General features: G+C 45.1%; 4 protein-coding genes across 11 annotated transcripts; 2 read left to right on the top strand and 2 right to left on the bottom strand.

Annotated features, from left to right (window-relative positions):
- Nucleotides 1–42194: 42194 nt before the first annotated feature.
- Nucleotides 42195–62304, bottom strand: LOC105047904 (TSL-kinase interacting protein 1). 5 transcript variants are annotated; one of them, XM_010927033.4, is made up of 9 exons: nt 62015–62304; nt 47623–47830; nt 47111–47289; nt 46730–46971; nt 46399–46627; nt 45917–46294; nt 45584–45799; nt 45310–45476; nt 42195–42648 (listed from the first exon to the last, which is right to left on the bottom strand). In XM_010927033.4, exons 2-8 carry the CDS (start codon nt 47735–47737, stop codon nt 45348–45350), a joined length of 1488 nt encoding a protein of 495 aa, XP_010925335.1. In that variant the 5' UTR covers nt 47738–47830; nt 62015–62304; the 3' UTR covers nt 42195–42648; nt 45310–45347. The 5 variants fall into 5 exon arrangements, with proteins under 5 accessions (XP_010925335.1, XP_019707227.1, XP_073116688.1 ...); XM_019851668.3 differs by lacking the exon at nt 42195–42648 and adding an exon at nt 58148–58256 and having other exon boundaries at nt 45071–45476; XM_073260587.1 differs by lacking the exons at nt 42195–42648; nt 62015–62304 and adding exons at nt 58148–58256; nt 58744–58870 and having other exon boundaries at nt 45071–45476.
- Nucleotides 62305–64894: 2590 nt separating this feature from the next.
- On the bottom strand, nt 64895–70212 carry LOC105047905 (uncharacterized). Of its 4 annotated transcripts, none has more exons than XM_073260585.1 (4): nt 69960–70212; nt 69783–69884; nt 68084–68653; nt 64895–65342 (listed from the first exon to the last, which is right to left on the bottom strand). In XM_073260585.1, the coding sequence occupies exons 3-4, from the start codon at nt 68638–68640 to the stop codon at nt 65273–65275; spliced, it is 627 nt and encodes a 208-aa protein (XP_073116686.1). In that variant the 5' UTR covers nt 68641–68653; nt 69783–69884; nt 69960–70212; the 3' UTR covers nt 64895–65272. The 4 variants fall into 4 exon arrangements, with proteins under 4 accessions (XP_073116686.1, XP_029121257.1, XP_010925336.1 ...); XM_029265424.2 differs by lacking the exon at nt 69783–69884 and adding an exon at nt 68780–68832; XM_010927034.4 differs by lacking the exon at nt 69783–69884 and having other exon boundaries at nt 69960–70191.
- Nucleotides 70213–88096: 17884 nt separating this feature from the next.
- LOC105047906 (uncharacterized) lies at nt 88097–93990 on the top strand. The gene is made up of 3 exons (XM_010927037.3): nt 88097–88408; nt 90514–90594; nt 93226–93990. The coding sequence occupies exons 1-3, from the start codon at nt 88250–88252 to the stop codon at nt 93613–93615; spliced, it is 630 nt and encodes a 209-aa protein (XP_010925339.1). The 5' UTR covers nt 88097–88249; the 3' UTR covers nt 93616–93990.
- Nucleotides 93991–103879: 9889 nt separating this feature from the next.
- LOC105047907 (brassinosteroid LRR receptor kinase BRI1) lies at nt 103880–107647 on the top strand. Its single transcript, XM_010927038.4, has one exon. The coding sequence runs from the start codon at nt 104017–104019 to the stop codon at nt 107359–107361; it is 3345 nt and encodes a 1114-aa protein (XP_010925340.1). The 5' UTR covers nt 103880–104016; the 3' UTR covers nt 107362–107647.
- The last annotated feature ends 5639 nt before the right edge of the window (nt 107648–113286 follow it).

Raw genomic sequence — 113286 nt, 5'->3', positions numbered from 1 at the left:
CACCCCTGATAGGCTTCGCTGGGGATGCTGTCACGGTGGAAGGGAAAATTACTTTATCCATGACAACTGGAACCGGACCACGACAAAGCACAGTCCACTTGATCTTTACGGTCGTCCAAGTGCCCTCGACCTACAATGCCATACTTGGAAGGCCCGGACTAAACGCCCTCAGGGCGATAGTCTCGATGTATCATTTGTTGGTTCGGTTCTCGACCAAAAATGGAGTCGGAGAGATGCGCGGGGATCAACAGCTCGCTCGGCGATGCTTCCAGATCTCCGCTCAAAGCGACGAATCGAAGATCTCCCTGACGGTCGACAAGTTGGACCAACGGGAAGTGGAAGAATGGGATGAGCCGGCCGAACAGCTTGTCCCCATCCCGATAACGGAGAACCCCGAACGAATGGTATGGGTCGGGTCTCAATTACCCGACCTCGGGCGACAGCAGCTAGTGAAACTGCTGAAGGCCAATGCTGACGTATTCGCTTGGTCGGCAGCGGATATATCGGGCATCCCCCCGGAGACGATGACTCACCAACTTAACATCAACCCAGCAATGAGGCCGGTGAGGCAAAAGAAGCAATCTTTTGCTCCCGAAAGGCAGAAGGCCATCGACGAAGAAGTGGACAAGCTACTCGAGGCGGGCTACATCAGAGAGACCACGTATCCCGATTGGCTCAATAATGTGGTCATGGTGAAGAAAGCCAACGAAAAGTGGAGGATTTGCATCAACTACACCGATTTGAATCGGGCCTGTCCGAAGGACAGCTTTCCACTCTCGAAAATTGATCAGCTGGTAGATGCGACGTCCGGCTACCGACTGCTCAGCTTCATAGACGCCTTTGTCAGGTACAATCAGATCCGGATGGCGTCGGAGGATGAAGAGCACACGGCTTTCGTGACCGCCAAGGGCCTTTACTGCTACAGAGTAATGCCCTTTGGTCTGAAGAACGCCGGGGCTACCTACCAACGACTTGTCAATAAGGTCTTCAAAGACCAAATCGGACGCAATATGGAGGTGTACGTAGACGATATGCTGGTAAAAAATGCGTAAACTCCAGATCACGTGCAAGATCTCGAGGAAACCTTCTGCACTCTACGACGACATCGGATGAAGCTAAACCCAACTAAATGCGCCTTCGGAGTGACTTCGGGGAAGTTCCTCGGGTTCCTCGTTTCGCAACGAGGAATCGAGACCAATCCCGAGAAGATCAAAGCAATCATCGATATGTGACATCCGGACAACAAAAGAGAGGTGCAGCAACTCAACGGAAGGATCATCGCACTCAGTTGATTCATCTCTCGATCGGCTGAAAGATGCCTCCCGTTCTTCAAAACTTTGAGACAGGTGAAGGACTTTTCTTGATCGGATGAGTGCCGACGGGCCTTTGAGGACCTGAAAAGGTACCTGGCCTCTCCGCCGCTGCTTGTAAAGCCGGAAGTCGGAGAGACGTTCTCTATCTGGCCACTTTCCCTGAGGCGGTTAGCTCGGTGCTCGTCCGAGAGAACGAGAACCGAATCCACCAACCTATATACTACACCAGCAAAGTGCTCCACGGTGCTGAAGCTCGGTATTCGAAGATGGAGAAGATGATATTCGTTCTGATCGTGTTTACGCAACGACTCTGTCCGTATTTTCAAGCGCACGCCATTGTGGTCCTCACCGACCAACCCCTGAGGGCGATATTGCACCGCCCCGACACATCGAGACGACTGGCAAAATGGGCAATGAGGATCGGCGAGTTCGACATCCAGTACCGACCGTGACCTGCCTCGAAGGCCCAGGTCCTGATCGACTTTATCGCAGAATGCCCGACAACCGACGAAGGATCGAAAGATGGGAGCTCCAGAGAAGTTGCAATCTCGAAGCCTGACCCCAGGTCTACCTGGGTGTTGCACATCGACAGAGCTTCCAATGCTCAAGGGAGCGGGGCCGAGTTCCTGCTCACCAACTCGGAGGGAGTAGTCACTGAGTACGCCCTCTGATTTGACTTTAAAGCCTCCAACAATCAAGCCGAGTATGAGGTGCTCCTCGCTGGCTTGAAGATGACAAAAGAGCTTAGGATCGACAGCCTTCGAGTCTTCTCCGACTCTCAGCTGATTGTGGGGCAGGTCAAGGGCGAATTTGAGGTGCGAGATCAGACTATGGCAAAGTATCTCCAGAAGACGAAAGATCTCGTGGCACGCTTCGAATATTTCAAGATCTCTCACATCCCTAGGTCGGAGAATGCTCGGGCCGACGCACTCTCCAGGCTTGCGACTTTAGCTTATGATGCCTTGGATCGGACGTTCGTGGAGAGTCTTGAGCAGCCAAGCATCGACAGGGCCGAGGAGGTGCTGCAACTAGCGATTGAGCCAAGCTGTATGGATCCGATCGTCCAGTACCTGACCGACGGAACTAGCCCTGAAGACCCTGCGGAGGCCAAACGGCTCCGATGGTCGGCCTCCCAATACGTGGTGATGGATGACCGACTCTACAAAAGGTCGTTCTCCCTTCCCTTGCTCAGATGCCTGAGACCAACCGATGCGGACTACGTGCTCAGAGAAGTACACGAAGGGATCTGCGGAAATCACTTGGGGGATAAATTTTTGACCTACAAAGTCCTACGGTAGGGTTACTACTGGCCTACCATGAGGAAGGATGCAGCTGAGTTGGTTCGGAAGTGCGAGCCGTGCCAGAGGTACGCCAACATACAACACCAACCAGCCAGCCGAATTACCCCTATTGTCGTCCCGTGGCCTTTCGCCCAGTGGAGGATCGATATACTCGATCATTTTCCTCCGACATCTGGCCAGAGGAAGTTTATAGTCGTCGCCATCGACTACTTCACTAAGTGGGTGGAAGCCGAGCCTCTGGCACAAATCACCGAGCGAAAGATGGAAGACTTCGTCCAAAAATTCATCATCTTCAGGTTCGGATTGCCGCATACCATTTTCACCGACAATGGATGATAATTCGACAACCAGGACTTCAGAGACTTCTGTGCAAGATTCCATATCACGCACCGACTGACCTCGGTCAAACACCCACAGTCCAACAGTGAAGTCGAGGTGACCAACCGGACCATTCTGCATGGACTTAAAATCCGACTGAATGAAGCCAAAGGCTTCTGGGTCGAGGAGTTGAATTCCGTCCTATGGGCGCATCGAACGACACCCTGTGTCCCAATCGGAGAATCACCTTTCAGCTTGGCCTATGGGACAGAGACGATGATACCGCTCGAGATCGGGCTACCATCGACTAGAGTCGAGCAATACCAAGAGCCGGATAACTCCGAGTGTCGGAGGGCCGACCTGGACCTTCTACCCAAACTCCAGTACGAGGCTCAGCTTCGTATGGCTTCTTATCGACAGAGAGTAGTCCGATACTACAACGCCAAGGTCAAGCCAAAGCTTTTCAGGCCTGGGGATCTAGTCCTGAGAAAGGCAAAAGTTTTGAAGCCTCTAGACCGAGGAAAGTTAGCTCCGAACTGGGAAGGACCCTACAAGGTAGCGGACACCTACGGGCCGAGAGCTTACCGACTGGAGACTCTAGAAGGGGACGCCATTCCTCGGACCTGGAATGCCGACAACCTAAAGTTGTACTACCAGTGAACCTTGTATCCCCTCACTCGAAATACAAATTCAGTTTCAAAACTTCAAAGTCTGGAATCTCGACTCTTCGACTGTGGGTCGACGCTCACCAGAAGTACGAGCTCCGACGTCCCGACTTGAGCCTAACGTTCCATTGGGGACCAACGGCCCGATCGCCAACGATGCATCGAACGCTTGCGACGGTCGGTACATCCACGACGACGGAAGTTACACTCCTTCTGCAGACAAACCTTCGGGCAAAACGATCGGCTGACTCGCCGACTCGGCCCCAGCCAAGAAAGCCCAAGTGCCAACGCGATTGATGTCGCGTTCGCAATTTACCGACCCGGTTACGACCGATCGAAGGATATTTGGCTTACCATCGTTTATCACACGGCACGACGCATGTACCCGACCCAAGTCTGGATAACGAAAACTCGACTTGTCATCATTTTTTCGATTAAACGCGTCGGTCGCCATTCGATTGAACGCATCGGACGACATTTGACTATCAGATCCTACAGAATAACCCGGCCATCGAGCTATGTATGGAGGTCGATTGACCTTCGACTCGATGTGCGCGCCCGACTCACGTTCGACTTGGGCTCTCGACCGTTGGGTCACACGACAGCCGGGAGGCTGATCCAAAGTCGAAATTCGCTCCGCCTTTGCCGCAGCACGCGCTACCGACTATCTCAGATCGTTACCTGGGATCCTACCGAACGTCCTAACTGGTACGTTGTACTTACGACTTATACGTTCAAAAAGTATTTCGGCAAATCACACAAGACATATCTCAAGATACATACAGAGGAAAAGGTCAAAGTTAAAAAGACTTTGATTTCATTAAAGTTCGGGCTAAGTTTATAAAATTAGGCCGAAGCCTGATTACAAGTATGACTGAACAAAGTAAAAACAAAAGACTGACTAATCTTCGGAGTCAGTTTCCTCCATCGGGCGAAGGTTGGGGACAGTCGGCGTATCCACTCGGGCTTCAGAAGTCGGGGCCGCTTCGGCAGTCGAAGCCATCTGACCTTCGGTAATCTGGTCTGCGTCGGCTTCGGCTTCCACTACGGTGGTGCGATCTCCCGACGACGGGTCAGCCGTCTCCTCCGCAGCTTGGGCCTCCGACTCTGGTAGGACGATGCTACTGAGGTCGAGCTCCGGATACAAGTTTCGGACGGCTTCCCGAGCGTCCTCGTACCCCACTAGGTATGAAAGGAAGCCGCTCTCCAGAAGATCTTCCCAGTACTCCTCGGAGTCGCGGAAGTCCTCCACGGCTCGACCCATGGCTTCCTTCGCCGACTCTGCCTCCGCTCTAGCGATGTCCGCTTTGGCTTGAGCGATGGACAGGTTCTTTTCGGCCTTAGCGAGGTTCCCTAAGCTTATTCGGAGCTGCTCGCGTTCGGCCTTGAGCTCCTTGGCGAAGTCATCCCGCTCGTGACGCAGCCAACGAACGGTGCGGGACTTCCACTTGGCATCGTCCCGAGCCGACTGCAGCTCGGCCCCCGAAGCGGCCAGAGCGCCTGTGAGTCGGGAGACCTCCTCGGTGAGACGGGAGATCTCCCCCTCAAGCTGGGCCTTCCGGTCGACCGACTGCTGCAACTGGTCGACCAGTATGACCTTATCGGCCTCGACAGCCATGGCCTTATCCTTCCAGGCCGCACGCATATCGCCGAATCTTCGATATCCGACTTCTAGCTCGGATATGTTATAAATCAGCTGCAAAAAATGAAGCCGACCGTCAGAAGATCGAACTTACAACAAACGATAATGAAGACGAAAAGGAGGAAGACTTACCCGGATCATAGTCGGGTAGAACGAGGACAGCATGTCGGAGGCACACTGATTCTTCATGGCCTCAACATCGACCGGGAGGATGAGCGCCTGGCATAGCCTCCTAGCCAAGTCGTGGTTGGCCAGGGCCGACGCTCCATCGGGAAGTGGGGAGTCAGTCGACGCCCCACCACCGGCCGACCTCCTGTCGTCACCGGATGCCATCGGGGCCTTCCCCCGTGCGGATATCCAGGCTCTGATGTCGGAGAAGGAGGGCATGCTTGAGCCTGACTGGGTCCCTGCCGAAGGCACGGCAGCCGCCGACGCAGGTTGTTCGGGCTCACGAACCTCTTCCCGAACCTCTCCTGCCGGCTGAGCAGCCGGCGCACCCTCGACCGATTCCTCGGCCGTCCGTCCCTCGGACGAGGCTGCTCCCTCGGTCGATGGTCCCTCGGATGGGACTTCAACGGGCACCGTCGGTGCCGACAGTGCAATGACGGGCTCCGCCTCCACCCCAGCCGGCTCGCTCGGCGGAGCTACCTGAGGCCTCTTGGGAGGCCACGATGGTTCGACCCCTTGCGCCGGCCTCTTCCACACAGCGTACTGCCAGACGTCGGCCGCCGTCAATCTCGCCCTCGATGGCATATCTGCAAACGGCGACAGGTGATCAGCACCAAAAAAGAAAGGAAAGAAGAAAGAGGAAAGAAGAAGAAAAACGAACCTAAGCGAGGGATCGGGCTGAGACCGACGTCGTACAGGGCCTGCTCGATGACGAGCTCCCTCTGCTTCGGCACCGAGATATCTTTTAGACAGTGGAAGTCTTCTCGGTCCCCGGCCTCCACCCGACTGTTCTCGTTCGGTTGGGTTTGGGGGTCCCCCCAACGGGTAGGAAACCCCCAAGGAACGGAAGAATAGACGAAGAAGAACTGGTTCTTCCACCCATGAATCGACGATGGAAGACTGGTGATAAAGGAGAGACCCTTCCGAGGATTGAAGTACCACCACCCTCGGGCTTTAGGATGGGGTCGGAGAACGAAAAAAGTTCGGAAGAGTGAAATCCGAGGGATGGTCGACAAAAGCCGACACAATAGGGCAAAGCTGACTATTAGCCGAACTGAGTTCGGCGCAAGTTGCGTCGAACATAGTCCGTAATAGTCCAACACGTTTCGGACGAACTCCGAGACCGAGAAGCAAAGATCGGCTCAGAGGTCCTCGACGTAGAAGGCCACCTGGCCCTCAGACAGGTTGTTAACCCGACCATTGGCTCCAGGGGCAAACAGCTGAAATTGCTCCGGGATGCAATATTGCTCTCGGAGCCGATCAACGTTCGGCCCCGAAAGTGAAGAGACCTCCACCTCCGGGGTCGACCGAGGGTCGTCCGTCGGGTTCCCCGACCGACCTCCTCTTGGAGATGTTCTAGCCATAAACTGGGACAGAAGTCGGAAAATAGGAAGAAGGGGGAAGAGAACCGTGAGGAAGCAAGGAAAAAGAAGGACAACGGTGAAGGCTCCTGGAGGAAAAAAGACTTCTAAAGGGGGAAAACGGAGATGGTTACCTGGGGTAAGGGATCGCTCAATCAGAGTTTCAGCAGCAAGTGTGGAAAGTGGAAATCCGGATGCAGGCGATCCTGTATATATAGCGCCCCCCCGACGGCCGAGATGAAAGCACGACCAGCGAGGATCTCTCAGATCGCGATACATGGCGACATCTGGGCCCTCCTTCGGCCCGACGGTTCGACGCACCTGTCCTCAGATCGGGCCACGTCATCTCCATCCGCTTGAGCGGACCCGGCCCAATGGCCACCTGCCACGCGGCGGAAAGGCCGTGGCATTTCGCGTTCTCGAAGAGACGGCGGGAACGACGGTTTTCATTCCCGACGAGACGTCCGAGACCGACGGGACGAGACGTCTGACACCGATGAGTCGCCTGGCACTCGTAAGACGCCTGACACCGCACCGGCCAGCGGTACGGTCGTCAGAGTTAGGATTCGATGCGATGGATATCTACTCTTTTCGCCTGACGCTGCCGCCCGTGCAAGGACGCTGGCCAGCACACCATCCGACTCGGGAGTGGAGGGGGGCAACTGTTGGGATATGCCGACCGATCCCTCTCATGCCGACTCACCATCAGATCCGCCTGACCAGCATCCGACTCTGCCGACCGACGACTGTCGACACCGACCGACTGAGTATACGTCGGTCGGGCAAGCCCTCTTCTCTCTCGACTGACCGAACTGTAGAGCCCCATATCCGACTCTCGCAACGCGCCCGACTGACCATCGGAGGGTCCCTGGGTGTTCGCCCGACATTCCTCGACTAGGCACCGACGTACGGTCGGTCCACTCCTTCGAACGCCGTACAACTGCTGGAGATTGTCCGTACTGACAGCGGCGTGCGGCGTAGCCATCCTGGGGCATTATCCCGTCTAGGATGTGGGTTAACCCTAGTGATTTGACAGACCTCACGGCGACTCTGACAGTCTTCGACGATTTGACAATTCTTCCATTGTCTGCGTCATTAATGACGACGCCATGCCGCGTCCTACTATAAAACGGAAAAGGCAACAGTGCTGAAGGAGGTTTCGGGGAGACCCCTAGCTCTCTCTCGCTGAGTTCCTTGATTCTTTTCTATTGTTGCCTAGTCTCCTCTTTGATTTGACCGTCAGAAGATCTCCGTCGGAGTCATCTTCAGTCAGTATGAATTTTTTTTATAGATGTTCATTTTCGACGATCAGACGACGAGGAATTGCCCGCAACAGACCGTAAAACAAGGAGAAAGCTCAAATTTTTTCAACTTTTAGTTTATATCCCTTCCCAGTATTAGTCGATACTGCGAATCCATGTCACCAACCATCCTTTTCTGGCATTAGTTTAGTTTACCCTGCGAAACCACGACACGAACGAGTCAGATCGCCGCATCAGCTGTCCCTTGTTTCTGTCACATTTTAAGTCCGGCTAGCAGATCTCTAGATTTATACGGAAAGAAACCTAAATTTGCTGACTTTTTTTTCTTTTTTGATAATGAAATTTGCTGGCTATTGGTCCCGTCTTCTTCATTAAAGAAGCACGCCACTTGCGGACAAACATAACTCTCATTATTTTAAAGATGATGGGTACCAAAAAAAAAAAAAAACAAAACAAACAAAGGCTGGAAGAATCCTTTAGCTTTCATCAAGTTGCCCTGCACTCCAAGAAGAAAAGCTTTCTAATGAAGGATACATGCGTGGGGCCTTGTGGCATCATTTCTCTCTTTTCTTTAATTTTCTTTCTTCCTTGAAACTTAAGGTAAAAGAAGAGTTGAGAAACATCAAAGATCCTTTTTTCCCTTTTTCTTTGTTTTATTTCCCCAGGATCCTCAGCATGGTCAAATCGCAAAGCACATGATGTGAGACTGTTCGAAAGAACACAAGAAAGGAGAGGAAACTCTAATGAGGTTGGTAAATATGGACATAGGAAAATGCCAAAGGTGTTGGTATTCTGATTAGTTAGGTCACGGGCAAGAAGCGAAATCACCACTTGGTTCTTTCTTGATCAAGCAGTCTTCTTAATTATTTTTCTTTTTCCCTTCTGTGTCTTTGGTAACTTCTTATCAACTGAAAATTTGGTATTCTAAGCAATTATTTCTAACAAGGTTCACAAAATGAAAGGCGAATCCTCTTCATTTTTAAACAACAGAAACCAGCTTATCCATGGGGAAGGGACACAGTGATAAGAGGAAAGCTGTATCTTCTAATGATTGATATGCAAAACAAATGAAGACGTCCATCGGTTCCACAATGTGAACTTAGGAAAGACAAAAACGCGAAAAAGAAACAAGTAATTAAATTGAAAACATAACACACCGGTAATCACTTAATTTTCTGATTCTATTTTGCGTTGGAGGAAGAGAAAAAAAATTTAGAGAGACCCAATTGGAGAAGCTTGAATGGATGAAGTGATCAAATAGACATTTCAGACGTACAAAATAGCTACAATGAGCATTCCCATGGTCATATCAAGAGGCCGATAACAGAAAAAACTCATAGTACTCATTCATCAACCCACTCTGTGAAGCAGTCTCGAGGGAACGGCGAACCTTGCCGAGAAAGACCGTGATAGGTTCTCCGGCTCGACGGATGCCGATCCTTCATCGAAGTTCTGGGCATATGTGTATGGATCGTAAGGAGCCTGCATCGGGGCCGCCGAGTTTAAGATCCTCCTTTTCTCCTTGATGATCCTCCGCCACCACCCTCGCCACCTCCTTCCGGTGGCCCGGGCCGATGGGTACTCCAAGTCGTCGGCGAATGTCCGGGTGAATCCGGAGCTCCTCCGGCGACCGTTGCACCAGCTGCCGACGTCGAGAACCGGGTATGCACAAGATCTCTGCCTCTGGAACTCTCGACCGTAATCCATGGCAAGCTTGTGCTAGTGGCGGGGTATGGCCATATTTATATATATTATAAGCTCTTTGTGGTATTTGGATTCGGATGGGGATGAAATAAGTTGTGCTTCTTTGGCCCAAATTGGGAGCTAACTGTTGGCGTTATCAGACGGTTGGTATTTAAATGTTGCACTCCGTTGGCGTGGCTGGTCTGCCAGTACTGATGGAACTATTCAATGTTCCACCTGTTCTTTGGGCCCATGATGAGGATTGCTATTTGGACCACGCGAGAAGAATATCTTTGGCTAAATAAAAGAAAGAGAGCCTGGCACGACTCTTATCACTTTGTTATTAGTCAATCACTTCAGAGTTCTGGCTCGAATCCAAGTGCAGCACATCTAGCTTCTTAGCCTGAAAAGTAACTGCTTTTCATCTCTTCTTGGTGCAATTGTCAAGATTCAATCTTCTGTTCATATTTTGTCAGCTACTCCTTTGTAATTCATATTTTTGTTGGAACAAATTCTTTTATAATTCTTTATATATATATATATATATATATATATATATATATATATATATATAACTCAGAAAATACTTGATCTCTAGCATATTTTTATGGACCATCCAGCCTGGACGGCTGTGATCCCATCACTACTCACTAGTTATGAAAGCTGTGGAGTAGCTGATCATGGACCATTGGATCGAATATTGCCTCATCCACAAGAGCTAGGCCGCTGGTGGATAGCCCTGAGCATCGACCATCTCTTTAGATCTTCGACCGAACACCAGTCGGAAAGCAAGTCAAAGAACAGGGTGTCTGGTCAACCTTTTCGCCTCGCGCCAGCAAACGGCTATTGGAATGGTTTCATTTTCCCACGCCCTCCGTCATCTCCGGTGAAATTTGTCCACCATGGTATCATATCATCTCCCTAGGTCAATTATATCCACGTTAGGTGATTGCCAGAATAAATAAAAGAAATAAAATGAGAAATGAAAATAACCATTTTTTGAGAAAGAAAATGGAAATAACTTACTATGGATTTCCAACTGTTGTGCCAAATAGTATTTACGAACGCTTTAATTAGAACTGCAGTCCCCAGATATCTAGAATGGTGATCCTTCAGTACAAGGTGACTCGCAATTTTTCGGTTGCCTGGAAATCTAAGGGCTTGCATCGGGCCTTCAATGAAATGGGAGACATGAGCTTTCATGTAAGCGCTCCATTGTTAATTTTTGTAGGACATCTAGCCCTTGTTAGGTGGCATGTTGTTTTATGTCTTTTTCTAGATATGTAGCTTGTGCCCGCCACAATTTTAGCCTTTAGAAGTCCAGCTTAAGATTCCTCTTATATGTATATATAGTCATTCCCCTGCTTGTAGTGAAAGTAACTTGACTAAAACGTTCATGTATCATATTGATTTAATAAAAGAATGTGCATAGAGTCATTAATTGGAGTCTGAATGAAGCAAATTTTTGAGCATTTGCATGTGCTTAATACCGGCGAGCGGGCCTCTGGGCATTATCTTTGTTACATCTAATAAGTTTGGTCTTGCTTGGATAAATCCAAGCCCACTAGATTTTACAAATAGAATGTTTAAGGTACGTTTAAATTCCCAAAATTTATAAAAAAAAAACTAATTGTATATAAACAACGCATACAACTAGACTCCTCTTTTTTTTTATTATTATTTGATATTTTAGAACCCCGATATGGTTCAAAGTCGGAAGCATATCTTGATCTGACCTTACCACTTGCACCTCTAGGCCCTTAGCTCAAGCTTAAAAATATTAATAATAAACATTAAACAGATAAAAAAAAATGAAGAGGGCTCGTAACTGAGAGTAAGTTTCGTTCCATATTACTTCTAGAAGGAGGCATATTTTTGTGACACCGCATGCAACTGGAAGGTATCTCCTTACAAACTCAAACACAATTTGGGGGATATGTTTGTGTCAAAAAGATGGAGAATTTCAAGATTATTATAAATTATGGGATATGCTTGTGCGATATCAAATATTCCCCCCCATTTTTTTTTTCTGCTGTAATGTTCCTTAAAAAGTGAATAATAGTAAAGAAACACAGGAAATCCCAACCATTATTAAAGTATTTGTTCTTCTTATTATTTGCTGGGCTGATTGTGATCAGATTGGCTATGGGGGATGGTGGGCTGGGCCGGAACGCTGACGAGGTGGTCTGGCTCACGGGCTCTTGCTTTCAGCCTACTCTGAGGACTTCTGCTCAGAGTTTGTGTATTAAGAGGTGAAATTGGACTGGCTCATGACCTATTGAACTTACCAGAAAGGCTAGTGGTTCTGATGGAATGAATAAATCATTATTGCTTCAAATTGGGATTACAGTCTTGGAACAAGATCTGAGGGCACATAATGCATATAAGTCTTGAGTTTTAGTAACAATCTAACAATTAGAAGTTTTACTAGCTCCTCCAATCAATCCTGTAACGGTCCATGCCTAATTAGCTGTTGGGAGTACGAACAAACTTGGTCCAGATGGCGCCCTAGCTACGTGATGATGCCCCGCACTCACTTGCACCTTATATCGAAGAAGGAGCCTACTAGTAAGAATGGGTTTGGGTTGCACCGTCCACAAAAATGGCAACGAATTAGATATGGATTGGATCAGCTAATATCTGCATCCATCCTATAATTAAAAATTCTATACCTACATCCATTCCGACCAACCTCGGATTAGATCGGTTGGGTCAAATAAAAATATAGATCTGATCGGATCAGATAGATGGGAGAGATTGAATTATATTGGATTGAGTTGGATATATGTAAACATTATAAAATTATTATAATATTGAAAAGGAGATATATACTATGATTATATTGGATCGAATTTAAGATGGAGTATATCATTATCTATATCCGATCCGAATCCACTTCGGATATTTTTTCTAGAATTTATACCATTTCGAGTTCTAATCAAATCGGATCAGGCATCCAACAGGTCTGTTAAAATTACTATCCCTAATCTTTCGCATGAAAGAATGATTCATTTTTCTTCTTTTTTTTTTTAATGATATGCACTATTGAATCATATAGTAGTTACTATAACATTTATTGTGGTTTAGGTGGGAGGGCATCATCAATTCTACATGAGTTGTAGTCAAAAAAAATTCTAACTTATATGAGATTGGACCTTCTTTTTCCAATGAGATAACTTTTAAAGGTTAAAATCATAAAACCCCGTGCCATAGTGCAAAGGTCAAAATAGACAATATCTCACGTATCTGAGAATGGAGACCGACCCATCCGTCCAAACTACAAGCTCTTGATTGTAACATTGGCACCCACCATAGGGCCGATGTGCCTCTGGTGAACTGTAGTGCACCTCCCACGAACTTACTCAAAGCCTCTCTTGACTAGGGGTTATGTTATGGTGTTGATTGTGAATCAAGAGAAACTCTGATTTATATAAGATACAAACTTCTCTCCTCTATGAGGCTCCATTTAAAGATTAAAATCGTGAAGCCCCATGCCATAATGCTAGAGGTTAAAGTGGATAATACCTTACATATATGGGAGCAGAGACCTACTCATCTCATCTGAACCATAAGCCCTTGACCGCAACAAAATCTATGGAAGCAAATGATCAATAGAGAGGTTTGAAATGCTTTGAGATATGTATGAGGTATAATTCAACCATTGGTTGATGTCCTGAAAAAAAGATCCATCATTCTTTCGCGGAAAAAAAGATGACTGGAATCATGTAAGAATACCCATCTTTAGTTTGGACTAATCCCCGCAAGCCTCTTGCTGGGGCTCGTTCAAGCCACATTGTTTACATGGAACACCCTACCGTGATCAATATTTGGCGTACTTTATGGTCAGTTTGAGCTACTCCCGGCACGCTGCTTGGGGTAACTAGTTTAATGCTACCCATTAGCATTTTTTACATATAAATCCCTATAGTACGCCAGAATTATAGGAGGTTCTCCGGGAAAGCGCTTAACTAATCTAGCGCGCCATGGCGAGACTGGATCAAACTAGACAAATACCTCCAAAGAGCCGCATGCTTGATCTTAAGTATTTTCTCGAAAAGAAAGAAGATTCTTGAGCGCTTCATCCCCTATACCTTAAAAGTCTTTTCCTTCTGTAGCACCAATGAGTATCTGGATCATGTGGAGATATTTATCTCTGTTATATAGCAATTCTCATAAGTTCCTGAGGGCCTCTTATAATATGAAGAATTCAGACCATGTTATCGAATATTAGAGGTGGAATTTTTGTTTTTCTTTTCTTCTACCCATTATTTGAAGCCGTGGATGACTTTGCACAAGTTACTGACGCTATTAGGAACACACGGGTATTTTTAATATCTATTTTCCTTAAAAGATCTGCAGTGGTCCCTCTTTGTTTTAATATGTGAGTTTGCTGCCTTGATGTCCAGTTGAAAATTAATTGTAAAACAGAACATTATAATTATTTTTTTTTTTCACTTATTGATTTAATCTGTTTTAATGAATGAAATCAGGTTTACATGCCTTTATGGGTCCTGTGCGTTTGTCAAGGTTCCATCTAATCTTTAAAAAATCCAGCGTGCCATCCTTCCATAGTTACAATAGAAAGATTACCATCATGCGAAAATATTACGTTTGCATCCATGTTGAAGCCATTTCTTTTCCTCATTAGAGAGCATAACACCACTCTATTTTGGAACTTATGTTACTTGATAGGATATTTGGTAAGGTTACAGAGGACATACTATGTAAACTACATCTTATTTTGGAGAAGAGTAAACTGTGCTCTACATTCATTATTTGATCAGTAGATGATAAGGGCGACATACATGAAATTGCTCCACTTATACTACGCATGGTAGAGACAAACTCCAACTATATCTTTTTTGCTACTATATAAAAAATCAGAGTGAATTTAACCCTTCAAAGGCGCAAAATGCCTGCCAACTCCTAGCTTCATGGCTTGCGAAATATTTGACGCCCAGAAATAATATGCTGTCTTAGAATTAGTGGATGATGTATGTGATCAGAAGGGCTAAAATCATGAGGATGTAAGCAACCCCTTGATCTATCATCTTGGCTGCATAAAAAAGTAGAAGAACAAAGAATAGTGATCATGTATAATCATGTAGTACTTCAGATTTCTAATTTAAACAAGGAAAGAATTTCAGGTAATGTTTCATTTGATGCATCGTTGCACCAAGAAGCAAGTTTTTGATTGGTTCGACCACATTCTTTTGATCAGAGCATCAACTTTATGATCTTTATCTTGATATAATTATAATGAATATGCAACATTCTAAACATCATTCATGCTAATGTAATCTAATCTTTCACCCTCAGAATTTTTTTGGGAATCACAATTGCCGATAATGTTTTTTTTTTGGAAAATTTATGCTTCTAATTGTATCCCGTGTATTCTTGTATGATAAAACGAGAAAAATTCTAAAATTTGAAAGCACTGTCATTTCTTCACGTTATTATAACATGATATTGGCTTGGTTTTGTCACATAAAAATGACATAACTGTATGAGACTGACAACCCCGTTCAAGTGGAACATGAGCCACTAACACAAATTAGAAACAATCTAGTGACTGCTCTCTATCTGTTCGACGATCATATATTAGGAAAAGTGGGTCATTATATGAAAGTATAAACTAAAACAACATGCAAAAGACTTGAAACTGTACCATAACTAGTCGGGCCATTTTGCGTGATGACCTTCCCTTGGCCCTTATCCATGACCATGGACAAGAGAGCACCCGAGGCGAAGAGAACATGAAACCAAGTGGAACTCATTTCTTGCAAAAGTTGGAGGGAAGAAATGAAGAACTTTCAGTGGTACTGGAAATGCTCAAGGTGATAAAAATGCTCGAGGAATGGAAATGGATAAATAGAGGCTGGCCAATAGCTCCACAATGCAGCGCGTGTAGCACGGTAGTCTCAGCACCAATGACAATGTTACACGTGTGAAAGAATGGCCCGTGAGAGGTTCTTGACTTCGCTGGTGGCAATGTAGGAGGGCCGGGCCGACCGGCCGGTGAGCCGTCGCCCACGAACAGGCCCCGGCATGGGGCCGCTGTCGAGCGGTGAACACCTGGCGAGTCAGGTGTCACATGTATTCATTTTCGCTGGAAAGGTGAAAATGGGTTCGTGGAAAACGCTGAAAGCTGTTCGGTGTCCAGCAGCATAACGGACACATGTTGGGCGGCTTCCGAAAGATGACGACCCGGACTCGCAGGCCTCCTAAACCTAATCTTGGGGCCTTCTTATAAAATGGGAAGTGCAGGAATAGTTATTGTGATCGGTTTTTTTTTTGGTAACATATTGTGATCGTTTAATATACCTAACCAAAATCCAGGAATAAAGTTGTCTGGAATGCACAAGAATAAGTCTCCAAGGAAAAGGCCAACGTAGAGGCAAACTTGAGTGGTAGTTTGGGGGAGACTACTTCAACCACGTGCACTGCAGTGCCCCAAAATTAAAAAAACAGAGAAACGCGTGTAGTGATGCCAACCTCATCCAAGGAAAAAAAAAAAAAAAAAAAGTCGAACAAGTGCACGGGCCAACATAAGTAATCAACAAGATCTCTTTAGCATATAATTGATGTGGGATGTAATATATGTTAGGACGGTTCCTCCCATGCTTCATTGTTTAAATTTCGACATCCCCACCAAATTAAGAATTTATGTTACAGTATCTCTTAATTCACATGGATTATTGGCTAAATTTATTCCGATGCTAAATTAGAATCTCACATAAAAAAGAAGTCAAAAAAGATTATTTAGATTTTTTAGTTTTATATAAATATTTAGAATATTTTCAATAAATAATTGATAAGAAATTAAATCCACATCGGATCCTCACATGAAACTAATGAAGTAGATGGCTCCTTATTGTTGGTGCGCACTTGAAACTAAAGTTAAACTTCAAAAGCTTGGATTAGCAACCAATGGAGTCATCTTGGCATTAGGTGTTTAATGGTTATTGCTTAAGAAAGTTTTGGAAGCATGCATCAACAGCCATGCCATGGTAGCATTTATTTTGCACCTTAAAATCTTTGAATGGAACCAACCTTGGATTCTGAAGTAACAAATACAGTTTAATATTCTGTTACTCAGATTTAGGTTAGTTGATCATTAATATTGAAAGTCTTAGAGATCATGCGAGGATCCGTACGGATATGTATTTAGTTCTACATCGATTATTCACTGAAAAAATATTGGATACTCATACAGAATCAAAGAATCCAAATAATATCTTCTAGCTGATCTTTTTAAGTGAGGTCCTGCGTTGTTATAAATGATATCAGAATCGATCCAGTCCATAGCCTATGTAGACTAAGGAATAATGCAGCACAAATTCAGTGGAGTTGACCACAAGTCAATCGTGGTTATGAATGGGTATATAGATTTGGATCATTAATCCGGCAATGACATCAGGACTTAAATGAGAGAGAGAGTATATGAGGATCCATATAGACATATATTTAGTGCACATCAATTATTTGCTAGAAAGATCTTGAGTACTTATACAGAGAATCAAGAAACTCAAATAACATATTCCTGCTAGTTTTTTAGATGAGGTCCTGAATTATTATAAATTATATCAGAGCCGATCCAATCTATAGTCTATGTCGACTAGGTGAATTGTTATAAATTGTATCAGAACTGATTCAAGCTATAGTCTATATACGTAAACTAGAAGACACTGCAGCATGGATTCATTGAGACTGATCACGAACTGATCGTGATGTTTATAAATGAATATATGGATTTGGACTTTTAATTTGTAGAGGATGCTCGAACTAAAACGAGAGGAGTATGCTAAGTTATCTATTGCAAATAACTTACATATTTATACATATTTATATAGAGCTCAGGAGTACAAATAACATATTGTGGCTGGCCTTTTTTTTGGATGAGGCCGTTAGTTGTTATAGGTCATCAGTTGGAAGCATACTTTTTTAAAATTTATATTCCAAAATATAGCTGTTAATAGATTGGGACTAGTCAGTGACAGTGACATCGAGGATATCTTATATTTTTGTTTAAATTTCTTGTGTATGAGAAATGCAGTCATATATAGCTTTGTAAAATGAGCAAGTTCCATACCAAAAGGCAGGCCATGAGTCTAACAGTCCCCGCTTCTGAAAATTTATATCGTTTCTAGAAACATGTGACCATGGTTCATGATAAAACATTTGCTGTCCATACGCACATGAATAGACTGAGGGTTTTATAGTATCCGAACAAGTGCCAATTATTTGTGTTGGGATATACCGACCGGTCCTCCCACGCCGATTAATTGTCGGGCCCACCCAACTAGCACCCAACTCTACCGACCGACGACTACCGACGCCGCCCGACCGAACCTATGTCGGCCGGGCCGACTCTCTCTCCCCCCAACTAGCCAGACTGGGGAGCCCAATATCCAACTCTTGTAAGGTGCCCGACTGACCATCGGAGGGTTCCTGGAGGTTCGCCCGACATTCCTCAACCAGGCACCGACATACAGTCGGTCGGCTCCTTCAAACGCAGTACGACTGCTGGAGACTGTCGATCCTGGCAACGGCATACGGCACAGCCACCTTGGGGCATTATCCCACTTAAGGCATGGGTCAACCCTAGCGATTTGACAGTCCCACGATGATTTGACAACCTCATGGTGATTCTGACAGTCCTCGATGATTTGACAATTCTTCCATTGTCTGCACCATTAATGACGGCGCCATGCCGCGCTCCACTATAAATCGGGGAAGGCAACAGTGCTGAGGGGGTTTTTTCGAAACCCTTGAACTCTTCCTCTCTAGCTCTCGCTCTTACCTTGAGCTCCTTGATTCTTTTCTACTGTTGCCTAGTCTCCTCTCTGACTTGATCGTCGGAGGGTCCCCGTCGGAGTCACCTTCGGTCAGTGCGGACTTCTTTTGCAGACGCTCGTTTCCGGCGATCAGGCGACGAGGGGATTGGCCGCAACAGATTTTGGCGCGCCAGATAGGGGGGACAGCACCAGGGATTACAACCCCCACGGAACTCGAAACATCTGTCGAGATGACAAGAACAAGAGCTCAGCGGTCGAGGGTCACCGGATCGGCGAGGCACTCTTCCCACCGGGAAGAAGCCTCTCCTCCACCCTCCATGGCGGAACCTAGCTCTCCGCATCCCGCGGTGACCACAGAGGCACAGATCGCGGAGATCGTGCGGCAGATGACCGTGTTGACGGACGCGGTCAAGGGCCTTCAACAACAACCGATCCGGTTGCCGCCCTCGCCGGCGGGGCAACCGGCGGTACACCCGATGCCCTCCAGAAGCAGCCACCGACGCCCGCGTCGGTCTCCGTCACCTCCTCGGGAGCACCTGTCACAGCGCTCCCACCGAGAGGAGGAGAGGCGGCCACGGCATGATGCCCGTCAGTCTCGACGACCGTCTCCTTCCCAGTTGGAACGAGCAAGGAAGGAGAAGCAGCCGCGAACACCGTCCGCCTCCCTCTCGTATTCATCAGAAGACTCCACCCTCGGGGTCTCTCAGCACCGACGGGTCGACGACTACGAACACAGGTTCAAAATAATCGACCATCGGCTTGCCCAGCTGCAAGTGGACGGACAGAAGTTCTCGAACGACATTGACTTCCAGACCGCCCAACCTCTCTCCCGACTCATCCTCGACGAACCGATCCCCAGTCGGTTCAAGATGCCACATGTGGAGCCTTACGACGGCTCCACCGACCCAGTCGACCACTTGGAGAGCTACAAGGCTCTCATGATGATCCAAGAGGCGATCGATGCTCTTCTTTGCATCGGCTTCCCCGCCATGCTTCGCAACGCTGCTAGGGCCTGGTACTCCGATCTTCGATCAGGAAGTATCCACTCCTTTGGGCAGCTCGAGCACTCTTTCGTGGCCCACTTCAGTACCAGTCGGAAGCCACCACAAACCTCGGACAGCCTTTTCTCCCTCAAACAGGGAGAAAACGAGATGCTCCGACACTTCATGGCACGATTTAACACGACCACGCTTGAGGTCCGGGACCTCAATGAAGACATGGCCATCTCGGCCATGAAGTGGGGATTGAGGGCATCCCGATTCACATACTCCTTGGACAGGACCCTCCCCCGGACGTACGCCGAACTGCTGGAGCGCGTGTATAAGTACATGCACGCAGACGAAGGAGCTTCCGATCGACGCCTGACTGAGTCCAAGGGCCCAAAGGAGAAGCGAAGGAAGGGTCGGGCCCCTGCCGAGCCTAGCAGGCCCCCGACCGACAGTCGAGCCTCACCCCCACGACGGAATCAGAGGTCGCCTCGACGACGGAGTCCGAGGCCGACGCGCCCCAGGTATGACTCCTATACTCCTCTCTCTGCTCCTCGTGTGCAGATCTTGATGGAGATCGAAGGGGAAGAATATCTGCGACGGCCTCTGCCTCTGAAGGCAAAGGGCCTCGACCAGTGAAAGTACAACCGATTTCATCGGGGCCATGGCCACAACACCGAGCAGTGTATCCAACTCAAGGATGAGATCGAGGCCCTCATACGTCGGGGATATCTCGGCAAATTTCGGAGGAATCCGCCGACCCGGCCCGTCACTAATCGACGACCCCAGCCGACTGAAGAAGCAACGACTAACCAACCGACGGTCAGGGTCATCAATATGATCTCCAAACGACTGGGCCCGGAGACGTCTGCTGGAGGGGAGCCGACGAAGAAGCTGCACCCAGATGGCAAAATTACCTTTACAGATAAAGATGTTCGGGGTATACAAACTCCCCATGACGACGCTGTTGTTGTCTCGGCAACAATAGCAAATTATGATGTAAAAAGAATCTTTGTAGATAATGGAAGTTCAACGAACGTTTTGTTTTACTCGACTTTCTCCCGGATGCGACTGTCGGTCGATCGGCTCAAGAGAGTCTCTACACCCCTAATAGGCTTTGCTGGAGATGCTGTCACGGTGGAAGGGGAAGTTACTTTGCCCGTAACGGCTGGAACCGAACTCCGACAGAGCACAGTCCACTTGACCTTCACGGTCGTCCAAGTGCCTTTGGCCTACAATGCCATACTTGGAAGACCCGGACTAAATGCCCTCAGGATGATAGTTTCGACGTATCATCTCCTGGTTCAGTTTCTGACCAAAAATAGAGTTGGAAAGATGCACGAGGATCAACAACTCGCTTGGCGATGCTTTCAGATCTCCGCTCAAAGCAACGAGTTGAAGGGCTCCCTGACAGTCGACAAGTTGGACCAACGGGAGGAGGAAGAACGAGGTGAACCGGCCGAACAGCTTGTTCCCATCCCGATAACGGGGAATCCAGAACGACTGGTATGGGTCGGATCTCAATTACCCAATCCCGAGCGACGACAGTTGGTGGAGCTACTGAAAGTCAATGTCGACGTATTCGTTTGGTCGGCAGCGGATATGCCGGGCATCCCCCCGGAGACAATAACACACCGACTCAACATCGACCCGGTGAGGAGGCCGGTGAGGCAGAAGAAATGATTTTTTGCTCCTGAAAGACAGAAGGCCATCGACGAAGAAGTGGACAAGCTACTCGAGGCAGGCTTCATCAGAGAAACTATATATCCCGATTGGCTCGCCAATGTCGTCATGGTGAAAAAGGCCAATAGAAGTTGGAGGATTTGCATCGACTATACTGACCTAAACCGCGTCTGCCCGAAGGACAGCTTCCCACTCCCAAAAATCGACCAACTGGTAGACGCGACGTTCGGCCACCGACTGCTCAGCTTCATGGATGCTTTTGCCGGATATAATCAGATCCGGATGGCGCCCGAGGACGAGGAGCACACCGCCTTCGTGACCGCCAAAGGCCTCTACTGCTACAGAGTAATGCCCTTCGGACTGAAGAACGCTGGAGCCACCTACCAGCGACTCATCAATAAGGTCTTTAAAGATCAAATTGGGTGCAATATGGAAGTGTATGTGGACGACATGTTGGTAAAGAGTGCACAGACTACAGATCACGTTCGATATCTCGAAGAAGCTTTTCGCACTCTACGACAACACCGGATGAAGCTGAATCCAACTAAGTGCGCCTTCGGAGTGACTTCGGAGAAGTTCCTCGGGTTCCTCATTTCTCAACGTGGAATCGAGGCTAACCCTGAGAAAATAAAGGCAATCATCGACATGCGGCACCCAGACACCAAGAAGGAGGTCCAGCAACTGAACAGAAAAATCATTGCCCTCAGCCGATTCATCTCTCGATCGGCTGAAAGATGCCTCCCGTTCTTCAAAACCCTGAGGCAGGTGAGGGGCTTCTCTTGGTCGGATGAGTGCCAACGGGCCTTCGAGGATCTGAAAAAGTACCTAGCTTCCCCGCCGCTGCTTGTGAAGCCGGAAGTTGGAGAGACGCTGTATCTCTATTTGGCCACTTCCCTCGAGATGGTTAGCTCGATGCTCGTCCGAGAGAATGAGAGCCGAATTCATCAACCTATATACTACACCAGCAAAGTGCTCCGCGGCGCTGAAGCTCGGTACACGGAGACGAAGAAGATGATATTCGCCCTGACTGTGTCCGCACAACGACTTCGTCCATACTTCCAAGCGCATGCCATTGTGGTCCTCACCAACCAGTCCCTGAGGGTGATATTGCATCGACCCGACACATCGGGACGACTGGCGAAATGGGCGATGAAGCTCAGCGAGTTCGACATACAGTACCGACCACGACCCGTCCTGAAGGCCCAGGTCTTGGCCCACTTTATTGCGGAGTGCCCGACAACCGATCAAGGATCGAAAGGTGGGAACCCCGGAGGAGCTGCGATCTCCGAGCCTGACCCGGGGTCCACCTGGGTACTTCACATCGACGGAGCTTCAAATGCTCGGGGGAGCGGGGCCGGACTCCTGCTCACCAACTCGGAAGGGATGGTCACTGAGTACGCCCTCCGATTCGACTTTGAAGCTTCCAACAATCAAATCGAGTATGAAGCACTCCTCGCCGGCTTGAGGATGGCGAAGGAGCTTGGGATCGACAGCCTCCGGGTCTTCTCCGATTCTCAGCTGATCGTGGGCCAGGTCAAGGGCGAATTCGAGGTGCGAGACCCGGCTATGGCAAAATATCTCCAGAAGGTGAAAGATCTTGTGGCACGCCTCGGATATTTTGAGATCTCCCATATCCCTAGGTCGGAGAACGCTCGGGCTGACGCACTCTCCAGGTTAGCGACTTCAGCTTACGATGCTTTGGGCCGGACGTTCGTGGAGAATCTCGAGCAGCTGAGCATTGACAAGGTCGAGAAGGTGCTACAACTGACGGCCGAACCAAGCTGGATGGATCCGATTGTTCAGTACCTGACCGACGGGATTAGTCCTGAAGATCCCGCGGAGGCCAGACGGCTCCGATGGTCGGCCTCCCAGTACGTGATAATGGATGGCCGACTCTACAAAAGATCGTTCTCCCTTTCCTTGCTCAGATGCTTGGGACCGACCGACGCGGACTACGCGCTCAAAGAAGTACACGAAGAGATCTGCGAAAATCACCTGGGTGGCAAATCCTTGGCCTACAAAGTCCTGCGGCAGGGTTACTACTGGCCCACTATGAGGAAGGATGCAGCTGAGTTGGTTCGAAAGTGTGAGCCATGTCAGAGGTACGCCAACATACAACACCGACTAGCCTGCCAAATCACCCCTATTGTCGCCCCGTGGCCCTTCGCCCAGTGGGGGGTCGACATACTCGGTCCCTACCCACCGATATCTGGCCAAAGGAAGTTCATAGTCATCACCATCAACTATTTCACTAAGTGGGTGGAAGCCGAACCCCTAGCGCAAATTATCGAGCGAAAAATGGAAGACTTCGTCCAGAAGTCCATCATCTTCAGGTTCGGATTGCCGCACGCCATTATCACCGACAACGGACGACAATTCGACAACTAGGACTTCAGAGACTTCTGTGCGAGGTTTCACATCACGCATCGACTGACCTCGGTCGGGCATCCACAATCCAACGGTGAGGTCGAGGTGACCAACCGGACCATTCTGCATGGACTAAAAACCTGACTGAATGAAGCCAAAGGCCTCTGGGTCGAGGAGTTGAACTCCGTCTTGTGGGCGTACCGGACGACACCCCGTGTCCCGACTGGGGAGTCACCTTTCAGTTTGGCCTATGGGACGGAAGCGATGATACCGCTCTAGATTGGGCTACCGTCGACTAGAGTCGAGCAGTATCGAGAGCCGGATAACTCTGAGTGTCGGATGGCCGAGCTGGACCTCCTCCCCGAGCCCGAGCTTCAGAGTGAGGTCCAGCTCCGCATGGCTTCTTACCGACAGAAAGTAGCCCGATATTACAACGCCAAGGTCAAACCAAAGCTTTTCAGGCCTGGGGACCTAGTCCTAAGAAAGGCAGAAGTCTCGAAGCCTCTAGACCAGGGAAAGTTGGCTCCGAACTGGGAAGGACCCTACAAGGTAGCGGACACCTACGGGCCGAGAGCTTACCGACTGGAGACTCTAGAGGGAATGCCATTCCCCAGACCTGGAATGCCGACAACCTAAAGTTGTACTACCAATAAACTCTGTATCCCCTCACTCGGAACACGAATTCGGTTTCAAACTTCGGAGTCTGGAATCTCGACTCTTCGACTGTGGGTCGGTGCTCGCCAAGAAGTGCAAGCCCCGACGTCCCGACTTGAACCTAACGTTCCACTGGGGACCAACGGCCCGATCGCCGACGATGCATCGGACGCTTACAAGGGCCGATATATCCACGACGACGGAAGTTACACTCCTTCTACAGTCAAACTCTAGGGCAAAACGATCGGCTGACTCGCCGACTTAGCCCCGGCCAAGAAAGGCAAAACACCGATGCGACCAATATCGCGTTCACGACTTACCGACCAGGTCACGACCGATCGAAGGATATTCGGCTTACCACCGTTTATCACATGACGCGACGTAAGTATCCGACCTAGGTCTGGGTAATGGGAATTCGACTTGTCATCATTTTTTCGACTGAACGCGTCGGACGCCATTCGACTGAATGCATTGAACGACATTTGACTATTAGACCCTATGAGATGATCCGGCCATCGAGTTATGCCCGGAGGTCGATCGACTTTCGACTCGATGGACACGCCCGACCCACGTCCGGGCGACCGATGTTCGACTTAAGCTCTTGACTGTCGCATCGCACGACAATCGGGAGGCTGATCCAAAGTCGGAATTCGCTCTGCCTTTGCAGCGGCGTGCGTTACCGACTACCTCGGGTCATTATCTGGGATCCTACCAAACGTCCTAACTAGTGCACTGGGTCTACGACCTACGCGTTCAAAAAGTGCCTCGGCGAATCACACAAAACACATCCCACGACATACAAAGGAAAAGAGTTCAAGTTGAAAAGACTTTGACTTCGATTTCATTAAAGATTCGGGCCATGTTTACAAAACTAGGCCGAAGCCCGAATACAAGTATGATAAATAGAAATAAAGAAAAACAAAAGACTGACTAGTCCTCAGAATCGGCTTCTTCCACCGGGCGAAGATTGGGGATGGTCGGCGAATCTACTCGGGCTTCGGGAGTCGGAGCCGCTTGACCTTCGATGGCTTGGTCCGCATCTGCTTCGGCTTCCACTGTGGTGGTGCGACCTCCCGGGATGGGTCAGCCATCTCCTCCGCAGCTGGGGCCTCTGACTATGGCGGAACGATGCTGTCGAGGTCGAGCTCTGGGTACAAGCTCCGGACGGATTCCCGACCATCCTCGTACCCCACTCGGTACTAGAGGAAGCCGCTCTCCAAAAGTTCCTCCCGGTACTCTTCAGAGTCGCGGAAGTCTTCTATAGCCCGACCCATGGCTTCCTTCGCCGACTCCGCTTCCACCCTCGCAATGTCTGCGTCGGCCTGAGCGATGGACAGACTTTCTTCAGCCTTAGCGAGGTTCCCGAGGCTTACTCGGAGCTGCTCGCGTTCGGCCTTAAGCTCCTTGGCGAAGCTGTTTCTCTCGTGACGCAGCCGACGGACGATGCGGGACTTCCACTTGGCATCATCCCGGGCCGACAGCAGCTCGGTCCCCGAAGTGGCCAGGGTGCCTGTGAGTCGGGAGACCTCGTCGGTAAGATGAGAGATCTCCCCCTCAAGCCGAGCCTCCCGATCGACCAACTGCTGCAACTGGTTGACCAGTATGACCTTATCGGCTTCGGCGGCCGCGGCCTTGTCCTTTCAGGCCGTGCGCATATCGTCGAATCTTCGATATCCGGCCTCCAGCTCGGATATGTTATAAATCAGCTGCACAAAACGAAGCCGACCGTCAGAAGACCGAACCTATAAAAATGATGGTGAGAACGGAAAGAAAAAAGACTTATCCGGATCATAGTCGGGTAGAATGAAGATAGCATGTCGGAGACATGCCGATTCTTCATGGCCTCGATGTCGGCTGGGAGAAGGAGCGCCTGGCACAGCCTCCTGGCCAAGTCGTGGTTGGCCAGGGCCGACGCTCCATCGGGCAGTGCAGAGTCAGTCGACGCCCCACCACCGACCGACCTTCCTTCGTCGTCGGATGCCATCGGGGCCTTCCCTCGTGCAGATACCCAGGCCCTGTGTCGGAGAAGGAGGGCACGCTTGAGCCCGATCGAGTCCCTCCCGAAGGCACGGCAGTGGCAGACGCGGGTTGCTCGGGCTCGCGCGCCTCCTCTCGAACCTTTTCTGCCGGCTGAGCAGCCGGCACGTCCTCGATCGATTCCTCGGCCGCCCATCCCTCGGGCGAGACTGCTCCCTCGATTGATGGTCCCTCAGACGGGACTTCGACAGGCATCGTCGGCGCCGACAGTGCGATGACAGGCTTTGCCTCCGCCCCAGCCGGCTCGCTCGGTGGAGCTACTTGAGGCCTCTTGGGAGGCCGCGATGGTCCGGCCACTTGTGCCGGCCTCTTCCGCACAGCGTACTGCCGGACGTCGGTCGCCGTCAATCTCGCCTTCGGTGGCATATCTGCAAACGGCGACAGATGATCAGCACCAAAAAAGAAAGGAAAGAAAAAAGAAGGGGAAAGACGAAAAATGAACCTAAGCGAGGGACCGGGCAGGACCGACGTCGTTCAGGGCCTGCTCGGTGACGAGCTCCCTCTGCTTCAGCATCGAGATATCTTTTAGGCGGTGGAAGTCTTCCCGGTCTCCGACTTCCACCCGACTGTTCTCGTTCGGTTGGGTTCGGGGGTTATCCCAACAGGCAGGGAACCCCCAAGGAATAGAAGAAGAGGCAAAACAGAACTGGTTCTTCCATCCATGAATCGACGATAGAAGATCGGTGATGAAAGAGAGTCCCTTTCGAGGATTGAAGTACCACCACCCTCGGGCTTTAAGGTGGGGTCGGAGGACAAAAAAGGCTCGAAAGAGTGAAATCCGAGGGATAGTCGGCAAAAGCCGACACAACAGGGCAAAACTAACTATTAGCCGAACCGAGTTCGGTGCAAGTTGCGCCGGACATAGCCCGTAATAGTCTAACACGTTCCGGACAAACTCCGGTATCGAGAATCGAAGATCGGTCCGGAGATCCTCGACGTAAAAGGCCATCTGGCCCTCAAGCGGGTCGTTGACCCGACCGTTGGCCCCAGGGGCGAACAGCCGAAATTGCTCCAGAATACAATACTGCTCCCGGAGCCGATCGACGTTCGGCCCCGAAAGTGAAGAGACCTCCACCTCCAGAGTCGATCGAGGGACGTCAGTCGAGTTTCCCGACCGACCTCCTCTTGGAGATGTTCTAGCCATGAACCAGAACAGGAGACAGAAGATAAGGAGAAGAGGGAAGAGAATGGTGAGGAGGCAAGGAGGGAGACGGCCAACGGAGAAGGCTCCTAGAGGGAAAGAGATACTCCTAAGAAGAGGAAAAACGGAGACAATTACCTGGGGCAGGGGACCACACGGGCAGGATTTCGACAGCAAATGGGAAAAGTGGAAATCCGGATGTAGGCCACCCTGTATATATAGTGCCCTCCCGACGGTCGAGATGAAAGCACGACCGATGAGGATCTCCCCGATCGCGACACGTGGTGACATCCGGGCCATCCTTCGACCCGACGGTTCGACGCATCCGTCCTCAGATCGAGCCACGTCACCCCCATCCGCTCGAACGGACCCGGCCCAATGGCCACCTGCCATGTAGTGGAAAGGCCGTAACGTTTCGCATCCCCAAAGAGATGACAGGAACGACGGTTTTCATTCCCTACGGGGCGGGACGTCTGACACCGACGGGACGGGACGTCTGACGCCGATGGGACGGGACGTCCGACCCCGACGGGATAAGGCGTCTGACACTCACAAGACGCCTGACATCGGACCGACCAATGGTACTGTCGTCAGAGTGAGAATTTAATACGATGGATATCCACTCCTCTCGCCTGACGATGCCGCCCATGCAAGGACGCTGGCCGGTACACCATCCGACTCAGGAGTGGAGGGGGGCAACTGTTGGGATATACCGACCGGTCCTCCCACGCCGATTAACTGTCGGGCCCGCCCGACTAGCGTCCAACTCTGCCGACCGACGACTGCCGACGCCGCCCGACCGAACCTATGTCGGCCGGGCCGACTCTCTCTCCCCCCGACTAGCCGGACTGGGGAGCCCAATATCCGACTCTTGTAAGGCGCCCGACTGACCATCGGAGGGTCCCTGGGGGTTCGCCCGACATTCCTCAACCAGGCACCGACATACAGTCGGTCGGCTCCTTCAAACGCCGTACGACTGCTGGAGACTGTCGAGCCTGGCAACGGCATACGGTACAGCTGCCTTGGGGCATTATCCCATCTAAGGCATGGGTCAACCCTAGCGATTTGACAGCCCCACAGCGATTTGACAACCTCTCGGTGACTCTGACAGTCCTCGGTGATTTGACAATTCTTCCATTGTCTTCACCATTAATGACGGCGCCATGCCGCGCTCCACTATAAATCGGGGAAGGCAACAGTGCTGAGGAGGTCTTTTCGAAACCCTTGAACTCTTCCTCTCTAGCTCTCGCTCTCACCTTGAGCTCCTTGATTCTTTTCTACTGTTGCCTAGTCTCCCCTCTAATTTGACCGTCGGAGGATTTTCATAGGAGTCACTTTCGGTCAGTGCGGACTTCTTTTACAGACGCTCGTTTTCGGCGACCAGACGATGAGGGGATTGACCGCAATAATTTGAATAGGTGAAAACGGTGAGTTTGATGCAACCTACATATAACACAAATGGCTCTTGCGGGCACCCTTTGCATGTAGTCAGCCTCAAATAGATATCTTCTTTTTGCACCATAAGAGTACTACTGTACCATGATGGATGGCTGCTATGTCATCTACTCATCTATATCGAATATGGATGGCTCCTTTTTATCTTCGTCACGCGCTGGATATATACGTGTGGTGCTGAGAGTACCTTTTCATATTTTAGAAATGATGAGACTCATTTGTTTCTAAGATTGATGATGTGGTGAATAAGTGAGAATTTTATAGTACAAAAGTTGCATCGCAAAGAATCCAAACTCTTTTGTCGGATTATATTTCTTGCAGGTCCCGGTTCATACAAAAGATCCAATGTGCGCTTTGTGTCGTATCCGGATAAAATCATAGCCGTCTAAGTTTCCTCTCATGTGTATGGTGTATTTTTTCTGTGTCAGACTGTCAGTTAAATAGATCCAGATGCAAAACTCGCATTCACTTAGGGTGTGGAGGGTTAGAGCATATGGTTTGGATTTTCAGAATACATGGTGTTGGGGGATACCCATCGACCGACCGACCGGCGGCCGGACCGACCGACCGGCGGCCCGACCGACCTCTGCCCCGACCGGCCGACGGCCGTACCGACCGATTGACGGTCGGAGCGACCGACTGACGGACGCCACTACCGGCCATTCAACGGTCCGTCCCCGACTGGGAATATGTCGGGCCTATCTTTTCCGACCGACTGAACCCAGAGGTCTGATGGCCGACTCACATGAAACTCGCCGACCGACGGAGGAACCCGACGCCACTCTGCTGGCCACCGACCTAGAGTCGGCCGACTCCTCCAATCGCCGTACAGCCGACAGACCTTGTCAGTTCTGACAGCGGCATGCGGCACGGCTACCTAGGGACATTGTCCCGCCGAAGGCATTGTCAACCCTGGTGATTTGACAGCCGCACGGTGACGTGACATTTTCACGGCGACTCTGACAGTCCGCAGTGAGTTGACAGTTCCTCACTTGTCCGCACCATTAATGACGGCGCCATACCATGCTCCACTATATAAACCGGGGAAGGCAACAGTGCAGGGGGATCGATCCGCTCCGTCTCTCCCAAAAACGCAGGCTCGCTCCTCTCTCCCTCTCTCTCTCTCGATCGAGCTCTCCGTCTACATTTCACTGTTGCCCAGCCACCTCTCTGACTTGACCGTCGGAGGGTCCCTGACCGGAGCCGCCTCCGGTCAGAGTGGACTTCTCGTTTTTGCAGGTGCACGCTTCCCGGCGATCGGACGACGAGGCGATTGGCCGCAACAGATTGGCGCGTCAGGTAGGGGTACAGCATGACAAAGATAAGAGCTCAACGATCGAGAATCACTGGGTCGGCAAGGCGCTCTTCCCGTCGGGAAGAGGCCTCCCCGCCACCACCGGCGGCGGAGCTTAGCTCTCCGCGCCCCGCAGTGACCACGGAGGCCCAGATCGCGGCCATCGTACGGCAGATGACCGTACTGACCGACGCAGTCAAAAGCCTCCAGCAGCAACCGGCGGCCCGACCGATGCCCTCCAGGAGCAGCCGCCGACGACCGCGCCGATCCCTATCGCCTCCATGCGAGCGCTCCCAACAGCGCTCCCACGGAGAAGAGGAGGGACGACCATGGCGCGACGACCGACGGTCCCAGCGGCCCTCTCCTTCCCCGTTGGAATGGGCAAGGAAGGAGAAACGGCCGCGCACACCGTCGGCCTCCCTCTCAGAATCTTCCGGAGACTCCACTCCTGGGGTCTCCCAGCATCGACGAGCGGACGACTACGAGCGACGGTTCAAGGAAATCGACCGCCGACTCGCCCAGTTGCAGATGGATGGCCAGAAGTCTTCGAACGACGTCGACTTCCAGACCGTCCAACCTCTCTCCCGACTGGTCCTTGATGAGCCGATTCCCAGTCGGTTCAAAATGCCGCATGTGGAGCCATACGACGGCTCCACCGACCCAGTCGACCACCTCGAGAGCTATAAAGCTCTCATGACGATTCAAGGGGCAACCGACGCTCTTTTTTGCATCGGCTTCCCCGCCACACTCCGCAAGGCTGCCAGGGCTTGGTACTCCGATCTCCGATCGGGAAGTATCCATTCCTTCGGACAGCTCGAGCACTCGTTCGTGGCCCATTTCAGCACCAGCCGAAAGCCGCCGCGAACGTCGGACAGCCTTTTCTCCCTCAAGCAGGGGGAAAACGAGACGCTCCGACACTTCGTGGCGTGATTCAACGCGGCCACGCTCGAGGTCCGGGACCTCAACGAAGACATGGCTGTCTCAGCCATGAAGCGGGGCCTGAGGGCGTCCCGATTCACCTATTCTCTGGACAAGACCCTCTCTCGGACTTATGTCGAACTCCTGGAGCGCGCATACAAATATATGCGCACGGACGAAGGAGCGTCCGACCGACGCTTGGCCGAGCCCAGAGGCCCGAAAGAGAAGCGGAGGAAGGGTCGGAAGCCCGCCGAACCCAGCAGGCCCCCGACCGATAGTCGGGTCTCGCCACCCCGACGGATCCAAAAATCACCCCGGCGACAGACTCCGAGGCCGGTACGTCCCAGGTATGACTCCTACACTCCTCTCTCCGCTCCCCGTGAGCAGATCCTGATGGAGATCGAGGGGGAGGAATACCTGCGACGGCCTCCGCCTCTGAAGGCAAAAGACCTCGACCGTCGGAACTACTGCCGGTTCCATCGAAGCCACGGCCACGACACCGAGCGGTGCATCCAGTTGAAGGATGAGATTGAAGCTCTCATCCGCCGGGGGTACCTCGACAAATTTCGGAAGGGTCCGCCGACCCAACCAGTTGCCGATCGACGCCCTCAGCCGACTGAAGAGGCGGCGACCAACCAGCCGACGGCCGGAGTCATCAACATGATCTCCAAGCGGCTGGGCCCGGGGACATCTGCAGGAGGGGAGCCGACGAAAAGGCCACACCCGGATGACGTAATCACCTTCACGGAGGACGACATTCGGGGCATCCAAACTCCCCACGACGATGCTGTTGTTGTGTCGGCGACAATAGCGAATTATGATGTAAAACGAATTTTTGTTGATAATGGAAGTTCGACAAATGTTTTGTTTTACTCGACCTTCTCCCGAATGCGACTGTCAACCGACCGACTTAAGAAGGTCGCCATGCCCTTGATCGGCTTTGCCGGAGACGCTGTCACGACAGAAGGAGAAATCACCCTGCCCGTGACGGTCGGCATCGAACCACGGCAAAGCACGGTCTCCCTCACTTTCGCGGTCGTCCAAGTTCCTTCGGCCTACAACGCCATACTTGGATGACCCGGACTGAACGCCCTCAAGGCGATCGTCTCGACGTACCATCTCCTTGTTCGGTTCCCGACCAAAAATGGAATCGGAGAGATGCGCGGAGATCAGCAGCTAGCCCGACGATGCTTCCAAATCTCCACTCAAAGCGACGAGTCGAGGGGTTCTTTGACGATCGACAAGCTGGACCAGCGGGAGGAGGAAGAACGAGGTTCGCCGGCCGAACAGCTCGAGGAGATCCCGATAGGAGAAAATCCCGACCGGAAAGTTTGGGTCGGGTCTCAATTGCCTGACACCGAACGACGCCGACTGACGGAGCTGCTGACGGCCAATGCCGACATATTTGCTTGGTCGGCAGTAGATATGTCGGGCATCCCCCCAGAAACAATAACTCACCGACTCAACATCGACCCGACAATGAGGCCGGTGAGGCAGAAGAAGAGGTCCTTCGCCCCAGAGAGGCAGAGGGCCATCGACGAAGAAGTGGACAAGCTACTTGAAGCAGGCTTCATTCGGGAATCCACGTATCCCGATTGGCTCGCCAACGTTGTCATGGTCAAAAAAGCCAACGGGAGGTGGAGGATCTGCATCGACTATACCGACCTCAACAGAGCCTGCCCAAAAGATAGCTTTTCACTTTCGAAGATCGACCAGCTGGTGGATGCGACGTCCGAATTTCGACTGCTCAGCTTCATGGACGTCTTCATCGGGTACAACCAGATTCGGATGGCATCTGAAGACGAGGAGCACACCACCTTCGTGACCCCGAAGGGCCTCTACTGCTACAGGGTGATGCCCTTCGGACTGAAGAACGCCGGCGCCACCTACCAGCGACTCGTCAATAAGGTCTTCAAAGACCAAATCGGACGCAACATGGAAGTGTACGTGGATGACATGCTGGTGAAAAGCACGCAGATCCCCGACCATGTTCAGGATCTCGAGGAGACCTTTCGCACCCTTCGACGACACCGAATGAAGCTCAACCCGACCAAATGTGCTTTCGGGGTGACCTCAGGGAAATTCCTCGGATTCCTCATTTCACAGAGAGGGATCGAGGCCAACCCTGAAAAAATAAAGGCGATCCTCGGCATGCGCCATCCGAACACCAAGAAGGAAGTCCAACAGCTGAACAGAAAAATCGTCGCTCTTAGCCGATTCATCTCCCGATCAGCTGAAAGGTGCCTCTCGTTCTTCAAGATTTTGCGTCAGGCGAACGGTTTTTCTTGATCGGATGAGTGCCAGTGGGCCTTCGAAGACCTGAAGAAGTACTTGGCTTCCCCACCGTTGCTCGTGAAGCCGCAGGTCGGGGAGACCTTGTATCTTTACATGGCCACATCTTCTGAGGCGATCAGTTCGGTGCTCGTTCGGAAAAACGAGTGCCGAACCCATCAGCCCATCTACTACACCAGCAAAGTGCTCCACGACGCCGAAGCCAGATATTCGGAGACGGAAAAGATGATTTTCGTCCTGACCGTCTCCGCGCAACGACTTCGACCATACTTCCAGGCCCATGCCATAGTGGTGCTCTCCAACCAGCCCCTGAGGGCAATTTTGCACCGACCGGACACGTCCGGACGACTGGCCAAGTGGGCGATGAAGCTCAGCGAGTTCGACATTCAGTACCGACCGAGGCCTGCCCTGAAGGCTCAGGTCTTGGCCGACTTCATCGTCGAGTGCCCGACAACCGACCAAGCATCAGGAGCTGAAGACCCAGGACGAGATGCGGTCTCTGAGCCAGACCCGATCTCCACCTGGGTACTCCACATCGACGGAGCCTCAAACGCTCAGGGAAGCGGGGCCGGGCTCCTGCTCACGAATTCGGATGGGGTGGTCACCGAATACGCCCTCCGGTTCGACTTCAAGGCCTCCAACAATCAAGCCGAATACGAGGCACTCCTCGCTGGCTTAAAGATGGCGAAGGAGCTGGGCATCAACAGCCTCCGGGCATTCTCCGACTCTCAGCTGATCGTGGGACAGGTCAAGGGCGAGTTCGAGGCGCGAGATCCGACCATGATCAAGTACCTTCAGAAAGTGAAGGACCTCGTGGCGCGCCTCGAGTATTTCAAAATTTCCCACATCCCTAGGCTGGAGAACGCCCGTGCCGACGCACTCTCTAGATTGGCAACGTCGGCCTACGACTCCTTGGGTCGGACGTTCGTCGAAAACCTCCAGCAGTCGAGCATCGATCGGGTCGAAGAAGTACAGCAGCTAACGTCCGAACCAAGTTGGATGGACCCGATCGTCCGGTACCTGACCGACGGGATCAGTCTCGAAGATCCCGCAGAGGCCAAGCGACTCCGATGGTCGGCCTCGCAATATGTCATCATGGACGGCCGACTCTACAAAAGGTCGTTCTCCCTCCCTTTGCTTAGGTGTTTGGGGCCGACCGACGCCGACTATGCTCTCCGAGAGGTTCACGAAGGAATTTGCGGGAACCACTTGGGGGGCAAGTCCCTGGCCTTTAAGGTCCTGCGACAAGGCTACTACTGGCCCACCATGAAGAAGGATGCGGCCGAGTTGGTCCGGAGATGCGAGCCATGTCAAAAGTACGCGAACATCCAACACCAACCGGCCAGCCAAATTGCCCCTATTGTCGCTCCATGGCCCTTCGCCCAGTGGGGAGTCGACATTCTCGGTCCATTCCCACCAGCGTCGGGCCATAGGAAGTTCATCGTTGTCGCCATCGACTACTTCACCAAGTGGGTCGAGGCCGAGCCCTTGGCGCAGATCACCGAGCGGAAGATGGAGGACTTTATCCAAAAATCCATCATCTTCAGGTTCAGATTGCCGCACACCATCATCACCGACAACGGACGGCAATTCGACAACCAGGACTTCAGAGACTTCTGCGCCAGGTTCCACATCAGGCACCGACTGACTTCAGTCGGGCACCCACAGTGCAACGGTGAGGTTGAGGTGACCAACCGGACCTTGCTCCATGGACTCAAGACCCGACTGAATGAAGCCAAAGGTCTCTGGGTCGACGAGCTGGGCTCCGTTCTGTGGGCTTACCGAACGACCCCCCGCGTCCCGACCGGGGAGTCGCCGTTCAGTTTGGCCTACGGGACAGAGGCTATGATCCCGCTCGAGATTGGCCTGCCATCCCCAAGGGTCGAGCGGTATCAGGAGCCAGACAACTCCGAGGGTCGGAGGGCCGACCTGGACCTCCTCCCCGAACTACGAGACGAGGCTCAAATCCGAATGACTTCGTACCGACAGAGGGTCGCCCGGTATTACAACGCCAAGGTCAGACCAAAGCTCTTCAGGCCTGGTGACTTGGTCTTGAGGAAGGCGGAGGTCTTGAAGCCCTTGGATCAGGGAAAGTTGGCTCCAAATTGGGAAGGACCCTACAAGGTTGCAGACACCTACGGGCCGAGAGCCTATCGGCTGGAGACCCTTGAGGGGAAGCCCCTTCCCCGGACTTGGAACGCCGACAACCTGAAGCTATATTGCCAGTGAATTTTGTAATTCAGTAGTCAGAATACAAATTCAGTTTGAAATCTCGGAGTCTTAACTCTTCGACTAATGATCGGCGCTCGTCGAAGCTCCAACGTATTGACGTGGACCTAGCATCCACCCAAAACCGACGACCTCATCGTCGGTAACGCATCGGACCCTTACAAGGACCGATGCACCTACAATGACGGGAGTTAACACTCCTTCGACAGACGACGAGACATTGGACCCTTACAAGGACCGATGCATCTACAATGACGGGAGCTGGCGCTCCTTCTACGGTTGAACTTCCGGGCCAGACCATCGGCTGACACGCCGATCGGGCCCCGATCAAGAAAAGGCGAAATGCCTACGCGACCGACGTCGCGACTTCCGACCGAGCCACGGCCGGTCGAAGGATATTCGGCTTACCACCGTCTATCACACGATGCGACCTTAGTCGCATCTACGACTTGCCGACCGAGTCACAGTCGGCCGGAGGATATGCGGCTTACCACCGTATATCACGAGGCGCGGAGGTGTACCCGACACAAGGGTATCAGGGCCCGACTTAATGCGCCGGACGACTTTCGACTAAACAAGACAGACGGGACCCGACTGCCGAACCGTAATCACGGTCGGTCGGATCCCGACTGAACGGGCGCCCGACCGAAGATCTCGACCACCAAGGTCCGATCTGAAATCGGGACTTACTCTACCTTCGTGGCTCCCGACTTAACGTACGCGCCCGATGGTCAGCATTAACTATCAGAAGCCGATCTAAAGGCGGGACCTACCTTACCTTCGGGTCGGCACAAGTTGCCAAACGTCCTAACCGACCTATGGCAGTTAGCGACTTATCTTAAGTTAGCAACTCACATGAGCACGCGACATTACAGATACATTCGACATTGCAAACAAAAGGAGAAAGTGAAGAAGTTTTATTCAAAACTGAAAAGAGGATTACAAAGTCGGGTCGAAGCCCGATTACAAGTACTTCAGGGAAAAAGAAGAAAAGAAACAAAGGTAGTCGGCAGGGCCCGATCATCTGCCTTAGTCGATTTCCTCGACCGATGGAGGATCGGGGATGACCGGGGTGTCGGCCATAAGCGGTGCTGGGTCGGCGGCTGAAGGAGGGGCTTTGGTCGGCGAGGTGATATCGGTCGGCGCCACCTGCTCCGGGACGGCTTCTTCCGCCACGACGACGCCTCCCGACGACTGGTCGGCCATCTCCTCGGTTCCTTCCTCTTCGGCTCCTTCCTCCTCGGCTAGCGGCGGGACGACGTGGCTGACGTCTAGCTCCGGGTACAAGGCATGGACGGCATCCCGACCATCCTCGAACCCTACCCGGTACGAGGCGAAGCCCGACTCGAGCATCTCCTCCCGAAATTGGTCGGAGGCCCGGAAGTCCTCCACCGCCCGATCGGCCGACTCTTTCGCCGACCTTGCCTCGTCCTCCGCACGAGCGAGCGACTCCCTCGCCGACTCCGCCTCGGCCTTCGCCATTTCGGCATCGATCTGGGCGATTGATAGCTCCTCTTCGGCTTCGGCGAGCTTCTCCAGGCTGACCCGAAGTTGCTCGCGTTCCCCTTGGAGTTCGACGGTGGCGCCGTCCCGTTCGCGCCGAAGACGACGCACGGCCCAACCTTTATGTCTGGCCTCCTTCTTGGCCGACTTAAGTTCGGACCCAAGCCGGGAGACCTCGTCTACTAACTTGGCCTCCCGGTCGGCCGATTGCTGAAGTTGGTCGGCCAACATCGCCCTCTCCGCTTCGGCCGCCGCCGACCTCTCCTTGTAGGCGGCCCGGACGTTGCCGAACCTTCGGTACCCGGCCTCCAGTTCCGACATCGTGAAGATCAGCTGCCGATTGAAAAGGCTTCGTTAGAATCACGTAACAAGGAAAATTTTCTAAGGGAAAGAAAAAGTGATGCGAAGCTTACCTCAACCATGATCGGGTAGAACCGCGACAGCATCTCGGTCACCTGTCGAGATCGCAGCGACTCTACGTCGGCTGGGAGGAGGATCCCCTGGCACAACCTCCTTGCAAGGTCGTGGTCGGCCAACGCCGACGCTCCTTTGGGGTAATGCGCGCTGGGAGGCGCAGATCGGCTCCCCGACCTTGTCTCGTCTGCGGGCTCCATCGGGGCTTTCCCCCGATCAGCTGCCCCGACCGACGGGACCGGCAGCGAGGGGACGCTTGAGTTCGACCCGGCGCCCCCCGTTGCGCCAACGGACGCCGCCGGACGATGTTCGGTTTTCCGAACGTCATCCGGCTCCACCCGCACCAGCGAAGCCGCCGATGTTCCCTCGGCCGCCTCCTCAGCCGGCCTCTCCTCCGTGTGAGCCATCGGAGCCGCGAGGGCTATTACGGGCTCCGACTGGTCGGTCGCCGACGCCTCGACGGTCGGCGCCGCAGGAGCAGGTTTCTTCGGGGGGCGTGAAGGACCGGCCCCCAATGCTGGCCTCTTCCTCGTTGCGAACCGCCGAATCTCGACGTCTGTCGGCCGCATCCTTGGAGGTGTCCCTGCAATACCGACAAAAATGTTAAAGACCGAACCAAGAGTCGGATGAAAAGGAGACCGGGAAGTCGGACGATACCTAGTCGGGGGACCAAGCTTAAGCCGGCGTCATAGAGAGCCTGTTCGGTGACAAGCTCCCTCTGCTTCGGGACCGACATATCTTTCAATCGGTGGAAGTCCTCCCGGTTGTCCGCTTCCACCCGACTGTTGTCATTGGCTTCGGTTCGGGGCACGCCCCAGTGAGAAGGAAAGCCCCAGGAAGATGGAGAAGAAACAAAGAAAAACTGGTTCTTCCACCCATGAATGGACGATGGAAGATCAGTGATGAAGGCAAGACCCTTCCGGGGGTTGAAGAGCCACCACCCTCGGGTTTTAGGGTGGGGTCGGAGCACAAAGAATGCCCGGAAGAGTGAAATGCGAGGGTTGGTCGGCAAGAGCTGACACAACAGCGCGAAGAAAATGATGAGACGGACGGAGTTCGACGCCAGTTGCGCCGGACAGAGTCCGTAATAATCTAATAGATTCCGGACGAACTCCGGAATCGGAAGCCGAAGACCCGCGCGAAGGTCTTCGACATACAGCGCCAGATCGTCGGGCGGAGGGCTGTTAACCCGACCGCCGGCTCCTGGAGCGGAGAGCCGAAACTGCTCCGGGATGCGATATTGCTCCTGAAGCCGATCGACATTCGGCCCCGAAAGCGAGGAGGCCTCATCTTCCGGAGCCGATCGGGAGTCGTCGGTCGGGTTCCCCGACCGAGCTCTCTGAGTCGGATTCCTGGGCATTGCACCGGAACCGAATGAAGAAGAAGAAGGAGGAGAAAAAGAGAAGAAGAGGAAGAAGAAGAAGATGGGGAAGGTGGACCACGAACCAGATGAACTCCTTCGGAAGCAAGAAAACTCTGCCCGCGACGACTGAGAAATCGCCCGGACAGAGTTTCCCCAGCAAAATGGCAAGTGTGGGGTCATGGGTCGAGAGGTCCTATATATATAGGGCCGACTGACGGTCGAGATGCTTCTGCGCCGACCGAAGGCCCACAGATGCACGACGCGTGGCGCCCGCCGGTTGGCGGAGTATTCGGCGCGCCCCGTCCCGGGACGGCCGCACCGCCCACATTAAATGCCGGAGGGGGGACGCCGGCCAACCACCTCGACACGCGGCACGCGGGGGCGCGGTTCCGCATTTATGCGCCCGCGCCGATTCGCGTTCCCGATGGGACGCCTGACAGCGGCCCACACTCCCGCGATCGGCGTCGAATATCCGGCCGTCTGACGCCGTATCATCCGGCGCCCGATCTTCTGACACCGACGCAACGTCTGACGACGACAAGACGCGACGTCTGACACCTGACGCCGACGTGACTTCGGATACCGACTAGACGTCCAAATCGCTTGGCATTTATGAGGCGTCTGACATCAGATCAGCCGGTGGTACGGTCGGATCTATGCATACGACAAATCCACTCCCAGTCGTCCAGGATTGCTGCCCGAATGAAAACGTCGGCCAGCTCACCATCCGACTTAGGAGTGGAGGGGGGCAACTGTTGGGGGATACCCACCGACCGACCGACCGACGGCCCGACCGACCGACCGGCGGCCCGACCGACCTCTGCCCCGACCGGCCGACGGCCGTACCGACCGATTGACGGTCGGAGCGACCGACTGACGGACGCCACTACCGGCCATTCAACGGTCCGTCCCCGACTGGGAATATGTCGGGCCTATCTTTCCCGACCGACTGAATCCAGAGGTCTGATGGCCGACTCACATGAAACTCGCCGACCGACGGAGGAACCCGACGCCACTCTGCTGGCCACCGACCTAGGGTCGGCCGACTCCTCCAATCGCCGTACAGCCGACAGACCTTGTCAGTTCTGACAGCGGCATGCGGCACGGCTACCTAGGGACATTGTCCCGCCGAAGGCATTGTCAACCCTGGTGATTTGACAGCCGCACGGCGACGTGACATTTTCACGGCGACTCTGACAGTCCGCAGTGAGTTGACAGTTCCTCACTTGTCCGCGCCATTAATGACGGCGCCATACCATGCTCCACTATATAAACCGGGGAAGGCAACAGTGCAGGGGGATCGATCCGCTCCGTCTCTCTCAAAAACGCAGGCTCGCTCCTCTCTCCCTCTCTCTCTCTCGATCGAGCTCTCCGTCTACATTTCACTGTTGCCCAGCCACCTCTCTGACTTGACCGTCGGAGGGTCCCTGACCGGAGCCGCCTCCGGTTAGAGTGGACTTCTCGTTTTTGCAGGTGCACGCTTCCCGGCGATCGGACGACGAGGCGATTGGCCGCAACACATGGTATACGATATATTTTAGCTTTGTGATTATATTACTGCCATCCACTTTGTGCTCACCATTTTTTTTCATTTCTAAATAATACAAAATTTGTAAATTGTAGTTAGAAGTGTAAATTTTCATCTTAAAATTATGATTATCGATTTTGTACTTTAACCAACGACTTTCATAAGTACTCCTTGCTTTACTATCCATCCATATATCCATCTATGCATGTAGATATATACGTACATACATACATAGTTGTATGTATGTATGTATGCATTATACAGACACAAAACAAATAAATATAGGAATATCATGGCACATTAATTAGGTGGCTCACGATTGCTTAGTTCATGAAACCGTAGAGGAAGACATACATGATACACCCGACTCCAGCTTCTATCAAAGGACTCTTTTCTCCATAAATAATTATTTATGAATCGAAGGAATAACATCCAATTACAATTGACTGACTGCAAATTATGACACAACTAACAACACCATTGTAGTATATTTAGAGGGAAGGCAATGTAACAAAGGCTCCGACAATTCTTGTTGAAATCAGTCAGTGGACAATATAGGTAACAAGCAAGGCCACAAGCATCAACACGTAAGCAATGCCCTGATCAATCGCCGTGCCTGCATTTGAAGAGTAGTAAAAATAACAACTAGCATTTAGATATCATAAATAAATATAAAGCCTTAATCTTAACTGACCAATATTCTAATACCTCAAAAGTCAAAAAATAGTGCACGTAGATGGAGAAACTTAAAACTCACCATCAATTTTTCTAGCATTTCCTGGATGCGAGGGTACTGTGGATTCACCAAGGCATGGATGCAAAAGAGTCGCAAGCAAGATGTATGCAAGGAGGAGAAGTTGCACCTTGATGAAGCCCATTAGTGTCTAAGATAGGGGAAGAGGTTAACAATCCGGAGCAGTGGCGTTTGTTTTGAATTGGAGGAAGAAGACTGTGGCGTTTAACAAGGCACGGAGAGAAGATGAGATGACTGGCCCTAGGTGGTGTGCCTCACTCTATTTATAGGACAAGATGCTCGCTCTCCACTCCGACATCAAGTAGCAAATAATGGTCCAAGTCTGGAGCTTTGCAAGATTATCGATCCGGCCACTTGCTTGATAGAACTTAGACCAGTGATGTGCTTGACCTAAGGGTGGTCTTGACCGGCCGGCTGAATGGTGTTTGATCGATCTTTCCAGCATCTTCTGCCTTGGATTTGTCCAAGACGTGAACCCCACGGCCGGGAAAGGGGAGCCGAGTAACTTGAAATTGGATCAATATGGGCTGAGCTTGAATACTGGTTATAGGGGCCCATATTGGAGTGTTTTTTTTTTTTTTTGGGGTTTTGGGTTTGGGTTGTGTATGTGGGGGGGGGGGGGGGTTGTTGTGGGGGTGAAATACCACTAATAACCTAAAGCAATCGAGGTGTGGCAGATGACTTCGAAGGAACTTCTTCAGATTTTAGAGAGAGAAGTGAGCTAGTAAGTATATGATACACTGATGTGGTGCTGCTGATTCGTAATTGTAGTGACAAAGATTGGTATGTGCTTGGTGCAATAATCAATCTAAGAAAAATAAAACCTCACTATTGGTCTCTCACGCATAAGTGGTTCATATATAATTTAGCCGATTCGACCTTACTTTAAAACTAGGTTTGCCCATGGCTAAAACTCAAGACCCGAATTTGTCCCAAGTGTTGCGGGTATGGATGGATTTGTAGCCACGTAATACACCAGTAAACCTCCATTATAGGCAGGAAATACCACTAGCATATCTAATCTTTTAAGGAATGACGCAATAAAAACTCATGACAATCAAAATATATCAGTAATGATTAATTTCTTTTAAAAAAAGGCGCAAATTCATGATTTGAGGTGCAGTCTGGCGAGCGGCCATGTCAGAATATTGTCTGAGCCTGGGTTAGCCCAAATCCTTCGCCTCGATCGGGTTCCAAACATAAGCCAAAATCTTAATTTGCTTTTGGCCCCCCCTACACATCCTCGTTTTTAAATGGTGATTCATACACATGATGGTGAGCTTTCTTACACCGCTTCGCTTTGCTGGGCCCGGGTGAGAGAGAGGCAAGCCTCGTACGGGGCCAAGAAGAAAGATGCGGAATAGAGAAACAGCCATAAACAAGGGGAGAGACATAATTTTAGGGGGAGAGAGATCCATCCATGCAGTCCAAGAGGATAAAGTGTATCAATGGACAAGATAGGTCGCGAGAAATGCCATGATTGCACGCCCATAAGCTATCCCTAGAAGGATGGCCTAGCCTACATCCAAAAAAACATTTAAATGTGAGAAAGGAATAGAACAGGGAGCACCAAAAAGATTGTTATAAATGTAAAGTCGACAAGAAAACCAAAAAAAAGAATGCCCACCGTGGTGGATATGATGGAGCTTTGGCAGCACAATGGATGAAGGAGCATTACAAGCAAGATGCTAGCTAGATCTAGATTAAATGATGAAGATCTTATATTGATGATCCGAACATTTAGATATAATATATTATTTTAAAATTAATTATATATAAAAAATTATATAATTTGTACATCAAATGGTCAAAAAATTAAAAAAAATTAAATAATATGAAATCACATATTTTTTTTTTTCCAATCACTTGATCATATATTGTAAATTTTTAAATCATATAATTTTTTATATATAAACAGTTTAGATATAATAGATCACGCACAATGGCTCACTGTTTTGGTCAGATCCAATTCAGATGTTCACCAGTGGCATTCGCAGGGTCCAAGTCTTGGACGTAGCGATCCGGCGTAGGTCTCACGGTTTGGCGAGCACACCTACCGTCCGGCCCGTCCCCGTCGCTCCCATTCTTGAGAGAAATTACCAGTTGGCTGAGTGGTGTATTAGATTTCGAAATCGGTTGGCATTATTATATTACCATATTGACTGCTTCAGGAGACACAAAAAGGTTTCAAAAAATAAAAGCCGAGGGTGTAAATCGGGAAACTGGCGTTGTTCGAATCTGGACATTTGCGGCAGGCTCTTGGTCCACTCTCCGCAGCCACGGTCAGAGGCTGGAAGTTGTTGAGCAGTGATGATGATGAATACATGGATTACCACGTTTACGTTCAAACATTTGTATTCGGCCGGCAAGCAAGCGTGGGAAGGACGAGCGAACTTGTCATATACGAATTTAGACCCAGTCAAACTAATGAATCTTAACGAAGACCACGAAGATGAGACTGGGGAAGGAAATGCTAAACCTATAAGTAGCTATTGGAATGAAAAATATAGTAGTTTATTAATGCCCTCGGCACAATGCAGTTGATCTGAAAACAGAAAAAGAAGAACCACTTTCGACAATGCTTAGATACCAAACGAACCACTTGCTTGGCCAATAAAATTGAAGGAATGATAAGTAACAAGGAGTTGCGTATCCAACCTAAATTGAGCCGGTAGATCACACCTGATACTCAATCTTACCCCTGACCATAAGTGATCAATCCATCTTATCCCAATCCAATTGACCCGAGCCCGATCCAGATGCAACTGCACAACCTGAAGGCAAAACACAATGTATATGCCAAGAAAACCTAAATTGGACATGTGCACTAAAATTTAATCTAGTTTAACTGGAATATAAGATCAAGCTAGACCTAATTATTATGATCACATCTTTGACATCCATTCCCCCACTCTTTTAGCCTAAGTGCATATCATGAAGAAGATTCCATCTTACATGGCTGTGCACCTAACTAAAAACACACTCCTTTATAGCCTCCACCATCCTCTTTGGGACCACTTAACTCAGTTTAAAATAGCACCCTCATAAATCTCCACCCTCATATAGCCCTTATACCATAACTCCCTCAAATATTATCGTTTTGTACTCTTTTTTACACTAAGGATATGTTTGGTTGGTGAAAATTAGGTCCTAAAATGGCAATGGAAATATATGACTCCCATTCTAATTGTTTGATCGGAGAAAATCTCATTATCATTCTGATTTCTTAAAAGAATAAAAATTGCTCCAATCCCTCAAAATTCAATCCGGACTCTTCTATTCCAATTTCAATTATGAAATAAATGCATAGAAAAATATGATCATTCTATTTCCATTCTAATCTATTTTGATTTTAATTTCAGTCATAAACCAAATGCACCCCAAATCCAAATCTTACAAAAGGATGAAGGCAGCATACCATCCATGATCTTAACAACATTTTCATGAAATGCATCGAACGAAATTCGATATAGTATTTTTCACCCTTATATCCCTTCCTAATAATTAAAGATTTTTTTAGATAACTAGGCCGAAAATCTTATTGGATTTGTGGATTAGGACAGTACAATCAGTAAAATCATAGGATTAACTGCACTAGACTTATATGATAAACCTAAGAGTAGCTTTGCAGTGGACTAGCCCAATTCTCATAGAAAGGAAACCAAACTTGCTGCCTGGACTAGACTTATATTCATAAATATTCAATAATAGCTTCAGAGTGGGCCAGCTCAAATCTTATAGGATGGAGAAAAAAAAAAATTTGCTAACTGGGCTGAATCCAGATTCATAAATATCCAAAAATAGCTTTAAAGTGGGCCAAGCAAAATCCCATAGAAGGAAAAAAAGGCCTGCTAGGCTAGATCTTTGTGAATATAGACCTAACCGAAATCCTATAGAAGAAAAAAAAAACTAAAAAAAATAATTATTTTGACACTAAAAAATTTGAAAAGATACTTTATGAAAATATAATAACAATTGAACAATACAATTATTGCACCCAACTTAAAATGTTGCTGTTTAAAGGTTGCATTTAAAACTGAGAAAATGTCTCCATGTCATTTTTTTTTAACACTCCCCATGCAACTTGCACTTTCTTTAGGAGGCTGAATCATGTGAATCTAACGAAGAAACGAATATATTGCCTGAGCAACTTGAAATTTCTGGACAAAGAGGAACAAACCTATGACGCAGCTTCAAAAATAGGGCATCTTCTCTGCATCAAAAAATAGAGAAGTTCTGGAATGCATCAAGACTTGTCTCAAATGATGCGCCAAGATTAAGAGTGTCACCACCGTTCATCTGCCTAGAGCAAGTTGCCACGTGTTCCAGTGTAGCCAAGGACTCAGGCTGTGCAGTTTTGGAAAAATAAACATAAATCATATTAGCTGTCTTCAATTGCTGAAACTGGAGTTGAACAATAAGCAGAAGAAAATATTTGAAAACATTATCAATACCCAGTAGATATCCACCCTCCCAAAATCACTGTTGCGTAAAGCTTCTATTTGAGGCTCTGAACTTGTTTTCAATTCTTTATTAGCATTATCCTGGGCGTTGGGCTGCAAGCCTGCCGCAAGTTCTGGAATTGCGTCACTCTTTGTTTGGATCTGCAGATTAGTCACAGGTTCTTGATAAACATGCTCTGCTGATGCATGCCCCACCTGAGTGCCTAGCTGCAAAATTGCAGTTGATGAACAGGTTTTAATCTTTGCTCCACCACGAATAATAATAAAAATATTCTAAACAATTAAATAGTACAAGCTCCAGTTTGGAGAAGCAAGACAAATTACCACATCATTAACTCCCACTGAATTTGAACCTACGCATGTAGTCATAAGAGCATCTTTGGATGAAGCTGGATCATTATTGCTTGAACTGATCTTATGAAATGGAAATGCATGACATGTTTCTTCAGCATCCCAAATGGACGAATGGAGAACCTGTGTGGACTGATTTGTGGTTTGATGATGGGCAACAAGGGAAGCAATAGCAACATCAAATGAATCACAGGTAATTGGAATCTGCTGAAGACTTGAGTTCTTCTGTGCAGGCAATGGATGGCAAAAGTTGACATCTAAAGCTGGTGATGTTTCAGATAGAAGAGCTCCAATGCTTATGTTAGATAGATCATCAGCCCATGAAAGCACGTCACTTTTACCTAGATTATCCTTTTCCATAAAAACAAAAGAATAAGTTGAAGGCATAGTCCGTACAGATACAAAATGGCGAAGAAAATATTTGGTTAATAAATCAGAGGAGATTAGCTAAGTACCACCGCTTGAACTGATTTATCCAACACAAGGGCTTCACCAGGGACTTGGTTCAACGAATTATTGGTATCCACTGGCTCATTTTCCATGCTTGATACAGGACACTGAGGCGCTTTCATGTCAGTGATATTCATAGGCGGGATTTCTTTAGTCTGTAAATTGTCTTCGGAATGAAGAGGTGTCGGAAGTATCCCACCGGTTGTTGGCTCCGAATTGGAAAACCAGCCATATCTTGAAAAAGAATATCCAAGTAATGCCTTTTAGCTCAGTAGCTGATCGTAATCATGATTGAGAAGATTACACACACAACCAGCACAAATACATGACGTATACCTCAAACGGAAAATGGCAGGGTTACCGATGGAAGCATACACATCAGCTGCAGTGATATCAGAATCTTTTATTGTCCATCTTCTGTGACTGGCTAGAGTGTCTATCTGTGCATTGTATGGAAAGAGCATTAGCTCTCCTGATGAAGATTTTGAACTGCCCCACTTGACATTGAGGTGCTTCACCACTGATGATATTTTCTTTCGAGTTGTTAAAATCAGTTCCAGGTAAGGGTTATGTTGGCCCTGTGATATTATCAAGAATGCAGGTCATGTTATATAATAGGTGTAGTTTAGCCACAAGTAATTAATCACAATTATCATTTTACTCCCCGTAAAGCAGAGTCAAAACTGTCATTCATTACTATTCGGGTTTTGATCTCACCTGCTCCACTCCTTTCCGAGTCACTTCATCTATTGGAAACAGCTGCATCTTAAGCTTCTCACGGCATTGTAGACATTGTTTCGATACAAGTGTATAATTTCCAGGTCCTGTTTCCTGGAGGCTAGTTTGCATAACCTTGGTTTGCAGAGGGGATGGTTGTTCTGGAGAATTCTTTTTCCCTGTAAACAGAAGTAACTTAGAATTTCAAAAAAATGCAAAACAAAAAGAAAAAGAAAAGAAAACCAAGGTTCACAAACCAGCTTAGCAAGACTCCTCTATTGATGGTTTTAATTTTTAAGTTTACTTGGATACCAGAGAAACCAAAGCACTACATATGTGCAATATACTGTCAATCATATGCTTCCATGTTTAAGATATGATGTGAGTCCAGAGATAATTAATAAGATATTGTTGAGGTACTCAAAATGGGAGAACTTCAACAAATACCAACAAAATGATGCAGGTTAGTTTTTCAAAATTATGTAAGCTACAATACAACGCCATGAAATTACCTGTTGTTGTCCGCCTCTGCTTGGTAGTTTTTGTAGTAACAGATTTTGTGCAGCCAAGTCCGTTTTTTCTATGCGCCCGCACAGTTGTTTTACACTGTTTCCCACCAGTCTTCATGGTAACTCAGTCACCCTAGGATCACACCCTTCACGTGAATCCCACACCGGATCTTATCACTAAATTCTTTGTGATCAGCTATCAGCTATGAATCTGCATTGACATAACCTGCTACTAGTAAGTTCAGACAAAACTGCTGCTTAGATAATTCAGCATCTCTGGGTTATAAAGTCAGGTTCCTTCTATTAAAATAGTTAGAAACATAGATTTCAGCACTTATATGAAATAGCAAAATATTTATTATTCCCCAATCCAAACATATACGATATTATAACCAAAATGTTACCTGACAATGGTCGAAAGTCACCAAGAATCAGTTCATCTATTTCAGTAAAACACTATCCAATAATCAGTAGGGTTGATGTTTTATCTGAATAGTCATGCTTAAGATTGGATACATGCAGAATGTGACAATGTTTATGTATCACATAAACATGGGTCCAAGCACATATCTATGTATGAACATTTGACATCTACATGCCATAATTAGATACTATATCAGTCACCACATACATCCATACAAGATCAATGTTTTCTGGCCAAAGATGCTTGCTTCAAATCAGTAGACTCAAAGTTTTACAAGTCCTGTCAATCAGCTGAGGACTAAACCCAGAGAAGATTAACAGACAAATGTGATAATTTAGAAATGCAATAAAATTAATGCCAGAAGATCTTGAATCTGATCCTCAAACTAAACTATCTAGTACAATTTTGTAAAAAAATCTAATTTCTACTCATGGATAGTAGATTTTAGCAAGAAATAACTAATTCCACAATCAATTACTGGTTTTCAGCAGGATCACCTATCTAGCGTGAATTTGCATCTACATCCAGAAGAACAATTAAATAGTTACTATGAAAACCACTACTCTGCTGTAATAATTTAAATACGCTGTCCTGACTTTAGTTCAGTCAACAAAAGAGAATCCTTTTTTTTCTCTGAAACAAAAAAAATGAAACAGAAAGATATAAATAGATGGAATAGGATTGATTCAATAAGGTAGAATTCAACCTCTAACCAAATTCTAATTCCAAAACTATTATGGAACTACATCACAAGATGGATTTAATTTATTCTAGCCATCATTGTATTCAACATCAATAAAATTATTAAAAAAAAATTGTATTGAACTTAAGTAGACAGGAGAATCCCCCTTAGAAGATATCATCTCTAATTATAAAGTTCTCCAAGGATAAGGCAGTCAACCTAGGTTATTGAGTTCAACAGCGACTTCTTAAACACATGAAACAATCACTACTTAGATTACAAAATTTGGAGCTTATGGGAATCTCATATCATCAAAAACCTATTCCATTACAAAATTTAATTCTAATGATCAAGGACTTTCATTATTCAACTTAGGAACAGAATAACATCTCTTATGAGGGGAACATTAGAAGACTACTATATAATATCTGACTCACAGGATGAGCCTTGCTGTCAAGCAATCTCTTTAAAAGTATCATATTTTGCTTTAACTGCAAAGCCGAATTTTGAACTCCAATATAGTGGTTCAAACAACTTCAAAGAAAATGATCAGAATCAGAAATTATGCTGTACCTAACTATGTTAAATAGCATAAGTTTGATGGGTTTCAGCCTATCATTTTTGCCCTAATGAAAAGATAATAAGTTCACATGCCAGATCTCTATTTGTTGTTATTATATCCATGGAAATAATTACAAAATATGCAAAAGTGATGAACAGTGATTAACCAAGCTAGGAAAAAATGGAAGTGATCACTCACAATATTTACATTCTCCACCTTACCATCTTCATGATATGGAATCTGGTCAATTCATTTCCATGCTAATTATGCCAAGATCATCTCTCTCTCCCCTATGCACATGCATGCATGCACAAGCAAACATATCAATATACATGTCTCCTATCCAAGGTTTAAAAATTGACAATACCATGGCATGCATCATGGTACATATTGTGTCCTATCATCCAGTTTCGACAAACCATGAGTAGATATGAGCACGTATACATGTTTGGTACACCCCCACACCACAATATTTCAAACCATGCTCCAAGAGTTGCAAAAACTAACCCAAGCCAAAAACCTCACTAGATCTAACCCTTTGGCCAGGTTTGGGTCAAAGATTTTCTAGTTCAAGTTAAGCATATCTCTCTGTTTTTTTTTTTTTTTTTTTTTGACCGAAACTCTAAATGGCTTCAATAAGGGTCACAGCTTTGACATAATTCATGAGGATAGACTTCTATTTGGGTCGAGCTAGTTTGTTTCTGGTCATGCAATGTCCTTGGAATAAAGACTTTGAGAGCAGTTAGTCTATTTATAATATTGTCTACTTCATCTTGATTCTAAAGCTGCTAAGAGTTGCAATGATTGGATCGAACAAGTCGGGTTGGATTGATTTTGGTATGGGCCATGCTAGGTATAATAGATTATGGGTCAAGTCAGGTCAGCTCCTTCTGGTCAACTTACCAATGGTTATGGGTCAAAGGATCCTAACACGAAATCTGGTCTGATTGAGTATAAATCAAGGTTTCATGAGTTTATTCTCTTAAGTGACTAAACTAGGCCCAACACAACCTATTGCCTACCATATAAATTATCTATTATTAATTATCTTTTTGCCCGAAGAGCTACCAACAAAGGCACAATTTATCCGAGCTATTAAGATACTTCAATTAAATGAAATGACCTATCATAAATGACATAACAATAGTATCTGTTTGGCTTTAGTATTTTTAAACTATTTGTATATAATGGTTGGAGGATTAATATTAAAATTATTTGATGTCAATAATGGAAATATAATAGAGAATTCTTATTTCATTATAATAAAATCCCATAGTATCTCATAATATATGCACCGCATGTTAACAAAGATAGAAAGGGAATGAAGGAGAATTTGTGAAAGCGAGGTTCTAAGCTTCTGCCAAAACCAATCTATTTTGGCAGAAATAGATCCATTTTACTATCCAACTCAAGTTCATTTTTATCCAAGTCAATATTGTTCATTTTTTTCCTTTTTCATATAGTTTAGTTTTTCCTCAAAAGGAGGTCAGTTGGTAATTTGGGTTACTTGGACGCAAGGAAATGTTTACCCATTGACAAACATCAGAATTTTTTTTAAAAAAATGCATTCAACCTTAATGCAGTTGTACGCCAGAAGTGTAGAAAAGATTAGTTTTAGGGCATGTTGGGAAACTTCCCATTGGATCTAATTAAGAAGTGAGATTCTGGAGAAAAAACAGGCGCCAAGAGAGCCAAATGGGATCCTTGTGCCTGATTCCTATAGTATTATTAAAAAAAAAATCTTGTGTGAGATTTTTTTGATCCCATCGGAATCATGCCTTATGACCCCCACGACAACCCTCTCATGTTCTCCCCAAAGCCTTCTCTTTCTTCTCCAGGCTTCCTGACCAATCCTATTAGATCCCATGGGATTCCTCTCAAGTAGGCCCTTGAAGGGAATTTTGTCCTTGCTTTCCATACCAATTAAGTGAACAAATTCAGGTACATAGATTGTGGTTCTCATTCACTAGGGCATTTTCCAAGATTGGTGCATAGATTGGTTCTCAAACACTAAGGCATTTTCCAAGACACTATTAGCTTTCTTTATAGTTTCAATTTCTTTAATCCTTCTAAACTTCACCTTCTTTTTGAGGGGAATAGAAGAAGACTACTATATACTATCTGACTCCCAAGATGAGCCTTGCTGTTAAGCAATCTCTTTAAAAGTATCATATTTCGCTTCAATTGCAAAGCTGAATTTTGAACTCCAATATAGTGGTTCGAACAACTTTAAAGAAAATCATTAGAATCAGAAATTATTCTATAGCTAAACCATGATAAATAGCATAAGTTTGATGGGTTTCAACTTGTCATTTTTGCCCTGATGGAAAAATAATAATTTCACATGCCAAATCTCTATTTGTTGCAGCAAGGCTCCAGGCCAAGGAGTAGCCATGATTGGCGCTCGTTCGAGGTGGAGCTCAGAGGTCGACGAAGGCCCGAGGACGGTGGAGCTTCCAAGCCCTAAAACAAAAATTCGATAATCGAAGATTCTCCAGTGGAAGACCCTCGGATGCTTAAGTTAACCAGAGCTTTGGGAACAGTGAGAGAGAATGAGCAAGAGAGTACATTTTTGGCTCTCAAAAGAACTTACCCAAGGATCCTTTGTGTCTCTCTCTTATAGAAGGGAAAAAGTACGTTATCTTGATGACCGATAACTGCCGCAGAGAGTTATGATCCACGATATTATCATGGATAGTGGGTAATAAGTGACGTTAACTTACATGCCACATTTTATTGTAACCGTCTGAAATTTAAGGGAGGTGGCATCAGCTCACATTTTCCATATAACAGTTTTACACCTTCAAACTTCGGGAGTCGTTGGCTTGGATCTGACCATGGGGTTGGCATGAGCCCGACGAATTCGTCAAATAGAGACTGAGGACAATGTCTGAAGATGAAGACCGAGGATAAAAACCGAGGTGGAGTGATCCCACAACACTTGCGCCCTATTTTCAAACTCAAAATGACTGCTTCAAATGTAGTGGTCCTCATATTCCATCCCGTCATCATAAGCTTGTCCACTTCCTCTTCAATTATTCGTTATCGCTCCAGGGCAAGGCTTCTTTTTTCTGTCGGACTAGGATTGGTCAATGCTCTAGGTTCACATTGAGCTTGTGCATGTCCGATGTTGATCAGGGAAAAATATCCTCATTAGCTCGTAGAAATGCCGTTGGTCAATCCTTATAGTCGAACATCAACTGAGAACCGATCCAAATGGTTCAGTTCGAACCATCTAAGGGATCATAACGAGTTGTTCAGCAGGCTCTCCTTAAGATTTCTCCAATTATTCTCTATGGTCCTCGATCGACAAGGCTTTCATTGACCGTTTCTTTTTGATGGTTGCAAGGAAACATTACCGAACGAGCATCTGATCTCCTCGAATTTCTCCCATCCCATTTCACGTTGGAAATCTGACCAATAAGTGGTATGTAGAAACAATTGCTCGAAGCATGTTCAGCCCGAGTCATCGAAGGATTGCATTGCAGGTTGAAGGTATGTGGACAATGAGAAAAATAAGCTAAATGATCCTTTACCGAGGCTCTACTCCAGCGATCACTAGTAGAGTGATCTCCCCTTCAACGGCTACAGAATCTCTCGAGGATCCGACTGAGGGAGTGTTGACACTCCTTAGCCGATCAGTTGGCAACCTCATTCGTTAAAAGGCATCATAAAATAACACATCTGTCGAATTTTCATTATCAACCAAGATTTTTTTTGCATCATAATAAGCTATCATCATTGATATAACAACAGCATCATCATGAAGAGTTTGACCTCCTCGAACATCATCATCAAAAAAAAATTATTCCCTCGATCCTCTGCTTCTTCGATCCTTTAGCTCAGTCTTGTACCCCCCCTATCGCCTCCGAGGTCCAAAATCATGATGATAACACCAGCCGTTGGTCGATTGTTGTGATTCTCCTCATCGGACTGATGCCAAGGCGGCTCTTCGGAAGCTCGATCCTGTCGCTCTCGAACATATTTGCCAAGATAGCCTCTTCGAATTAAGACTTCAATTTCATCCTTCAATTGGAGCCAGTCCTCAATGTCATGGCCATGATCTCGATGAAAGCAGTGGTACTTCCACTTGTTCGACTTCATCAACGAAGGCCGGTGAAGGTATCTTTGGCCTTCGATTTTCACAAAAATTTGGACTTGAGAGGCGGTCAGAGGAGCATTGTTGTTAAAATGTCAAGCCAGACTCCTCGATCAAGAGGCTTTCGTAGGTCAGGAGGACTCTCCTTTAGCTTGAATCGTGCGCGAGTCCTCCCACCCGCACTTTTTGTTGGGAGTTCTTCCTCTCTCAGCTTGCTTACATGCAGTAGGGCTTCTTCTACTTGTGCATACTTCCGAGCCCATGCTAAGAGATCAGCACAGTCCCTCGAAAATGTCTTATCGAGGGGAAGATGAGGCGCTTGTTGCGGAGTCCTCGCTTCAACACCATCACTACAAATTCATCGAAATTATGCACCTCCAACGTATTCACATTGAAACGCATCATGTAGCCGCACAGAGATTCTCCCTCTTCTTGATGGATCGAGAAAAGACTGTCTGAGTTCTTAGATTGAGCTCAGTTGTTATCAAAGTGGGCAACAAAAAGTCTTCCAAGTTACTCAAAAGAACAGATAGACTCCAGTTAAAGTTCGAAGTATGATACTCGCATCACCCTCTTCAAAGTAGCCGGAAAGGCAAGGCAAAGGAAAGCATCTGAGGCAATCTAGAGCATCATAAAGGCCTTGTAGCCCTTCAAATAGTCTAGAGGATTGGCAGATCCATCATTTGATTCTACCTGCAGCATCTTGAACCAATCCAATATCGATTCCTATAGAATGGAGCAAGAGAAAGGCGATCGTGAGTTGAAGCTAAGGCCATCGTCATACCACTGGCTTTCCATCTGAACTTCATCCAGACGGCATTCAATCTCCCAGACCTTTTGTTCGAGGTCTTCCTCCCTACGAGATTTTTCAAGACGTGGAGAGTAGCCTAGCGTTGAATCACTGCCGGAGGAGGCCAAAAAGCACCAATGTCGTTCCTTATGCCTAGAACCGTAGTGGGATGGTGATCGTCGTTCGATGGGGGTGGAGGGATGTGCGCTCTGGAGGGCATTTTTGGGAACCTAAGAGTGGGCCTGATGGCTATGGCGAGAGGGCACCACCTGAGGAATAGGTTGCTGAGGTTGTCCCTACTCCATGGGTTGTTGAAGCTGCTGTACGGCATTGATTAACATCTAAACTTATTGGATAAAGGCATCAAATTGCTGTGGGTCCGCCATCGCTAGTGGTTGCATGGGTCCTTGAGGAGCAACGCCTGCACGACACCACTCAAACTTCGCTGGGATGATTGTCGGTAGGAAGCGGCGATATTATTGCACACTCTAGTTCTTGCCATGACTCTCTCTCAATTGTTGGGTCAAATATCCTTCCTCTAGCGCCAAATTGTTGCCACAAGGCTTCAGACTGAGGAATAGCTGTGGTCGGCACTCGTCTGAGGTGCAGCTCGAAGGTCGACGGAGGTTCGAGGATGACAGAGCTTCCAAGCCTTGAAATAGAAGTTTGGTCATAGGAGATTCTCCGATGGAGAACCCTCCAATGCTTAAATTAGCCAGAGCTTTAAGAATAGTGAGAGAAAATTAGCAAGGGAGTACTTTTTTTGGCTCTCAAAAGAACTTACCCAAGGGTCCTCTTTATCTCTCTTTTATAAAAGGAAAAAAGTACGTTATGTTGATAACCAGTAACTACCACAGAGAGTTATGGTCTACGATGTTATCATGGATAGCAGACAATAAGTGGCACTAACTTATGTGCCACGTTTCATCGTAACCGTCCGGAATTTAAAAGAGGTGGCATGGGTCCACATTTTTCATGTAACGGTTTTACACCTTCGGGCTTTAGGAGTCATCGGCTTGGATTCGACCACAGAGTCGGCATGAGCCCGATGAACTTGTCGAATAGGAACCAAGGACAATGTCTAAAGGCGAAGATCGAGAATAAAAGCTGAGGTGGAGCGATCCCACAACACTATTTATTGTTATTACTTATTATATCCATGGGTATAATTACAAAATATGCAAAAGTAATGAACAATGTTTAACCAAGCTAGGAAAAAACAAAAGTGATTACTCATAATATTTACATTCTCCACTTTACCATCTTCATGATATGGAATCTAGTCAATTCATTTCCACGCTAGTTATGCCAATATCATCTCTCTCTCTCTCTCCTATACACATGCCTACATGCACAAGCAAACATCAATATACCTGTCTCCTATCCAAGGTTTGAAAATTGACAATACCATGGTCTGTATTATGGCAAATATTGTGTCCTATCATCTAGTATCAACAAACCATGAGTAGATATGAGCATGTATACATGTTTGGTACGCCCCCATACCACGATATTGCAAACCATGCTCAAGAGTCGCAAAGACTAACCCAAGCCAAAAAACTCATCAGACCTGAACCTTTGGCTAGGTTTGGGTCAAAGATTTTCTAGTTCAAGTCAAGCATACCTCTTTTTTTTTCTGACCCAAACTTTATATGGATTCAATAAGGGTCACAACTTTGACACAATTTGTGAGGATAAACTTCTATTTGGGTCAAGTTAGTTTGTTTCCGGTCATGTCATATCATTGGAATAAGGACTTTAAGAGCAGTTAGTCTATTTATAATACTGTCTACTTGATCTTGGTATTGAGGTTGGTAAGAGTTGCAATGATTGGATCAACCAAGTCAGGTTGGGTTGATTTTGGTTTTGGGTCAAGTAAGTCAGGTCAGCTCCTTGTGGTCAACTTTCTGATGGTTATGGGTCAAAGGATCCTAACATGATATCTGATCTGATTGAGTATAGATCAAGGTTTCATGAGTTTATTCTCTTGAGTTGACTAAACTAGGCCCAACACAACCCATTGCCAACCATATAAATTATCTATTATTAATCACCTTTTCGCCTGAAGAGCTACCAACAAAGGCACAATTTATCTGAGCTATTAAGATGCTTCAATTAAATAAAATGACCTATCATAAATGACATTACAATAGTATCTGCTTGGTTTTAGTATTTTTAAGCGATTTGTATATGATGGTTGGAGGATTAATATTTAAATTATTTGATGTCAATAATGGAAATATAGTAGAGAATTCTTATTTCATTATAATAAGATCCCATAGTATCTCATAATATATGCACTGCATGTTAATAGAGATAGAAAGGGAATGAAAGAGAATTTGTGAAAGCGAGGTTCTAAGCTTCGGCCAAAACCAATCTATTTTGGCAGAAATAGATCCATGTTGGTAAAGAATGATCCTGAAGTAATCAAAATTGTCAGTTCTGCCAATTTGGGTTTTGATTAAGATTGACTAAAACAACTTTTTCCTTGTTTAATCAGTTTAACAAGCAAATATTTTTATATTCAAATATTACTCAGATTTACTAAGTTCAGTTATCTTAGCTAAGTTCTATTATTAGTTTATTTTGGTTGGTTAGATGCAATTTAATCCACGAAGGTGTCAATACATTTATGTGATGTGCTTTTATGTTTTACACAACTGCAACATGAAAAGATGCATGTGTCAGTTTGCTTTGAAAATGAGTCATTTTAGAAGGTAGGGATCTTTTATTATTTCTGAGAATTTTAGGAACTGTCTGTGCCACCTCAATGTCCTTCATTTTCTTCTAATTATTGGAAGCATAGTGAATAAGTATAATAATTAATTCTTTACTCTTTTGTACTTGTTATGTTAGCTGAAATAGTATTTAGTATTGATATTCAATACATTAGTATATTTCTTTGGCATGCTTAATGATTAGGCTTCAATAAGTTCTTGGCATAAAGCTACCTGAGCTACATAAATTATAATTTTGGATAACTCGAAACACAATAACATTATGTAAATTGATTTCTTAGTTTTTCTTCTTTTATATATTTTTACATTTTTCTTGTTCCACTGAGACTTCAAAACCCAGAAAAAAACTACCGAAGCTACCACAATTGCCCAAACTAAAACTACGTCTAGGGGACCAAAATCGAGTGTAAAAGCCTTGAGTCTGTTATTCTGGTCATCTATGAAAAATAATTATTTTGCATGCCCTCAAATCAAGAGAAATGATGAGATATATCCAGGTGGACCAAAACTTTCTATTTGCCCCACCTATGTCCTTGATCGGTAATTATCCACTATCCCTTGTCTATTACACTCGTAACCAATTGTTAGGATTCCTATTTTTACATAGCAACTGGCTGAGGATCCAATGGGAAACTAGATAGATTGACCAATAATACTAATCCACCCTAGTGTACCATATCATTTATTCCCAAATCAAATCACCATGCCATTAATTTGATCTTGTGAATGTGGTCATAGATTTTTCCCCACATGCCCTTTATGGGAAAGAACCCATTTCATGCCAAAACTAGACAATTTTTATAACCCCTTAAAACCACTTTGATTCATCCAAGACTGCATTGGCCATCAATTCCCACACTCTTGCCTTGATAAGTAATATTACTTGGACATACGGCACACATGTCAAATATCCAAGTATGTCTAACTTCATATCTTATAAAAGAAGGGCATGGGGACATGCATGTATCTTATATATGTATAACTTCATATTGATGTTTACATACAATGAATAATGAGATAAAACTATGCTCTTTCATTCAAAAATTTGATAAAATGGTTGCTAATAGTTATGTTAGACTTAATAACTTCAACATAGAAATAGCAAAGGTAGACCATAGACATGTACTGATGATGGCATCATAATTAAATGGTATTAATGAGCAAAAGATATCCCAAGTGTCCAAGTGTCTAACACATCAAAAAAAATCGGTATCTAGATAACATTGTCGATACCTCCACAGCTCCACCTTGACTTTGCTAACAACCTTTTCAGTCCCTGGCTCCCTCCAAACAACAATCCCAAGACACTATGCAAAATTGGCCTTCCGAATCAATCTCTCTTCTGGCAAAAAAAAAAAAAGACTCTCTAAAGCCACACAAGGTAAAATAAATATTCATTTACTAATATTGTGTTATAATATTGGTATGCCTTCTTTTTCCCTCTCATATGAGACCTTCCTATCATGTTATATTTATATTTCTAGTTACACTCCTTGCACTACCATATGTTTATATTGTGCTTAATGTGTAGTTTCCCTTCTTATTATGACCATTAAAGGAAATTGGACATTAATAGCATGAAACATCTATGTAGGTTAGATCACCTACTTCAAAGTCTCACCATGCACTCATGCCACTCTAAATTCAAAAATTGAGAGTTGGATCAAATCTGAATAAGAAAGGTCAAACTTTAATTGGATAAGAGGGAAATCTAATATTTCCACATGGAAGTATTCTACGATAAACCCAACTACTGCTATTCATTTGCTTCCAAATACCCTCCAATCAATCAAATCAATAGAGATGATTTAGCAACCAGGATATCTCACCTAAAAGGGCAGCCACTCAGCTGGTCAGAAGCTTTTTGTTGCTCCTTTGTCTGCATAGTGTGAGTACAACAATAGCAACAGGAGAGCTCCACATTAGCTGAACGACTTTTTCAAATGAGCTATCTGGATTATGCAGGCATTATTCTTGGATCAAATGAAAGGGAACAAGTTTCATGCATAAATTCGAAATGTTTGGGGCTATCATACTTGCCGTCCTGAAACCTAGTTGACCAGATTGTCAGAGAAGAAGCTAGATATTGATAGAAAACATGGTAGGCAGCATGTGTAGATTTTAAAATTTTGAAAACATGCAGCGAAAAATAAATCGGATTAAATCCTTTAACCCCACATGCAAGATACCAAATCTAAACCTACCCAAGCCCAGAAGAAAGCACATATAATTAATCTGAAATTTAAGAAAAATATAAGATCATATCTCACTACCTTTGCGCGGGTAGAAATTCACCACTTCAAATGATCTCGGATTCGTAAAAGATGGAGCTGCACACGTGTCCGGCCTCTACGGATATCCACCGGGATCAACCTCGAACTTTTCTTCTCGTAGAAGATTCTCCTTCTCAAGAAGAACCTTGGCCTTGAGGACTCTGATCAACTCTTTTGATCTTAACTGAGAAATCAATTCCTTGATCTACAGCCTTCTTCTTCTTCTCCTCGATCCTTGATCTCTAAGTCACCAAAATTCCTTCTAGGCATGTGGAAGAGAGAACACCCAATCTTTAGGCATGGAAAGGAAGAATATGAGAGAGAGGAGGTGTGGAGATGGAGAGAGGAAAGATTTTCTTGATGAAAAATCAATTATTAAAAAATCCTAGAAACCTCCCTTTAAATAGACATAAGCCCTGACACATATTAGGAATCCTGTCATCTTCAAAAGGTAGATCCTTATCTCATAAGAATCCTCTACCTTTTAAATATAATTTATGTCAAATAAAATCAGATATAAAAAGTAATTAATCAGCCCTTTTAAGCATGTACAATAACCATCTATGGAATACATATCAGGTGGTTGGGACGCCAACTCTTAGCGCCCCATAAAGGGATCTCCAGCCATAAGAGATGGAGCATGGACCCCACCCTCTCCATGCCATGACACATAAGAGGGGGTGGGCCCCTCTAGGATATGGCGCTCAATAATTTTCAAAAAAAAATTACGCCACCTATTCTTTCATCTATTCCACATGCATACTTAGAGATAATTAGAAAATATAGAAGAGATAATGTTAGGATAATTATGCCAACTAATTGACTTAATTAAATTCTCTTGGACTTATAATTAAGAGCCCAATTAAATCCAAATGAATTTAGGTTAGGTTCAAGACTATGAACTTGATCAAATCAAAGTCCCGAAAAGAATTAGGTTTAACCATATGCTAGCATAATTCTCATAAACCTAATAGAGTTTCCAATAAACCTTAACCCAATTGGAACTTCATAAGCCCAATTGGCAAATTCGAGATTAAATCCCTTAATGTGTGACCCCATAGGTTCCATTCTATCTGGTAGTGAGATATATTGTTATCTCTATCACAATATCATCGAAACTCTTTTCGATGAATTGAAACATTTTCAATTCTACCCTTCAAGGACCATCGATCATCAAGATGATGTCCGATGAGTCTCACAATCCATCAGTGACACCTAACAGTATGTAGTGACGATCCAGTAAAATGAAAATACAAATCCTTAGGTACAGTTATCGTATGATTTAGTTCTTCTATCGTGAATCCCAACTTGATGGAGGTCATGGAGAACTCGTCAAACTCCATCATCAGTCTTATGTAAAATTGGCTCGACTCGAGTTCATTTATGAATCCTATGAAAATTCTTTTCCAGTCTTCATACTTGCTTTGGCCAAAGACTTTCTGAATTCAATCTCGCAAATCACATAGAACTTCTCCTTTTCTACCAAGATCGATAAATTCTATCTAAGTGCATCCTACTCCAAACAACGAACCTGGACCTACTGAAGCCAACATACACAGCAAGGATCCGAATGGCTAGAGACCAAGAGAACGTATAGTCAAACTCAGTAGCCTCGCTGCGAATAGCCAATATCACCGCAAGTCAAAGGACCACTCATACCACTGCAGCATCGAGAAGCCTACTGACGAGTGAGTAAACATCTATGTGATTCTCGTATTGCTCACGCTCAGTGCAAGTTGTTCTCTAACAACCACCTGCACCTTCATCCCAGTGTCTCTACACTGCAGACTCAAGACTCATCTGTCCACAAGGGAGGTGAACCGTACACCGATCTCAAATGGATTGATCACTATCCTCCGTGATGATCCCTTGATCAAGAGCATTTAGAAATTAACCACTAATTAATATATGTCTCAAATTTTTAACTCTTTAAAAATATATAAAAATCATCTTTGTTAACTTCTAGGACAAATCATGGGCACATAAGCATGATTGGAAAGAAAACAATCTTTATTTATAATAAAAGTATTACAAGTACAAATTTAGATTCTGGAAATATATAATATGTCAGCCAACAATTGACTTCTAAGGCACAAATCCAACATATATGAATGTAAAAAAACCCATCATGATAGAGGATGAATAGATGCTAGAGTTAAGAATAGATAGTAGGTTATGATAGCAATAGACTAATCGAGAACATGGGGGTTTAATGAGAGATACACGTTCAATTGCTTGGTTTTTGCTTCAAAACCTAAACAGATGTCCATCAAACCTAACAGAAATCCATTCGAGCTAGGGTTTCGCAACCTTGAGATTCAATGACAGGCCATAAGCAATAAAAATTCATGGCCTTTGTTGCTTATCTATCATGGATGTGCAAACATCCCAAAATCAGCTTCCTTTCACCTCCATCTTGATGTCGTCAAGAAGCGTGGATCAAACCCATGCTTCAACAAATAACGATCTTTTGGACTCCTGATCTTGAGCCACGCGAAAGCCATCAACAATTTCAAAAGAAAAAGATTTAAACGCAGCAGCACCACACAAAATATAAAGCACAGGTTACGAAATCATCTCCCGAAAGTTGTCATCTTTTAACAATCCGAACAATCAAAAGATAGTAAAAGTCCAACATTTCAAGCTTAAAAAAAAAAAAAACACTTTCAAACAATTAATATATTCAAAGAAAGCATTGGCAATCACCGACAAGAACCCTAATTCAAATCTCAGCATGGAAAAGATAAAAAAAAGTGCAACTTCTGCTGTCATCCGCCAATTTTTCGTACAAAGAACCCTAAATTCAACAAAAAGATCGATTCCTCACCTTGAAATCCCAAGGAAAGAGATATAGCTGTCACGGCCTCGTCCGGGCGAAGCTTAGGGTTTGCTTCGAGGAGCGAAAGACGACAGTGAAAGAAGAACAAGATCGGAGCCCATGATGGAAGGATTCTTGCAAAGAAAAGAGGATATTGTTTTGGGACTCGGATCCTCTCTCTCTCTCTCTCTCTCTCTCTCTCCGCTTTCTGGGATTCGAAGGGCGGATACTAGACTTACCGCCTTTTCCCCCCGGAACCCAGCATTTTAAAACGAACTACATACAGTGTACCTTCGGGATACGAAGAACCCCTGGTTTAAGCGGTCCAAATGGAATTAAAGCAGCCAGGTGGAGCCATCGGATGATCGGAGTTGACGGCCGGGCGCTTCGTCCGCATAGGAACAACGTGATGCGCTAACTATCATCCATCGATGCCCGATGTCCGCATAGGAACAACGTAACACTGTGTATCTAAGCGTGGAGGGTGGCTGTTTGCATATTTGGCGCGAAAGAAGTATTGACCTTCCGCGAATCCACCGTTGGATCATCCACTGGCCGCTTTGAGAGCTGTACAGATGGGCTGATGATAGAGTTCAGAGCATATTGAGAGCTGTGCAGTGGGTCAACGATGGATTCGTGCGAAAGAAGAATGATACAACCCCTATCCAGTATCCAATTCTCTCTTCTTATATTTTCTCTCTTTCGAGCAATTATATCTTGGTGTACCATGCTAATGGGATTTTATCACACGGCCAGACGCGCTATGTGCAAGCATGGTGCATCTAATGGGATTTTGCCACATTGCTGGACATGCTATTTGAAGAGCATAGAAAGAAAAAATTATTGATTAGAACAATTCTGTCGTATGCATTTTGAAGAGAAAGTGAATTATCGTCTTCCTCCTCCTCTTTGGGACAAATCTCCCCTACCCCGACACCTCACTTGCTCTCCATCCTGTCTCCCTCCTCCCTTTCTCCTCCTTCTCCCCTTCCACTTCCAACCTCTTTACAGCCTACTATGGTTTTGTCTTCATCAAGTCCAAGCTTCACTCTACCTTGGTTTTCACATCTTTGGTACCGTTTGTGATGGCCAATCATGAAACATGCCCACCTCACCCTCTATCGTCCTGCCAACTGCTACGTTGTCCATCTCGATCTAGAGGCCCCCCTCATCGAGCACCAAGACCTCTGCAACGCCATCGCTCGCCACCCCATCTTCTCCACCATTAGCAATAATCACAAAAGCTGATTTTGTCACCTACTGCGCCATAGCCATCAATACCTTCCCTGCCGTCGCTGTCCTCTACAGAGAGGTTGGTGATTGGGACTAGCTTATTAATTTCAATGCCACCTATTATCCTCTCATCACGAGAAAATATTCACTGTAATAGTGATACCACGTCATCGTTGTAACAAGCCAATCATAAGTCGAGAATGAGTAAAATACACAAAAATAATATTGGGTATCATTCATAAAAATTAATGAAATACACGACAATCGATGAAATATAAAGATTATTATTGATTTGTTATAAATTTGATATGATATTACTGTTGCAATGAATATTTTTTTTCTTATCACGTAGAATAATAATGAGGAGCTGGGAGGGGCGATTAGAATTTTTCCGCCGGCGAGAGGGAGTGCTCTTCTCCCTTAACTTAAGCTAATGTGGCATGCCTAGCCATATGGCAAAATACTATTGACATGTATAATTTTTCCTCTCCTTCTCCATGCTCGTTTGGACCCTGGACAAGAAGAAATTATTGCCTGGACCACGTCCAGGTAGACCGGCCAAATCCCATACTGGATAACATGCCACTTTAACCCTTGTATTTGACGAATTCTTGATTGCCCGTTATCCACCGTACATGTGCTTCGAGATTTGTGCTGGTCTATCTGGGCGTAGTTCGAGCAATAATTTCTCTTGAACAACGCTACAGTGGCACGTCTCAGCTAAAACGGGATGTCAAGGCTGACCACCCTAAGGAAATAGACTTAATGTGCAGCCCACGCGACACCTTTGTTTTTTTTTTTTTTTTGGGTAATAAAGATGGGTTGGGGGGGGGGGGGGGATAGGCGCAGCTACCTCTGGATGTAACCATAACAACCTCCAACCCACAGGAAGAATGATTAAAGCGGGCCGAAAACAAAAATAGCTCAACCCCTTTCCACCATGTCCAAGTAGAATAGGTGAGTACGCGACACGCTTTCCGTCACCAGGTGGTGCACACAAGAAGTCCTGTACTCCAAGGGCATGCAGCCCATAGATTTTATATTGACGAATAGCTTCATCTATTATGAATATGGAAACAACAACCACATTTTACATAAGAAATCTGGTACTCAAAAGCTTTTGCATGTGCAATAATATGAATCCTATTGATATTGCCGTTGCATTAAGGATATATTTGATTCACGACTAAAATCGGAATAGCATATCCTCCAACATGTCGGATTCTTGATTGAAATCAAAATAAAATTTAAATACTTTAAATACTAGAAAAGAATAGAAATTAAATTTTGAAAGCATTCCCATTCTTTCTTTCTGTAATCTGAATGAAAATAAAACTTTCTCCAATCAAACAACTATAAAAGTCATTTATTTCTATTCCAATTTCAGCGTTCAACTCCCCCAACAACGCATACCCTAATTGGAGGTGCCATAACCCATAAAGAAGTTGAGAACAACCGCTATAAGGCAAGGAATTTCCATGCTCTCAATTTGATGACGCTCACAAAGGTTATAATTTTTACAAGGACATCGGCGATTAATGACCTCCACCTTAGGCGGATTCCTCTCCTTCCAATTTGACATTTACAGAACTTCCAGCATCGAGAACAACCATGAACATAAGCCAAAAAAATAAAAAATCAAAGACAACTATGAGGTTGAGGAGATATTGGATGCCACTTACATCTAGTAAAGTGGCCCACCGATTTAAACTCGCATAAGAAAGTTACGAGAGAAACGACAACAAGATAAAGCACTACAGGACACGATTTCCGAATTAAAATCCTGAAGACATATGCCAGCAAGCATGGGCTGCAATAAAGGTAAGGGAGGAAAATACAGTAATTTGAGGTTTGGTTATTCCTGCTCAAAGCCGCTTGGATGAATGTAGGAGGTAATAGATGGCAGGCAAGTTTAACTGACTAGGTCATATACGGCCTGCCAATCATCTAATAGGAATTGCCGATGCCCAAGAAAAATAACATGCTTGCCTGATGAACAATGTAACAAACTCTATATGTACAGAAGATAGCAGTCTACTGAATAATACATTCACATGACCTGTCAACTCCGTGTCCAAATTCATCATCTGATGAGTCAGCATCGCTGAAAAAATAAGCAACATTAGAAACACGGTTCATTGACATATAACTGCATAACTACAGTAATATGTGGCATTTAATCTATTTTCTCATGGTTTACAATTCATAGAGTAGGAAGAAAAGGAATCAATAGCATACGAATACTCACAATTTATATAAAACAGTAAGTTGTTTGTGCATTAGAAACTGAGAAGATCTAACTTTTGATCATCATCTATGCAAGATAATAGGACACCATAGACTTTGGTCATCTATGTTTAAGAAAGCAGAAGTCTACGTTCAAGTGAAAGAGTTCCCAACTTTTTTTTTTTTTTTGGATAAGGAAAGAGTTCCAAACTTCAAAGGTAAAAGTAGACAGCAACCATCAACAAATCAAGTATCTCAATTATTTTAGATTCTGAGACAGTTTTAAAATAAGCAAGTATAGAGCTTTAAAGGTGGAAGGAAAAAATACAAAATCCTTGTACACGTTACCTAAAATTGTTTAAAAAAGAAATGAGGCTAAATAAGTCGATTATCCTTAATTGTAGACCACAAGAGAGAATGTCCAGAAGCGAAAAGAGTCCCCAACACTAAGAATGTAGTGACTAAGGCAATAAAATTTCGACCCAATATTTAGGTGAATCCAGTGCAAAGAAGATGGCAAGTGACTGAGTAATAAATTAACAAATTGAGATGTATGAGATGGTATTTTAAACAACCTCTTCTGGATAATCTATGAAGCATATTCACAGATGGTACTTGTGATAAATATCCAAAGCAAACAAAACATCTGAAAGAAACTATTTTGCCATGATACAAAATTTTAGAGATTTCAGTTATGTCAAAGTAGCTCATCAGAAAAACAAGAGGATGTGCTTCTATGCTTGAGAGACGAGGAAGAAAGAACTTACAAGAAGAAAATGCATGTGTAATGGCATACAAGACATAGAATCCACTATCTACAGAAAATATCATAAAAAAATAAAACCAAGAATGCCTATCTCATGAGGGAAAGTTCCTGTCCCCTCTTTCAAGGAACCCACCACTGCCCAGGCTTAAGTGCAAAGAACATCCATCTCAAGTTAGTAATTCCGGAAACCATTTAGCAAATAAGTGCATGAAGTGTAACGACTCCGACTAAGCAGCAAGACATATTTTATAGATACTTAAAACTCCTAAACGGGGCTAAACCCATAAAGAATAAATGCCGTGAAGGAACATTACAAAAAACACAGCATGATGATATTATATTAGTGTCTACCAGTACATGTGCATGATAAGTCCATAAAAGAAGAAAATTATCATGAAGGAGAAAAGAGAAGCAAAATAAGTGGGGTGGCTGTAGACATGGGTAAGAGTATGTGGGGGTGTGAGATGGGAAGGAGAGGTTCAGAGTTTAGAGAGGATGGGGAGCCACTTTGCAAGGATTTTTTTCCCTGGTTATGTTAGGAAAGAATTTTAGATCAATTAATTAATAGGCAGTTAGGCATATCCTAAAAAAAACCTCCAAATTAATTAGGATATGTAAAGAAGGTCTGAATTGTTGTTGGGGGTGTTGGGGGAGGGGTGTGGGGGTGGCAGGGGATGGCTGGGGGCTCGAGATATGTGGAGACTGGGCAGCAAAGGTAGTTACACAGGATCTGATGTCAGAGGAAGAATGACAGGTGAAAATGATGTTTCCACCATACAAAAATGGCAGCTTGTTCAAAATGGTTACTAAAACCTGCCACTATATAAAATTCTTTTTGAGTAAGATTTAGTTCGATAAAGCTAATGGCAAAGTTGGAAGAAATATTGACAAACCACAAAGGCCCAACTTTACTCTTTTTAATGGAGTATATAGACAAAAGAATACATTCTTCAACATTATTACGAACCAACTTCAACTGCAGGTTTTATTATGAGCAGGAAACTTGGACACTCAAGAACAACCATTGACACATATTCTTGTTAAATTATAACATCATATTGCAGTTAAGCACTTCACACTTCAAGGCCAACATAACTTGGGGGTCTTGTTATCTTCATTTAGCAATGCAGCAGTAGTTCCCTGATTTTACATCATGCACATACAAGCCCTCTATAAGTACAGACACATGCCAACATGCAAGGGTTTTAGAGAGTTATCATTTCAGATTCTTCAAGTCATCTTGACATGGCCCCACGTAACATTGCTGTTCAAATTTAGAAAATAAAAATTATATGTACAATAAATTGTTTTCTACCACCAAAAGGCTAATAAGCATGAAGCATAAACAACAAACTTTATCAAGCATTGGGTACTGTCATGAATAAATTTGATTTTGGGATGAAGCACCTAGGTTGCATTTAAAAGGTTTGCTTCATATTTGAGGTCACTAGATCTAAACACATTGAATTTGGGGTCAGAATCATGTAGGCTGTTCTTCAAAGTTGTGATCAAACATTTATTTTTAATCATAAGTGAATGCATGATGCACAAAAAAACAGACGCTAAAGACAGCAGATGAATCAAAAATTCGATCGTCCACATACAGAAGTCAAAGCATAGAGTAAGCTTTTACGAGCAATTTTATTTACAAACAAGGCCAGCAACAGGGAACCTTTATTCACAAAGAAAATTAGGAGCAAAATTAGTCATGTGGAAATGTATTTGGAGCTCATCATAACAAATATAGAAAAGAACCATTATAGTCCTATTCTGTTTCTTTCTGAGTAATGAAAACAACATATATGTCGTAAGAAATATGGAATAAATTAATTTATATTTTCTACCAACACTACCTGGGTTCAAATTCTCTTATCTCAACAAGCTCCAGTCCAGATGCATCCGTCCACTGCACTTTTCTCCTTTCACTGCAAGTGCACACAGAATTTGGCACCTCTTGCAAAGAGTCATGTGAACCATCAGCTTGACCAACTAACATAGAACAACTTGTTGATGGCTTCTTGAGGCTGCTTCTAAGACATGTCTTCCTCTCACTCACAGCAACAGCATCACTAATGCTACAAAGCTTGCCAGAGTCTGAAGCAGAAGAGGAATCTGGCAATGTTTCAGGCTGGTGAATGGGACCCACTTTAGGAGGGCACGGCCCATCCTTTCCTGCAGATGCGCGACCAAAACAGATGAAGTGAGCGCATCCACAGGAAACTCGGTTTGTTCTGGAAGCCAGCTGAAGATCAGGGTCAACTTCTTCTTCCACGAACTTGTACTGGTTCCAGGGTGAAACTCTCATGGGTCTTTCTTCGTTTCTTCGGCCTAGAAACAAAAGAGCAAGTCCTTTGCTATATCCTGTAGCTGAAGATGAGAAAAATCCTCCTCCTTCCACAGCCAATAGCATTGCTACTGCTCATCTGGGCGACATAAGAAGATTTCTTTCTTAATAAATTTTTGGTGGCTTTTCGCCTCCTCTTCCATAAAAAAAAAAAGATATAAGAACATTTCTTTAATAAGCTAGCCAGGTTGAAGATGCAGCTCACTAAATTTTTAGATCAGGCCGACACCAGCACTCATAGCCCATAATGCAGGCAATCTATCGAAAGAATGATCAAGAAATTTAACAATTGTAAACAATTTTTTAGCATTATGTATCTACGTAATAGTTGTTAAAATTTTTTTAGCATTATTATAATAAAGCTGGTTGGATTGATCATGAGCAAGGAGAGGTCTTAGAAAAGTTCCTTTAATGAGCATGAAGGTTGTTACACATCACCATATAGCACATCATCAACCAATCAAAGCCATAATAGAGTTCCCAAATAAGATCTTGATTTTGCTAAAAATCACTTGTCAGAACTTGCATGCAAGGCAAACCAGTTAATCTTGTTTGAGACTTAAAGTAGAGTAGATCAAAGAGGATCGCCGTGATGCTAGTTTACGATCACCAATCACCTTGATGTTAGTTTGTAATTTAGATCTTTGCGACTTTGAAACCATAATTTAAGTTTATTATAGATCACTTGATGGAATTGGTCATGATCAACGGTAATAAATAAGTTCTGCAACTCAGTCAAGTTCCGGACGTAACCATAAGCATTCAACATCGCCGCAGCATCGAAACACTTACAAAGAAAATTAAAGTTGGCTCAGTTAGCATATTATGTAAAACATTTTTTTAACCTAATCATGTGAAGTGAAAAGATGTTTAGATTTTTTTTTTTTTTTTTTTTTTTGTGAAGATAAAAATGATGTTTAGATTGAAACAGAACAGAAAGCATCTTTTAACAGCGAGCAAAGTTTACTAAATGAGAAGCTAGACCTCAAATCCATACATTTAATGGTAGCTCAAATTAATCCAACAAATAGGATACAGGATTTAAACGAAGAATCCATCAAATAAATACCAGAAGCAGTAGGGGAAAATTCCAATTAAACATAAAAAACCTCGAATTTCCACACAAATTGATATAGCTAACATTACATCGGCATTAGATCTCAAAAAAAAAAAAAAAAAAACGCATTTTTCGTCTTTGGAAGAATTACTCAAAAACGAGCTTCATTCTGCTAACTAGCGTGTTCTCAGACAAATCCTGGTCTCATTTCGACCTTCCATCCGATCAACACAAACTACGGTCTTTGAGGAACCTATTTCTCAATAAAATTACGAGATTAATGATCAAAAATTCGAAAAAAACCAGAAACTTCATTGGTTAGAGTCACCTCGAATAGATCTCCAGATCTGGAGAGGCGAGACTAGATGCGGCGAGCCGGTTGGGGTTCCCCCGTACTCGATGAACGCGGAGCTCCGGCGAGCCGGAGTTCTCGCCGCCCGGATCAGAAAGGAAAAAAAAAAAAATGGCGACCAGCGAAAAGAGGAGGGGGCTGGGTGCGTCCCGACGAGATAAAGGAGATAGAAAGTCCCCACCCGCTTTTAGAAACCACTATACGCGCCGGATCGGCGAGTTTCTGATATCTCCTTCGTTGGTTGCGGCGCTCCTTTTTCGTCTGGAATCCCACGACTCGCGGGCTTCTTCGCCTTCTGATCTTCGATCATTGCACCGGGGCACATAAAATGAACGGTATGTGATCACGGTCTTCGAATATTTTATACATCGAATGGGTAGTATAAAATAACAGAAAATTTAATACCTTCTTTTGTAGCGTGACGGTGGTAATAATGGTGAAAGCAATTTTTTGTTGGCTTTCATAATAATTGTCCCTTCAAAGCTAAAAGGGCAAACAAATATGTAACGATGGGATGGGATCCTCTGATCTCGATCGTATGGCGGCAATTGGTGAACCAACCATGGGCACCCCGGGAATACAAGCCGGTGTGAGTGGTTGTCGGCGGTGGGGATTTGATATCGATTGCGTGTCACGCAAAGGATGGGCCATCCGATCCACCGAGGGCAGAACCTTTCAGGTGGTCCACCATTCAGATATGGTGGTCCATCCTGGTTCCAACACCTCGGCTGCCGAACATTTGATGAAGCGAATGATGAAGGTTAGTTTTTAATTATTTAAGGTTAAAGAACGTCTTTTCTTCGACACGTTGTCCATAATTTAATTCCAAGACCTGCGCACAATGGCGTTTTTAAATCTATTGATTTAGGATTGGATTATTTTCTTGCCTGTTTAAATTGGAGTTGGATATCTGAGATGCAAGGTGCTAGGTGTCACTGAGAGGTGCATCGCACCATGTATTGCTCGCCATTAGCATCATGGACCTAACGGCTACTAATGAAGGAATGATTTCTCGGTTAAGACAGGTGGTGAATGAACGGAAACGTTGGACATGCCATGCGAAAGAGAAATACATGCCCGTGGTTTGCTCATATTTTGGGTTCATTTGGACTTGTACCGGTCCAATTAGATAGGATTTATTATTTGATTCTACAGTCCAGACCCAATTCGATAAATTAAACTTTTCAATTAAGATTTCTTTTTTTTTTTTAATATGGTATTTGAGACTTATGGTCAAATCTCGTCTATATTGGATTAAAATCGTAGATTGCTTGGTGTGACTGCATGTAGACCTATTCATGAGATGGACGGTTCACTCAAGCCCAAAGGTCCACTGGGTCGGTTTGGGCAAGAAATAAGAGACTGCCCATTGTTGCAGCCAATCCCCCCATCGTCCGATCATCGGTGTCGCACACCTGCAAGAAAAATCTTCACAGATCGGAGATACCTCCGATGGAGACTCTCCGACGGTCAAATCAGAGAGGAGACAAGGCAACAGTGAAAAATCAGGGGCTCAGCAAGAGAGAGAGAGCTCAAGAGCTTAGAGGTGCTTCAGAGAGCTTGAGAAAGCTTGCTCAAACTTACCAAGACTGTTGCCTTACCCCATTTTATAGTAGCATGCGGTATGGTCCCGCCATTAATAGTGCAGACAACTGGGGAGTTGTCAAATCATCGTGGATTGTCAAGTCACTGGGATTAATCCGTGTCCTTGGCAGGACAATGCCCCAGGACGGCCATACCGTATGTCCTTAACAGGACAACTGCCCATAGCGGTTGTACGACGTTTGGGTGGGCTGACCGACTATATATCGGTATTCGGCTGCCGGGACGTCGGATGATGACTCGGAGACACCGTCAGCTAATCTGGTGCCTTGCGGAAGTCGGACGTCGGCTGCCACCCCCGACAGTGAGTCGGTGATTTGGGCTCGGCCGCTCGGTCGGTCGGGAACAGTATGGGTCTGTTCAGCCGACATACCTTCGACTGAATATTGTCGGTAGCCATTGTCGGCAGTCATTGTCGGAGTCGTCGTCGGAGTCGTCCGTCGGTCCGGTCGATAGAGTCGGGCGTCGGTCGGACCGGTCCGAGGGTAAGTCGGCGTACAGGGGTCGATCGGTATATCCCAACAGTTGCCCCCCCACTCCAGAGTCGGATGTCGTGTTGGCCAGCGTTTTCACGTGGGCGACGGCTTTGGGCGAAAGGAGTGATTTTTCATCACGTCATGCTCCGACTCTGACGCCCGTACCAATGAACGATCCAGTGTCGGACGTCCCATTAGGAACGCGAACCGCCGTCTCCTTGGAAACACGAACCGCCATCTTCTTGAGAACACGAATCGCCGTCTCCTCGAGAATGCGAACCGCCGTCTCCTTGGGAACACGAACCGCCGTCGGTTAATGAATTTCGAAACACGATTTTTTTTCGCCACGTGTCAGGGAGCTATTGGGCCGGAACCGTTCACGCGGATGAAGGCGACGTGGCTCGATCTGGGGGTAGGTGCGTCGAACCGTTGGACCGAGGAAGGGCCCAGACGCTGCCACATGTCGACATCTGCGAAACCTTCGTTCGGCGTGCTTTCATCTCGACCATCGAAGGGCCTTATATATATGCGGCCACTTACATCCAAAACTTCACTTTTTGCAGCAAATCTGTTTCTGGCGCTGAGGCCCTGTCGAGTTATCTCCCAGTTCCAGGTAGTTGTTCCCGTCCTCTTCCTTTGAAAGCTCTTCTTGAAATTTTTTCCATGCCTGTCTCCTTACATCCTTTCTCCTTTGCCATTTTTTTTTGTTCTCTTTTCTGGGGCTATCATCATGGCTAGAACCTCTCCTCGAGGAAGTCAGTCGGGGAACCCGACCGATGATTTTCGATCGACCCCGGAGGTGGAGGTTTCTTCACTTTTGAGGGCAAACGTCGATCGGCTCAGGGAGCAGTACGGTATCCCGGAGCAGTTCGAACTCTTCGCTCCTGGGGCTGAGGGTCGGGTTAACAACCCACCTCCGGGCCAAGTGGCCTTTTATGTCAAGGACCTTCGGACAGGTCTTTGCTTTCCGATTCCAGAGTTTGTTCGGAACGTCTTGGATTATTACAGGCTTTATCCGACGCAACTGGCGCCGAACTCAGTCCGGTTGATAATCAGTTTTGCTCTATTGTGTCTGCTCTTGCCGACCTTTCCCCGCATCTCTCTCTTTCGGACGTTCTTCATCCTTTGACCCCATCCGAAAGCCCGAGGGTGGTGGTTCTTCAATCCCCGAAAGGGTCTTTCGTTTATTACCGGTCTTCCATCGTCGATCCACGGGTGGAAGAACTAATTCTTCTTTGCTTCTTCTTCGCTACCTTGGGGGTTCCCTTCCCGCTGGGGCGACCCTCGGACTCAACCGAACGAAAATAGTCAAGTGGAGGCTGGAGACCGAGAGGACTTTCACCGACTGAAGGATATGTCGGTGCCGAAGCAGAGGGAGCTCGTCACCGAGCAAGCTCTGTACGACGCCGGCCTGAGTTCGGTTCTCCGTTTAGGTACAGTTCGGTCTGTCGGTTATTTTTTATCTTTTTTATCCGTCTTTGGACTTATGCTGATCCTTTGTTGAAATTACAGGCATGCCGTTGAGAGTGAGACTGATAGATGCCGACATTCGGCAACATGCGGCAAGGAAGAGATCGATGCCTGGGGCCGGACCTTTGTGGTCTCCCAAGAGGCCTCAGATATCATCATCGATCGATATTGCGACGGTGGCAGCGTAGCCCAACATCGAACGTGCGTCGGGCTATGAGCCGGTCATGGCCCTGTCGGCACCGGTGGTGCCATCCGAGGCACCGTCCGAGGAAGGAGCGGCTGAGGGGGCAACCGAAGGAGTGTCGGCTCTCCCTCCCACGAAAGAGGTTCGAGCCGAAGCACGTGAGCCCGAACGACCTGCAGCAGCCCCCGTCGTGCTCTCGGGAGGGATCCAGTCGAGCTCGAGCTTCCCGTCTCTCTCCGACCTCCGAGCCTGGGCGATCGATCGGGGAAAGGCACCGATGGCGCCGACGGACAACACAAGGTCGGTGGGCCGCATCGCATCGTCCGACGCTCAGGTTTTCGAAGGCGCGTCGGCCCTGGCCAACCACAATTTGGCTAGGAGGTTGTGTCAGGCAACCATTCTCCCAGCCGACCGGAAGCTCTTAAAGGGTCGGCCGATGTTCGACATGCTTTCTGCCTTTTACCCGACCATGATCCAGGTGAGCTTTTCTTCTTTTTCTTTTCCCTACATTGTTATTTTTATCATTTCATTTTTCTGACGATCGGTCTTCTATTTGCAGCTGATTTATAGCATGTCTGAACTGGAGGCCGGGTACCGGAGGTTCGGTGACGTCCGTCTGAAAGAATAGGGCCGAAACCGCCAAAGCTGAGAAGGCGATGCTGGTGGACCAGCTGAAGTTATCGGTCGACCGTGAGGCTAGGCTCGAGGAGAAGATCTTCCGACTCACCAACGGCCTAGCTGCCTCGGAGGCCGAACTTTAGTTGGCTTGCGAGCAGATCCAGTGCAAGACCCACTCCGTTCACCGACTGCGGCGTGAGCGGGATGGTTGCGTCAGGGAGCTCGAGGCCGAGCATGAATAGCTTCGGGTTGGCCTGGAGAACCTGGCTAAGGCTGAGAAGAATTTATCCTCCGCCCAAGCCGACACCAACATAGCGAAGGTGGAGGCGGAGTCGGCCAAGGAGGCGCTGAGCCGGGTGGTGGAGAACTTTCGTGGCTCGAACGAGTACCAGGAGGAGCTTCTCGAGAGCAGTTTCGTCTCCTATCGGATGGGGTACGAGGATGCCCGGGATATGATTCAAAGTCTGCACCCGGAGCTCGACCTGAGCAGCATCGTCCCTCCAAGGTCAGAGGACCAAGCCACAGAGGAGGAGGCCAACCCACTGGCGACGGGATGAGTTGTCGAAGGTGAGGCGGCTCCAACCTCCGATCTTTTTTCGACCCGAGCGGGCACGTCGGTTACTCCCGAACTCTTCCCGGTGCAAGAAGTCGACTCCGACGAATAGTCGGAGTATCTGCTTCATTATCTTTGTATTCTTTTGTTTCTGTTTTATCTTTGATATTTGTAATCGGACTTCGTCCCAATTTTGTAACCTAACTTCGGCCCAATTTTGTAAGTCATTTCAACTTAACAAAATCAAAGACTTTTCAAACTTTTTTCCACGTGCGGTTCAAAGTATTTGATTTGCCGAGCCATCCCTGAGAGTATAGGTCATAGCTCAAACATACCTCGTTAGGATGTTCGGTAGGATCTAACGTAGCCGATCAAAGTAGTCAGTAGCGTGCGTCGTGTCAAGGGCAGTGCAAGCCCCGATCACAGGCCGGCATCCCGACCGTCATACAGATAGCGTAGGATCCGATGGTCGAGAGCCGTACCGATTGTAGGTCGAGTGTCCGCCGCTCGGATCTTGGTCGGACGCATACGTTAGGTCAAGTGTCGGCCAATCACCGAACGTAGCTCGTTGACACGATCATTCCGTAGAGTCTGATAGTCGAGTAGAGTCCGACGTATTCGGATAGGATAATAATGATAAGTCGAGTATCCGTTGTCCGGCCCTTGGTCGGACGTGCACGTCGGGACGTATGATAAACGATGGCAAACCGAATATCCTTCGATCGATCGTGACCAAGTCGGTATGTCGTAAGTCGAATACCCGTTGCCCAGACTTTGGTCGGATGGGTACGTCGCAGTGCATGATAAATGGTGGCAAGCTGAATATCCTTCGACCGATCGTGACCAAGTCGCATGTCGCAAGTCGAATACCCGTTGCTCGGACTTTGGTCGGGCAGGTACGTCATGGTGCATGATAAACGATGGCAAGCCGAATATCCTTCGACCGGTCGTGACCAGGTCGGCATGTCGCGAGCGCGACTGCGGTCGTCCTGGCATTTTGCCCTTCTTAGTCGAAGCTAAGTCAGCAAGTTAGCCAGCCGCGTTGCTCGAGAGTCGACTGTGGAAGGAGCACGGCTTCAACTTAGAGAGGTTTCATCACCAGTGCTGGCCTTCCGTTAGTGTAGACAGAACGGTTCTCGTAAGAGTCATGTGTCGTCGGCGATCGAGCCATAGATTCGGCGATCGAGATGTAGATTCGACGATCGAGATGTAGACTTGACGTAGAGTCGGCAATCGAGTCATAGATTCGACGATCGAGTTGTAGATTCAGCGATCGAGATGTAGATTCGACGATCGAGTCATAGACTCGACGATTGAGTCGTAGATTCGATGATCGAGACGTAAACTCGATGTAGAGTCGGCAATCGAGTCGTAGATTCGGTGATCGAGTCATAGATTCCCAACAAGGCATTGGGTCCAAGTCGGGGCATCGAAGCTCGTACTTCTGACGAGAGCCGACCCTCGGCGGAGAGCCAAACTTTGTAGACTCTAGAATTTTAAAATTGAGTTGTATTCCGAGCAAGGGCATACAGAATTCATTGATAATACAATTTCAGGTTGTCAGCATTCCAAGTCCGGAGAATGGCCGTCCCTTCCAGGGTTTCAAGTCGGTAGGCACCCGGCCTGTAGGTGTCTGCTATCTTGTAGGGTCTTTTCCAGTTTGGGGATAGTTTTCTTTGATCCTGAGGCTTCGAGACTTCCGCCTTCCTTAAAACCAGGTCTCCGGGTCTGAAAGACTTCGGTCTAACTTTAGCGTTGTAGTATCGGGCCACTCTTTGTTGGTAGGAAGTCATGCAGAGTTGAGCCTCGCGTCGGAGCTCGGGTAGGAGGTCCAGGTCAGCTCTCCGACACTCGGAGTTGCCCGGTTCACAGTATTGCTCAACTCTAGTCGATGGTAGCCCGATCTTTAGTGGGATCATTGCCTCCATCCCATAGGTCAAATTGAAAGAAGATTCTTCGATCGGGATCCGAGGTGTCGTTCGGTATGCCCACAGGACTGAGTGCAACTCTTCGACCCAGAGGCCTCTGGCTTCGTTCAGTCGAGTCTTCAACCCATGCAGAATGGTCCAGTTGGTTACTTCAACTTTTTCGTTGGACTGTGGATGGCCGACCGAGGTCAGCTTGTGCGTGATATGAAATCTCGCACAGAACTCTTTGAAATCATTGTTGTCGAACTGTCATCCATTGTCAGTGATAATGGTGTGCGGTTGTCTGAACCTAGAGATGATGGACTTCTGAACAAAGTCTTCCATCTTGCGCTCGGTGATTTGCGTCAGGGGTTCGGCCTCCACCCACTTGGTGAAGTAGTCGATTGTAATAACTATAAATTTTCTTTGGCCAGACGTTGGAGGGAAAAGGCTGAGTATATCGATCTCCTATTGGGCGAAGGGCCATGGGGCGACAATGGAAGTCAGTTGGTTGGTGGGCCGGTGTTGTAAGTTGGCATACTTCTGACATGGCTCACACCTCCGAACCAAGTCAGTCATGTCTTTCTTCATGGTGGGCTAGTAGTAACCTTGCCGCAGGACTTTGTAGGCCAAGAATTTGCCCCCCAGGTGACTTCCGCAGATCTCTTCATGCACCTCTCTAAGTGCGTAGTCCGCATCCATCGGTCCCAGGCACCGTAGCAAGGGAAAGGAGAACGACCTTTTGTAGAGTCGCCTGTCCATCATTACATACTGGGAGGTCGCTCATCGGAGTCGCTTGGCTTCCACAGAATTTTCGGGGCTGGTTCCGTCAGTTAGATACTGAACGATCGGATCCATCCAGCTTGGCTCGATCGTCAGTTGTAGTACCTCCTCAGTCCTATCGATGCTCGGTTGCTCGAGACTCTCCACGAGTGTCCGGCCCAAAGTGTCGTAGACAGACGTCGCAAGCCTGAAGAGTACGTCAGCCTGAGCATTCTCCGACCTAAGAATGTGGGAGATCTCGAAATACTTGAAGTGTACCACGAGATCTCTCACCTTCTGAAAATATTTTACCATGGCAGATCCCGTGCTTCAAATTCGCCTTTGACTTGCCCCACAATCAGCTAGGAGTCAAAGAAGACTCTGAGGCTGTCGATCCCGAGCTCCTTCATCACTCTCAAACCGGCGAGAAGCGCTTCATACTCGGCTTGATTATTGAAAGTTTTGAAGTTAAATCGGAGGGCGTACTCGATAACCACTCCCTTCGAGTTGATGAGCAGGAACCCGACCCCGCTCTCTTGGGCATTGGAAGCTCCATCTATGTGTAACACCCAGGTTGACCCGAGGTCATGTTCAGAGATCGCAGCTTCTTTGGAGCTCCCATCTTCCGATATTTGGTCAGCTGTCGGGCATTCCACAATAAAGTCAGTCAGGACTTGGGCTTTCAAAGCAGGTCGCGGTCGGTACTGGATGTCAAACTCGCTCAACTTCACCGCCCATTTCGCCAGTCATCCTGATGTGTCGGGGCGATGGAGGATTGCCCTCAGGGGCTGGTCGGTGAGGACTAGATGGCGTGTGCTTGAAAATACGGACAGAGTCATTGCGCGGATATGACCAAGGCAAATATCATCTTCTCTACCCTTGAATATCGAGTTTCGACCTCGTGGAGCACTTTGCTGGTATAATATATGGACTGATGGGTTCGGGTCTCGTTTTCCCAGACGAGTACCGAACTAACCACCTCTGGGGCGGTAGCCAAATAAAGGTACAATATTTCTCCGATCTCTGGCTTTACAAGCAGGGGTGGAGAAGTCAGGTACTTCTTCAAATCTTCAAAGGCTTGCCGGTACTCATTTGGCTAAGAGAAGTCATTCATCTGCCTCAGGGTTTTAAAGAATGGGAGGCATCTCTCAGTCGACCTAGAGATGAATCGACTGAGCACGATGATCTTTCCATTGAGCTGCTGCACCTCTTTTTTGGTGTTCGGATGTCGCATGTCGATGATCGCATTTATCTTCTTAGGGTTGGCCTCGATTCCGTGTTGAGAAATGAGGAACCCGAGGAACTTCTCCGAAGCTACCCCGAAGGCGCACTTAATCGGATTTAGCTTCATCCGATATCGTCGAAAAGTGCGAAAGGTTTCTTCCAAGTCTTGGACATGATCTGAAGCCTGCGCGCTTCACCAGCATGTCGTCCACGTACACCTCCATGTTGCACCCGATTTGAGCTTTGAAGACCTTATTGACGAGGCGTTGGTAGGTGGCTCCGGCATTCTTCAGACTGAAGGGCATCACTCTGTAGTAGTAAAAGCCCTTGACGGTCACGAAGGCCATATGCTTTTCATCTTCGGGTGCCATCCAGATTTGGTTATATCCGACGAAGGCATCCATGAAGCTGAGCAGTCGATGACCAGATGTCGCATCCACCAGTTGGTCGATCTTGGATAGTGGAAAGCTGTCCTTCGGACAGGCCCGATTCAAGTCGGTGTAGTCGATACAGATCCTCCACTTTCCATTGGCTTTCTTCACCATGACGATATTTGCAAGCCAGTCGGGATATGTGGTTTCTCTGATGAAGCCCACCTCAAGTAGCTTATCCACTTCCTTGTAGATGGCCTTCTGTCTTTCAGAGGCAAAAGTCCGTTTCTTCTGTCTCACCGGCTTCGCGCCAGGGGCGATGTTGAGTCGGTGAGTCATTGTTTTCGGAGGTATGCTGGACATATCCGCTGCCGACCAAGTGAATATGTCGGCGTTAGCTTTCAACAGCTCTATCAGCTGTCGTCGCCCCGGGTCGGACAACTGCGACCCGACCCAAATGACCTATTCAGGATTCTTTATCATCGGGATGGAAATCAACTGTTCAGCCGGTTCACCCCGCTCCTCTTCCCGTTGGTCCAGCTTGTCGACCGTCAAGGAGTCCTTCGATTCGTTGCTTTTAGTAGAGATTTGGAAGCACCGTCGAGCGAGTTGTTGATCCCCGCATATTTTTCCAGCTTCATTTTTAGTCAGAAATCGGACCAACAAGTGGTATGTCGAGATTGTCGCTCTGAGGGCGTTTAGTCCAGGTCTTCCAAGTATGGCATTGTAGGCCGAAGGTACTTGGACGACCGTGAATGTCATGTGGACGGTGCTTTATCGCGGTTCGGCCCCAGCTGTCACGGGAAGAGTAATTTCTCCTTTCACTGCGACGGCCTCCCCGGCGAAATCCACTAGGGGCATAGAGACTCTTCTGAGTCGGTCGGTTGACAGTCGCATTTGGGAGAAGGTCGAGTAAAACAAAATATTAGTCAAGCTTTCATTATCAACAAGAATCTTTTTTACATCATAGTTCGCTATTGTCGTCGAGATAACAACAGCATCATCATGGAGAGTTTGGATTCTCCGAGCATCCTCATCTGTAAAAATGATTACATCGTCCTGGTGCGGTCTCTTCGTCGACTCTCCTTCAGCAGTCGTTCCTCGATCCAGTCGTCTGGAGATCATGTTGACGACTCCAGCAGTAGGCTGATTATTCGCTGCCTCTTCAGTCGGTTGGGGTTGTCGGTCGGAAAGGGGTCGAGTCGGCGGATCCCTTCGGTACTTTTTAAGATATCCTCGTCGTATGAGGGCCTCTATTTCATCCTTGAGTTGGATGCATTGCTCGGTGTTGTGACCATGGCCCCGATGGAATCGGCAGTATCTCCTCCGGTCGAGGCCTTCTGCATTCAGAGGCGGGGGTCGTCGCAGGTATTTCGCTCCTTCGATCTCTATCAGGATCTGTGCACGAGGAACGGAGAGAGGGGTGTAGGAGTCATACCTGTGATGCATCGATCTCGGACTCCGGCGTCGGGGCGATCTCAGACTCCATCATCGGGACAAGATCTGTTTATCAGTCGGTGGCCTGCTGGGTTCGGCAGGAGCCCAATTTTTCTTCCGCTTCTCCTTCTGGCCCATACCCTCGATCAGGCATCGGTCGGAAGCTCCTTCGTCCATGCGCATGTATTTGTACGCACGCTCCAGCAATTCGGCGTACGTCCGGAGGAGGGTCTTGTCCAAGGAATATATGAATCGGAACCCCCTTAGCCCCCTCTTCATGGCCGAGATAGCCATGTCTTCGTTGAGGTCCCGGACCTTAAGTGTGGCCGCATTGAATCAGGCCACAGAGTGTTGGAGCATCTCGTTTTCTCCCTATTTGAGGGAGAAAAGACTGTCCGAGGTTCGTGGCAGTTTTTGGCTGGTGCTGAAATGGGCCACGAAAGAATGCTTGAGCTGTCCGAAGGAGTGGATGCTCCCTGAGCGGAGGTCGGAGTACCAGACCCTGGTAGCTTTACGAAGCGTAGCGGGGAAGCCGATGCAGAGGAGGACATCGATTGTCTCTTGAATTATCATGAGAGCCTTGTAGCTCTCCAGATGGTCAACTGGGTCGGTGGAGCCGTCGTTAGGCTCCACATGAGGCATCTTCAACCGACTAGGGATCGGTTCGTCGAGGATAAATCGGGAGAGAGGTTGGGTGGTCCGGAAGTCGATATCGTTCGAAGACTTCTGACCATCCGCCTGGAGTTGGGTGAGCCAATGGTCGATTTCTTCGCACTTACGTTCGTAGTCGTCCAACCGTCGGTGTTGAGAAACCCTAGAGGTCGAACCTCCTGACGAGTTTGAGAGTGAGGCGGACGGTGTCTGCGGCCGCTTCTCCTTCCTCGCCTGCTCCAGCTGGGAAGGAGAAGGACATCGAGATCGGTGGGTGTCACGCCGTGGCTGCCTCACTCCTTCTCGATGGGAGTGCTGAGATGGCTGCTCTTGAGGAGGAGACGGAAGTTGATGCGGGCGTCGGCGGCTGCTTCTGGACGGCATAGGGTGCGCCGCCGGTTGTTCCGCCGGCAGTTGCGGCAACTGAGTCGGTTGCTGTTGGAGGTTTTTGACCGCATCCGTCAGAATGGTCATTTGCCGCACGATCGCCGCGATTTGTGCCTCCGTGGTCACCACCAGATGCGGAGAGCTGGATTTTGCCATGGAGAGTAAAGGAGGGGCCTCTTCCCAACGGGAAGAGTGCCTTGCCGATTCGATAGCTCTCGATCGCTGAGTCTTGATTTTCGTCATCTCGAGAAGTTTTTCAAGCTCTATGGAGCTCGCTGGCTTACCTCCGTCGAATACCCCCTACCTAACGCGCCAAATCTGTTGCGGCCAACCCCCCCGTCGTCCGATCATCGGTGTCGCGCATCTGTAAGAAAAGTCCTCACAGACCAGAGATGCCTCCGACGAGGACCCTCCGACGGTCAAGTCAGAGAGGAGACTAGGCAATAGTGAAAAATCAGAGGCTCAGCGAGAGAGAGAGAGCGCTCAAAAGCTTAGAGACGCTTCAGAGAGCTTGAGAAAGCTTGCTCAAACTTACCAAGACTGTTGTCTTACCCCATTTTATAGTAGAATGCAGTATGGTCCCACCATTAATGGTGCAGATAACTGGGGAGTTATCAAATCACCGTGAGTTGTCAAGTCACTGGGATTAATCCGTGTCCTTGGCAGGACAATATCCCAAGGCGGCCATACCGCATGTCCTTAACAGGACAACTGCCCATAGCGGTTGTACGGCGTTTGGATGGGCTGGCCGACTATATGTCGGTATTCGGCTGTTGGGACGTCGGGTGATGACTCAGAGACACCGTCAGCTAATCTGATGCCTTGCGGAAGTCGGACGTCGCCTGCCACCCCTGACAGTGAATCTGTGATTTGGGCTCGGCCGCTCGGTCGGTCGGAAACAGTATGGATCTGTTCGACCGATATACCTTCGGTCGGATATTGTCGGTAGCCATTGTCGGCAGTCATTATCGGAGTCGTCGTCGGAGTCGTCCGTCGGTCTGGTCGATAGAGTCGGACGTCAGTCGGACTGATCCGAGGATAAGTCGGCGTACAGAGACCGGTTGATATATCCCAACACCCATCAATCAAATTCACGTTTGCAAATGTAGAAAATTACAGTGAACTTATCAATTATGCTTTTCTTTTGGATGGTATCAGAGACATATAGGCAAATATTGTTTGTTGTGGCTGAGCTTTACTGCTCTAGTCTCGCGTGTGCCAAGGCCTACGTACCGCACTAAAGTTGCGGTGGATTCCCACTGACCGACACCCGTCATCTCTGTTGGTAGAACATATAGGCCTATCACACGTATGGAACAGGGTGGCAACACCATATGTAGATTTGGAGGTGGATTATTCTTGTTATATAGCACATTATCTATAGATTTGTACTATAAGATAAAAATAATTAAAAACTAATTTAGCTATCTAATTTATATATAATATTATTTATAATTTTTTTAAATTTTTTTATATATATATCTTTCTAAACATTCAAAATTGTATGAATATTCTTTCAACATTGATATTTACATGTATACCTTCATAAAATACTTGTTTTATATATATATCCTTCTTTTTTCTTATTTTTTATATATGTATCTATATCATTTAATATCATTAAAAAATTAATGATTTCAAATTTAAATGACTAAACTATCCTTATAGGTAGATGTGTAAAAAGAAAATTTATAAGAGTATATATATATAAATAGTAATTTCATGAGGGTATTCATGTAAATTTGAATGTTTAGAAAGATATACATGTAAAAAATTCTAATTTAATTTTTATCTATTTCATTTAGATAGATTTAGATCCTCTTACTCTATAACGTAGTAACATATTACATAATATAACAATATGATGATGATATTATATAATATTTTATAAATTTGAATACTATATTATATTTTATTTTTATGTACGATGGGACGATTATGTCCATCTTATAACAACATGATATATTTTATACACTTCACAAAGATATTTTTAATAAAAAATTTTAAAATAAAATATAATAAAATTGTAAATTCTTATTGTTGCATAATATTCAAATCCATAACTATGTTCATTCTATGCAAATGTATAAATTATTCATCTAATATTACGTTTAGATAATTTTCTTAAAAGTATATTATTATCCATTAGAGAAAATATGAATAATTACGATCTGTTTATTTTTTAGATAAAATAATTTTGATCTATCATTTAATAAAAAGATCATTTTATCTATGTAAATTAATAAATTAAGTAAATTTATTATTTTAATTATATATATTAATTTTTTTCTATTAGAATAAGAAAGAATTAACAAATCAAGAAAGATGTATTTATGTTAAAATTTTTTTGCATATATATTTTTTTTAAATATTCAAATTTACATGAATACCTTTATAAAATTGCTATTTGCATATTCTTATAATTTTTTTTTGTGCATATATCTATAAAGATATTTTAGTTATTTTAATTTTAAACCATTAATTTTTAACGATATTAGATGATATGGGTATATATGAAAAAAAATATTTTACGAAGGTGTACATGTAGATATGAATTTTGAAAGAATATCTATGTAAATTTGAATATTTGAAAATATATATATATAAATTTTTTTAATTATTTTTTAATTATTTAAGAGATTTTCTCTGCACAATGACACGTCCCTATCTCGCTGATTCTAATAAATCTGGTTAGAGGCTGAGAATAAAAATGATGATCCTTCGAGAAGTGGAGTTCGATTTCAGTTGAAATCTGTTCTCGACAAAGGGAGTGGATGAAGAATATAAAGATAGGTTTTGGCCCCTCTTTTTTGTTTCTTTAAAAAAAGATTCTGCAAATGTTATGGGTGGATTGCAAGGTCTCTATCTGCAGGGGATCGATGAAGGCATCAAGATATAGTGACTAAGTGGTCTTCTTCGATGAAAGTAGAACAAGCCTTAGAAATGAGACGCCCCATCGACCGGTGTCATATCAAGTCCAACTTGCTGATAGCTTTGATCTCCGCTGGATGTGGTCACCATATCCTCCACGTGGAGATTATGGTTTGGATCCATCCACTTGCAAAATTTTGTTATATCGCTCATTTATAATATTTTATTATAAAAAATATTGATAATATTATATATTAATTTTTATATATTATATTATTTATTAAAAAATAATATTTTTAAATTTTTTTTATCCATCATTTTATCGTGTCCAACCACCGCCCCCTACCTCTCTGGCCCCCAACGATATTTGCGGCTCCTTCTCTGCTCCATGATCTGGCCCTTCGAGCCTCCTCCGATCCTCTTCCTGTGCTCCCCTATGGCCCTGCCATCAACCCCCTTGCCCCACCCCAATCCCCCCAAGTGACCTATGCCTACTCGCTCTTGGTTCCATGCTCCCGCTCCAGCGTCTGTCACCGCTTTGCACCCTCTCCTCCTCCCTCCTCCCACCTCCGACGGTTGTGGCTACTCTGCGTCGCCCTCTCCTCCTCCCTCCCCACCTCCGATGGCCACAGCTACTCTGTCCCCACCCCCCACACCCCCCCGACATCCTCATACTCGTGGCTTTCCTGTGCCATCGCTGCCACCGTCCCCTCCACCCTTAGCCCTTCGCGGCCCGCGGCTTTTCCATGCCGCCGCTGCTCTCCAAACTTCTGATGTCCGCGGTTCTTCCGTATTCAACATTTTCTGATGATTTTTTGAGAAAAAATTTTTTTATAAAAAAATAATTTAATTATAATATAAAATAATTTTAATATTTAAAATTTTTATCGTATCAACCATGAACGTCAATATTCAATTTAAATAATTTATATTTAATTTTTATTCAAAAATAAATTAAAAAAAACTTAAAATATACTTTAAGCACCGTAGCAAAATCCCTCAGTGATTAGATTTTGGCCTAAAACATTATTTGCTCTGATTTTTTTTTTTTCTTTTTTTCTTCCTCCTTCCTGCCCTTCCTCTTTTTTCTCCCTTTTTTTTTTTTTTTGTAAAGCTGGATTCCCCCTCGTTGATTGGCGAGTTACTGCGCGTGGTTTCTAGCAAGCATGATGCTGCCATCGTGAGCAGCACGCGACGTCACTGCCGAATCAGCATGTGACGCATGGGGCGCTCGATCTGTGCCTGCATAATGATAGGCCTGGGTAATATGGGCCACAATTTGGGCCTTCATGATGGTTGGCAAAAATATGCATGGGGATCTGTCCCCTCTCCAGCTTTAAATCCGGCTGTAGTTGATTTAATTTGGGTACAGATAAAAATCGGGTTTGATCGAACCAGATACCAGTTGGGCTAGATCTAAGATATATCAAAAATCTATCCGCTCGAGTCCAATCTGTTTACTATAATGGCTCAAAAATACAAATCCGGATCTGATCATTTTATTAGATAAATAATATAACCAGCTATAAAGGTTGAAATGGGTTAAATGCTTAATCATTGCCACCCTAAATTTGGGTTAATTTATAATGCCTATTTTTGTTGATGAATGAAATGGTGATGATTAATGATCGTGGCTTGGTTTAAGACACAAGTCTTTACCATATTTCCCATTTTCCATTAGTAGAGGAAGTTATAGTTGATGATACCAATTAAAGACACCGGACCATCTGCTCTGACAGACAATGGGGAAGATATGCAAATTGCCGATAGAAGACCAGTACACGCATTGCAACTAAAATAAGGTTGCGTATTATCACAGCAAGTTGTTTTATCAGATTAGAAGATTTGTTGGTGCAATTGCCTTCTTGCAAGATGCATAAGCAATGCGACCTTTCTCAGCAAGTTAAGCAAGCATCCTTAATGTCCTTCTGTAGATGATGCCATATGTTTGGAAAAGATAGATTAATTCAAATAGTAGCACAACTATCGTGCCAAATCTACGAGATTATCTAAACTTTCTAGTGATAATCAAGAAAACTACTCATTAGACTTTTAGCACTCACATGATGTAGAATGGAGGGCATTATTTGTCTTACATTGATTATGAGTCAAAAAAAAAAAATAATTCATATAAGAAGAGGTCATTTTTTTTATATAAGATACTTTTTGAAGAACAAAATCATGAGACCTATAGATCAGAACCGATAACATCTCACGTATCAAATCATGAGTATTTGGCTGTAGTTGTGCCCCCCTAGATAGGAGATCATAGCAATAGCTAAGACATAAAATGATTCAAAATCTCACTAAAAAATACTAATTATAATATATTATTTAAATTCATTGGTCCCATATGAACACCTAAGATCGATTAATCACAGAACTAATGTGAAACTAAATGCATAAACAAAATCTCATCTAAAAAAATTAGTTGGAATATATTATTTAAATTTTTAGGCTGTATATGGATATTTAAGATTCACCCAATATATAGTTGATATAAGACTAGAAGGCCATAAGTTGAAAGGAACTCTTGCATAAAAAATTGTCCAATGCACGCACAAAGGGATATGAATCGTTCATGATATCGGAAGATCAAATCCAGTCAAGCGATCAGATGCCATCCAACAAATAGCTAATATCAATTTCCTCATGAGAAATTTTTTGTGCATCATGGATGGTGTAAAAAATTACATATAAAAAATATCATTTTATATAATTAGTCCACATAACCATTTATTTTTAATACATATTTAATACTTATAGTTTTATTTTTTCGTTTAAAAATTTTATACGATAAAAATACTTCCATCATTTGAAAAAAATTATGGCATTCTGTGATATATTATAACTTACTATATGCAGGATGTCATAATATAGCCTAAAAAATTATGACATCCTGCGTCAAATTACGACTTTCTATATGCAGGATGTCATAATATAGTTCAGGATGTCATAATATAGTCCAGGATATCATAATATGAAAGGAGTATTTTTGTCCAACCATTTTTTAACACGCATTTAATACCTACAGCTTTATTTTTTCATTTAAAAATTTTAAATGATAAAAATATTTTTATTTTTTTAAAAAATTATGATATCCTATACATATTATAATATTATGTGTTATATTATGATATTTTATGGATAAAAATTATGACTTTCTGACGCAAGATATCATAATATGAACATAAAATGTTATAATTTTTTTAAAAAATAAAAATATTTTCATTATTCAAAATTTTAAATAAAAAAAATAAAATTATAAATATTAAATATATATTAAAAAATAATAATTATATCGAATAAAATGATATACTTCGTATTAAATTTTTTCTGTCGCCGCGGTGCATAAAGAATTTCCGTTCCTTCGCACCATTGCCCAACCAGACAGCCCACCAACGACACGGTCCATCAAACAAACCCGGCCCGCACCACCTTCAACAGTCGGCAAGCAAATCTCCGCCATCCAATACATCATACTCTGATCAAACGGACGACATCCTCTCTCGGAAGCTGGTGGGCCCGGATCAAGTAACACGCGCCTCGCCCCAGGCAGCTGCGGCCGTCTCCGATTCGGAGATGCGATGGACATGATTTATAACAGAAGAAATCGCCACCCACTCCAGTCCTCGTCCCTGTTCTTGTGTCATCATCGTCTCTTCTTCTTCATCGTCTCGTTTCCGTAATCTAATCTCTAGGGGTTCGTTTCGTGGATCCATCAATCTTCTGAACCGAAGGCGATCATCATCCATGGTGAAGAAGAGGAAATCGGACGCGACGCGGCTGGACGAGGTGGATCGGAGCATGTATTCGACCTTCTGCAGCGCGGCGAACTCGCTGTCTCAGATATACACGCAGGCGATGGCGCAGCAGAAGGTCTCCTTCCAGGCCGGAGAGCGCCATGCCCTGGTTTGTCCCCTCTTGTCCCTCCCACTTTTGTTGCTTTCGCTTATTTTTTTTCTGGTCTTCGTCGATTTGATGTTTTTGCCGTCGATCGATGGCGTGGCTTTCTTGTGTCGGGTTCCGTTGATGATAAGTTGAAAGTTTTTGGTTTTATTTTTTTTTTCCTAAAAAAATACGTTCTATTTGATGGATTGGATGGGTTTTGGTCGACGGAATAATTTATTCAGTGGGTCTTACGCTGTGATTATTAATATACTTTAGATTCCGTTAATCTTTTTTTGCGTCAGTTAGTTTTTAAGTTTGTTTAAGGAAAATTTGTTCGTGCGATCGATTTTGCTTTAATCATGGGGAAATCTTTTTGTGCCTGAGTTTCTCTATCTCAAGCGGCGCTTTTTCCCCTAGATAAATTTGTATTATGTTTGCCAACTGGGGGTTATCTTTGCTTTACTGTGTTTATATTCATCTCCATCTTCTTCTTCTTCTTCGTCTTCTTCTTCTTCACTTCTTCTTTTGATGTTATCTTTCACAGATAGTGCACCTTTCTTTCTTTCTTTCTTTTTTTGACCGATCCCTTGAATTATGTTTCCTTGCATATCAAATGTTGCATACACAATCGAAGGGATGATAGATGATTACTGTTTTTCACTTTTTATTATGAATTTATAAGCATGCTCTTTCTACAATCTGTCATTTGCCTAATCACAGACGTGGAAAATTAAAGTGAGGTTACCGATCGTTTCTTGGATCAAAGGTTTGATCCACTCTAGTAGTGAATGTACTTTGATAATGATAACACTGGACAACCCAGAGCAATGGCGTTTAATTCCATGGAAATTTTTGCTCAAAAACGGGAAAAAGTTTTAGATGGGTCTAAATTAAGAGGCTTACGGGTGGGGCTGCCTAGGTGATTGAGAATAGTTCATATACTAGCTATCATGTAATTTTTAATGATGTTTGGTGCTGATACGAAGTAAAGGATGCTTGGATTGGTTGTAGATGGAGAAAAGGAACATTTTATGCTAAGATCATGGTAATTTCATTCACTTTAAAGTCATAATGTTGATGACAGTTGCTTGAAGTCTGTGGCGTGAGGCCCTTCCATGTCCAGATTGTACTTGTTCTTCTCAGGAACCCAACAACCTTAGAATATGCAAATGCAAAATAATCTCTAGAAGGTGCTGAATTTTTCTACCTGAAAATTCTCTCGGAAACCCAACTGTTAATGACAAAATTGTCTTTGTCATACCTAGTCAACTTCAGGGAACAAATTCGGGATGCAAGGAAGGTAGACATACTTAAAATATAAAACCAAAATCAGCCTAAACAATTGCCATCCATTTTCAGTAGTTGGCAACCAACCCATGATGCTGGATTAAATAGCATTAAGAATGCGGTGCTTCCTTCATTGCATCTAATTCTCATATTCCAAGGAATTGGAGCAGAATACTTGCATCAATGCTGGTTTCACAAGTATTGATGACTTTTTTGTTTATATTAGCATCATTTCTCAGTTTTTTAATATTCTTCTCATCTATGGTCACCACGAATATCTCCCTGCTTTCTAGTTTCCATGTATATGAGGATGGTCGGGGAGCACTTACCATCCCACAGAAGAGCTTGCTGAGGGTATCAAAACTGAAATTCAGAACTATGAAGAATTAGAGTGATTGTTGGATTCTGAGATGCAGAGTATTATTTTCTCAAGAATTCAAATGAAGAATCCATGTTTTGCCTTAACTTTATTGCAATTGAAGTTTATTTAGCATGCATCCAAACCTGTGCTATCTTTTCCTGGTAAAATAATCAAGAATATCATTCATTTGCCTGTACTTTTCACTTGTCCATTTTAATCTATATGCATTTTCTGTTTTATCAAATAACTAATAGGCAAAAAGCACCCGAGAGTTCAGATTAACTTCAGTCTGACAAGCTCTTATCAAAGTTTCACCTTTTAGCTAGCAGTTATATGGTTTATTCCTTTTCTAATTTGGGGATTCCACTTTCAATGTTTTCTCTACTTTTCTCTCCTGGGTTTCCTACTCTCTTCTGGTTTGTTTTATGAGCTGTGCTATATAAGCTTCTTACCATTTCTGGATTTATGTTTTATGCAGGAGAAACTCCACCAGTGGATTTTGAGACAGCATGAGGAAGGGGCAATAGTGACCACAGCAGAAGTCATTGCTTATTTGCAGGTTTTGCTAATTTCTTATGCTTTCAATTTTATAAATTTGTGGTTTGTTATTTCCATTTCCACATCTATTTTATGATGTTCGGTGCTCCTGACAATAATTATTATTTTGCCCTGTTCAGTAATTACAACTCAATCAAGAAAACTCTCCCCCCCCCCCCCCCCCCCCCGCTTCTTCTTCTTTTTTAACATTTTTGTTCCCAGCTTTAGCTGTGGCATATATCATGTACTCATTAATTGTATCATGCCTTGGGTGAGCAATTATCAGGAACTTTTTCAATCATGGATTTAATTGTTGGTTTATAAATTTTCATAGTAATTTCCTGGTTTAATTTGTTGGATTTTTTGCTTGATGTGAGTAAGTTGTTTCTATGTCATAATTGTTGAAGTACTCAAGCATGACTGTCTTCTGATGTTCAGGTTCTTGGTTTGTAAAACTGTAAGTTTGTTGAAATTGACCAGAGAACTCATCTAATCAAGTCCTTATAAGGTGTAAGGTTGTGTCCCTTTCAATGCCTCTTAATGCTAAACAAGGATTAGAAAGCTGGAGGGCTAGATCTTCAGATGGAATTACCCTGCCCATGCTCTGGAATAGTTCGAGAACAAGATTTATGAAAACTTCCTAGGCTGAAGATGCATGGATTTATTTGCGAGTCGAGTTCTGCTTCAACATGTGGTGGTGAATTCTCAGGGTTCCATGGGATACCCTGTTATCTATAAGGTGACAAAGTATCCAAGGAATGCACATATGATGTTTGATGAGGCTTTCACTTTTCTTAGTTATGCGTAGAACTATAATGGAATCATGAAGGTTGAACATAATCCATATCCCATGCTTCTTAGGTATTTACAGTGAATGATACAAGTTGCATCTTTCTAGCACATTGCAATCCATCAATTTCATTTACATTGATTTTTGTTACAGTTATACTAGCTTGTGCTCACTTTGCATCCGAATGTAGGTTGCTTAGTTCCTTAAAGTCTGTTGGGTTCTAGTGGATCTACTTGCGTGCAGGGAGATGGGGCTGGGAGTGTCAGGAGATCTCAATTGAAAAGTTGCTTGAAACCTTGCACATCTTTGCTTGAGGGTGGATGATTTTGACTGCCTTTTGAAAAATATGGTCATCTGTATCCTGGGAACTTCCAGATATTTAGCTGTACATGCACAAATTTTGGTAATTTATTTAATGTGGTGGAAAATTAGAAGCAACAAGTTGGAGTTTTTTGATATTCAGATTCCTTATTACCTCCATGTTGTGGTGACTTGGATGGGTGTAAAAGGGATGTCCTTGGGTTGTGTATAGGCGGAGCATAGACACAAATTAAGAATGGGCTCGACCGAATGATCTGGGTCGTAACATTTTAAGATGGGCCTACTGGATCTGTCTGTTGACATCCCTATGGACAACCATTTACTCTGTGGGATCAAATAATGTAATCTTGTACTATTTCTGTTTAAGCTGTTTGATTATTAATTTATACCAAGAGGTAGATTATCATCTTTAATTTCATGGTTTGCTTTATTATAATACACAGGCTTGCTTTGTGGAGCGTTGATCTTGATAGCTAAAGGAACAAATGATCATCTCTAAGTGGATACATAAAATCTATTGGATGTTCTCTTGGTGACGCTTTACCCATTTTAGTAGCAGTTTTAATGTTTTAAGGGCTCCATGGATCCATTATGTTCCTTCAGTCAACCTGGGCTTTAGAAGTGGACATGCATTGTCCTGTTTTATGTGTTGCACCAAGTGAAAACACAAATAGATACTATCGAGAGCTTAGGAAGATGCGGTATGATAGATATTGTAAGCCTTGTATAGTGATGAAAAAACCAGTTTATCTTCTAACGGTCATTTTGTTTGGACAAGCTGTTTCAAATGTTTGTAGTGGTGCTAACAACTATTTCAGCCAAAATATTTGTTTACTTGGTGACTTAATTCTTCCCATCATCCGAAAATTATCTTTTTTTTTCTTATTTTTTACTGTAAAAACCTTTCAAAATTCTGGAAAATAATTCGTAATATATCATAAATATATGATAAGGTAATCTGGATCATTCTGAATTTTGATGAGCTTTCTTTTTTGACTTTTTGATTTTAAGAAATATTTTACCTGATTTATATTCCATTTTTTTCATTGTCTCCTCTTCTTACTTTCTTGATGTTTTTGCATTGGCAATCGATTCAGAATTCTAGTTACAATATTGTATTATGGTATCCGTTATATGTTATGATGAAGCAAATACATTTTTAAGGCAGGTTCTTGTTTCTTATTGACAGTGACAGATGAATATTTGGTGGTAAATGTGACCTCTTTCCTCGTTGGCTTGTTATATCATCGTGCTATTCTATCATTGTATTTTGTAGTTTGTTTTTTTGGTATATTACTAGAACACTAGCTGGTGAACTAGTACAGTGAGATGGTTCAATTACATTTTGAATTTGTGCTCATATTGTTTGGGGGGTTTTTCCCCGACCCAAGTGATGTTCCTTGGTTGCTTGGACGTTTCTGATAACAACAGGTTGTTTTGAATATTCCTAAATAGGACATATTAAAATTATGGCGTTAACTTCATATTTTCTGTTATGCACATCATATAAGACCTGTTAAATAACTTCTTGTGGTCTTGCAGAACGAGATTGATTATGGAGGAGAGGACGCGTCAATGTCTCCAAGATTGCAATTTCCTTGCCATCCTCAAACCACAATGCACTTTACAAACCCAAACATCCAGGCCTCTTCTGGTGTGTCTGGACCAGCAACAGTTGTAATTGCCCCACGGACTGGGCACTCTGATCAAATGAAGAACTCGATTTTCTCAAATGCTCTCTCCAGCCCTGTTTGTTCTAGCCTTCAGCCTTATGATGGAGGATATTATCCAAGTGGTGCCGTGCTTAATGGAAGTGGAACTCGGAACCACGAAGTTGTCTTTCCCAATCAAAGCCGTGACTCCAACTCCCTCAATTTCAATGACTCATCTATGGACATGCATTCAGACAGTCCACCTCATGAGTCCTATTGATGCTTTTCAGAAAAGTTGCATTATTTCTTTGTTATTAGCCCCAGTAACCCTACCTGCAGTTACTTTGCTGCAACTCCTGCCTCAAAAAACTTGGTGAATCAAGAAGGTGCTACAATTGTGAGGTCTGCATGCAGGTGTTTTTGTGGAGGCATCGAAAGTACGTTTCTCATGAAGCTTCATACACCCTGAGAGTCAATGCCATCTGTTAATTTTAAGCTTATTTTGGGCTTCCCGCTGTCGGCCTAATTTTATGTAAAAAATGGCCCTGTTTGTGTTTTTTTTTTTTTTAAAAGCTGTTTGCTTTTTTTTTCGAGCTTGTGGATCATATGATTTGGCGGACTTGGTAGGTAGTATATATATTTGGTCTTTGTGTGATGATCCTGTGAATCAATCAAGTGGATGTCTAGCAAATACGGCTTGGTTGAAGCAGCATTTTATGTACATGGATGCGTGCTTGAAACAGGAGGCTTCGTCTTTGGTGGATTGCTCAATCGGTTCAGCCTTGACAGCTTGCTGCAATGAAGAATCTGTCTGCATCTTATTCAACAGGAGATGTTTAAACAGTTGATTTGCATCTCTGGTTTGATTTTTCCTGCTGTGGACGCTGGCCATTTCAGTTGCGTCCTGTTGTTAGCTTTCCTGTTTTTATTTTCTCTCTTGGTATTTGCTTAGTCTAAAACATTTTCAGAAACCTGCCTTTCTTTTATACTTCATCTGTAAGAATGTGGGATGCCTTATACTACCCGCAAAGTGTACTACTAATCAAGTGGTCTCTCTATTATGCTTTTAAAACCGTAGTTCCCAGCCTCCCAGTTATTAGCCACCTTTTCTTCAGATGCAGATGCAAGTGCTGTTCAAATTAACGCACAAAGAGACGCCATCTTATTTTGTCCATAACTGGATGGAGTGCAGGGATTGGAATCCAAAGTCAAAAACGTTTTCTTTTTCAGGTGGCCAACATAGACGTTCCTTCTGCAGGTGGGATGAAGTTTTGTTGATCTGGTGGCATTGTCTCTCTTCTTTATCTTTCCAATTTGAGCTTCGAATATCTTTCTTAATGGGTACTTTATCCAAATAATATAAATATAAATATTTTTTATTGAAATAGTACAGATTCAAATTTATTTATTAAATTAATATAAAAATTAAAAATATCATTTGAAACGATATTTTTTCAAAGAGAAAATATTATTTTTTGAGAAAACATCTTTTTCTGAGAAAATATCATTTCAAATAATACTTTTGTCCGGTCAGCCATCCCTCCATAGTCTTTGTAGAATTTAAAAAACGAACGTTAAAAAAAAATATTTGAAAATGCCATTTTAAATGGTGTTTTTAGGTGTGTGCTGGTCTATACCCAACGCGTCATGTCTTTTTTTTGTCCGATTTAAGTTAAATTTTGACTTCAAAAAAATTTAAAATTTTCTTCAAATGATCCAAAATTTTGTCTTTTTTTGTCCAGTTAAGTCAAATTTTGACTTCAAAAAAATTTAGAATTTTCTCCAAATGATCTGAATTTTTTTTTTTTAAGGACAGGATGATGAGAGATAGAGAAAATATGACAAGTTTCAGAGATATTTGGAGATGCTTGGTGAATATAAGATAAAATAATCATAAAAATTTGATAGATATTTGTTTTGTGGGAGTATGTTTCCTCAACTGACATCTTAATGTAATATATATGTTTCTCCTATACATATTATTTTAAGGAATGTAATTAAATTACTTGACATATTATTAGTATTTATATTTTGATTTATATGATCCTTTTAGTGTGGTATTTTCTTCCCCTACCTTCCGAGATACCTAAAGACCTATATCCATATCCAAAAATTACATAGCATCATAATATTTGAAATTAATAAGTAAAATATCTAAACTAATCTTCAATAAAAATAATAATTAATAATATATATAAAATAAAAATATCAAGTCTATAAAAATAGATCCCATATTACTACAAGTCTAAAAGATTTTAAGTATCACAAGGGCGTCGTGGTGCCCGTGGTCGCTTAGACCTTCTCAGAAAGGTCCTCAGTAGTCGCTCCTACTCTTGTATCACCTGTAATGACCCCTTTCCTATATCAATGGACATCTTATGGTAATGCATATGAGAAATAACATGTGCTGTCGGAGCATTTGCGAGTTAAGTGACCCCCTCAACCTCTTCTCTGGAATAGTCTCCAATTGCTCAGACCACTAAGATGAAGACTCATGATGCGAACTGAGATCCGATGCTGCCATCTGGGGCACATTGGAAGATGAAGATCCTGACATCTGTGGATCATAAGGTGTGGCATATGTGGAGCATACAGCGATGACATCTGCGAAATATATAGTGATGGCATATCTGAAATATATGATGACGGTGCATGTCTTATATCTGGCGCATCGGAAGATCCATGCCAAGGCATGGTAATATGCTCATAGCCAATTGCTATCAACATCTTTAAACATGCTTTCTCCATCTCCTGCAGTATTTAGATCCACTCATCTTCATCAGTCGTAAACAAAGCACGATAAGTATCCAATATAAGATCCGAAAAATATTTCGTCTACATAATAAAAATAAAATTAGCAATATATTATAGAATATAAAATAAAGATATAACAAAACTACATAAAATATTAGAGATGGACTTACCACTATCTGTATCATCTTTTCCTGTCCCTAATATTCGAACATTAAATAATTTGACTTTTCCACCACTAAACGAGTAATATGTTGATACCACTCTATGTACTCTCGATCATATGGAATACCCTCAAGAATTAGCTCACTAGAAACAATAAAATATTCACGATCGTGCCATCTATCGATATATGTAGCATGTATAGTATCCCAAACAGTGTTGGACCTGCCTCATCGGTTTATATCATGAAGAGCAAGTCCTGTGTTGCACATTTATGGTATCAACTGACGTAGGCCAAATTGGCTGAGTATACGGTCTAAAAAATGCCACTTTACGACATTAAAGCAAAAAAGAGGCACTCGTGCCATCCAAATATCCTACTCATCAGTGTACATATGTGGCAAACACGCCATAACATTCGGTGTGTAAGGCTCCCAGACGAACTGATAAAAAAATAAATATATCTTCATTAATAATTATAAATTGAATATTACTTAAAAAAATTTTAAAATTATAATCATAAATATAAAATAAGTTACTCATCTTTCAGTATCATCTAAGCAGTCTAACTGATCTTTATAAGCATGTACGACATAAACAGACACTTCCTTCACACGAAATAGAACATTCCACTTGGAGATGTTGTTATTATAATTTGACTGTAACCAATTGTAAAAATAAAAATATAATGCTTATAATATGAACTTCTTTTATCTAAATCCCCACGGTGCATCTAAGATGCATGGCATATCATTATCCATCTCTGATGGTCTCATCTCTAAAAACTGCCATCTCTCTGGATGGAAAATAGCAAACCTCTCCCATGCCCATATCTGAAAGTATCCATAGATAAATCATGAAACTAAATTATATAAATAAATATATATAAACTTGAAGAAAATATATACCTATAATAAAAGTAAGTAAGAACTGATGTCTGATTGTGTAGGCCTGGTGGCTCTACACAACGTCCGATACAAAAATGCTAGGACCGCACTCCCCTAACTCATGCAGGCCAATTGATGAAGATCCTCTAACAGAGGTAAATACATCAGCTTCACTAGAGCCGATGATGTATCAGGTAAAAGGGATCCTCCAAGCATACACCAAATCTGGCTCCAAGTGTACTGTTGAACCATCTCATCGAGAGCATCATCCGATAATTGAAAGTCCGCATAATAATTCGACAGCCATCTGAGCCTAAGTCTGCTCCCCTCAAAAGCTTCAGTCCGAGGTGCAACCCCTAATAAGCACTTGCAAAGTGACTGCCACTGCGATATCGTAAATGTAGGATCATGATCAGAAATTGGCAAACCATCGATGCGTAAATTAGTCAGAATGCTGATATCCTATAATGTGATGGTAGTCTCTCCAAAAGGTAAATGAAATGTATGAGTCTCTACATGCCACCTCTCAATCAATGCAGTAATCAAACCTACATCCATTTGTATCCATCCAATATGATAGACGCCATAAAAATCCAACTGCTGCAAAAGCTATAAGACTCTATTCGAAAAAGATGGGGTGCATGAAAAAGATTGATCTGACCGTTGACATTTGATCTGCTGCATCTTCTGAAACAACACCAAACAAAAATAATATGAAAAAAATATAATATCATTAATATCAAATTAATCAAAATTGCTTTAATAGAAAGTTAATCACCTCCCCCTCTTACATGTGCTTTGATCTATGCAATGCCTGTAAAGTCAGAATGTTGGGATCCCGGGGCCCTGGATGCAAAATGCAATGAGATATGATGGCTAAAACAACCTGCAAAATACATTCAAAAGAATATGGCATACAAAGATGTTAGGAAATTCTCAAACAACAAGGCAAAAGAAAAACATCAGCTCCATAATCAATAGTACGAAATATATAGAACAATACACAACTCTGGACATATATAGAATAAGTATTCATCTCTGGACATATACTACACAACAGTTCAACATTGAAAATATATAGAATAATACATAACTCTGGACATAAACTACATAACAGTTCAACTCTCAGAAATACATAGAACGATACACAACTCTGAAAATATATAGAGTAATACACTATGCTGCCTTTAATTTCTTCCACTGCTTGAGGTTAATGTATGTTGAAGTAATCTAAGACAGTGACGATGATTATGATCTTATTTCTCACAAATACTACAATGATTTTTGCTTCTTATTTGCCTATTATCTATCTCATTTTGAAGCCTTATTGACTTTGATCTGTCTTTCTACTTAGATCTCAAACGATGATGATCTAGAATACATGTGAACATATGTGTGCACCCCCAATAATTTTTATGTGCTAATGGATAAAACTCGCCACTCCAAGCATTCATGTATGCCACAACTATGTATGCATCATCCACGAATCCACAAAAATGCACAGTAATTTTTTGGCACACAGCTAAAACATATGAACAAGGATATCTATAGATATTTTACTTTTCACAATAATATTTTCTTTCACTTAAAGTCACAGCATGGGAGTTACCTCTACCTCTTAATCTTATACTTACTCTTCTCGTAAGTACTTCATATATACCTCTTTGGAGGTTGAATACTATTACTCTGTGCTGGTTAGCTTTAACTTGATCTTCAGCAATCTTAATTGCAACATGAGTAAAAAAATTATTTTGGTTCTCTCGCACATATCTTAAGACTTGGACACGTCTCGTATTAAAGTATTTTACAAGATAATAAAATATTATTTGAATATAAGCTGTAATTGGCACATTTCTAGTTCCTTATAAGATACTATTAAAAATCTCCAACAAGTTTGTAGTTAAAACACCATAATGTATGCCGGTATCATATGCCAATATCTACTTCTTTTTTTTTAACTCAAACAGCCAACTCCAAGTCTCTACATTCACTGTCCTAATCCTATCAATAATAAATTTGAGCTTGCAAACTTGATGAGTACTCTCTGCTTGCCATACTGCTCTTTTGAGTTGTATATTTTTTAAAGTGAGTATTAAAATTACTGTAGAAATTAAACATGTCTTATGCAATATCGATGATAGGCAAGTGGCACGGACTCCATCTAATAGACTCATCTACAATGATATTTAATATACTTGGATATCTGTCAGAAATTAGATATATTCCATTTCTATTTTATGTGACATGTGTTCTGAGCCTTAAAAGAAATCAACTTCAACTGGCATTCATCTCCTCATCTATAAATGCATTGCTAAGAAAAAATGTCATTCTCTGCATCATTTTCTATTGCAATTAGTATATTATCTTTAAACTTCCCATACAAGTATGTGCTATCAATGCTAATCACAAAACGACAGTGCTTAAAATCCTGAATGGATGGTTGGAAAGTCCAGAAAATATAATTTAAAATTCATCCATCGAAATTTTTAGTTTTTAAGAAATCCCATGAAACAACAGTGTCGGGGTTTGCATTTTGGAGTGTAGCTATATAATAGGGTAATTTTGCATAAAACAGCTCCTATTCTCCATAAATATCAACTAATACCTTTTGTTTTTCACATCATATTTTCTTATATGATACTGTGTATTGAAATTGCTCATTAACGGCTATAATAATAGCTTCAACATTAATACCTGGATCTTTCTCAACAATATATTGGACTAGTATGCCAATCATCCTTCTATTGATATGTTTGTGATCTCGATTCAATCCCTTAAACAAACAAGTATGAGAATCCTCATATCTTATGATATGAAAATATCCATGCTTTTTCTACAATACAGTACAAACCCTCCATTTACATCCTTGTTCCTTATCTGATAATGCACATCGTATGGACCATAACTTTGAATGTGATTGAACTATATTGTATATTCGATGCTTCCGAATGTGATAAAGATCAACAGCTCTTTTTAGCTCATCTTTACTCTCAAACATCAGATCTATAGAAAATTCAGTCATCGAGGAGTTTCAAAAATGATAATCAGAGTTTAATCTTCGACCAGCACTAACAGCATCACCATCAACTAAATTTAAGTTGCTAAAAAATTATGGAGGTTCATACAAACAAGGTTCAGATTTTCGTATGGACTGATCATCTTCATCTTCATCATTATTATTATCCTCATCAAACCATTCTTCTTCAGTCTCATTCTCATTTGACTCAAAATCTCGACTATCAAAATGTATTCCAGTGCTGACTCAATCATCTTTTCCTATTTGAGTGTTGTATCTTGCACTTACTTTCACCATAGAAGAAGTCACCATAGAACTTTGAATAATTGGACAACTAGGGCCAACAGCATTAGAATATTGTTCTGTAAATATAGTCTCAACACTAATGGTTCGCACTATAGGACTTGAGAAAGACGAGAAAAGTCCAGGAGTATTGCCTTCTTGGATTAAAAGTCCACTAAAGTATCCAAACGTTAGCACCATCATTTGAGTAGTATTTTCATTAGTAGGTACATCTTTTTTTTCAATATATAATTCAATATATCAGTATTTTAGATATTTCAAAGAAAATGTCAACATTTTTTGGATATCTTCATCATCATCAATTGAAACTAAGATATACTTGTTCTGCATTAACTGTCCCGCCATATTAAAAGATCTCTATCTCAATTTGATTTTATTTTTTTTTCTGTCTATAGAAATATCACTGTATAAATGGTCCAATAATTCTTGACGTGATAATGATGAAGACAATCTAACTATCCAGCTTACAGGTTGACGGTACTACACGCCATCTTCACCATATTTTATTATGCCATCATAATACAATAGTAAACGAACCCGAGCACTAGCCATTTTCTTAAAAAAATTTATTTCAATATAAAATCAGAATATTTAGTATTATTAATGGCGTACACACAATGCAATGCTACATTTATAGATAAATTAGTAGTTGTAGGATTACCATTGCGAGGCACGTTGCTATGGTGTTAGACAGCTGTGTCGGTTGTCTGAAAATGGAAAAGGACCTCAGGAGGGGGGGAGGGCGTCGGATGGAAAGAGGGCCGGGGGGGAGGGCGTCGGAGGGGAAGAGGGGGGCAGTGGGGAGGAAGGTGGAAGGAAGAAGTTTTGAGGGGGTGGGCGGGAATCGAATGGGGGAGGAGGAGTGGGGGGTGAGCATCGGTTGGGATGGAGAATGACGAAGCTTGGGGGGGATGGGCGTCGGATGGGAAGGAGAAAGGTCGTGGGAGGGGGGGAGTGGGTGTCGGCCCGGAGGGAGGGAGGTGGCAGGGTGGACGTTGGATCAGAAGCCGGTGGGGAGTGCATCGAGTGGAAAGAAGAAGTCATCAGGATTTTATAGGAGCCCATCTTAGAAGCACTATTCGTCATTCGGAATAGCACTTCTAAAGATGCCATTCTAAATGACGTTTTCATAGGCCACATCATCCCGTCATGTATTTGGGAGAGATGGGCTAATCAGACAAAAAGCATCGTTTGAAATGATAATTTTTAGTCAAGAAAACGTCGTTCCAAATGATATTTTTATATTTTATAATAATTTGATAAATAAATTTAAAAATATATTATTTTAATTATTTTATTTCTATTAAATAAATAAAATATATATATATTTTTTTATGGCGTGAAGCATTTATGGACATAGAATAATGGGCAGTGTTCGCGCTGTACGCTCTTTACAAATCGTGAAGATTGTACCAAAATGTCATGATAGGTGAGTTGGGAGCATGAGCTTCATGCAATGACAGAGGCAGTAAACGGACGTTTCTTTCTAGGTCTGAGATGCAGCCTCCCTAGGCTTTGCAATATTGGCCCCCGCTCATAATATTCTTCGGCCAAGGAACAAACAAGATCGCCTGGTTACCTTTGTAAACCCTTCAGGTCGCTGCCCTCGCAACAGTCTCTCTTATATGAGTGCCTGGAAATAACAGTTTCTAGTTTGTATATGATGGTTCATTTCGCGAGGACGAAATAAACTAAAATGCAAGTGTTTAAAAGGGAAAATGCCTCACGTGCGCACGCACAAATTCCTCGCAAATTATTTCCCGCAAGCTGGGCGCTGGGTTTCTCCTCTTTCTCCATGGCTCATGGTGCCTAGGTTTCTTATCTCTCTCTCTCTCTCCATGCCTGTGGATGTCTCTGCTCTCTCGCTCACCAAAACGGGGGGATCCAGCGCTTTCTCATCTCTTTCCCCATGGCTCACGGTCCTTGGGAATCTCGTACCTTTCCCTAGTGCTGTTGTTTTTTATTACTCTGTCCCCCCAAAACGGAGCAATCCAAAAACAACGAGGCGCTTCGGTTCTCCTCTCTTTCACCCAGACTTTGGGGTCTTTCTCTCCCGATTGCTTAATGTGCGCTCTGCTGCCCTGTTTCCCAAAGACCCTTATCCCTTATCTGGCTATCCATCATCAGCAAGTACCATAGTACGTCTCTCTCCTCAGTTCATGCCGCAGTATTAAAGTTTCACCGGAATTCGTTGTCTCATGTTATGCCTTTACCAGCAATCAGTTTCTTGCTTTATAGCTTTCCGCTCGTCTTATATTGCAGTCATATGATTCGCGTGATTTAATTAGAGTTCTCCAAACAAAGCGAATTGTTACATTCTGGGTGAACTGTTTAATAACCCTCTGTTTTGTTTAATTTGGATAGACACCGATGCATGGTTAATTTGAGAGGAAGCACCGAGGGCGAGGAAATGCAGCATTTGCGGGCACAAACACCGAGCTGCAACAAAAATCACCAATGCTGCCATGAAAGAATTGGGTTGAAGAGCAACAGCGAGAAGGACAAAGGAAGAAGAAACGAAAACGAACGCTAAGTTATGAGCTAAGAGCTATGACTAGCCGAAGTAAAGGCCTTATGGTCGATCACCATGTAGCAGATTGTAATCGTGCTTTTATCATAGTATCTGTATTGGTGGTTGTTCTGATGTGGAAAATAAAATTGATGATTTGTAGTCGAAAATTTGTCTACATTTCTTTGCTTTTTGCGGTTGGTAAAACTGTGTTGTTGGTGTCCCAGACTAACAGGGCTGAGGTGTTTGTTTATTTCTCTAGAAAGAATAGGTACTATTAATGGTAAAATCGCATCGCGCTTTGATTCTTTCAGTGTCCCTCTTTTCTAGCTTATTATTTGCTGACATGGAACGCCAATCTAGCGTTGTCATGCCAGCACGTGAACAGCACATTAAAAGATACTCATTGAGAGGGATTGACGTTTCATGATTGGATAATGGACGTACGGCGCCTAGTGCTGCGTTGGATATTCAACCACGTCACCCTTTTTTATTTTTTATTAAAAAATTTAGCCGTACGAGTACGTGCCATGTTATGCCCCAACCTTTACACGGCCTTCTCAACCGTCCGTTAATTTCAGCCAGCCCATGATGAGCACTCTGACTTTCCGCAGTGCGCACTTCTGATCGTTAATTTAAAATTTAACGGCTGAGATCGAACAAAATCCTATCTCCTGGACGTTTCTGTGGAGCACTACGTCATCTTAGCGGGTTACGTTAAACTCTCCGACAAATACCCGTCGCTTGTAAATAATTTACAGTGGCACCACTGACTCAGCAAGACACTCTCCCTCGCTTAAGCTATGGCGGTTCCGTTATTTAATGTTAAGCCGAGGGGTTTTATAATATCCGGTAGAAGACGGCAGTTGCTCCACGCGCGGGATCGGATCTGAAGGACGCCCGATAAAACCCTCTTCCTCATCCGCCCTTCCAGCCTTTGTCTTGGACTCTCCCTCCCTATCACGCTGGACCTCCATTCCACCATTAATGGCAGAACCCAGACTCTAGAAACCGGAAACTTCACTACTATAAGAAGAAAGCTTCCGTCTCTACATGGATTCCCTCCTGCTTTCCTTCCTTGTCCTTTCCGTTCTATTTCGCCCAGGAGCTGCGTCTCCTTCGGAGGATTTGGAGCTTCTCATCTCCTTCAAGGGCTCGCTCCCCGACCCCAAGATCCTCCCGAGCTGGAGACCCGGCGGGAACCCTTGCTTCTTCGCTGGCGTCTACTGCAAGGGCTCCCGCGTCGTCGCTGTCGCCCTCGACCGCCTCCCCCTCAGCACCGACCTCCGCTCCGTCGCCTCCACCCTCTTCGCCATGGGATACCTCGAATCCCTCTCCCTTGCCTTCGTCAACCTCACCGGAACCATCGGCTCCGCCGCCGGTTTCCGCTGCGGCGGCCGCCTTACCGGGCTCGACCTCGCCGGAAACCGCCTGGTCGGGTCCGTCGCCGACGTCTCGGTTCTTGTCACCTCGTGCGCGCGTTTGAGATCCTTAAATCTCTCCAGCAACGCTGTTGGGACCTCCACCGCCGGGAATGCCCCCTCCGGCGGCGTATTCCTCCTCCAGACTCTCGACCTCTCCTTCAACAAGATCTCCGCCGAGACCGACCTTCGGTGGCTCCTTTCCGGCTCCGACATCAAGCTCTTGGATCTGGCTGGAAACCAGCTCTCCGGCATGATTCCGGCCATCCCCAACTGCTCCGCCCTTTACCACCTCGACCTCTCGTCCAACCATCTCTCTGGCGAGATCGGCGCCGGAATCTTTAGCCAATGCCGGAATCTAGTCTTCTTGAATCTGTCCTCCAACCACTTTTCCGGTTCTTTCCCCGGCGATCTCTCTTCTTGTTCCTCTTTAGAGTCCATCAGCCTCTCGGGCAACAACTTCTCTGGAGAGTTCTCCGTAGAAGCACTCACCTCCATGCCCAATCTTAGGAGAGTGGAGCTTGCCTTCAACAACCTTACCGGAAGTCTTTCTGATTCAGTCTCAAATCTTGTAAAGTTAGAGCTACTCGATCTCAGCTCGAACGGCCTATCAGGGCCGATTCCCTCCGGCCTCTGCCAAACCGGTGGCCCCAGCTTAAAGGAGCTCTATTTACAGAACAATGCCTTCACAGGCTCCATTCCAGCAAGCCTCGGCAACTGTTCGATGCTCGTGTCCCTAGATCTCAGCTTCAATTACCTCACCGGAACCATTCCGTCCTCCCTCGGGTCGCTCTCCAAGCTCCGTGATCTGATCATGTGGCAAAACTTGCTCCAAGGCGAGATTCCGGGTGAGCTAAGCTATATCCAGACCCTGGAGAATCTCATTCTCGACAACAATGAGCTCACCGGTCCGATCCCCGATGGCCTCGGAAACTGCTCCAGTTTGAACTGGATCTCCCTCTCGAGCAACCACCTTAGTGGCGAGATCCCCTCCTGGATCGGCCGGCTGAACAAACTTGCCATCCTTAAGCTCAGCAAAAACTCGTTCTCCGGCGCCATCCCGCCGGAGCTCGGGGACTGCAAGAGCCTGATATGGCTCGATCTTAACAGCAATAGATTGAACGGGGCAATTCCGGGAAGCCTCGCCAAGCAATCCGGCAAGGTAGCCGCCGGTCTGGTCACCGGGAAGAGGTACGTGTATCTGCGGAATGACGGGAGCAAGGAGTGCCGAGGGGCTGGGAACCTGCTCGAGTTCGCCGGCGTCCGGCCAGAACAGCTCGGCCGGCTGCCTAGCTGGCGGTCCTGCAACTTCACCAGGGTCTACATGGGGAGGACCCAGTACACCTTCAACAACAACGGCTCCATGATCTTTCTCGATCTCTCCTACAATGAGCTGGAGGGCCAGATTCCAAAGGAACTCGGGAGCATGTACTACCTCATGATCTTGAATCTAGGCCACAACATGCTCTCTGGTCTCATCCCGCCGGACTTGGGGAGCTTGCGGTCCGTTGGGGTCCTCGATCTCTCCCACAATGCTCTTGAAGGTCCAATTCCAGGTAGCTTCTCTGGCCTCTCGATGCTTTCAGAGATTGATCTCTCCAACAATAAGCTCAATGGGACCGTCCCTCAAGGGGGTCAGTTGGCGACATTTCCCCAATACCGATATGAGAACAACTCAGGCCTTTGTGGTTATCCTCTCCCATCTTGTGACAAGAATCTTACATCGAACTCAAGCAGCCAGCATTCAGAGTCCCACCGACGGCAAGCCTCTGTTGCAGGGAGTGTGGTGATGGCATTGCTCTTTTCCCTCTTCTGCATCTTTGGCGTCATCATAATCGCAGTTGAGAGCAGGAAGAGGCAGAGGTGGAACAAGAATAATAGCGGCCGTACCCGAGATCTACACATCGATAGCTTGTCTCTATCGGGCACCTGGAATTCCAGCTGGAAGTTCACAGGGACAAAGGAAGCCTTAAGCATCAGCCTTGCCACATTCGAGAAGCCCCTTAAGAACCTCACTTTGGCTGATCTCCTCGAAGCCACCAATGGCTTCCACAATGACAGATTAATTGGTTCCGGCGGATTTGGTGATGTTTACAAAGCCCAGCTCAAAGACGGCAGCGTGGTAGCCATAAAGAAATTGATTCACATTAGCGGGCAAGGTGAGAGGGAATTCATTGCCGAGATGGAAACAATCGGTAAGGTCAAGCACCGGAACCTCGTTCCCTTGTTGGGCTACTGCAAGGTCAAAGAAGAACGCCTTCTAGTCTATGAATACATGAAGCATGGCAGCCTAGAGGATGTGCTGCATGACCGGAAGAAGGATGGGATCAAGCTCAACTGGGCAGCCAGGAGGAAGATCGCCATCGGAGCAGCCAGAGGCTTAGCATTCCTCCACCACAGCTGCGTTCCCCACATAATTCACAGAGATATGAAATCGAGCAATGTCCTTCTCGATGAGAACTTGGAAGCCAGGGTGTCGGATTTCGGAATGGCAAGGCTGATGAGCGCAATGGACACACATTTAAGTGTTTCCACACTAGCCGGAACGCCTGGCTATGTTCCACCGGAGTATTACCAGAGCTTCCGCTGTACCACCAAAGGGGATGTGTACAGCTATGGCGTGGTCCTGCTCGAGCTCCTAACTGGCAAGCAGCCCACGGACTCGATGGACTTCGGGGACAGTAACTTAGTCGGATGGGTCAAGCAGCACCCAAAGCTTAGGATCAGTGATGTATTCGATCCCGAGCTTCTAAAGGAAGATCCCACACTGGAGCTGGAGCTGCTGGAGCATCTAAAAATTGCTTATGCTTGCCTGGACGACAGGCCAATGAAACGTCCCACGATGCTAAATGTGATGGCAATGTTCAAGGAGATACAGGCCGCAGACTCCACTGCCTCAGCTGCTGTTGCATCGGTGCACGGAAGTTACCAGATGGCCGATATTAGCATGAAGGAAGGCAAAGAGGAGAAAGATTGAAGGATGGGAGCAGATTAGAAATTCCAGAAGTCTTCAGAGAGGAAGGTGATGGACATTCATTTAAGAAACTCCCTGTTATCTCTTTCACCACTTACCATGTCAATGGTATGACAATTTTTTCATGTAGCTCCACCAGTTAATGTATCATATATAAATATCCAGGATCGCTTTATATGTTATATGCATTGTTCAAGATTTGTTTTGTGCTGTACAGATATGTGGTTTTTGTTCATTTCTATTTATTTTGGTTCAATTTAGTGAATTGTTCTCTGTCGGCTGCTTCATCTTGGATACCCTCTTTAACTTTTCAATCTCTGAACGCTTGAAGACTACCAATTGCATTCTCTTACATGCAGTAGGCTGTATTATTCTTCGAGTTTCTTGCTCTTGAATTGCTCTCCTCATTAGTTTGCTGTTTGTATTAGACACAAAGGGTGAGCATGATGGATCAATTCATTAGCATTCTAATTTGAGTAGGATTCTTATAAGATTGGTTGGACATTCAAATGACCCCTCAACATATCTATTTTTATGCTTACATGTCCCTTGGACACGTCCGGATATCTAGTTTTCTGCCTGTCAAACTTTTCTAACTTGCATGCTTAAATCCACGTCGAAATCTCTTGAGAATGACTTCCGTGTTTTTTTCTTCCAAGACACTTCAAATTTTTCAGCAAGTTTACTTCTTCACATGCTTCCGGTTCAAAGTAGCGAGCTTCAAGACAGCTTATCTACTCCTGTTTATTGCTCATCCAATTCTTTATTATGTTAATGCAAAGGATAACCAATTGATCGCTTGTCTTTCTTCCTTTTTATTTTACTGGTACAACTTGCTCATCGTTCCTCAGCAGTTAAAGATTCCCCTCCACTCTCTTGTTTATTTTTCCAGGTTTTCAGTTCCTGCTGTCGCATGTTGCTGCAGCCCATGCATGTTAAGAATAGTTATCCCAAGCATGTGTTTAAGATAGTAGTCTAAAACATTTGCAAATTTAACTGATGGATTGGGAAAATTTGTGCACGTACCCGACTTTTGACTGGAGTTGCTTAGGTAATCATTCTTTTCGACTAGTGGCCGAACCCCACCAATGAAGGGTGACTTCATTCCAGAACGCATAATCCTTGTACCCTGTTGGACTAAAATGATTCAATTGTGAGTATTGGAAGGAAAGGTGGGTCCAATTAAGGTGCGTTCTGGGAATTGTTGTACAATAATTGACACTGTGGTATCATTTCCCTCAAAGAGATCTATTGGGATATACCGATCGATCCCTCTCACACCGACTCACCATCGGATCCGCTTGACCGACATCCGACTCTACCGACCGCACCGATTGACGACTGCCGACACCCTCTGACCGAATATGTCGGTCGGACAGACCCTCTCCGTTCCCGACTGGCCGAATTGCGAAGCCCGATATCCGACTCGTGCAACGTGTCCGACTGATCGTCGAAGGGTCCCTGAGTTTTCACCCGACATTTCACAGCCAAACGCCGACGTACAGTCGGTCGGCCCCTCCGAACACCGTACGGCTGCTGAGGGCCGCCGCCCTGACAAAGACATGCGGCGCAGCCGCCCTGGGACATTGTCCCACCTAAGACATGGGTTAACCTTAGTAATTTGACAGCCCCACGGCGATTTGACAGCCCCACAACGACTCTGACAGCCTCCGGCAATTTGACAACTCTCCCGTTGTTTGCGCCATTAATGACGGCGCCATGCCGCGCTCTACTATAAAACGGGGAAGGCAACAGTGCTGGAAGAGGTTCCTTCGAAACCCTTGGGCTTACTCTCTCTCTCTCGCTGAGCTCCTTGATTCTTTTCTACTGTTGTCTAGTCTCCTCTCTGACTTGACCTTCGGAGGGTCCCCGCCAGAGTCACCTCCGGTCAGTGCGGACTTCTTTTGCAGGCGCTCGTTCCCGGCGATCAGGTGACGAGGAGATTGGCCGCAATAGGTTTGGCGTGCCAGGTAGGGGGAATCACGACCTCCACAGAACTCGAAACACCCTTTCGAAATGACAAGAACCAGGGCTCAGCGATCGAGAGCCACCGGATCGGCGAGGCACTCTTCTCGCCGGGAAGAGACCTCTCCTCCACCCTCCATGGCAGAACCTAGCTCTTCGCATCCTGTGGTGACCACGGAGGCGCAGATCGCGGCGATCGTGCGGCAGATGACTGTGCTGACGGACGCGGTCAAGAGCCTTCAACAACAACCAATCCGGTTGCCACACTTGCCGGCGGAGCAACCGGCGGCACACCCGATGTCCTCCAGGAGCAGCCGCCGACGCCTGCGCCGATCTCCATCCCCTCCCCAGGAGCAACCGTCACGGCACTCCCACCGAGGGGGGGAAAGGCGGACACAGCATGATGCCCACCGGTCCCGACGACCGTCTTCTTCCCAGCTGGAACGAGCAAGGAAGGAGAAGCGGCCGCGGACACCGTCCACCTCCCTTTCAGATTCGTCGGGAGACTCCACCCCCGGGGTCTCTCAGCACCGACGGACCGACGACTACGAACGCAGGTTCGAAGAAATCGACCGTCGGCTTGCCCAGCTGCAGGTGGACAGATAGAAGTCCTCGAACGACGTCGATTCCAGACCGCCCAACCTCTCTTCCGACTCATCCTCGACGAGCCGATCCCTAATCGGTTCAAGATGCCTCATATGGAGCCCTACGACGGCTCCACTGACCCAGTTGACCATTTGGAGAGCTACAAGGCTCTCATGACGATCCAAGGGGCGACCGACGTCCTTCTCTGCATCGGCTTCCCCGCCACACTTCGCAAGGCTGTCAGAGCCTGGTACTCCGGCCTCCGCTCAGGAAGCATCCACTCCTTCGGACAGCTTGAACATACTTTCGTGGCCCATTTCAGCACCAGCCGGAAGCCTCCACGAACCTCCAACAGCCTTTTTTCTCTCAAGCAGGGAGAAAACGAGACGCTCCGACACTTCATGACGTGATTCAACGCGACCACGTTTAAGATTCGGGACCTCAATGAGGATATGGCTATCTCAGTCATGAAGAGAGAACTAAGGGGGTCCCGATTTATATATTCTTTGGACAAGACTCTTTCCTCATGCGGACTTCTTTTGCAGGCGCTCATTCCCGACGACCAGGCGACGAGGGGATTGGCCGCAATAAGATCATTTCATAGATATTTCTTGTCCGAAAGTAATGGCATCATGGGGACGTGGGTAGAACCTGAGAAGATTATTGGTAGTCTTATCCAATCTTGTCAGCTGCGATAAAGAGGACATGAAGGCAGCTGGAACAATTCTATCTTGTATAGCCCAATTGTTGGCTCTCAATAAGGCGTTGTGACTAAAGTAATTATCGCAAATTTAAGCAATGAATATGCTTCTTGGGACCATAGGAAATAGACTCACGACCCCTTTCTTCTTATTTAAATATTTATCACTTCTAGCTTTTGCTTTCTCATGTTGTATCAAAAGACACTATAATGATGCAAATCTTCTCCACCGGAATGGGTTTCTTATTCTAATAGACTCTTGTCTCCTATGCTATTGATCTATAATTGAAATATTGAACAATCATTGTTTCACGAGTGTGGTGAAGGATGGTGGATTAGCGTACAAAACTTGGTGAGGGCATACCCGGAATAGGCTAGAAGGCATGGGAAAAGAGCAGGAGGGAAGCAGATATATAAAGTTCTGGTTGGGTGAAAGAATTATACTTATGGATAAAAAGTCAGTATTTATGATGGTATTTCAAGGTAGTCATAAAATGTGTTAAGATTTTGATGATTAAATTTTATCATCATAAATAAATTTTTTTTGTAAGAATGTTAATGTTCTCTCATTAAATTTTGATCACAAATAAATATATATTTTTTTTTATGATGCATGATATAGTAACAATATTAATAATTTTGAAATTTTTTTATTTTAATATTTTGTTATAACCGCAAACAATCCTCTACAAGAGCACGTAGGATAATCATGGAGTCACAGCTTGACCATGCCTAACGGTTCGAAATCAATATCGACCCTTTGGATGTCATCCGAGCTATACTTTAACATTCAAATTGTGTTGGATCATAATTCTCGGTAAAAAACACCAAACCATGGTGAATGATGTTAATGCTTCCTTGCTGAAATGAACCACGTGAATAGCTGCCCCATGATACCCGAATCAACGTTCCAGAATGCTCTGTGGAGATTTAATCTAAGAGTAGGGATGTCTTATACCACGTTGTAGTCTACTGATGGCCCCACTGTCAATTGGAACATGCATGCTTGCACCTTTTTGCTTGATGATGTTACAATTGGAGGAAGAAACAGCAATGACCATCTAGACAAGCTAGCTATGACCGTCAAGTAGTCGTAATTCTTGTAGTATGTTAGCTAATCAATACAAACATGATGTAACTGTGAGCTAATACAGTATGCAATCCAAATGCAGAGAGCGGACCAAGCCACAAGGCCATGTTGTTAGAAAGCATACATCATCCATAGCTTTCAGTGGTGGTAGCGGAGGAGACACATGGGCATCTTGATTGCTCGGTTTTGTCCCCTGGCTGACCCTGGAAGGGTCTTGATCAGTTGGATGACTGTCGGCTTTAGTCAGCCTTAGACCAACAGCTCCCTCTACCCACACAAGTAATTTGAGACTACGAAGTATAAAGCCATCCCTTGTAACATCTACCAACTCCCGTTTTATTTATACATCGAAGAACAGCCACAGGTTGTTGTTTTGTTACTCCAATCTTTTCCATGTACCATGTTCAATTTCTTGCCATATTTTATACTGATTTGAGAATGCATGGTAGCTTCGCTTACTAAGTTGGTGCCGTATACAGTTTCTCTATTTATTTTATTTTAGCGATTGTAAGGGAGGCCCTAGACCAGACTTTTGTCTTCATTAACATGTAAACGGCAACCTAGCTGTTTGCATGGCTCAGATTTCTTTATCTTGTCAGCTACTACAAGCTGGATGGTATACTAGGAGTCCTCTATATATATAAATCAGCAAACTTCATGGTTTAAAATAATAATGACCATTAATGTGATTTCCAGAGGCCTCCATTTTTCTATCATATATCATAGGTATAATCGTACAAGTTCTTGATTTGTTATATTAATGGCTGTTATGGCGATGTGCGACCTGTCCTTTGATTGCAGATTGAAATATTTTTTAATTGATAAATCCAAAATTACATGGAATATGAATCTCAAATATTATATTACATTTAATTTCTTGTTCTACACGTAATCGGGTGCGTCGGTGGTATGCGATGAGCGGCTCGTGCGCAGGCCTCACGTAAATTTGATCTTTGTGCCGCTCTGCCTTCTGATGGTCAAATTTAAGGGGGAGATGGCATTCTGATTTTAGGGGACAAAGCACCGGGTTCCCAGCTTTAGGCTTGCGTGTAAAGAAGTGGCTTGCATAGTTTGATCCATGAATGCATGCCCTTTATTAAGCTGAAAAAGAGAAGTGAGACACAACAGCTTTCATCTGGATGAAAGGTTGCTATGACTCCAGGAATTCCGCGTCATGTTTTATGTGATTATAAACATGCAAGACATCAACAAAGTGATGTCGGCAAGGATTCAAATGCCCTCCACATTGACCAAAAGGCCTTACCGTAGCTCTGGACGACCCTAAGGAGAAGGAATAATGGGTTCCGCTGCATGGTTACTTGAGAGATAATATGCCATTGTATATATATATATGAAAGGATGGTAAGGTCTCGCTTGGCTCATGTTCTTAATTCCAAATATGAAGCGTGACGGATATGGTCATTAATACTTTAGATTGCATCATGGTTAAGTGTCTCTTAAGCTTTTAATGTCAATTGAAACGCAACCACCGACGCCCACATGCAGTAACGTATTTAATTCGGCAGGCATCGTACCTTTGTGATTGCACGTGCAACGTCTCCATATGTACCTTCTTCATGGAAACCCC

The sequence above is a fragment of the Elaeis guineensis genome, chromosome 7, assembly GCF_000442705.2.
Source record: "Elaeis guineensis isolate ETL-2024a chromosome 7, EG11, whole genome shotgun sequence".
NCBI lineage: Eukaryota > Viridiplantae > Streptophyta > Magnoliopsida > Arecales > Arecaceae > Elaeis > Elaeis guineensis.
The sequence above is the reverse complement of the archived record's forward strand: the minus strand, read 5'-3'. Positions and strand labels throughout refer to the sequence as shown.

Excerpts from the sequence above, each read along its gene's own strand:
- LOC105047906 (XM_010927037.3), top strand. The coding sequence starts at position 88,250 with ATGGTGAAGAAGAGGAAATCGGACGCGACGCGGCTGGACGAGGTGGAT. Across the intron at positions 88,409-90,513 it reads CCGGAGAGCGCCATGCCCTG|GAGAAACTCCACCAGTGGAT; the intron begins GTTTGTCCCCTC and ends TGTTTTATGCAG. Across the intron at positions 90,595-93,225 it reads AAGTCATTGCTTATTTGCAG|AACGAGATTGATTATGGAGG; the intron begins GTTTTGCTAATT and ends GTGGTCTTGCAG.
- LOC105047905 (XM_073260585.1), bottom strand. The coding sequence starts at position 68,640 with ATGCTATTGGCTGTGGAAGGAGGAGGATTTTTCTCATCTTCAGCTACA. Across the intron at positions 65,343-68,083 it reads ATAAGAGAATTTGAACCCAG|CGATGCTGACTCATCAGATG; the intron begins GTAGTGTTGGTA and ends TTATTTTTTCAG.
- LOC105047907 (XM_010927038.4), top strand. The coding sequence starts at position 104,017 with ATGGATTCCCTCCTGCTTTCCTTCCTTGTCCTTTCCGTTCTATTTCGC.
- LOC105047904 (XM_010927033.4), bottom strand. The coding sequence starts at position 47,737 with ATGAAGACTGGTGGGAAACAGTGTAAAACAACTGTGCGGGCGCATAGA. Across the intron at positions 46,628-46,729 it reads CCTGCCATTTTCCGTTTGAG|ATATGGCTGGTTTTCCAATT; the intron begins GTATACGTCATG and ends TTCTTTTTCAAG. Across the intron at positions 45,477-45,583 it reads GGAGGGTGGATATCTACTGG|CCTGAGTCCTTGGCTACACT; the intron begins GTATTGATAATG and ends AAAACTGCACAG.